We start from the raw sequence: 132,746 nt of genomic DNA, 5'->3' as shown, positions 1-132,746 counted from the left end.
ATTCTTTTTTGAAAAGATCTAAGCTTTTTGTTATGTGACTTTTGATTTTTCTCTTGAACATCTTTTCTTTCTGTAGTTTTATTGCAAAATATTTACGGTAACGTAGACGACTAAAATATAGAATATATTCATGTCAAATAAATCTGGCTTAAAATAACTGTATTACATTTTATTAATAGATCCAGAATTAAAATTAGTTTTTTTTTTTATGTTACCAGTCTTTTTCTAATCTGTATATTAGATTCCACTACATTTTTTTTTTTTTTTTACCCATTCGTCATTTTGTATTTGGTTATTTGTACTTGTAAGTTTTAACTTGTACTGGTTTATCTATGCTGTTGATAGTAAATATTTTCCTAGTATGTTAATATTTTTTCAATATATTCATTATCATTATTTTCACTCTTTTCTCAAATTACTCGGTTCATATTCTTACTGAAATTATTGAAGATGTCATCCTTTTAATTACAATCCAAAGTATCCACTTTCGGGCAAGGTTTGATTTGATGAACATAATTATATCTCGAAAACGGTAATATTTCTTGATTACTACTTTACATTTTACGTAACTTTATATCAACAGCCTAGACTTACTATCCCATCTGATAGCTATGTTTCTCTTAAGAGTAATTATCTTTTCTTACGCCATTCACCATCATTGACCTCTTCTAGTAATCCAACGTATCAGGGATGACCAGCCAATGAATTTCAAGGATGAAGTTTATTTCCATGTATACGATATAGCGTGTAAAAGATGAAAATTATTAAACGATTTTTAGAGGTTGTTAGATTGAAAGTGGTTGTTTGGTTCTTTGTCAGGATCGAACAGATATTTTAGCACGATTTTTTAACTATTTCATACGTTTCACAAGCCTGTAAACTTTCAAAGAAAATAATCACGTTTGTTCTTTCATAAAAAATATTTTTCTTGATAATTTATTTTTCGGCTATCTAAATATAAATGTCAAAATGAGTTAAAAAAAAAGTGTCAATATAACTTCCGAAACTCGCCATTTTTATAAAATATCCAGATATGATTACCAATGTTTTTACAAATAATGATTCTCTTATATAATGTCTTGAACACTTTTAATTTTCCTTCTTATACAGTTAATATACTGTTTCTAATGCGGCGGAAATTTTTTACTAATATAATAGTAAAGGAAAAGTATACTTATGTGTGTGCTAATTCTGCATTCAGTTTTTAGCAATTTCCTAGCTATTTCCAATAATCAGATGGCTAAAAATAGATTGATATATAGAAGACGCGTTCTTTATTATGTATCTTACTAATATCGGATTTCTCTAGTTGTCATAAATAGTAAGATAATGATTGTTTTACTCTGCCAGTTAGAAAATATTAAAGAAGCATATTTTATTTACTGTAAATTTACTAGTTGCCAGTTTAATTTGCTGTTATGGCATTTTTCTTCAATATAAATAATGTATTATTTTTCATCGTTTTTACTAAACTTATTTACAAAATTATAAAATTTACTAAAACTTTGTAGTAAAAAATGACAGGAAGACAGTTTTTTTTTTTTTTTTTTGAGAGGGAAGCTTACAGGGGGGAGGGGATAAAAAGTTGCAATTCTTAGTAAGGGTAAGCAGCTTTGGAGTTTGCCTATTAAAGATGTAGGACCACTTGAAATAGAATTTTATGCGCTTTTACAGGCATTGGGCACCATATCTGTTATCGCCACTTTAAGATATAATTATCTGATTTCTTTAAGGTATTCATGAAATTTGTCACAATGAAGAATTTGATGCTTATTCTCTGCCATGGAAGCGTTTGACATTGTGTTACTGATATTGATATTTCCAGTTTGTTATTTAAACATATCTAACTCCCTCGTGAACTTCTCTTTGCCTGTTTTATTTTATCTTTTCAACCGCTTTTTTATTTTCGGCACCCCGAACTTGTCATGATTTTATTTCCAAATAATATGAGAGATGTAATATGCATTCAAAATATTTAATCTAAGAATGAAAATTTGACAGACCAAAGATAAGAATATCAATGTTTACAGTTTTTTTGTAAAATGATCTTTTCATTCATTCATCTCATTAGATTTGGCACCGTATGAGTAGTAAGTCTGTATTGATGCACATGCAGTTACGGTATTACAGATTTTGCCATCGATCATATAGAATATCAACGTTGAGATTGTCGAGATATCCATGTCATTTATACTAACTTTAGTAAGTAATAATAATGAATGTTAAAAAAAAAAAAAAAACTTCTGTGGGAATGTCTTGAGGAACAATAACAGTCGCAGTTTATCTGGCGATAACATTACAGTTTATAATAACATTTACAGTTTATTTCGCAAACATAAACTTAATGGGACGATTAAGAAAATTCGAAAGGATTTTCCATACAATATTTAAAAATGTTTTTGGAAACATAGAATATTTAAAAATGTTTGGAATGTTTCACTGTATATATCTGAATAACCATTATGGATGCTCTAAATAAACTTTCATTAGAGCCAACTTTCACCAGAAAATATCTGCTCTTATCTATTTCACTCCGATTCATCACAATCTCATTTCTAAATTACGCCTATGTTGTCAAGTCTTTTATAGATTTTTAACCCTCTTCTTTCACTTAGTATAATATAAGTAATAATGTGATCCCTTAGAGATGACAATTTCATTTCTGTGAAGATTTCTGTCGTGTTGACCTCTCTCGGATAGCATGACAGTTTTGCCGCTTTAATTTTATAGGATGGATGCATGTAATTATTCATTTGTTTTTTACCTATTACATTATATTGATGCGTTGACAGATTTATGTCAACCTTCAAGCATGTGGTCTTCCGAAAGATCACATTGTTTTGAGCTTGAAAAACGCTTCTTCATTTTAATATAGTAGTGCCTTTTCTGGAAGAAAAATGACCCAATTCATTTAAAATTATTGTTGTAAATGAATTTGCCTTTCTTGCTACACTTTGCCTTCTTTTGCCTTCCTTGTTACACTGTACTTCAACAGACAGAGATAGCTCTTCCTGGCTCCATATTTCCAGGATGTGTTGAATTCGTCGTCTTTTTGTTTCGGTGCTGCAACTTTCTACGTATTTTTGTGGTCTGAAGGTTCATTTAATTGATTCAGGATGTTAAATACATTCTACACTTCTGTTGGCAATATTAGGTTATACATACATTCACTTAACCCCGAAAAATTCGTTTTTTGAAAGCGTCCCTTGTGTCTGTTGGACCCCGATCATTTTTGTGCAATTTCTTAGTTTACACTAAGAATTATAAGTTTTAAACATTATAAATTCTTTACTGAAAGAAATGGGGCACCGAATTCTTGCAATGTATAGCCCAACAAATCATATATTCTTGGTTCTTTGACCTTAGCAAAGCAAACTTTGAAAAGGCCTTGACGCAAAATATGTGTAATCATCTGTAATTAAAGAAACTTATACGAATAATGCAAATATTCATAAGAAAATTTAAATTTTTCTTGCAGGTTACACGCAAGTCTTTCAGGGAAAAAAACAATTACATATTGGTATAATGCAAGATAATATATTAAAAGTCAAGTTTAAACTGATATATATATAAATACATTTTCACACGTAGTAAAAACTACAATAAATTCTTATGGTATTTGCAATTAAATTAAAACGCATATTAACGTAAATTAACCTTTACAATTCTATATAAACAGTAGCACCAATATTAGCTCAGAGAAACACAGCGTATTCATTAAGCAAACTAAAATAAATGGCAAAACCACTTAGAACACTTGATAACCAGAATGCAAGCACTTGGCCAGATCGATCGTTTTTTCTGTTGCTGGGTTCGGTTTCTTGGAATATCAACTTTAGATTCAAGTTCTATGGATTGGTCTAAGTATAAAACAACTTGTTACCTGCGTAAACACGTAAGAAAATTCATTTTTATCCCTCTAGATCACAAAAACATCACATTCTGCAATGTATTAGTAACACTTTGCCCAGTAAAAAAACCATAAATGCTTAAATTGCTTCTTTAAAATTAGTCATTGTATAACATATTGATATTTTCAATAACTTTTGTGTTATAAAAGTAAAATTGGTATTAAGACAATACATTGTTCAAAATTTTAAGTTTTTCATGCCGCAAAAACAGTGTATTAAAATTATTACGTCAAAAAGGTGAAATGATGTGTTTTTCGTAGATGAAATAAGTGAAAAATTAATTATTCTAATGAAATTGAAAAATGTTTCATCTACGTGTATTCTGAATCTATTTCCATTGCTTTCACGATAACCCTGTTAACAGTTTTATAAAAAGCAAATAATGCTTTATCACATTCGGAGAGAATATTTTTTTTAGACTTATATAAATGAGGAAAGATATCTGTTCGGAATCAGATTATTAATTATTTCAGCTGAAATCTAACCTTAGTTTATACTAACGGTAAGAAAATAAATCGACTGTTGAAAATAACATTTATTGGGGGACAACAAGAATCAACAAATCTTTTCCTCAATTAGAATAAAAAGAGCTAGCCCGTTGATAAGTTTTTATGTGTCAAACTCAAGTACCCTATTATCGAGTTTTAAACTGATAAATTAAGTCAATCTTAATGATCAATTTTCGATGCTAAAATCTATAAACGTTAATCAAACACTATACATGTATTCAATAAACTTCTCTAATATCCTCATGATTTTCTAGCTGAATTGAAAAAGAAACGCATTTCAAAAACAGAATTTGTTATATAATGAGATAGTGGAAACTGAATCGTTAAGAAGCTAAAAAAGCGATTAAATATTTTTTATTTCAAATAAAAATGTAGTTTATTTTGTGTAGCAGCCGCAGTAGCCGGGTCGCAAGTCTTCGATTTAGGGAACGGATGATCACGAGTTCTAGATCTCCTCACCCTCTATATGGCACCAAATGTGATTTAACTGCTTTTGTTTATTGATATCAAATTTTAGTCAGAAACAGTTTGTCTTGGAGTTTTTATACAATGAGAGATTTTTAAACGGTAGACATTAAAAAAAAATTTAAAAATATCTTCATATCTATGAAAGGACAAAGTAAATTTTGAAAAATGATTAGTAAAACTGATTATAAAATTTATAATATATTCAATTTAAATAACAGGTAAATAACATTATTAAATATGTTGATTCATTCTCTTATTTTCAGCTTTTTTAATTGTTAGTTACTTTCAGTGAATATTTCATTTTCATTGATCATGATTATCAAAAGAATTTGCCACTATTTCCCACTCAACGTTTCGTCTTTTTGTTTTATTCATTTACAGGAATTTTTTTTCAAGTATTTGATGTATTATCATAATTATTCTTCTAAGGAAGATAATCCAAAGTTCACTATTTTTCACAGGTCTACCTCATTTTAAAGACTGATGGAAACAGAAATTGCAGTACCAACCAAGATATGAGATTATTTTTTTTTTTTAAAAAAAAAGAATATTTAGCAAAATAAATACGCTCAACACAAATTTAAGAAAGCTAGTTTTGAGGTTGAAAAAAATGACTGAAACATAAAAGAAATTCAATATCTGCATCATATGGCTGCAAAAATGGCGATTTCCAAAGAAGAAAACATTTTTAAAAGTAGATTTTCTGACGCATATAACCAAAATGGGATGTAAAAAATAAACTGCAAGACATCTGAAGTGTTTCTGCGATGTGCTTCTGTTGATATTTTATGGTGGAGAAAAAGGAAAAGGGTCAAATGAGCTTAAAATCTTTGGGGGGAAAAAAACGCAATTTTGAAAAACGGAGATGGCAACTTTTGCAGCTATACAGCACATTTTATACGCCAGCTTTTAATGGCTGTAATTGATGACATACATTGCAGCGTTAACCGATAAAGATCTTACTGCCCATCTAGGGAATATTATTTTATAAATTTTCAGCGTGCATTCAGAGTTCTTTATTTGTAGGATATATCTTGATGGGATGCAACCATATGATTGACGCAGTATAGCCTACTTTTGGCTCTTGCTCCATTAAACTTGAATTAACCAACCAACTTGATGGGATGCAGACCAAACAATATAGAATTACATTCTAGTATGGTCCAAAGAGAAAAATCTTGCAACAAAGCACAGGGAAGAAATACTGGAAGATATGCACTGCACGAGCAATAATATATTTCTGTTGAAAGTTAAAAATTTCTGGTTCAAGGCATAAGCCATATTTTTCTAAAATTTCCCAAATGTAAAGTCAACTAACTGTCTGTGGTCCATAGATGGTAAAATCATGAATAATTGATAAAAAGGGTCTACACATTCAGATTTAAGCAGTCATGATGTTCTGGAATACAACCTTTTAAATACCGCTGCACGAGGAATGGAATGGAATTGAACTAATGATGGGATATGAAGAAGCACTAAAACTTGTCTGATCTTATATCATTCGATTACAAATTGTGTGATTTTAGTCTAAAATATGATATCGAAGCTGTAATAATCCAAAAGTATTGAAATTGCCTGGAAAATTAGGCCTAAAAGGTGTATATATGTTTTATAAGTAAATCTTACGTACACGAAGATAAAAGTCGCAATGCTTTTTTTAAAACTTTTATATAAAAGTCAAACAGCAAAAAGCACTTACGGAATATGTATTACACAGTAATATAGAAAAGGAGAAAAAAAATGCCTTTAGAAAAATGTCTTTTTTATTGAAAGATGAAATATAATGATTAGGATTATTACAGTAAAGATTGCATCAAACACCTGTCTGAAAGGTTTATATAGTAGAGTCCTTAATGTCGGTCAAGCAGGCATATTCTTGGATTTGGTGAGCCCAAACCGAGTTACCATATGCATTAATCAGAACTGCTATCATATAATAAAATTTTCTTAAATTAATTTTTTTTGTGTGTGTGTTTACAAGCCCAGAAAAAATCTTAGACAAGAAATAATAAAATATAGTTATCTATAGTCTATATTAAAAATAAATGTTAAACTATTATAACAACAGATAACAGTATGTAAAATTGTACTTTTTTTTTGTATTTAGTCATGTGGAATATATGGATTACGAATAACGCTAAATCCATCCTTTTTTTTTCTTTCATTTTTCTCGATTTTTTTTGTTTGGTTAGTGTAAATATAAATTCTATGAAGATTATTAAATACAATTTAGAAAGATTAATTAACGCACTTGTAAAATTAATTGAAACAGCAGATAAACTTAATAAAAATGAATACGCATTATCTCTATTTATAAAAGACTAACGTACCTGGACATAAATCGCGCTTATTATTTATTGTCGATTGGCAACAGTAAAATGTAAACAAATCGTCATATGAATTTCAAACAGCTTCGTTCATCGAGGTTTTATAGTTGTATTGAATTCAATGCGTCATTTAACTAATTAATGAAGCTGTAAAATATTATTAGAAATGCTCTGGAGATGGTCCACCATGTCACAAAAAAGTACATTCAGTCAGGGAAGAAGATATAAAAGAAATCGAGAAAAAGGCCTCAAACAAAAGGTTTATTCGAGCATGAAAATAGGCTTAAAACTCTTCAGATAAGTAGTCCTAGTAAGGTTCTTAATGTGACTTAACGCACGGTTTCTCGCCAAACACATCAAAATGTGCCAATCGTCCAAAAACTCTCCAAAAGTTCGCCATCCTCATTGAGTAGCAAAAATAGTAATAAACGGTTTTTAGGGTTGCAATAAAAAATTGCTACGATTACATTTGTCACTTAATCGTCTCAAAATATTTCAACTTTGGCAACCGTACAATATTCTTAAGTCTAGCTGTAATCTTTGACTTGCCTACGACATTGATATTTATATTTTCAGAACAATTATCTACAAAATGGTCTTGTTAAACCGGCGTTATCTTAAGACTCAGGAATTTACCTTTGAAATGTTATTATTTCAATTTCCGTAGAAAATTTTCCTTCAATTTAATAATATTTTTTTATTCATTTACTACATTATCTTCAACAATGTTTTTAAATGATATGATGGAATTAAAATTCATCCATCAAAACATTCAATTGCGTTTTTTACTAATCATTAACTCCGTAGAAGGATTTTCACTTCCGCTTTTATTTCGTAATACATACACTTTTTAATTCTTAAGTAAACTGATTCGATTCAATTCATGTTTTTCCGCCACATCAAATAAAAAGATGAAATGTTTTTTAAAGAAATAAATTTAATATAAATCATTTAACAGCCTGAAAAATCAGTAGTCTGAACACACTGGTCGCCAAAGGCGGCAAATTTTGAGAAAACTAAGAAATTTCAAATTTGTGATGCTAATTATTACATGGTATGGCATATGGAACATATACAAGGTGTCCCCGAAAAGTTGAACAAACGTTTATTTCCTTAAATATTGCCTCTGTACACGTGCTTCTAATTAAAAGTTTCACTAAATAAGGCAATTTATGAAAACACTTTTACTTCTGCTGAGAATGATAATAAAAAAATTTTATATATCACCATAATTTTAAAATGTCAATTGGTAAAATATTTAATACGCAGAAGTTATTAGAAGAATGCAAATTTATGTAATTGTTAAGGATATTCATTTGAACAAATTTTGTATAGCTTCAGATAAATGTCCACCTTACGAAAATCAATCGGTCAAAATTGATCCAGTTTTTAAATTATTTTATTGGAAAGCACATACTTTCAAATCTCCAAAACTGTTTTTATTTTATTTCTACGACTTCCAGAAAGAAAACTAACATCTTTTATATAAACGTCAAAAGCTGTAAACGAAACTGTAAATGGAAAAATAGAGATGATATTATCAATATTTTCAACCATATAAATGTGTATTCGTTTTATTTTTTTAATACAATTATTTATGTCTGTCTATTACTGTTCAATGTTTTCATTTCTGTCTTTTTGATGTTTAAACACAAGTCCAGGAGGAAAGAAAAAAACTGACCTCAGAAATGTTGGTTTTTCGGAATCAAAAGTGGAGAGTGAAAAATTAGGAGAATGCGGATCGAACTTTCGAGATTCGAGGGCTTTAAAATATATAACCGTAAACTGTTTATTTCAATGAAAAACAAACCTGCTTCACAGTAGCTACATTCAAGGTTCATTTAGTAGCTGACCATAGACATATCAGGAATTTTATCCATTTTATTATTATTATTATTATTTTAATTTCAGAAAACAAGCCTGGGCCTCTGGCGCCCGATGCGCGTGCTTGAGTTTGAAAATTGATGTGCTTAGAAGGTCACAAATCAGTTTTGTTTTGAATTTAGAAATATAAAATTCTTTTGTTATCAACAAATAATAATTTCTATGTAAGACTTTCATTTTTGAATTCTTAAAGCGCATTAGTCCTTAAAATTCGTTTAAGATTTCAAGCTTAAAATAGTTTTAATTGTGGAATTTTTAAAATGATAATTATTTGAAAACTTAGCACTTATATATTTTATCCAATTAATGTTTTCTGTGGCATAAATATAATTTGCTATATATTTTGTTAAGAAAAGTATTCTCCAAGTTTGCGAAGCCCGATGCGCATCCTCGAACAAGTTAAAGGAGCCGTGTCTTCGCGTGTTAATATTTTTCCAGAATTTTAGAAAGAAAAAGGAAGTGTCATTTTGCTTACGAAAGAGAATTTGAAATCAACTTAATCGAAAATATATTTTATAAACAGTAGACCAAAATATACCTCATTAATTATTCAAACAATTAGAGAAACAATGACTTATTTGCCTTTTAATTTATTGCCAAATTTAAACACGAAGAAGAAGCCAAACAGGAAAATTTTGTGTGGATTTGCATTTAATACAATATATGATGGCAAAAATGGAGAGTTGATGAGAATTATCTTTACGTAGATACAAAAGTATTCTTTATTATTTTCTGCGAAGGTATATGTGAATGGTCTTTATTAATGTGCCTTAAAAATTTCTCTAAAGAATGTATTTCCAATTTAAATATAACTTTAAGAATTTTACTAACAATTCTAATAACCACTGCTAAGTTGCATCAGTTTTTAAAACTTAAAATAATAATAATAATTGAAAATATTTAAGATTCACAACAACACGAAAAAGGCTGATTAACTTATTGTTTCTTTCCAAAGTAAACAAATTATGGGAAGACTTGAATCTAAGTGAGAATTCGAAGAAATTGAAGCATGGAAATTGAAGTTATATTGAATTTTTTTAACATTAATATTGACATATTACAAGTTAAGTATTATTTTTTAGATAACAATAAATGTTGTATATGCTTTTTCTCTTGTATTCAAATAAACATTTTAATTATTCATTCATTTTTTTTATCCACGGGATCTCTATTCCATATTTATTCCCAGGACTTCAAAATTCAACCGATTACTTTGAGTATGTATTAAAATATATCGTTTCTTCATTTTCCCTTTCTTCCAAAATCTTTTACAAAATACGGATTTAGTACCAATTGTGAGTTTTTTTTTGTTTGTTTAAAATGGAGTGACTGCCTTTACTCCTCGATTTTTTCATGATCCCGCGTTCTGCCATGAAACCCGGTCAATACTTAACAGGTGGTCGTTGTAATTTCTATCTTTAATTGTAGATTTAGTCTTTAGAGATATGAATTTGTATTTATGATGAAAAAGTATTATTTGATGCACCACTTTTTTGTCTTATTCTATTTCACGGACATGCTAATCTTAAAAAAAGAATTTAATTTTCACATGTCAACATTTTCCTAACTTTGACAATACGGCCATTTCTTATACAAAAATACCTCTTGATTTACAACAAAAATGGTTCAGTGTATATCAGACTATTTCCATAGATTTTCTGAGATTTGTTTCAATGTTTAAAAATCTTTTTGTTGTTGTTGTTGTTGTAGAAATCACAACCTCGTCATCTAATCTTATGGAATGATAGCCACTGTGCTGTCTAGGTGGCATAATGTGTTGCTGTTAGTAACGCATCAATGGAACAAATTCTGCCGAATATTGTTATTTTGATAAGATGTATGATTATTTTTAATATTTAAGCAGAACAAAAATAGTTATTTTGCCCTTTTTGAAAGAATTTTTAAAATAACCTTGATTGAGGACAGTGTTTTAAACCACTTTACTCTGGAATACTAATGCGCAAGCGTGATTCGATCCAATTAGGTAAAGAGGAAAACGATTCGGGGACTTAGCTGCTTTCATGATCTCACAAAATTCAGGTGGAGAAAGGTGGTTTTATAACCAGCCACCTAGCGAGGAAGAAAGGTGGCTTCCGAATCTCCTGACTGGTAGTCAAAAGCGAAAATAAATTGAAAATTTGAAATTATATATTTAAATATTTCGCTTTCTTAGAATAGCTGCTTAATTTTATATGTCTCTCCACGGTACTGATCGCTTGAAATATCAAAAGAATATTAATTTATCAATGTAATTAGTTTTACTTGTCAAATGACATATTTCTTTTTTTTAAATTTTCGTTCCTAGACGGAGCGAACCGGTATTGTTTGTGACAGCTAGTGGCGATTGTGGTGTTTTGTAAATAATGTTATTTCGGTGGTATCGAAAGAGAATTCATGAATGAACGCAAGTATGATGCATATTTTTATCTGACTGTCCAATTTTTTTTAGAGTAAACAAACTTTTCAATCGACCTGAAGATTTTTCAGAAAATCTGAAGGAATGGCAGAAGTTTTATTCGATGATGTTTATGATCTGTGTGAGATAATTGGAAGGTGAGTGTTGAGATTTTATGTTTCCGAACTCAAAGAATTTGAAAAAATAATAAAATATTTACTGCTCATTATTTTCTTGTATATTTGGATAAATGTAAACATAAGCTGCTTTTCAAAATTTTCTGTACTGCACTTGTTTTATAATTATTTAGTATTAAATTCTTTTCGAGAAGTGTACTAATATAAAATAATTCTAATTTAATGAAAACGAATTTTTTTGTAAAAAAATATCAAAATTCACCCAGAAGCAGTATTTTGTAAGAAAATAATAATTATTATTGTTTGTAGAAAATCATTTTGAGAAATAGGGCATAATTTTCAGAATTTTTCTTCATATTTATTGCATAGTTGAAATAACTTTGATCTACTTTATATTTCTGTAAGAGTGAAAATTTACAGCATTTCATAGTTTAACTTTTTAATTTTTATCTGAAAACATGAATTTAATTTTCATTTTATTCTAAAATCACTTCTTAAATGTTTTTAGTGTTTGAGTATTAATTTTCACCTTGTTAATCTTATAAAAAAATATATCATTTTGAAGCTAGAACTTGTAATTTTTGCAGACATTTTAAAATATTACTGAGCAATTTTTCTCTTTAATTAAGAATTTGCAAATTTAAAGATTATTTTATCATTTACATGCATCCCAAGAAAAATGAATAATAATTTAAAAGGATACTAACTACATTTTTATACTAACAAAATTTTTTTGCAAAACCTTTTAAATGTTTAAATCATTTCAATTTGCAAATTGTTTATGCATGTTGTATTTGATGATAGAATGCTCTTGTTTTGCATTAAAATTGATTTCTTAATATTTATATTGAAATGATTTAAAATAGCTATTCTATGTTTTTCAAGTTTTATAAAATTTTAATATTTTAGTTAAGAAAATTAGCTTTTAATTTATTCTGTTTATTAGTTGAATTATTGCAAGTTAGCAGCTTTTGTAAATTTGTGCATTATTGGATATCGACTTGCCACATTTTGCATGCTTCAAAATTAATTAAGGTATGAATTTGTGAATTGTCTTAATATATATTTGACCTTTTGGAAACATATATTGAATGAATATACAATGAAATAGTAAATTAATTAATACTATAAAAGTAAAAGTTTATAATTTTGATAGAAGTTGAATGTTGTGAATTTTTAATGTTGATTTATATTCATATTGTTGTGAATTAGAACACTTAGGTACAGTGCAGAAAATGAGAATATTTTAAGTTACTATGCAGAGATTTTTAAAAAATTGTTTCATATCAATTTTAATTTAATGTTTTTCTTGCAATCGAGTTGCTGGCATGAACCTTACATATATAGGTTACTTCTTTATTTTTTAAATATTCTTTTTACCGAGTTGTATTAGCATTGTTATAGTATCAACTTATTGTTTTGTGTCAAAATTTTAATTGAAAACCTAAACTAATGAAAAATCTTAATCAATTATTGTCTATTTGAACAATTAACTGATTACATATAAAATGTAAAAATTAATATCTGCATTTAGTCTGTAGTTAAAAGAATCTCGACTTATAGGTACATGTTAATTAAAAAAAGTTTCTAGAACTACTTAAATAACAAATTTAATGACTGTTCTTTTAGCCAAAGTTTTATTCAAAGTTTTGATTATGGTACGTAAAAGACATAATCAGTGTCCTAATTAAAAAAAAGATATTAAAAAAGTTTGTTTTGAGATTCCTTTTTCAAAACTTTAGTTAATTTGGTCCTTAATTATAGCAGAAAAATATTTATTAATTCTTCTGTTTGTCGTTTCTTTATTGGAAAAAATTTATACGTTCATATTAATGAACTGCTCTACTTGTATTCTGATTTTCCGTTATATTTAATTTGCTATTTGTTTAACCACACATACTGTTTGCACTGCTTTTTAGGAGTTACAGCTTAACTATTTATGTCAGCTTTGAACGTTTAATCCAATTTTTATTATTTATTTTAATGTAGCAAAATATTAAAAACTACAAAACTAAGGAAAATATAAAAATTCTTAATCTTCTGTATAAAACAAATAATAATTCAATTCAGATCTTACTTTTGATTAAATGCATTGAAGGCTGATTTGTATTTTGAATTAATAATATTGATGAGTGAAATGAACTTGCAACTTTTGAGTAGTAGCTGCATTTTTTGCTTAAAAAACATTTTTACTAAATCAAAATTTATTCCTGCATTTCAGATTTTTAGAATGGAAATTTAGTGCATAGTACAAAAAAATTCAAAATTCAAATTATTTTTGCCTAACCAATTTCATTTCTTCTTAATACTTTCAACTGTGAAGCAAGATATGAAAATATTGTAAATAAGTGGTCAGTTTAGATTTATAATCTGAATTTAGTGTAGAAAGAATATGTTTGTAGAAAGTGAATCTGATAAGATTGAAAAATGTTTTTTTTTCTTATAATTAGGAGGAATAACTATTACATCTTGGGTAATAAATACTTAACAGTTAGTATTGTATGATGATCTTGAAGCTTTGTTTGCTCATATTTCATAATTTCTTCTTAAAGAATATTATCATGAAAAAATAAATATTGATAAGCATTTAGAATGCGACTCTTTAATAGTTGCAAATCCTTTTTTTGAGGTATTTATCACTTATTCGAGTAATGATAGTCGATTCATGTAATGAAAGTTATTGGAAAAGGGATGGCAAAATAATTCATCTGTTAGTATTTTATTGTGGTATAAATTTAAAGTTGATGTAGTTCAATATTTTGTGAATTATTTATGAGATTTGTTTAAATTTCATATAATTCTTAATCTTGACTATTCCAATGATTTAAGCTTTAAATAAACATGAAAGCTTTATTTCATTTGTAGTTAATAAAAATAGACATTATTTTAATATGTATTTTTAAACTTTTGATACCATATATAATTATGCTTTGTGCTTAATAAAAGATAGTTTATAATATTTCATAAGAAAGGAAAACTTATCTGTTTAGCTTAAGATTTATGTTATTCTAAATTAAAAACCTTTTAAAATTGTTATCATTATATCATCTGTATTCCTTGCATCTCGTGTCAAATATATACTTAAGCGTACTTTTTTGTTACAAAGGACTGAAATTAAACTAATAATAGTACTATATTCCTATCTTTTCTATTTATATAATGTAAGTTTAAGGCAAGTACTGTTTAATTTTTAGTGTTTGTCATTCTTGAAACTGATAACTTACAATTGGTTGGATTTTGTAGTAAATGTTCTGTAGCAGTAGCATATTGTATCATTTTAAAATTCTGACTGCAAGTCCCTGTATATACTATTAGTTGCTTTCTGTGGATAAGGAAGAAAATTTTTATTTAGTTTCATTGTTAAAAGATTAAAAGAATTTAGTTGAAATTTAATTTAAATGAATCAAATTTAGTAGCCAGTATAATAAATAAAATTAACATGATACTAAAAAAAAAAAAAAAAAAAAGGGGGAAATTTAAAAAAAAAAATTATGAGGAGTAATGTCAAGAGTAAATGAAAACTACTTTGTTTGATTTCAATCATATGTTGGCATTAAGTTAATGTTTTCATTACATTGTTATATCTGATAAAAAAATTTACATTTAGAATTGCTTTAAAAAATCATTTTATTTTCTCTTCATTTTAGAAAATTTTTGACTTCCAGTTATAGATCTTATAAGTATTTAAGAATGCTCCTAAACTTCTTAGTGGATAATTAATACCCTTAATGATGGATATTTTTAACACTAGCTATTGTTTCAGTCTGCTAGTTTCTCAAATTTCACAAAAGATGACAAATTCATTCATTCCTGAGGTATGAATTTTCACATTTTAAGATTGACCATAATCTCTGTTGTGCTTAGAAATATCTTTTTAAAAGTTATATTTCATTTTTTAAAACAGTTTTGTAAATCTGATATACAGTCTGTTATCATATTTAATTGCTGTAATAATGAAATTACAATGTCTTAAAAATGGCAAAAAGGTTCGCATCACAAAAATTCATGAAAATGCCCACTTTTTGTTAATGCAGTCACTTATGTGCAAGAGAGAAGTTATTCTACTCCATTCAATACGATGCAAATCTCTGGAAGTGAAATAATAGCATGCAAATTTTTAATTTAAATTGCATACGTTTGAAAGTGTAAGAATTTGTGTAGCATATTTATTGTAACCCACATTAGCTGTCTCATGTATTGCGGCAATAGTCCTTTGAAGCTCTGTGTTATTTAAAATAAAGATAAGAATGGACGGGTCATGTAACTGCTGAAATGTTTTGTCTGCTCTATGCATTCGATATGTACTGTGACCTTGATTCTCAATCTAGTTTTATATTTTAGCAAATGCTAATGTTATGTTAATCATGTAAAACAAGTGATATAAAGAAACAGTTGATGTTAAGGATTTATAGAAAGAATTATGAAATGAAAAGTCTGGATTTTCTTAATTTTGTCCTTTCATAATTTCTACTTGATATTAGGAGAAGGGGAAAAAATATCTTTCTCGATCAGAATCGGAAAAATTTCTCTTATTGTTACGTGTATGGTAGCTTGCTTCCTTTCGATTTTTTAACACAACATGATTTTTATTTTTCGGTTTAATAAGTATTTAAATAATATTTTATATTCTTTATAGCATTTGCAAAACCCTATTCACGAAATTGGGAATTTTCACTAATTTTTTAAAGTTTTAAATAAAGATGCCTAAATAATGACTGCCCTTATGAGTAGAAATACCTACATTTTTTTTTTTTTTTTCTTTTTTACTTTTCGCATCAGAAAGTTTTTCCTATTTCTCTTTCTCTCTTTTAATCATTTTGCATTGATTATTGTAGAAATCATTCCTCATGTATTCTGCACAGTTTAACTGAGAATTCTTAAAACATTTCTTATAAATAGCAATTAAAAATTAGCCATGATTTTACATAGAAATATGAAAAATCGCCCGAAGTTTGGGGCGTTGTCTTGTAGCTAGAAACAAGATCTTCACAACAGTTTTAAATTTAAAAAAATTAAAGAGATTTTTGTTTAACTTCTACGACTAACTTCTTTTGCGACTTAATGAGTTATTTTTAAAATCGTGAATAATATTTTCAATTGGAAATATTTTAAACCGTTAAAAATTTTACATATTCTGAAATCTATAAGTTTACTCTTCAAATCAATAGAAAAATTGCGTTTAATAATTAATTATTTAAAAATATTATGAATTTGAGGTATTTTGTTCGCTAGAATCATGTTCAGTAGTACAAAAGAGAACATAAACTAATTTTCCCCCTGAATTTTAACACCGTTGTATTTTTATACTGATTGTTTTACTGAAAAATGAAGTATATTCGATATGGTCTTTACAGAAACTTGACAAATAAATCGGTAATTTTTGTGACTTCCAATGATAAATTGCGTTTAATATTTAATTATTTAAAAATATTATGAATTTGAGGTATTTTGTTCGCTAGAATCATGTTCAGCAGTACAAAAGAGAACAATAACTAATTTTCCCCCTGAATTTTAACACCGTTGTATTTTTATACTGATTGTTTTACTGAAAAATGAAGTATATTCGATATGGTCTTTACAGAAACTTGACAAATAAATCGGTTACAGAAACTTGACAAATAAATCGGTAACAGAAACTTGACAAATAAATCGGTAATTTTTGTGACTTCCAATGATATATCGTTTCGTGAATTGCTAATCAATCTTCTACGTAACATCGGAAATCATGTTAACGAATTTCGTAAACCTGAAATCGTATGATCTTAAATGTTGTCGATGTTTTCAAGATAAAGCAGACGTTTTTCAATCTATCGCTATTCAAATTTTCCAGCATCTTGAAAGGAAAATTCTAGAATTTTATTTTTAGTCATTAAAAGATTCTTTCGTTACCCATCTGTTAGGCAGTGATAAATATTTTGCTGTGTTATACATACTTTTAGCCTTAAATTCCCATCTTATAAAAACCCTTATATTTAATTATTTGTGTTCATTTTATTTGTTAAGGAAGAGTAAACTACCCTTAGGCTGTTAAAAGCCTCAACTCTTTCAAGCATGGTGGTTTATTTTTTGAATCATTTATATCAACTTCTTTAGTGCATGGTGATTTAGCTATTAAACCACTTAACGAAGAAAGTATGTTTTAAAATTAAAAGAAAAACATACCTTCTTTATTAAGTAGTTCAAAAACTGAACCATCATGTATTAAATAATTTGTTTAAGTGGTTCAGGAAATAAACCACCATGCTTGAAAGAGTTAAAAAGTCAAAACCAACATTGCTGCTACTTTCCTGTTCACCCTGGGGGCACTTTATGAAGCTTTTCCTTGATGGTTGCTTGCACAAAGCGAGCACCCCCGCTTCTCTAATGTTCTTTGAATGGGAGGAGAGGGAAATAAATGAGTGCTTAATCTTCTGATCAGTATTTCAGTGTATGTGGTCTAAACTGAATGCACATTCACGAGGGGAAATGATTTCTTTCCTTGGATATTGTTTCCCGCATCATATTGTCTTTTGTCATCATTTTGCGTTCGTTATTTCACCAACTTTGTTGTTATTTTTTGTTTCAAAATATAAGATACGATAAGGAAGATTATAATGGTTCTTTTGCAGATAGTTGGGCAATTTTCCTGTTGAGTTTTCGTAAAAAGGAAATAATTTGACTGATGATGTATGGTTAACGTTGTCTACACTGGGAATATATGTAGATTTTAAGGTTTGGAACTATTCATAATCTTATTTTAAGTTTAGAGCTGTCATATAATATGTTTGTTCAGCAAAAATGTTTTCAATTGAAAAATTATCCATTAACAGATTCATAAACGTAATTTAATAAACAAGAATACCGTCTAAGTTCACAACAGTGTATTAAAACTAAAGAATACATAAATATATAAAGTCACCAACATTGAAACTTCTTTCGTAGTTTCTGTGCTTTCATCAGCATTCAAAACGAAAGCCATTTTTTCTTTCTTTTATTGATTGAACTTGACTAATTTCCGGTTCTCCTATGCTGTACTGCATGTAACGGAAAGTACAGAAAAAAAAAAAAAAGATTTCTTCCTCCACTTTTTCCATATTGATTGCGTCAGTTCTTTTGATTATCGAATGCGGAAATCTTAAATTCTTCTTATCATCCTATTTTTTTTCTTCCTCCTTTTCTTTTCTTTCTGAGTGATAATAGAACACCACAATCACATTTTCTTTAGTCTCTTACATGCTTTTCTACAATATCACACGACTGCTTTGATAAAATGTAAATTAGTTGTAAAGCAATGAATTGACTCATCGATCGATTCTCGAAGCTTATCTTGTGTAAATAATGATTTCGTTATAAACAAAACGAACGAACATGAAAATCTTTTATTGTCAGAAGATAATTCAATCTTTTTTAACTGACCAAATAAGATCCCCTCACCCCGAAATAAAGTATTTTCATTCCATCATGCGCAACTAATCTAAATAAGCACCTCCCACTTTTTTATGTTCATTTTAGTGATGATTTTTTAGTACTGTGTCCGATAAAAAATGTTCTGTGAATTCCTAACCTTTTCTTAAAGAATATTGGTGCTTTTAATGCTTGACATTGTCAAATTGACCATTGTTGATTGTTTTTAATCCTCAAAAAAGTTTCCATTGTTTTAGTTTTCCTCGAAGAAGTCTAAATAAGCAAAATGATGTTATTTACATCATCGTTGTATTAATGCATTCGGATCTGATAGCGGAGTATTTTGCCAAAATAATTGTTAATGTATTACTTTTTCCGTATTGTATTCTCATTTTTTCTTTTAGCCCTTTGATGCCAAGGAGTTGAAACCATATTGAATTAATGTTAATATCTAAAACAACCACTATCTTTAACCAAACTATGTTTCTATTTCTAATTTGTAACCATAATATATATATATATATATATATATGCACAAATATATTTGTTTGCAGCTAAGTGTAAAGCATTTTACTATTTGATGTAAAAATTAAGATATTTATTGTAGTACGTTGAGTATCATTTGTTATATGATAATTCCAGGTTTCGTCCTCTACTTTCTAAAATGTCCACTTCTTCCTATCAAAAACAAGTCTTGAACATATTCAGTGCAATATATTTCATGAAAGTATCTCCAACATTACAGAGAATGGCGGCAAGAAAGGCGATTTCCGCCACTTAAGCAGTCTTGAATCGCTTTGGTCAATTACCGCTGATTTAGATCTTAACCTTCGTAATGTAACCTTCTAGAAGACTAAGTTATTTCTTCTATTATTCGGTTATCCTTGCTGGAGTTTCTGAGAAAAAAACTGATTGTAAAACGAGTTTTTTGATAATTTCGTATAAATCCGTTGAGGAAAAATATTTCGATTTTGAAATCGTGCGAGATTGTATTCTTAAGAAATCTCGAAGAATATAATTCGACATATACAATGTTTAAAATATAATTTGAAAGCCAATGTTCTAGAATCTAATGCTTAAGTGTAAACATATTTGTAAAAAAAATGAGTTAATAGGATTGATTAAATAATATGCCTTCGATTTTTTTTTGATTTATAAGTATATTTCTAATGTCTAAACTATTTTAATATTCTTTAGCGCCGTGAATAAAAACAATTTATGTAGGCTTTGTTTAAAAATTCTGAAATTTTTTAACTGGAGATAAAAATACTGTTTGCTTCAAAGATATTGAAATAGATAGTGATTTATGAACAGAAGTTTTCTAAGGTAGCACTTATGTAGTTTCAGTTTAATTTAAATTTGACTATTCTAATTCTTAGTTCTTTTTTCAAATGTTTTTATGTATGGTAAGAAATTGCATGAAAATATATAGAAATAATAAATATTAATATTAAAAAATAATGGATTATGCATTTCAAAACAATCATTTTTTTAACTGGCATTCTGTTATCAATTTTAGCATGTGCAAGCCCTCGTCTTCTCTGTTAATCTTGATTTTTAATAAGTCCTTATATATATTATTTAATCTCGCGCTGAGCATTTGTGTTGTAGTGATTATTCTTTTGAGTTAAGAAATTATATTGTAAGGCAAAATGCAATATTCGTAGTAGAAAACATAAGTATGGATTTTCAGCATCATACGTATTTAAAACTTCTGTTGGATATTCTTTGAAGTTTCAGAGATATTTATTATTGTAAAAAATTATAAACCATTAACACTTATAAAAATTATAAACCATTAACACTTTTCAAGCCCAATATTTCTTTATTTTTGATTGTTCTGCTTTCAATCATTTTACCAAAGTTTCATTAGCAGGCTGTTCGTATATTGTATTCGTATATTCGTTCGTATTTTCATATATTGTAAAAAAATTTGAGAATTCTTCGTCATCTCGTATTTTTGCTTTAAGAAGTTATTTTACGTCAGAATGAATACAGAAGCAGACTATGCATAACAAGAAAATGTTATCGTTTTTGTTTTGTAAACAAAACGACCTTTACCATTGGCAAAAGGGAAACTGTTTTTTCCCACCATGTACATGAGCATTTTAATATATATTATACCCCACTAGGGGTATTAATTGCAATTCTAGGGCATTATGAATCGCGGTCTTTTTGTATATTGAGAATTTTCACTTATTAAAATATTGATTCTTAAAGTGTAACTGTGAAAAATAAGAAATAATTAGCATGAAAGTCATGGAAATGGCGACTTGAGAAAACTTAATTAGACGGAGTTGCATTTTTATTATGAATCTGTATTTAACTTGTCTGATGCTGATGTTGCTGGAATCCTATTTACAGACCTATTTAAGTTGTTTCTCATAGGATTTAGAATAGAATTAAGTTCTAAATTTCATTTGCATTCCTAATATTTTCATAAGTTGTTTGTTTTTCTAAATTTGCTTGTATCTTAGTGATGAAAATAACAATAATAAAGCACTTATTTGAGTTTGTGTCCGGAAGCATCGCAGCTGTTTATTTTAGCGAACACTGCGGAGTAATTTACTATTATCGATATTTTCCCCCTTCACTGTTATGTTTGATTTAATATGTCTTTAAAAATCAATGGCTAGCGATATCGACTCCAGGATGTCTTCTACAATCTTTTGAAAGAAGGTAGTAAATCACGTGAAAAAGATGGCATTTCATCGATTTTTTTTTTACTGTCGGTTTTTTCATGTTCTGTAACTTTTCATTTAAATTTCAGCTCTATTTTAACTGCAGCTCCTCCAAACATTAACAATGGAACGATTTAAATATTTATACTACTATAAATCAGTGGGAGGAATAACAAAGTCGATTGGTTTTAATTTCGAGAGGGTTTTCATACTTTCCTTCGCTACAAATATTTATCTATTGGTTTTAAAAATTTTCATAAGGTTTTTTTCATTGTATTTTCTTATTTTTGAAGTGTATTTAATGCAGTCAGTGAAAGCTTTCGTCTTTAAACGTACCACTGGTTTCTGTTCGAAGCGTTCTTTATTGACTATTTAATTTGATGTAAAATTTCATTATTTTTATTGCGATCGGATCAAATTACTTATATTAAAAATAGTTTTTGTTTAACATAGGCTTATTAGATCTGATAACAATTTCCCTAGAAGTAAATATATAATGTGTGTGTTTGTGCAAGTCATGAAACAGCGTTGAATAAGGGCGGTTTTAATATTTTTATAACCTTAATTATGATTATTTGAGTATTTATTTGACTCTACGCAATACATTTTTTACAAGTATTATACTACGTAGTGATTCCATCTAGTATTCGAGATGGTTAATAATATGGTCAATCATGTTTTTTCCCCCATGTTTTTTAAAGTAGAAAGCAATAGAAAATCAACAAGAAGGGGGAAAAAAATTAGAATTCTAAGATCCGGAATTGTTTTTTGTGAATTGGATTTGTATGTACAGATTATTTAAGAGTTACCCAATGAAAGTGTCTTACTGAGTTCGGATATAAATGCTTTGAACATTCTGTACAATGTACTTTTTTCCTTTTTTTTATTGTATTGACATCTGCAATATTTAATAAAAATAATAACGTTGAAAATATAGTATTGAGTTTAACGATATTGATTATTGTCTTCATCATCAATCATACAAATGAATTGTGCGAAAAGTGTGGAAAAATAATCAATTAGTCCTATAATTTGAATAGAGCGTGTTTAATTATGATGGTTCATCATAATTATTTCAAGAGTATTATCTCTAATTCGGAAAAATACCCTTGGAATATACGGAAATCGGGCTAATAATTTCTCTATTAATGTTCATAAGAACTGAATTTAACGCTGATTATTACTTAACTAATTGAATTATTGCTTTATAACTTTATTCATGACTCTTATACTAGCAAATTTGCTCCTTACGTGTGTTAATGTGTGTTAATTCAACTAACATTTTCGGTTTTATTGAGTTGTATAACTTGAGGCGCTTTTTGAAATCCATCAGTAAATTGTTTCTGTGTTTTGTATTGTAGTTATTTTTCAGATAAAATTTGTTAATGATTTAGAATTTTAATATTTTCAATTAAAGATCAAATAAATTCGAAATGTAGGAGCTCAGTTGAGCATTTCCAGCATGATGTTATTTGATACTGGCATTGCCAGTATACGATTCAATAGTTTATGTAATTGTCGATTGTATTTAAAAATTATCCGATGTCAGTTGCATACTTTATTGTTTATTTGATTATTTAAAAGAACTATCATTCTCAGTTCTTGATTTCAATGTACATAATATCCAATTAGATAAAAAAAAAAAATGGTAAACAAAAGAAACTAAGTGAGCGAAAGGTATTTTTATGAAATAGGAACAGATTTGATTTTCACCTATTCATACTCAGATACAACGAATTTTATTTGCAGTGGTACTTTTTACTTGGACATTTTTTTGTTGCTTTGTTATTCTGTAACATAGTTTCGCTTAATTTGATATTTCATTTTTCATTGGAAGTATGGCCTCATTCATCCACTTGTTTTTGTTCTTCTCATCTTGTAGTTTTTTTCTCCCTTCAAATATGAAGAATGTGTGTTTTTCTTGAATGTGGGAATTGATTTCAAAAGTATACACGCATTTTTTTTTTGATGCTATATATTAAAACTATATTCTTAAATGCAGGAAAATTTTAAAGCTGCAACTTTTTATTAATTGATTTTTTAGAATTTTCTTGCTTTTTCAATAAATTTACTTTCGTTTTCCGTGCTCATGCGTTTATCGATTTGCTGTTTTGTGCGAAAGAAAAATGAAAGGATGCCAATCTGTGAAACTGAATAAAAAGTACGAAGGTATGTAATATGAAGGCAAACTTTTCAAACACAGTAATTATACTAGTAAAGAATCTTTTTAAACGAAAAACTTGTGTAGATATTAAAGCTTTGAAGAGATAATTATAAATAACGGAAGCAGAGTTTCATTACATTATTTTTATGAATTATTTCGCATGTGAATTACGTTTTGTATTTTATTTCTTTTAATAATTACTATGCATTCATTTTAATTGCACCTAAATGACTAATATTTTTATGACTATATTTTTCAAAACTACTCTACCTAGTTCCCGGTGGTATACATTTTAGAGCGCGGGAGGCCTAATGACTGACATATCTTTATTGTACTTTACCTGTATACTTAAAAAAACTGATATTTAGGTGTTCATAATAATTTTGCAAGTAACGATACTATTGTTAGTTTTTCTTGTAGTCTGTACCACTTACAGTTTGCAATGATTGCATCATAAATATGACCAACTTAACCAACGCTTATGGGATTATTTTATACTAGGGTCTGTTTACCTCTTTTAACAAACATTTCATTAAAAAAAAAAAACTATTTGCGTTATTCATTTCTCCATGTTCTGAAGCACTGACTTTTTGATATTTGCCGTTTCATGATTGCTAGTTATTTTTTTTTATATATATATATAAAGAATCTTATCTATAGTGCATTGAATATATGTTTGGTAGTATAAATATTTAACTTTGTTATCAATGCGCTTAAATTTTTTGTAGTTTTATTTGAAACTTGAAAAGCATTTCAAACTATTTGCTGAGAATTTTATGCGCCTTACAAATATATAACTTATTGCACTAAAATATTTCTTTTTCCCCTTGAATTTTTGATAGTTTAGATATACAAATAACTTTTCGCCGCATTTGACATTTCTTTCGAAATCCTTATAAAAAAAAAAAAAATGTCGCTCTTGCTTCTGATAGGATTTTCTAATGCGTTTTATTGCCTTAAATAATATATGACTTCATGTTGTTATACAATCTTGCGAGCGAATAGGATATTCGATCATTCATATTTTCCATATTTTGCCAATTTTTGCGCGTCATAGAATATTCTTTTACGTGCTTTAATAAATGTTTCTGGCTTTTTTCTGCCGCGTTGCATTGGATTTGAGATATAATAAGGAAAATCTCCGCCTGCCTCTGTTTGTTTTCCTCTTTTGTATTATATGTTGGGTTGCCAGATTTGCTAAATAAAATTGAATCTTCTTCAACCGTAAACAAATTTTGGAAGGAAAAAATGTAGAATAAAAAGTCAGATCTGTGATTATTGTCTGCGGGAAGAAGACACGTGCTGTTTTTCACAAGGAAAATGAAAAATGCAGCCTCCCCCCCCTCCCCCATACAAATGAACTGTAAAAATTCAAAGATTTACATAAGTGACGTGTATTTCCCCAAAAAATGTTTTCTATGTATTTTTAATGCTTCAAGACTGGAAATATTTTATTATAATTTGTAGTTTTTAATATTTACTTTCTTCATTATATAACAAATTTAACAGAATGATGCATCTGTAAGTTTATTTAAATCGAATATTTTTAAATTCAGGAATAATAAGTATGCTTCATGCAAAATTGACATAATGTTAGCATTTCTCTTTGAGATCTCAATAATATTTTCTTATCAATAAATTCTTCTGAAATCAATATAATTCTTGCCTTATCAATAAATTCTTTATCGAGTTTAAGAATTTGCGTGCGTGTGTGTGTGTGTGTGTGTGTTTCAAAGAAAATACTCCAAAATATGAAAAATTGAGATTTAAAATGTGAGTTATTTGAAGTTATCATCGCGATTTCTACCAATTTCTGAAAATAGAAGTATGCTTCATTTCCATCTCTTCAAAATGTAACACGAGATTTTATTTTCAGGCGCATTAATATATAATGTAATTTTTTTTAAAAACTAATTGTCGATTTTGTTATCATTATTGTGTTGATTACTATAACATGCCTGGAATTCTGTAATCTTCTTTTAATTTTGTTTCAAATATATTATTTGAAATAACTGTTATAAATGGATAAAAAAAAAATTATTTGAATCAATAATGCTCATAATGAAAGCTAGTGAAATATGAGGGAAAAAATAAGCTTGCTGAGACAGCTGCATAATCATTATTCAGAAAAAGTTAATAGACTCCATTTCTGTCTAATTTAATTAATGAATGATGCTTCTGCTCGGTGTCATCAAATTTCTAAAACAAAAGCAAAAGAGCTGCGAAGACTCTATTATTCTGTAAAACGATGGATTATCATTTAATTCTTTCCGGTTATTGATTTCGAATGATTTTGCAATATTAAGTTGACAAAAACGTTTCGCGTTGCAACATTTAAGGATTTTTTTCTCTTTTTCTTGATGGTTGTGAAACTTGAAGCATCGTAAAAATCAATTATTTGAAGGGAAGGAGGAGAGGAGGGATGAAAAGGCAGATTATAGTTGCACCATCGTGAAACATCTTTTTTGAAGTATGCTGGAAAAAAAAAGTGGTGTTCACCAACAAATATTTTACGCTTTTGGCAAGTTTATTATTATTATTTCTCTACGTTTTAAAGAGATTGCGATGAAAATGTCAAAATATCTAACAAAGAAAAAAAAATTCTTAGCTAATCATTCTTAGCAAATATTTACTCATTAGATTTTCTGCAATTTTTTCTTATAGAAATATTAGAAATTGCGGAGAATTTTTCAAATATGATTCAATCGTGAGATTTTATATAAAGTTTTAAATTTAATATTAGATTGTTATTAAAATGATTCCATTTGAATTTTAAAATTGGCAAATACACAATAAAAGGGTGTGATGAGAAATTCTAGAATTATTTCATATATTTTTTATTGCCTTTTTAATATAGCGTTTACAGTATCTACACTCTATACAACAGTGTTGAACCCATCTTTTTCGAGGTATAGTTTCCGAAAATGTTCCGTTTAACGAGTTTTTTAAAAAGCTTTTTTATATAAACATTAAGAAATAAGGTATCCTTTTGATATCTTAGTTTTTTTTGTATTGTTTAGGGGGAAATGTTTTGCTTTCTAGCGACATTTTCTTTAAAATCAAAAGCTATTTCACATTTTTTATAAGTGTAATGCTAGTATAATCTGCAACACAAGGCAATCAAGGTGTTCAACAATTTTTCTATAAACATGTCAATAAAGTTTTGAAAAACTATTTTGAGAGTGATATTTTAATGTAGATATATATTATTTCGTATCATATAGATATCGTTCAATTATTTCGACTTTTTTTCTTTATTTCTTTGGAATGGATATCTATTTTTTTTTTTTTTGGATGCCCCTTATTGCGTTGTTCGAATGATAACAGAGTCCTGCACTCTATTGCTCAGTAATTCATTACTCTTAAATTCCTTTTTTTCCCCCGCATTACCTAATATTCACAATTCATCCGAAGAATTTGACTTACAACACTTTTGTCAAGACAATTTAACATTTTTCTGTTATTGCTTTTTTAATAATAATAATAATAATAATAATAATAAAAAAATGTTTATTGAGAGCATAGTTTTTTTTTTTTTTTTGCTGACTTTTCTGAGTTTTTATCTAATTCATAAGTTAGTTTTCTATTTTTTAAAATTATTATTATGATCTTTCAGATGGCATTTTAATATTACCTGGGGCAGTAATGAAACAATCAAGAACTGTATCGTGGATTGAGTGAATCGTGATTTGAAATCAGACTGCAATCGTTTTATATCGATGTTTATAATCTTCAGTTTTCTAACTTTCTTGAAAATTCTTGATAACGTCTTATTTTGAAATATTTAATGGCTTTCTGGAAACTTCCGCTTTTGCGTTAATAGTTTGTAATACCCCAGTATGGTAATTTGACTCCATTGCTTCTATTCAAATGAATCCCATTCGGTTTAAATCTCTGGATACTCTCTTGTGTATGAAGGCCGCGCGTGACAATGCCTTCATTAAAGGTACTAACAGCATCACAAGTGGAATAATCTCTACCTTTACAAATGTTAGTTGCGGCAACATCAACCATGAAACGTGGGTTGCGCTTTCATTAAGGCTCTGCATATTCTAGTGGCCAAGTTTTCATTTGATAAATCTTTGGGGACGTCTTGCTTTCACGCAGTTGACTGTAACATTTCTGTGTTCAGAAGTTGCTCTCAATGCGCCCGCTTTAGGAATTTAAATAGTTACCTTTTGGATTATTGAAGTTAGTTCAGTAAAACCTGGTGCATTATTGGACATAGATAAATTCAATTTTAAATATTGTTATCAATATTTGATAAATGTTTTGATCATTTTTTACCTTTTTATTAACTCTAACCCCTTTTTAAGTAGCAATCAATTTAAATGATAGAAACTATTTGGATATACGTATTTAAGTTTTTGAAGGTTTTTTTATGTTATCTATATGAAGTGAAATAAAAAATAATTCCAAATTAGGTGCGTCATCAAATTTGGAGGTTAAATCTATTGGTGAAAATGGTGAAAGGAGACAAATAATCACTTGAAGAGACTGTAAAATATCAAATAACTGTTTTAATGTATTTGTAATCAAAGTTTTATACGTCAGTTGTAAACTATGGTTAGCTCAGTTTTGCTCATTTAATGTTTTTATCGTATTTGCATTATGTCGGCCGCATTTTCAGATGAATAAAATGTCGTTGGTGTAAATTGATTGGGAAAAAAGCTCTAAAAATACAAAGAGAGGTAAATTATTCTTTGAAATTTCTTCTGCATCTGCTGTAAAATCTTTGACATGTAAAGTTATGCTCTTTGTTTGGTTATAGGTATTTATGTCGTAGTAATTAAATAGTACAAAGTAGCAGTCGTGTGAGATAAGCAAGATTTTATTTTTCTGGGCAGTCACTGAAACTCCAGTCTGAAATATGTACTCTCAAAGATTTTGCATTGTAAGAGAAAAATAATATCAAAACATCCGAAGCAAATTTGAAACTAATTATCTTGGACTATTCTTTAAGTTTCTAGATAAGCAATATTGCACTCTAACATATTTAAACCTCACTATAAATTTCAATTTAAAGTCTGAACCTAAAACATTCATGCAATATGGAAGAAATAATGAAATGATAATAAGAATTTTTTCCTTCAAATACTGATAATTTAAAAATTATTATTCTCAATCTTCTTTGTCAGAAATCTCTAAAAACGGGTTCGAAATAAGCGATTTAATAACGTCTACTCAAAGAATTTATTTACGGTGTGAAAAGAATAAATAAAAGGGGATTGAATAATGGAATTTTCGAATCGATCATATGAGTCAGAGAGGTTTTAGACGAGTGTAAATTCCGAGAGGCACAATTTTTGTCAAAATTTGTCGAAGAGTGTGTAATTTCTGGTGTTCAGTTTCATAGTCTTCTAAGACGTGAGAAGATTGTAAAACTTCATTTATTTATTCTTTTAAATGTATAGATATGAAAACAAAACTTTGCATTTTAAAAAAAATTCAAACTACAAAGTGTTTCAGCATGAAAGTGAAAGAATGAATTTGTAATTGGTATTTGAACTGCACGGTTTTACGAAAAGGACGTGTTCTGAAATGAAGTATATTTTCTTCGCAGCATTTCAATTCATTTCTTTGCTCAGCATAAATTTTCCTTGTTTAGTTTATAAATTTTCATCTAGAATATTAATGAAGTCTAGACACCAGGTGGAAACGATTTGACATTCGAATTTTAAAATAAGCGTTTTGTTTGAATTTCTTAAATCTGTTGAACTGTGTGTACTGATGTGTCCTTCAAACATATCTGAGTTGCAAATGTTTGAATACAACTTACATTTCAACCATTATTTTTAACGACTGAATATACCCAATTGCTATGAATTTTTGTAAAATTAGACGAATTTAATCGTTTAGATCTTTTGGAAAATAGTCGAGTAATCATGACTATTTTAGGCGTTTTTTCTGCTTCTTTTTATAAGTACAATTGTATTTGCGAAAAATAAATATCTACAATTAAAGGATTTTCGTATGGGCTATGCAAACAGTATAAGAGATGGCTGCATTTTGAGATTAAAAAAAATTACGTGTTGATTTTAAAAAAAATTTAAATCCCAAAGGGCAACCATCTCTGTTCATTGTTTGTATAGTTGATACGAGATTACTTTTGAGATTTAAATGGAAAAAGTTATTATACATGGTAATTTCTCTTGGTTAATACTGTCGCCAGTTGCTTACATTAGCATTAATAATGCAAAAATTTTATATGTATTTATTCAAATTTAAATTTCTAATAACCTGTTCACTACTGTTTCAAGTCCTTTGTACTCTTAAACTATTTAAAATACATGGCAAAATATATATCACTTGTGCCAGCTTATTAGCTTATAATGCTGACAAATTTGCGATGTTCAACGCACAGTTTATATAATTAGCTGGACAGATTTTTAAAATGCATTTAATAGTTATATCTACTGCTGTTAGATTATTTCTATAAATTTACGTTGCAATCTTATTTAATTAGCTATTTGGACCTCTAAATTCTCCCTAATCTATTTTTTTTAAAAATTTATGTATGTGCGTTAGTGTTTGTGTGTCTGTCTGTAAAACCTTCTTTAAAAAGCTAGGGGTTCTTTAACAATTTTTTAACCTTTGTGATTTTACAAAATAGTAAATTTTTTTATCTGCTATCGAGTTTTCTTTTTAAAAGCCATAAAGAGTAGAATACGAAAACTGAAAAGAAAGCACGAGAAAGCATTTTGAGCTTATATAATTTTGTGAAGGAATTTGCTGATGTCGCGTTTTGATGTTTGTGGGAGAATAATACCCCTCTCTCCCACAACTCGGAAGTTGCAGTTAAGTTAGAGTTCGAGTGATTAGGAAATTATTTAGGAATGTAGATTAATTAGAAATTCTTGCGCGCGCGCACACACACACACACTATGGCTTAATGCACGTTAAGAGCATACATAAAAACTTGAAATGCTAATAATATGCTGTTTAATTATTGATATTTTGGGCATTAAAATTAGCTTTCCGTCCGAATCTAACAGACACAGCTATGCACTCTTCTCATTTTTTATTTTAGTAGCATTTGTGTTACTTGGTTGCTGTCTCTTTCCTGTAGCGTTTGACTAAGTCGTTCATTTGGCAATGGCTTGATTAAAGAGCTTGTGTGTAATTCGAATTGTTATGTAATAATTGCATTATCATGGGAAAAAAAATGTAATTTTATAATAATTATACTAAAAATAATTTTTTGTTTATTTTATTCTTTTTATAAAATTTTTATTTCGTTTTGTTTTTTATACTATTTTTAAAACATTAATTTTATTTTCAAGGATAGTTAAATTGTAATTTAAGCATTTTTTAATTGAAAATTTATTGCATTTTGCTTTTTTTAAAAAAAATAATTTCTTTAGAATAATTTAAATGTTTAAAATATTTCTACTGTTAATATATAGATAGCTTCGGAGAGGAAATTTTTTTTTTCTATAAATTATAAGCAGTCTGTTATATGAAAAATGATTAATGGGCTCTGTGCTTCTTTTTTTCTATTGAGGTGGATAGAAAGTTAAATGATCTGTTTAAAGCCGCATAAAATTAAAGTGAAGTTCTTTCTTTTGCCCTAAGGAAGCAGATACAGCTAGTTTTTAATGATTGGTTCTATCACACGTATAATTATCATTTAGAACAATATTTTTGCATCAAACGACAAAACTTCCAGAACAAAATTTTGAGTATATTCTGAAGTTAATAAATGAGTTCATTACTCATTATTGACATTTAGTGAGAAATTAATGGACTTTAGAATTTTTAACACCATTTTATATGCTCGCCTTTTTAAGTATTTGTCATATTAAGAAATTTTTGGCATTGATTTTAGAAATATATTTAAATACTAGTCATTTTTTTTTTGTTTAGATAATAGGCAAAGTTTAATATTCCAAAGTTGAACATAACATTAAGGACGGTTTTATTCTTCCAAATTTTTTAAAATAAAAATTTAGCTTTTTTTATCCTTTGCCTATTATCTAAACAATCCTATCCTCAAAGAGCCTTCTTTAATTCAGAAAATCAATTTCAGATGTTTGTTGTTTCTTAGACGTTTGTTGTGGACTATTGAAATTGAGCGGAAGTTTACTTTATTCCTTACTAGACGCCTTTGGCGACCAGCCGGTTCGCCAATCTTAATGCTCGTTAAAATTTCAATAATTAAATATTTTATGTAATTCCTACTTTAATAGCTTCATCATCAAATATTTTAAAGCTTCAAATTTTGATAGTCATGTAATTCACTCATAATAATATAAAGTCCTTCAACCATAACATAATATGTATCTCTCTAATTTTCTGTTAGTTCCGGTAGAATTTATGCTTAAAATTAAAATGGAAATGACTAAACTGCAATTAATATAATATTTTTTACTGAAACAAAGCATTTTTTTAATAATATGATTACTGATAATAGAGTCACTGAGCGTTTAAACTTTATGGGCACTAAAGAATATCTTTCTTAAGTTATGTAATATCTCAAGAATTTGTCAACAAAATTTTCTCAGATTCATCATGAACAGATCGATTCATTAACAATGTTTAAGTTTAAATGCATCAAACTTTAAGAAAATAAAATGAATCGTTTAAAATAATCGGTCGAAAACAGGTTTAAAAAACTACTTTAAAAACGATGTACTTAAAACTATAAGCATATACAAAAAAAATATATAACTAACATAAATACAATTTAATTACAAAAGCATGCAACTAACCTAAAAATAATTTAAATAATTGAAAACAGGTTAAAAAAATCTACTTAAAAAACGATGTACTTAAAACTATAAGCATATACAAAAAATATATAACTAACATAAATACAATTTACTTACAAAAGCATGCAACTAACCTAAAAATAATTGAAATCAACCGTTGATAACGGTTGTCATGGCAACATTCAGAATGCGCATGCGTGAATTTTCTTCGCCAGCTCCGGTAACGCAAATGCGTGAATTTTTCTACGTCAGTTGGGGTAATGCTATGCAGATTATACATTTTTAATTTCCTTTATTCTGTGTTATTTTAATTCAAAAGTACTTCAGAATGAATCTGAAACATGGATTAATTAACAATGTTTAATTTTAAATGCATAAATCATTAAGAAAATAAACAGAATCGTTTGAAATAATCCGCCGAAAAATGTTAACCCTAGCCTCATTTCTGTTGGGAGAAAAAAAAAAAATTGAAGTTGGCGGTGGGGAAAATGGAAGATTTTTTTTGGCGAAAAAGTTGGCGGTGGGGAAAATGGAAGATTTTTTTGGCGGGAAAGCTAGTTTTTAATTAATAATTAAAATTCTAATTAAAATTTCAAAAAAAGGGACCCCAGGTGCACATTCCCGACCTCTAAGGTATACATGTACCAAATTTGATAGCTGTATGTCAAATGACCTGGCCTGTAGAGCGCCAACACACACACACACACACACACACACACACACACACACACACACACACACACACACACACACATTGAGCTTTATTATAAGTATAGATATAGAACTCAATTTATATAGCTTGTTTGTGCACTCCATATATAATGTCGCACGGTGTTTATTTTAAATTATACTTTTGCCGAACGTCTTTTTTTTTTCAAAATATGAAAATATTTACTTTAATTATTATGTTTCATAACTTCTGCATTCACATTTTTATTATTTAAAAATTTAGATCCTTGGAAGTTGCTTGCAATGACGATATTTTGACAAATTCTCTGAAACTGATTTTGTTTTGAAAAAAAAAAAAAAAATCATTTTTTTCCAAGTTAAGTTCATATTGTTGTCTTTCATTCGGGTAGGACCTAGAACTTATAGTAGTTCAGCAATTGATTGGTCCGAGAATTGAAATAGAATATTTTAATAAAATTATCAATTTCTTTTAGATTATACGGAAAACCTCAAACTATGTTTTCTTAAAGATTTTTAATAAAAAGAAAAATTGATAAATTTGGCTTTATTTAGTACCATTCCATTTTTACAGATGGAAAATAAATAAACGAAACAGATTTTCTCGCTGAGTTATGACAAATGCTATCAAGTTAGAAAATATTTTTGCTTGGAATTTTCGGACTAAAAAAATCAGTTGCTTTGTTGTTTCTAATGACACTTGTCATAGACAATCCAACTGACTTTAGAAGTCGGTGATTTTAAGCCAAGGGTGCGTCTCTTGTTTTTCAGTAGCGCCATCTAGGACCAAGAGTACGACTTAGCTACATACACGTCATAACCCTTTTTACGGGGCTGACTTCATTCATGCATTTCATTCACTCATCCGCAGATCGTAATTTAATCAGACAACGATCACCCCTGATCCAGTACCCCCAGTAGTATTTCTTTCGACATTGAGGACTTTGTGACCACGACAGATTTATACGTGCGCCAGCCACCACACACACATACGAGTCTTCGGCTTCCGGCGGGGTTCGAACTCGCAACCCAAGGGACGCGAATCCAACGCCCTACCAACCAGGCTAGACCGGCCCAAGTTAGTTGTGTTGAACTGAAAGTTTTCTGTCCTCGTCGTACGCAATTTCCGTTTTGTAATTTCTACATATTCGAGTGTACATTTTGCATCTCGTATTTGATCGATTGGACCTAAAACTCGTCATAAATCTACCAATTCCGATGTTTAGGTAAAGTATTTCGCATTTATTGTAAATACAAAATTAAATTATTACTTTCGGTTTCGCTCGAGTAGACAGACTGAAAGATAACCCTCCTCTTAATGGAGTTGATCTAAGTTTGTATATATATTTACAATGATGGTGTTAAAATAATATACCAAATTTCATTCTTCCACCGGTTAGATTTTTGAATTATTGTTATATGGACACGAATGGATAAATCGACATAATTTTGGTAGTGGATTTCATCCAGTATTTAATAAAAATTTGCAATCTTGACTTGGTGACCACATATTATTTTTAATTCTTATAGTTTTTGTTTTTAAAAATTTTTATTTAACATGTTCACAGACAGATAGACAGACATAGTTTCAGAAATGATGTTTTCAGTCTCAGAAATGCCTAAAACGAGACGAAACTATTTGAAAATTCTTCTCTTGGTCGAATTTTTTGACATTGTTTTGAAAACATTTTTTGACATTGTTTTGAAGAAAGCATTGAAATGAAAATTTTTCGAAGCCATTTTAATAATTTACTTCTAATGGGAGATATTAAAGACACAGAAAAATGGAATAGGAAAATAAGTTAGAAAGGGGAAATACAAAATTTTCCTTCATTTTTAAAAAAAATAAATATCGATAACATATTTTATAAAACGAACTGTTAACATGCTTATTACTAACGTTGGCTCCTAGAGACCATCGATAATAAAGCGATAATCAGCAATCGAAATGTTACTTCTTAATAACTTCTTTTACTTCTTCTTCATAAGACTTTCTTTTGAGGCTAAAATTTTCTGGAAAAGTTCTTGGTGGTAAAGTAGAATGAAAAATTAGCGAAATTTCATCATTTCTCTTATCAGATCCTACTTTTTAAAATATACGGTAATGAAAAAGTTTTTAGTCAAAAAGTGGAGGTAGGGAACATCCTGATTTTCCGAATTCTTGAACAAGCTATGCCTTCATAATAATAGAAATAATTGAAACATTCTATATAAATGGTAGTTAAGTGTATTAATTTTTGTATCACGTGACAAATACCAAATGTGTGTGAATCATCAACATTCAAACCGGAAAAAAAAAGTAATCTATTTTCTCTTAAATTTAAATGATAATTAATTTAAAAGAAAGTAATCCGTAACTGTTATAATGATTTTTGTGATAAAATTAAATATTATGTGTTCTATTTTGATTTGTTTATAAATCATTAGCATTGCATAGATTTTGCTTCTGAGTTGTTAAAAACTTAATTTTCAAATTTTTCATTCTGTGCAATCTTTTAAATATTCTGGATCTTTTGCGATTTTAGTTAAAAAGAAATTGCCAGTATCTATTTTTCACAGTAAATGCTATCGTTAATTTTCCTCATTCTGGAACTTGTAATGCAAACGTTTTATATGTATTCGTACAAAATGAAATTGCTGATAATTTATTTACTTGTATTTCAAGCCTTTTGTTCTCTTTAATATTTTATTGTGTATATTAAACAATAATTCTAATTTATAGCAAGTGCTTGCTCATTTATTAATAAACGAGTTACGAGTGCGGTTATTGTATTGTTCATCTGAAGATGCAATTAATGCTTATGAAACATTCATCTAAGCGATTCTTTTTATTGCAAATAGATTTGCTAAGTTTCAATAAATTTGTAATGCGATTTCATTTAATCTGTCATCTGGCTCTATAAATTCACTGTGTAATCCATCCAGACTTGACGTATATATATGGCATATCCAAATGTCAAGTTAGAGAGCATAAATAAAAACTCGAATTGCTCTTCAAAATTTAATTCGTTGCCAGCAGTCGTTTGACATTTGCTTTTGAATTGTTAGAAATTTTATATTCAAACTTCCCTTTCTTTGTACGATTGTTTAAGTAGTTTGGAATTTTATACAAGGCAAATTTGATTCTTCAGCATTATTCGTAACACTAAAGGAAAAGAAAAGGGGGGGGGGATTCTAGCATCAGTTCTGGTATATGGTCTACTGGTGAATATTAAAATTTCGCATTATTACTATAGTGTGTGTACTTAATGAAATTATCATTAGAAATGGCGTGCAAGAAGTGCCTTGCTATCTAAAATAATGTTCTAAAATATGATACCATGTTTATTGAACATTGTTATGTTATAGATAAAGTGACATCTACGTTACCCTTCTGCAACTTCTATGTAAAAATAACACCCTTTTTAAAAATATTTTGGATCTGCACATTATCGTCATTCATAGAATTTTGCGAATAAAATGTAAATTATGATTTTTTTTTCTTCTAAGCCCTTTAACCTTTGTTGAAAGCGTAGGAAGAAATTTTTTTTTTCTTTTCTTTTTTTTCTTCATAATTATACTTTTTCCTACTCAGCTCCACTCTTTCAGGACGAGTATCTGTTTTCTTCTCAATTCTTTCTTTTAAATGTAATATGATACCTCAGAGAGGATTATTTAATATTTTAGTCTGACATTTAACAAGAATCGTTAATATAAATGTCTATTAATAGTAAAATAGCAAATTTCCCAAATTCTCTTAAAATAGAATGATTAAAATGGTTTTTTTTTTTTTTACTGGCTTAGAGTAATAAAGGTTAATTGGAGAAATTTCAAGCTATTTTCTCAAAATTTAGAACTGTCTTATGGATATAAAAAATTATGATATGCTGTTATTCAGGATAGATTTTCATATTCAGTAAATTTCTAGTAATCTTCAGTAAATCTCAATAATCTACTTTTACAGATTTTTTGATATCTAAATTTCTGAAATATACAATTCTAAACTTTAGCTGTTTAAAAAAATTTGAGGAAATATATGTTCAGAAATCATTCTAATGCTGTCATTTCTAAAGAGCTGCATATTCAATTATCTTTATGAAATTAAGTAAATTTTATAATGTGTGTTCGATGCTATAAAGTGAAAATTCATGAAAATGTTTAAAGTTCTTTAATAGATATTTATCAAAATAATTGATTAGAAGTTTGAAGTAAGAAATATTTTTTGTGAGGAGTTTTGGATTGGACCCTATCTCCCATGTACCTCTTCAACCTACGAACTTTTTACTGACATATTTGTTACTCGAATTAAAAATGATTGCGGTGTTCATTGCACCATTTTCATTTTAAGCACTGTGTAGTTTACTTTAAAAATTGTTTGTGCTTCCATCCAATGTCATTTTTTGAACTGAAACTTTTAGAAAGCCAGAAAAAAAAAAAAGTACAAAGACATTAGGAATAAATAAATATAAAAAATGGTCATTCCGTGACTGAATTCTATGTCTGTTTTATGGCAAGATCATACAGTCTGTGGAACGGAGCCGAGGTTTGGCTGTTTAGAAGGAAACTGCGTGGAACATTAAGGCATTCGTCTGAGAGTTTTCAGGATGCTATCTCCAAACTGTGTTTTCTCCTGGTACAGTAAAGCTGAATGGCGTATAAAATATGAAGAGTTCGAAAAGTCGAATATCTAAGACTGTTTCTGGATTTTCTCAGAAGATAATCATATCGCTGGAGATAGCCGAAATTTATCGTTGTCTGACCATTTGAAAAATATCGTAATGGTCTGGTGTGGATCATTTGGCTATCTTTTGATTGGGCAAAACTTTTAGATTTATCATGATTTATGTGAAAATGGCAGAGTAATGGTTGCGTTAGAATAGTCTACAACTCTCCGCTGCAACATTTATAAAAGTTATCGACTTACGAAAACAAGTGATAGCAAAAAAGTGCGTAGCATCATCATATACCACCTGACTACAATTGACAAGAACAAAAATTGTCCAAATTTGAAACAAGCAAACAAGCCAAAACAAAAAGCCATCTAAAGCGAGTTTCCACTCATCAGAGATATAGCCCAGAAATCACTTTATCAAGATATATTTTCATTCAGTCATCATTAAAGAAACGAAATATAAGTTCGCAATATGTCCTAAGTTCCCTCAACAAACAGTCAGTAAATCATAATCGGTAGGATCAAACCCATTTTCTATCCGACTGTGTAAACAGGATGTTCCAAAAAAGTGGAACTAGCATTATTTTCTTAAGTATTGCATTTAGACGTATACTTCTAATTGCTAAGTTTCATTAAATAAGCTGGGTAATTATATTAATACATTTTGAAATGTGTGAAGGTTGATTATAAAAAGTGTGAATTAGTAAAATATTTCTCTTGCTTCCATCTATGCTCATGCAAACTTTCACCTATAAAATTTGCAAAGAAATAAAAAGGCAAATTTATTTAGAACGATTTTTTTTTATGCATTTCCAACTGATGTTTGAGCGAGTTTTTCATTGAACATTTCAAAGATAATGCAAATATCACAGTATGTTGTTCAAAGGGTAAGATAACAGGGTACAGTACTGCATTTATTTCCTCTTATTAAATTGGAAAAAATGGTTCAATAATAGATTAATTGGAGTATTTTCGTATCCTGCTAAGAAGGTTTTTAATATCTATGCAAAATTGTATTCTTTTAACAATACTTACATACAAATACAGATATATTACGATTGCATACAACATATATCTTCAGACGTTCTAATGCTTTTCATTGCTTTAAAGGCCATTTTTTTAAAGGAAAGTTTAGTATGCAACATATGATTGCAAACAAAGAGATTCTTTTCTTAATTCGGAAATTACATTTCTCTGAGATACTTTACATGATTAATTTCCTCTAGTTTCTCTTCTTTATTAAGGCGAAATTGCAACTATCGATCAGTGAAAATGAACAACAATATGCCTGAATGGTATATTTCTTTCAAGATAATGGAATGATTTACTTCTTGTCAAATATTTGTTAATGACAGTTTTATATGTATTGAATAAATTTTCTTTTCTTAATTAAATGTTTACACGCTTCTGTCTGTAAGTAAGTGTTTATATAGACAGAGGTTTGAAAATTAGTGTGTATATAGATGAATGCAAGAGAAATATTTCGCTAATTTACATTTTTACATTTCGGTTGTCCTTTAAAAATTCAATTTTTAAAACTTTTTATAATCAATTTTCATAGACTTTAAGATGTATTCATATAATTTCTTATTGAATGAAACTTTGTAATGGAAAGTATCTGTCTAGGGGCAATATTTAAGGGAAAAGCAAACGTTTATATCACTTTTTTGGAACACCCTGGATATGATGGAATATTTAATCTCCCCTCTATCCATTATTTTCATAAAATTTATTTATGAGAGGGGGAAAAAATTTAGAAAACAATATTTATGCGTCGTTTTCATAATACGAATTTGAAAATACTGCAACAATCAATAATTTCTTGTTTTCACGTATGCATTTTAAAGTTTATAAACGCTTTTTGAATATCATTCGAAATTTTTCGAAGACGGTTGTTATTTGCTGTTAGTCATAAAATATTAAATTTAAATGTTTTAGTGACAAAAAACTACAACAACAGCAGCAGGCATTTAGATAAGCACACCAAGATGGAACGTTGGGAATAATGGCGAAAATAGTTTTCTTTGAACAGCATTACTGACAGTTCAAGCTGACAATGTGTAGAAAGTTAGGCATACCTATATAACTGAGAGATTACATAATGTATGTTACTATACATCTTTGAACGATACCGGAGATCAAATTTCGTTTATAATGTAGTTTGTTGCGTTATATTTATAACCATTTAAATCCAAATTCAAATATATAATTTTTTCTTGTATATTACAATAATAATCAAAATTATTTAATTAGGCATAATAATGCATTACGTAGATTTCCATGCGCCGTCAACCTGAGCTGTCTTTGTACCACAGTCGAGCTACTTTTTCCAGTTAATTAAAACAAAATAAGAGCTGCTCCCAGATTGTATAGGTTTATTTAAAGTTGCTAGCAGTTTTTCTGCATATTCTATTCCTTAATTTTGTAAGTTCTTTCAATCATGAATAAATTACAATGCGTAAAAATTAGTTTTCTTGTGCACTAATTAGATGAAGATTTACGGAAGCTTATTTGGAGGAATCCGAAATAAAATGAATTGCATATTTTCCCGTGGAGCTGTAGTTCATGTTTAGCATTTTTTTAAATTTTATTTCAACTTTTTTTTCCAGAGTAGTAATTGAAATCTTTCAGAGCAATAATTGAAATTGTTAAGCTATCAGTTTGTTTACTGAAATACTGCAGATGTTAAATATTTGTAAAAGCAATGTTAAATACATCGGAAGAGAGATGCCATTTCCCTCCCCTCCCGTTTCTGAGTAGTTGCTGATAAATTATGAACGTAGTTTGATTTTGCTTTACTTTAAATTCGCTTCGTGCGACGTCTTGCTGCCTGGGAGGGAAAAAGCCATAAAATGTTTACATGTTTGAATGTCTCTTAGACTAAAAACTCTTGCAAGAAGAATATGCAGCTGCTGGCATTCCAAAATTTTATGGTGTGGGCGCGCTGTCCATTTTTCAGATGAGTTTGGATATTGAATAAAATATGAGGTGTGAAATGGCCTCCCCCCTTTTTTTTTATTTTTTTTTTAGCTATGTAATGCCCTTTCGTACATACTACAAAAGATTTTCGAGAAAAAGAATTCTTCAGCGTTCCGATCCTGCTTTCCATGAGTACAAATATTTTATAAATATTCTTATTAATTTTTCAAAAAATGCCTTGGAAAAAGTATTTTGCATATTCGGTTTTACTTTTATTGCTAGAATCTGCTTATAAAGATCTATTTAATTCTACGTGTTTGTGTTGAATTTTTTAGTGGGAAACAAAATCAATAAAGAATTTTTTTTCTTTAAAAAGGAAGCACAGTGAGTCTTTTTAATAGATCGGACGATGCATTTTCAATATGTTTAGAGAATTTTTACAGGTATAAAGCTTTATTCTTCGTAATTGTTTTTTATTAACACATTCCATTCGTGTATATTCCATTTATATATTTCTTCCTTTGTTCTAATTTACTTCCTCCTAATTTGCCCTTGTTTTATTATGGAATTTGGTTTTCCTGGATCCGTTTCTGTGGTGCAGCAATTTTGAGAAGGAATACCAGCTCATGTGTCGTCCTCGACATCTGACCGCAGTTCAAAATTATGTGGTTCGTCTCAAAATTACCCTAATGTTGCTTTCAAAACGGGATGTTAATAAAATTAAATGAAACTTGTTTTTCCTGCCAGATTTTTTTTCTTGTTTCTCTATACGGAATCTCGACTTCCAGGTTCGTGACCTGATTCCAGCGAGAAACCGCCGTTAGTGCACGTTACATCCGTCGATGCCAAATGTTCTCCCGCTAGTGTGGTGCGGTAGTTCGGAGAGGAGTGCTGGTGCCAGCTCAGATTGTCGCCCTTGTGATTTGACCGTGGTTCAGAATTACAGTCCCAAAAATAGTTCTAGTATTGCTTTAGAAAATGGAAAACTAACTGAAATTAAATCGTTTTGTTTAACTACATAACAGATATATTTATAAATGTATTTTTAGTTTGGTATATTAAATTTATAAATGTATTTTTAGTTTGGTATATTAAATTTATAAATGTATTTTTAGTTCGGTATATTAAATAGGATATTCTATGAAATGCTTGGCGAAAGTAAATGTCTTAACCAGTTACCTGTTTCAACCTCTTCAGAAAATGTGTATCTTAATTGCCATGAACATATCTATAATAAATAATTAATTATAAATATAATAATTAAACAATTATTATATAAATATAATAATTGTCATTGAATAAACTCGTCGTAACGCAAAATGGGGAACTTTTTTTATGACGTGTATGCTCATCAAAACATGGTCAATTTAGTGAAGATATATATTACTTAGATGGATAAATTTGAAATGGTTATAGGAGTGAAGCTGTTTCATGATATAGTGGGTATATTTAATCGATAACTAATGGAATTACTGTGCCACAGATAGTTGATTGAAGATGACAGGAATTTCATTTCAGGAATTGAGTGAAACCTTGACATGAGAAGTTATGTTCTCACAAAATCGTTGAACAGAGTTTTCGATCATATTTTGAAGGTTGGGGGTATCGAAGATCTGGCATTTGAGACAAATGCATTTTCTTTGTTGAGCAGTTCATAGGATTGCATTGTCACAAGACTTTTGAAAGAAAATAGGAAAGCCATTGTCAAAGCTTTTAATGAAGTCTTCAGAATTATATGCAAATTTATTTGTTTGTGAATTTTGTTCTTTTGTTTGAGCTGCAGGTTCCGCAAAATCTTTCGCTGCATTCATTTTTATTTTCTTTCTTTGCAATGCCATCATTATAAATACCGTATGGTCAGGAGTGGGTTATCAAATAGTCAAAGTAGACGGCTGCTTATAGGGCTCTTATAACATTTGCCCCTTGCCAAATTTCGATATATTTTTTTCATTTAATTTTACAGGACTGTGGACGCGAATTGATTCAATTTAAAATCAAACTGAATTTTAGTTTAAATGTCAGAGCATAATTTAAATATTTTTAATTAATAATTTTGTACAAGATTTATATTATATCGGTTGAAATTCTTAGAAAGATGTTGATTTAATAATTTAGTTGTCTTATAATAGTATCTGTATAAAATAGTCCGGTTCTGTAATAAAGTAGTATCTATATAAAATAGTTCGATTCTCAAATATTTAAATTAAAAGATTTGCTTTAATTTCGGTTAAAATTATTCTTAAATTTCAAACAATTTTATTTAAACAATTCTTTTGAAAGGGATCCATAATTATGTGTTCTTTCAATTTACCAGAATTTGTAGCATGAAATTGCTTATATATCGAATAAAAAATGAATTAAAAAATATCTGATGTAGGAAGTTAGATACAGGAAAAAGGGCCCATCAAAACTTTCATTGTCTGAGGATCTCTACAGGCTTAATCCGGCCTTGTGTAAGGCCAAATATTAAACCCACCAAAGGAAAGTATTATTGTAATTAAATGTAACTTAAGTGAAAAAGTGTTACTACTAATATTTGTTTGCTGAAAATTCAAATAAACGGTTAAAAGAATTACAAGAAATGTCATTGTATGAGCCACATATACCAACCCGAAGAAATTATTATAGAGAGTTTAAATAATTTTCAATGTAAATGGTAAATATTATGAAGTAAATAGATGCAAATGAGTTTGAATGGTTCATAGCTTTTTCAGGAGTTTGAATTAAAAATTAAAATTCTCCTGACAAAGATAGCAGTAATTTGCACTTTTCTGTCTTTATATTTTAAATGAATTTTAATTTTTGATCTTTATTTCTAATGTTATTTCTCCTTTCCGTTGGGGCCGCGGTGGCCTGGTGGTAAGGCCTCGGCTTCGGAACCAGAGGGTTTCAGGTTCGAGACTCGATTCCACCGAAGAACCGTCGTGTAAGCGGCACTGGTGCACGTTAAATCCGTCCGGGCCAAACGTCCTCCCGCTGGTGTGGTTAGGAGAGGGGCGTGCCAGCTCAGGTGTACTCGTCATCTGACCGCGGTTCAAAATTACGAGATGGCGCAGTATAGCTAAATATGGCTCTTGCGCCAATAAACCACACAAAACCACAAATCAAAATTACGAGGTCTCTCCCAAAATAGCCCTAGTGTTGCTTTAAAACGGGACGTTAATGTTTAGTTAATCCTATTCGATTCCTTATTTTTGAGTACAAAGAGATATTGCTATCTGACTTCATTTATTTAAACTAGGCATTATTGCATTTGGCATTTCAATATTTTGTCAATGTTGGCTGTGATTATTTCTTGCATATTAGTGTTATTTTTATCTGCTTGTAACCAAATCATTCTATACTAAATTTAAAACTATAAATTTTTTCGTAGTTTTATTGCTTTCGTTTCCTTTTCAAATTTGTAATATTGTTAGAATCACGCTTTTCTGTTTATATTCTTTTTTACTGTGAAATGAGTGCTATAGTGCTTGGTACGAAAAATTTATCAATAGCTATTAATCTTTCAGTTGTTTTTTTTATTTCTGGAAATTTTTTATAGTTTTAGTTCAATAAGTTCATTTCTCAGAAGTCCTTCGTAATGATAGTTGCGTTATTTTTAAAACTGTTGTGTTTTAGAGATTTAATAATAAGTTATTTGTCTTTTTTTTATTACTTGATTTATTAAAATTCTTTAATCCTTTTCAAATAATCTTTGTTAAACATCGAAATTTATTACTTAAATACCAAATTTATAAATATCTTACCACTTTGACATATTTACATAAGTTAGATTGAATCCAGACAGGGAGGAATAGTAAAAAATGTGTTAATTTCTTTTAACAATTAGCCAAACATGTTAATGTAGACAATAAATAATATCTTAATAATAAAAACTTTTGTAAGGAAAAGTTTCGTAGACTTTCGTAAGGAAAAGTTTCGTAGCATTCCTTCCTTTCATGTCTTTCCTTCTTATTTTGAAAATTTTCAGTGAATCAGTAAAGTGCTTTCTAAAATTGCTAGTTTCATTTTTTATCACATTGAATATTCGCTTTTAATGCAATATTATTTCTTATGATGCATTTTCGTAACATAATAAAATGCACAGAATATCTTGGCTTATACTTTGCAACCATTTATAAGAATAGTATTTCGAAATTTAATTTATTCAGAATGAGAACATTCTTTTATTTTAACATCTTAAAAGATAATTGCATTGCATTTTTAATGAATAATTTGTCGCAAAATTGCATCTTAAATTAACATTTGAAAACGCATCCAAAATTTAGAATTCCATTTTCCCTCTAATTGTTTTAAAATAATGCGGGAAAAATAACGCCGCAAAATAACAGGTGCCGGCCGATCTTAACTTCTGAGGGAGCCGCTACGCAGCCAAGTGGTAAGAAGTCGGGGGATGCGCGGTATGCGACTGTGCGTGTCTAAATATAACCTCTGCTACTGTTGGCGCCTACTTACCAGGCGTTGTCCCGGGGAAGCTTACCCGGATTGGGTAAATTTTCATTCCCGGTTGTTTTCCCGGATTGGATGAATTCTCCAGGAAATTAGGAGTGTGCTTATTTGCATTTCCGTCAGATTCTTGATAGAATTGTTTTTGAAGAGGATGGCAGAGAACTGGGCTCATGCTGATTTGAAGTTTGATGAGAGGGCAGTAGAATATTCCTTAGAAGTTGCCCAATATTACTCGGTATATAAAACATAACCAATCACGAGTGTAAAGAACTTGAATGAACTGTCCAAGACAGTATGGCAGTGCCTGATGACTGCCACCGCTGACGTCCAGAAGAATGGAACGCTTACGTAGCATAAGAAATGAAACTGGTCTCTACCAGATGGGCTAAAGAACTAAGGGTGAGATTTTGATTTTGAACTATATACCTTTCTTTGTCTTGGTACGAGTAACAATCCCCCCAAAAATAATAACAAGAAAATAATAAATGAAAGTAATTACTTAAACGATAGTCAAAATGAGTTTTGACAAAAAGGTATAATGTTTAGATCAAAATTAATGTTCATGTATTTGATATTAAGATAGGAGATAGCTTCGGAAATTTTAAAAATGTGACACTACGTGAAAAAAAATGGGACAGTCATGTTTTGTGAATTAAGTTTTATATTTTGATTGTGTTTGATCTACATTACTTTTAAAAGTTCTTTGACTATTTTTTTCTTTTATTTTAAATGAGTAAATTTTATCAACCATTAATAAAAATAAAGAAACAACAGTACTTAGCGATTTTTGTCGTGTGGGAAAAAAAAGTAGGACACATGCCAAAGTAACTGTTTCGGAAGATATTGGAAAACTTAAAAGTGGGTGTTCAATTCTTTTTAAATGTTTTAATTAAGAAAAATTTTCTATTTTATTGAAAGCCGCCGATTTAAAAAAAAACAAAAACACAATGCCTAGGGGGAAAAAAAATCCTTTTTTAGTGAGTTTCAAAAAAGTCAAATTGTCGCCTACAAAAATGGTAGTAAAAATGTAAGAGAAACTGTACACTATCTACATATCCGTACAAATATTGTATTGAACTTAAAAGAATTGCTAATAGTCAGGGGACCAAGAGGAAGACTGGCAGATCAGAAAATCTGATTCAACACTATCAAAGCAAAATCACTCGGGAATTAAAGAAGAAAACGGATTGAAGTATTGCCAAATTTAAAATAAAGGCATCGCTTATTTTTCAAGAAGAATTATCTACAACTGCATAAAAAGATTCAAAAGTTCGTGTGCAGGTAAAGGAAGTATCAACCTAAATGGAGTGAAAGGTACATTGGACACCAACTGCAGTGGGCTAAAAACCACGTATTCTGGAATTCGGAATGAACATCCATCATATATTCAGATGAGAAAAAATTTAATTTAAATGGACCAAATGGTTACAAATACTATTGCCATTGTTCTGTTAATGAAGAAAAGACTTATTCTACCCAACCGATAGGAGGAGGGAGTTTGTTGGCTTCTTTGGCTGTCGGGTTCGGAGGAAGAACAAGCCTAATGTTCCTGAGTGACAAGCAGGAACACATAGACTATATCCAAGTCTTGAATTCATATCTCCTTCCTTCAAACTTCGCGTTGCCAAACTAAATCTTTGAAGTAATCAAGCCAATGTTGGACGAATTCCGTACTAATAAGATTTTTATTTGCATTATTTAGAAGTATTCTATTTTTTTTTCTCGTAGAGTATGAAGTAGTCAAAACTGTTTTTTTTTTTCTTTGTTGTAATTGACTTGTATTTTTTATTTGTTTCAAGTTTCAAATACAGTTATCTGTTTGTAAATAGGCCTTTAAAGTCTTTCTCATTAAATTTTTCTGGGAAAAAAACAAACAAACACAAGGGTGTTCTTCATTTATCTATCTTCATTATTAAAAGAAAAAAAAATCTTGTGTCCTATTTTTTTTTCACGCAGTGTATGAGCATTGATAGTGAAGAAGCAGTCATTCTTCCCCCCTTAAAAAACACCCCCTCCAAATATGCCAAAGAAACCTGTAACTTTTCTCATAACCTAAAACTCATTAATGAAAAATTTTATGAAATTAAAAGGGCCGAACTATATATTTAGGGACATAAATTTTCCTATGATGCGTATCAAAGTCTAACAATATATCTTACTAGAAATAAATTAAAATATTCCATTATACCCTCAAATACAGAAAATCCATTAAAGCCGCGAAAAGAACCTTACATTTGGATACTCGAATCAACAAGATCAAAGAAAATTTAGTTTCAAGGTTAAAAAAGTAGTTCATGTTACAAATTTCAGGACCATAGTCCACTTCTGTTCTTCCAATTTTCCTAACAGAGAAGCGAATAAACCTTTTTTTTTTTTTTTTTTTTTTTTTTAACTTTATAACCTTTTATTCCTCAAAACTAAGATAGATTTCAGCATCTGACTAGTACAATTCAGTGCTGAATTGCATTTGGGTTTATTATGAATGGGTACATGTCACATGAAAATTCGCTACCTTAAATGTGAAGAACGCGCCTATAAGAAATGCACAAAATTCCCTGAAAATAAATAACCAACTTGCATTGATAGCTGCTAGATTGGGCACATTGCCTCTTGAAGAGAATGCGAAAAATTTTCTCGAGCAAAAAAGAACTGTTATCGTTGAGTAGATGTCTCTTATGCAAATGCTATTACGAATTAAAGGAAACTGATTGAGACTTCGAATATATTTTTGAAAATAAACTAAGACACCCCCCAAAAATGTGGGTCTTAAAAAAAGTTTTATTATCAAAATTTTAACACACACACACACACACACACACACACACACACACACACACACACACACACACACACACACACACACACACACACACACACACACACACACACACACACGGAGTAATGCGTAAAGAATACAATTTTTAATTCAAATAGAATGATAACCAATCTCATTGCAAAACGTCAAGGTGCGATGAATGAATGCGATCCCTGAAATCAGAGGTTTGATTTTTTTCTGGGTCTACTCTTAACGAGCTAAGTTGGAATTTTTAAATTTAAACACATGCTTCCTCCCTTTCATTTTTCTTTTATTTAATTTTCCTCTCTTATCTAAATTTATAATACTCTGAAATCTCTACCGTACTTTATATTTTATTTCAGTATGCAATAGGTTTTATACAGAGTCCTGTATTTTATCATGAATTGCAGTTGAAGACTCCTGGCTAAGCTGTTGGTGTGGGACTATCAAACATAGCTAGTAGAATGGATTTTTCCGCCAATGCAAAATACTTAGTGTTATGCGCATTTTCTTTTTATGCAAAAAGAAGCAGCGCAACAGAAATTCACCGAAGAGTGATCGTAGTATTCGGTTGTTGTTATTGTTATTGCAACCCAGCAGCTTCGGAGCAATTTAAATGGGACGTGTTTGATCACCGGGCGTGTAGCCCTGACATAGCGTCGAGGGATTTTTATCTCTTTTGGCAAGGAGGTCAAAAATTCTTGACTTAAAAGGAGCTTCTAAGCAAAGTTAAGAAAATTTTAAATACGGAAAGCCGTGGTGCTGATTTTCGACTTCGCTAATAGTTAAGTTTTCTTGCCGTGACAGATGACGATGCGTTGCCTGGAGACATCCGATATCTTAATACAGAAGTCATTCACTCTTCAAGAAAATGCAACGATTTGTGATATCGGAAAACAGCGCTGCGATCTTCTGTATTTAATAGATCTTGTCTTAAGTAGCGTTGGGTTGTCTGTATTTTAAGAGATATTAAGACCCATTTCACAATCCATTAACTGTTTTGTTTACATTGAAATATCAACAATCACTACTGACGCCTTCTTATAATATATAGATTTTTCAGAAACTCCTTTTAATAGCATTTTATGTCATCTAGCGTTCAAGAACATGACTTACTCTATTCCAGACAAACTAAAGCTTGCTTCTCAAACAAGGTCCATAACTCTTCCCACGGCTGCATATCCCCGCACCTCATACCTCCTGTCATCCATTCAGTACAACAGTGTCACTTGGGCAGCTCTTTCTTCTTCTCATTTCTCAAACACTTTTCAAGACATCAAAGGACTTCATTCACATCTAAACTAACGAAGATGATCTTGGCAACATAATGAATATCGTCTCACTTTCAATTCCTTCATTATCGAAGACAAATCTAATCTTTAGGCTAGTCATTCCGCAAATTCATTTTTGGGCACATTTTACATCATTGGCGGGAACGTTCTTCATAGAAGGTAATGGAAAGGCCAAATGGCTGAAGATCATGTCGAAAAATAACCATATTTGTCTATAACTTTTGATAACAAATTCATTTTGTTTCTACACAACTTTTTTATGGTCCATTCGAGAAAAATTCAATGGAAAAAATTACCATTCTATTATTTGTTAAGTAGACATTTTAATTTGTATTGTCTACAGATCTGTGCATTAAAAAAATATGACCTTGTTCGGTTGTTTTAGAAGTTTTAATATTTATGCATTTTCTTTATCAGTATCTCAAAATTGGTTTTATTTGTCAATCAGGTTTTAATTTTGCATTTTAAGCATTCTGGGTATTTAATTGTATAACTAATATCTGCTGCATTATTCATTATTTCCGTTTTATTTTTTACATGCATGATCTGGATGATTATTAGAAGAAACCAGATATTTCTTCTAAGAATTGCTTGTTTTGTTATGTATTAATATATTCAATACGGAAATTATTTCTAAACCATAGACTCAAAATGTCTTTAATCTGCACATTACATGACAGATCGACATTGGCCAGCTTGTGTCAATATCTGTTCTAGAAGAATTGGTTGTCTCATTCATTAGATTACCCAGTGCTGTATTGGTTATTTCCGACTCATGCTATGTCTGTTATTTCCACTTACGTTTATTGTCCATTTTGTTAGTAGATCGGTTATCAGATAAAAGGAATTCGTTTTCCTTTTTGGTTTCTTCGGGAAACAAACTAAGAAATATCCATTTGGAAATGATTGCAATTAGATTATTGTGAAGAATCATAAGAGAGACAGAAAATATGCCGTTGTTGAAGATTGTAATTTTTCTTGGAAACTTAAATTCAGTTCCTTTTAATTGTGCTGTTAATTATATAGTGTCATATTTTTATATGTAAAGCAGTTTTATTTTCGGTAAAACAAAATATACAGTTTGTTATATTGATTATTTTATCTTGTTAATGACAATTTTGGTTCTTAGTCTTAAAAATTACTGTTCTCTGTAAGTGCTAATCACATTTTTATAGCAGGGGAACCCCCCCCCCCTTGTTATAATTATCATTTAAGATATTTGCCATATTGTTTACTTGTGATTTGTGGAAAAAACGGCATGGAAAAATAACTAAATTACAGTTCTCCTGTTTTTGATAACTAATTATCTTATAAGAAGTTGTCATTAATCTTATTGATTTGATTAAGAATTAAATTTATTATCTTACGGACTGAAGTATTAAATTTTCCTGGAATTTGAAATATCTTATGAATACTTTAATCATTCTAACTAAGGAGTTTTTACTTTTCTTTAACACCTTCATTAAATACGAATTTTAAGAAAAATTCGGAAAGCTTGTACTTTGACTTAGATGTTCAAATCAGTTAACATGGCAGACTACCATGGCAAAGGTTCATTAGGATAGTTCTAAGAAATTTTAAATAGTTTTACGGATAATTTGTTTTTTCTTTTCATTTCAAATCATACTAAGTGCTTTAATTTATATCTTGTTTTTAAATATTACAAATGTTTTGAAAAATATGTTGGATTGGTTGTATCTGGATATATAACAAAAATCAATGATTCATCAATATTGTTACAGAGAATATTCTCAAATTTTTGGCTGTCATTATTTATTTAAATAAAACAGCAACAAGAATGAATTTTTTTGTTATGTGAGGTGATATTAAGATCAATTTTGATCGATGACTTTTACTGCAGGCAATAAAAATTCCTGAAAACTATGACTACAGTATATATGTAATATAAATTCTACAACAGAGAGAGAGCATTACATTTGAAATTTGGTTTTGTTTTCTTCTGCTGTAAGCCTTCAAATATCTTGATTTACTATTTTTGCGTAAATATCATGCCATCATGTTTTTGCCTATCCAAATTTGTTATAACTGTTTTGACACAGTTATAACAAATAATTTGGGTATAATTTAAGATAGAATCTGTTATCTATAGTAGTTATGTTATTTTTAGGAAATTCCTCCTTCTTAGAGTTATACATTTCATATTTTAGTTTTAGCATTCAACTTATAAATTAAATTTTATTTTTCAGGGGTCCTTTTAGCTTAGTTCGCCGGTGCATCCATAAAACTACGGGTCAACAATTTGCTGTTAAAATAGTAGATGTTGCTAAGTTTACATCGTATCCTGGTCTTAGTACAGAAGGTGAAATTTCAATTTTATTTTTAAATTTTCGAAAACTGCTTTGAATTTTGTCATTCATTGTTTGTTTTGAAAATTATTTATACTTAAATTCATTTTTTTCAAAAATTTTTACTTTTCAGATTTAAAAAGAGAAGCTACTATATGTCACATGTTAAAACACCCTCACATAGTTGAATTATTGGAAACATATAGTTCAGAAGGGATGCTTTATATGGTTTTTGAATTGTAAGTTCAAGTTTTACTTCCACTGAATAATCATTTCAAATTTTGGAATTTAATTGTTTTTATCAATTTTTCTCTTTTTAAGTTACTATTTAATTTTGAATTTCTTAAATCTTAAATTGCAATTTGTCATGAATAATGTTAATTAAAATAATGGAAGAATTCAACTCCTTTTCTTCATTTTTTCTACCTGATTCTGTTTTTAAATGTACATGATTTTATTTATGCAACCGTAAGTACAATTTGGGCTTAAAATGATTATATAAATTGTTTTTTGTTATAATTTATTCATCTGGGTTTGTATATAATTTGTAGAGCATTGCAATAACTATTGCAGGTTAGTTCATAACAAAAGCAGTTTATTGGTAGAAAATACATATAGACACACTGAAGATAATGAAACTTTATTAAAGACATAAGGAAAGATTTCATATTCCTCTCTATACATATATCATGGTTCACGTCAGAAGTCAGAGATAAAATTGGTAGAATAAGTTCTTGTTTTAATTTTGTTGCATGTGTGTAGTAACAACCAATAGCAGCTTACTAAGTAGAAAGGGAATTTATGTAAAAGAGGGAGTATTAGTGAGCCTTAAGTCCCAACAATTCTCTTCTCAGTGCTTATCTCAATTTAAACACAAATACAGTATAGCATTCTAATCAGCATTATGCCTTAAATTACAATATTAACATGAATATGTATGAATGCAAATGTTTACTTACAAGTTGATTCAATTAATTCATAGCATAACTCAAGCCATTAAGCATTTAAACTTTTAGTTAGTATATCGGTAGGTATTTCATGAAAAGAAAATAGTTTGAATAAAGCAAACCATTTTCATAAACTTCACACTTAGAAGAGGATAAGAATGATAAAACGTTTTTTCACGTTTCATTGGAGATTGATTCTCATTAAACATCATGATTTTTAATCTGGCAGCCTTTTTGGATGTGAAAATTCAATTTGTAGGTAAATATATCTTTTGTAGCTTCAGAGAGAGCCATACATTCAGCTTCAGTGGTTGACATTGCAACAATTCTTCTTTTTTAATTTCAAAGAATTCCAGTTTTAGAATATTTGAAGACAAATCTTGTGTATGATTTCATACTGTTGACATCTGAAGTCCTTTCTGAGTTGATATATTATTGGTTCCTCAGATTTTTAGATTATGCTTCACAACCTTCAATTTTCTGCAATGGTATGTCTAAAATTTGGTGTTTAAAGACTTAAAATGTTAAAAATTCTGATATTTCTAAACAAATAAAGTATAGCAAATCTACAGTTAATGAAATTCTATTTATTATCTGCAGTTAATGAAAATTCTATTAAAATGTGATTTCAAAAAGGACTCAGGTCGACCAGGAAAATCATCACGGAGACATGATTTTGTGAGCTATCAGGTTCGTGAAGTTGCAAGAACCTTGGCGTTTCCTATTTCGAGATTTAATGTTCTCCGCTGCATGCAGGCAAGTAATTATCGTAAAATGTGTTGGAACCTGTGCAGAAATTGCGCCATAGAAAGACACGCTTTCTTCTTAAAAACACATACATTAGACAGATCAATGATTAACTGCTTTCTTCAGAGACGAAATAAATAAATAAATAAATTTGTATGTTCCTGATGGCTACGCATGCTATTGGCACGATCTGTGATGAGAATCGCGAGTATTTTTCCGTCTTCAAAAAGCTGTGTGCGTGTGTTTGTTTCAACGGAAAAACGGACATTGTCTCCCTTAATGGTTGACAACGCGCTGAGAATTATCAAAATGCGCTCAAAAGCCCACTGTTTTCAATTGGATACATCTTGAGAGAGGAAAATCGGAAATTCAAATAAGACAGTGTGTCGATTCGTACCTACTCAACAAGATGTTTAAATCATCTATCAGACCAAATCTCAATCCGATTTTAAACCTTTGGGGAGTGCTTGCGCGAATGGAGTATGCTTAAGTGTCAGTTTTAAATTGTTCTGGAATCAAAGCAACAAGGTGAGCATATTTGGTTTTCCTTATAGAGGCACATTTTTCAAACACCAGATGAAAGCATGCCTGAAAGGATTATCAAGATAATTCAAAGGATTGGATGTAAAATTTGAATTTCAATGTCGAATACTCGGAAGTCCGTCTATTTTTGAGACAACTTATTTTTTTAAACAAGAATTTTACAAAACTCTTGTTCAACTGCGGGTTCTAATTGGTTGATTGAGATGCTTCTCACATTCTGAGTGATTCTGTCTTTCAAATCTGCCAATGTTACCAAATGTCTTTGATAAACAGGATTTTTTAAATATCCCCAAAGCCAAAAAATAGCAGGGATTAAGATGTGTAAAACGAGATGGTTAGGTTGCTGGCCACGCACGACTAATTACTCTATCATTAGTAAAATGTTGCGGAAGTAACTGCTGTACACAGAGTCCAATGTATGGAGGCGTTTCATTTTGCAGAAAGAAAATTGAATCAAGACATTGGCGCTGTTGCATTTGAGTTACAACAAAATTTTCGAGCATGGTACTTGCTGGTTCTTTGCTTAAATTCTAAAGTCGACGAAACTCTCGAAGTGCAGCTACAGCATTTCCTTTGTTTTCATAAAACATTTTCACAAGCAAAGCGCGAAGCCATCGCTGATAAGAATGACATTTTCCCACCTTTATCTCTTTCATGCCTATAACAGTAGTAGCAAACCAAGGATTTATGCAAATTTTTGTGCTTACAGTGCGAAATTGCAGTTACAATGGCAGTTTCAGTTTCTACACTTTTTTATCTTCTTTTTCTCATTTCAGTAATAGAAACTAGAAGGAAAATTTCCATAACACATATTTTTTGTGTCATTATTTGTATATTTTTAGCATGCTTTCTGTTGTACAGCGCCATCTGTCGGTGTTTCTGAAACTATTTTATTTCTCGCATTCCGTCTCCCCGTGTCTTGAATAGTATGTTCACCAATTTTGGAGTCTTCACACTGAGTAATTCGCTGTAAAGAGAGCTCAGAGTAGGGGTGTTTTAATTTTGATCACCTTGTATATTTCCTTGGTATAATGCATTTACGCTGATTCCATATACTTATTTTTTTCGCGATTATTTAGTCCCTTTTTGAACTGTTATTTCTAAATTATTATTTATTATTTATCTGTCAAAAATTATTTGGACAGATATTTATATTCATATAATTTTGGGACGCACTGTGTACAATCATGGCTCTGACTTGACTTTCAAACGTTTATGCAGCAATACGTCTTTTGTCCAAATTCTTTGAAATGTGATACTTTTGATTTGATTGAAAACCAGAACGAAAAGTTTGCATGAAGCTGAATTCTGTGTCGCACTTAATGTAGATGATTTTTGCCCAGAAATAACAAGGTGGTCCTAATACGCTCAGCATTTTGACGACTGTGCGAGTCTGTCTTTCTGCTACTCCATGTTGTTGGGAAGTTGAAATACTTTACTTCTGAAGAATTGTTTTATATTCTCCATCGCATATTTGAAGCCATTATCCTTTCGGAGAGTTTTAATTTTTCTTCCAGTCTGCTTTTCCAAACTTTGTAATTTGTGACGGCTCACTTCATTCCATCTTTGGTTTTTCAGAAAATTTCTTGCAACTTGTCTTTATTTATCATTTATGAAACTAACAAAATAGTACGATCGTGCAACTGATAATACTGGTACTAACCCACAAACGTCAAAAAAAATACTTTAAAATTTTTATTTTTTTTAGAAAGGAATAAACAATCTGTTTTGATTGGATTTTACAATCCTTTATGAAATCTTGAATATAAAAATTTAATCTTCCTTCCATTCCTTCAGTCTTAATTTTCTAGAAGTCATTTTTGTTTGAAATATCCGCTTTTTAAACCATTATTGGAATTTGGTGATGACTGGTCTTTTCTTAATTTCCAGTTCCACTTAGTATAAAATTCTTTTACGGATTACTGCCATTAAAACAGTTCCATCAAATTCAATTACTTTAGTGTCTTTTTCAGAGAAAATAACGGATCTCTTGTTCATTGGTGCTTTTGATATTGATATAAAGTTGCATCTTAATTTGGATCGACACCGCACATTCAATCGAAGTATAGTTCTTGTGTTCTCATTTTAAACTGCAACCAAATAAAACCTTTTCGGTTACTTCATCATTTTATCACTGTAAATTCAACAAAATAGTTTTTTTTCTTTATTTAGTCGGGCTTTATCACATTATTAGACATATGAGAGGTATGACAAGTTGTCTAAACACTAGGAACTGTAGCTGCTATTGAAGGAAATAACAGATGATGCGCATTTTTTTTTTTTCATAAACATGGATGAATAATAATTTGAAATTACACGTTTTCAATTAATTATTTCCTTTTCGTATTCCAATGCTTTTATGATTAGGTTTAGAGCGATAATTATACTCAGACTTCTAAATGATTTTCGTTTCGCTGCTTTGTTTTGGTTTATATTTCTGTTTTCAGAGTTAACATTCCAAGGTTGTATATCCTTTTTGGCTGAAGAATTTTATTTTTTAAGTATCGGGAGTTGTGCCACTGAATTAAAGATGAACATACATCTGAAGTTTTTGAAATAGTCCGGAATGCAATGAAAGAGTAAAAACGGATTTAAAAAATAGAGATTTATTTCGAGCTGCATTTCTGTCAGCTTGTTAACAATTTTTTTTTTTTTTTTAAAGTCCTGTATAACATTTATTTATAGAAAAAATAGTTGTTTTAAACCAGAGCAATTTTAGAAAGGCCTTTAAATTCAAAGACGATTTTCTTCTTATTACAAGCACAGAATGTCTAAAATGACAGAATTCGCGTGGGTTAATTGATAAAATAATGCATGTGTTTGCTCACTGATAAATTTGTCCATTTCTTTTCAATGCTTCTATGGCGTCGAGCATGGCCATTTTTTTAGATGTTGATTGCCGATAACATAGTACCAGTGCTCATTAAAAAAAAAACAAAAACAAACAAAAACAAATCGAGATTTCTTGAATTTGCAACTTCAAAGTGCCATATTTAGTTATAAGTTAGTTTCTTTATTGCTGTTAGTTGAGATATCTCGACTTACAACTTAACAGTTTAGGACTAGAGAAGCGTCTGTGTGATGTCTTTGTTTTTGAGTATATGCTTTTGGGGAACAGTGCTTCAGTTTCGCCATTTGAACTGCTTTTAGCATAATGGATATTATAGTTTAGAAAGAAACACAGTATATTTTCTTCAGCACACATATTGAAACATTGAAAGAAATAAAAGGCTATTAAAGATGTCAAAGAGGATTTCATATCCATTTTTGTTTATTTTAGACTCGGGAGTCAAAGTGACGTAATTGTCATAACAAGATCTTATCTTAATTTTAACGTATTCACGGTAGGTGCTTAAGAAATTGAAAAGGAAATATTTTAGGTAAAAGAAAGAGGGAGGCGGGGGATAGAAATGGACATTGAATTCCAATATAATTTTACTTATGCATGAATTTAACCAGTAAGAAATGAATGATATATTTTTAAATAATTCTGATTGCTTGGGAAGTATGAATTTCCAGCCAACATGATTCTGCTAGGTAATTTTTTCTCCAATAGCTCTGAAATTGACTTTAAGAGTTCAGTGATTGATTTTTGCAGTTTAATGCAGAATTTTGGGTCTCATATTAAGAACTTACTGAGTGCATGGAAAACTAAAAAAACAATTCAGTCAGAATGTCGCTTATCGAAACATTTTTTTTTTTTTTTTTGCATTCACCAATATTTGAAATTTGTAAATACAATGTTCTCTATTTATGTTATTGTTTTCTTTAATTCTTACTGTGTTACTTAAAACCAATGAATTTTTCAGTTTGCATCTTTAAGAGGTTTAATATATTTATCTTTGGGCAGCATAAAAAGATTTGAATCACGTGTATAAAGCATGTTATGTTTAATTTCTTTATAAATGTATGAATATTTACTCATGTCCATAAATTAAGGATAATGTCAGCTCCGGCAAGTAAAGGTTCAAAAACAAACAAACAAACGTAATTTATTCGTAAAGCCGCTTATTAAAAAAAATAAAGAACAAAAAAGATGGTGTGTGTATGATATCCTGGAACAATTACAAAAATATCTCCCTTGCTAAAACTTAATTTGCATGGTTGGTATGATAGTTAATACCTTGTATTTCTCCCAGACCATAAAATACAGTCCGTACAACATCTAGGCATGCTGAATATCAAGTTGATCTTTGTGAAGATTACTCCACTCAGTTCTCTGAAGTTCGGTTACACTTGTAGGAAGTGATTGATGGGTTGCCACTCGTCGGTTAAGCATGTCTCGCACATGCTCTGTCAGATTCAAATCAGTTAAGATGGTGGCCATTCCATACGGGTTATATCGTTAGATTGAACGATGGGGACGCGCGTTGTCATCCATAAACACAAATTCTGGGCCCATGGTACCCCTTAACAAACATACATGCTGTTGTAGAATGATGTCTCGCTAAATTTGACCCGTCATGGTTCCGATTTGAATATGTAGATCTGTTCTGGAGGTTAGTATAATTTCACTCCAAATTAGCAATCCAGCGCCACCGTAATGGTGTCGTTCAATGATATTCTCTTGGTGATAACGGATTCTTGGCGTTCTGCTTATGAAATTCCGAAGTGAATCAGACTGCAAGTTAAACCTGGAATCGTAGGGAAACATCACACAAGCCCACTGTGACGATATTCACATTGCATGCTCTCTACTCCAGGTTAACGGCTTGTGACAGTAACTTGCCGTAAGCGGAACACATTTAACAGGCCTGCGAGCATATAAACCATGTGTCCCAAACATCTGTACATGGTTTACCTTGAAACTATCGTACACTTGGCTGAAGATAGCTGACGAGAGAGGTTTGATGCTGTGCTCCGTCTGTTTCTTTTTGGCAGTTACTGCTATGTACCGGTCGTCATTCAGCATTATAACTCGGGGATGACCTGTACTTCAACGTCTGCCGACATTTCCATCATATTGGAATCTTTGCCAAATCATAGAGATGACACTTTGGGCGATTCCAAGTTCCTAGCATACTTCCATCTGAGCACACCCACATTACAACGTCCTATAATTCTACCACATAAAAAATGGTCCTCTGTTCATAACTATTCAGTTATGGCACTGAGCGGCTTACAGAACACTTGTGAACAATTTTACTTCCTTGTCACCATTCCTTATATACCCTCTCTTACTGGTGCTGTTGTGATGTACTATAGGCGTCATCTGATGGCATCCTGTAATTTGCATATTATTCTTGAAGATGTGTGTGATAATTCTACAGGTGAAATTTTTACTTTAGAGTTTGATTTCCATGTGATACTCAGTTATCCTTAATTTATGGACACGAGTGTATTTGCTATCTATAATAAATGCAAAAGGGTAACGTATAGCAAGTGTACTATTGATGACATGCATGAAATTCATTTTATGCTTTCAAAATTTAATTTCAATTTATTAAATTTTACAGCATGGAGGGTTCAGATTTGTGTTTTGAAATTGTGAAGCGAGCTGTAGCTGGTTTTGTGTACAGTGAAGCAGTTGCAAGGTACGTTTCAATTTGTTTCATGCTATTAGTATTATTTGTTTGATGCACTTCATATTATACAGGGTGTCTCAAAAACCTTGACCACGGCTTTTATCCCTTAAATATTGATCACAGACATATACTAAAAATTACAAAGTTCTGTAAAAAAAGGTGCAAAATGTTATGAAATCGATTAAAATTTTCAGGGGATTGAACTTTAAAAAATACAAAATTTAAATTTTTATACGGACCTCGTACAAATAAAAATTCCCAATAAGTAAAATGTGCCCCATACTTTAATAAGGTCATGTACAAAATTTCAGAATTTTATCATGGAAACTCTCAAAAATATGTTAAAACAAAGTTGATGAAGGGTCAATCACAAATTAAAATGCAAATGTTTACAGTTTCAGTGCAGATGACGCGACATAGGAATGCATCATAAGGAAATAAAATATGCTTTATATCTTTAGTTTTAAATACAAATTTTAAAATCTATGCTTCCTGAAAAATACTTTAAAATTTTATATCATGAATTACAGAATATAACTTAAAATTAGCACAGTCAATGAACTTGTAAAAAAAACTTTTGTAATCTTTCCTTTAAGTTATTATTTCTACAAATTTTTAATACTTTTGAACCAATAAATAGCAAAATTGTTATTTGTTTATTCAATCATTACTTTCTTTGTTAATGTGTGTACGACCTCTAAAACACGAGCATACGACATGATTTTTCCTCTTTGCTGACTCATATCCAGGATTCGAAAAGTAGTTTCAGTCAGCTTTTATGTAGTTTCATATCTTTGAGACTTTTTGTGATAAATTGCTGAAATTTTCTACATGACCTTATTAGAGGATGGGACACATTTTACTCATTGGGAATTTTTTTTGTACGGGTTTCGTATAAAAATTTAAATTTTGTACTTTTTGAAGTTTAATCCCCTGAAAACTTTAATCGATTTCATAACATTTTACACCCTTTTTTATGCAACTTTGTAATTTACAGCATATGTCTATAATCAGTATTTAAGAAATAAAAGCCGCGGTCAATGTTTTTGAGAAATCCTGTATAATGAGAAGAAATAGATGTTAAAAATTCATTAAGTGAATAGTGAGCATTCTTCACAAAATGTATCCAACTCTGATAAACTATTCGTATATAAATTACCTGAAATGTTTTTGAAGCAGTATTTCTCATATATTAAGTTATCCCACTGAGTTTTGAAATTTTTTGCATATCGTTTAATCGGATCATGATAATTTTTAATGAATTATTCTGAAGGAGAATGTTAAAAAAAATCAAAATCAAATATTTATAGTACCCACAATTATCCTCTTGCCTAATACTTTCACAATATACAACGATGACTTGAATGCTTTTTCTTTTCGCTAAATTTATCATTCAAATTTGTCGGGTACTTGCAAAGGTGTATACTTATAAGGTATAAGAAATGTTTTTTACTCGTAAGAAATTGTTTATATTATCATGTGCTTAAAAAGATATTTTTCCGCTTCATTCAAAAATCATTATTTTATGTGTAAACAATATTCATATTATTTACATCAAAAATACAGATTTATGTATCAATTAAAATCATGAATCTTTTATAAAATTAATCTTTATGAAATCTTAATTATATATTTCAAATAATTTTGCAACACTTAATTGGAAACATTGGTTCAATATTTTTATCTTGAATCCTTTGCAGTTGAAAGGTTTATCTTTAAATAAATGTAAATCTTTGCATAACACAGGATATATATAAATTATTTCTATAAAATAATTTTATCTATTTTTTTTGTAGTCATTATCTTCGTCAAATATTAGAAGCTGTTTGTTACTGCCATAGTAATGACATTATTCATCGTGATATTAAACCACAGAGTGTCCTTATTGCTACTAAAGAAAATTCGGCTCCTGTCAAATTAGGTGGTTTTGGAGTCGCCGTACAACTTTCTGGAAACCAATTAGTTAACCCTGGTATGTTATTCAGCTTGTGAATAAGTTTTTTTCTGAAGCAGTTTTGAGGTTTAATTTGTATTTAGCTTAAGTTTTATATACTTTATATTCTAATTTGTAACAAATTAAAAAAACATTTCCTATTTTTACTACCAATAATTGTGTCATGCAGCTGCAAAATTAACCATCTCTAAATCACATACAACCAAAATGAGATTTTATAAACAATTACATGACATTTGGACCAAATTTTCAACTCTGCAACACAATTGTTGAATATCCCTTGGTAAATTATTTTGAATTTATATTGAATATTTATCTTTAGAGATCTTTTATAGAATTTTATTTCAAGTTTATGAGAATTTAATAGTTAAAGCAACTCTTTCTACAGTTATGAAATTCTCATGTTTTATGATAAATATTTTTAAAAAGTTTTTTTTTTTCTTAGGTCGTGTTGGTACACCTCATTTTATGGCACCAGAAGTTGTGCAGAGGCAGTCTTATGGGAAACCTGCTGATATTTGGAGTTGTGGTGTTTTATTATATACATTGCTCAGTGGAACATTACCATTCATGGGGACCAAAGAGCGTCTTTTCCAGAATATTTGCAGTGGACGACTTAATGTATGAGCCAAGTGGGAAGGCTGCTTCCCTAAATGGCTAGTTCCTGCTCTCTTTCACTTTGCACTTTGCTCTTTCATCTCTCTTTCAAATCTATCAGCTTTACATCATTGAAGGTTGGCTTTTTTGCAGTTTAGTTACATTAAATTTTTATTTGCGCTTGCCTCTTCTATTCTATTCCTCTCTCTCTTTCTTTTTCTTTCCTTATTAATTATTTATTTGAAATTTTCTTTTATCTTGATATGCTGCGCTAGAAAAAACGCTTGAATTTTTTTTTTGTATGGTAATTTTGTTTTTCTGTATTGGATGATTTAAATTTGTTAGTAGCTGTTAAAATTTAGGTGTATTGTCTCTTGATAATCTGTTTAAATGTGGCTTCTTGTTGAAATTATATGTATGAGGATATTTTTAAGTTTTATACGTTACTAGACTTAATGTGATGTGCAAAACAATTTAGTCACAATTAATATCTCTTTAGGATTCTTTTGTGTATTTGCAAGGGAAGGGCATGGGTTAGAAAATTGATTTTGGGATGGGATTTAATACAGTGGTAGTATATATTTAGGATAGTCATTCATTAAAATTTTAAATCTCAAGGACCCACCAATTCCTAGATAATACCTCTCAAACTTATAGCATAGCTTATATGCTGATCATTTTTAAATACTGCTGTGCTTCCTGACAATTGATATTGTGTTAATTATTGACAGTCGATATTGCGTTAACTTCATATCCGCAAGACCAGGACCCTGTCCTCAACGCATTTCTTATTTTAATTTCCTTTCCAAATTATTTCAAATGAATGTTTTACAAATAGGTTTAATTGAAGGGTTTTTTTAATGTAAAAGTTAATGTTCGTTTTCCAATCTTGAATTTTAAAGTAACTTTTAGATGATTATAAATTTAGATGCTGTGTTTTTTAAAAAAATATTTAAATTAAATTAACCTTACAGATATTGTAATTTTCAATATGTTACTATTTTTAATCAAAAATAAAAGTTCATTCGCCTAATGCTTAAATTATAATTTAATTTTTATTGAGAAAAATATATGCAGATATAATGTGCAGTAAATGGTGATAAATATTAATTATAATTACTAACACCATGAAAAAATTTTATTCAATGTTTCTAGAAATTTATTCTACATTCCTTGATTTTCAATGCATAAAAGAACCAGAATGATAGTTATCGTAAAAGCATTAGAAACAAAATACATTTTAACATTTTGCTCAATTACTAAATAATGATTGTTCAGAAAAGCAACATTTAATATATCTATTGAAAAAACAAGCTTCATTTATTTTCAAAAATATCTTTCTTGAGAAGGTTTTGCATATTACCAAACATACAGTTTCATATTTTTGAAAATTTTGTACCATCTTTCGTACCGAATTTGCATCCGTTCAATAACTTAAAACTTGCTTTATATTTCGTTTCGATTATTTTTATCGGGAACATTTGCTGGCATATTTAATAAATATCAGCTTTTCTCTTTAATTTCCGATATAAAAACGGCTTTATTGAGTTAGAACAGTCTATTTGATATTATTGATATCTAAAACTTTTGATATTTTAAGATAATAGTTATTTAAATTATTTATAATCTTTTAAGTTACATTTATAAATATTTTAACGTTTAAAAATTAATTTATAATTCCAATTCAAATACCATGCGAATGAACATAATTTTACATAAAAAAAATTACAAATATTTTAATTCACGTTACTTAGTTAAATTAATAACTTAAAATATTTTTACATTTTTTTTTTAAAGTGCTGTATCTAAATTGATGATTTTCTTTTAAAAATTAAATTTGAGGAATTAGGAAAACGAACTTTAATTTTTATATACAAAATGAAAAACATAGTAATACTAGTTGTAAAATGTTAATTTGAATTAATTTGGATAGGAAATTAAAAGAAAAAAAGTCGAGGACAGAAACCGCGTTTGGTGACTGTGCTGTCAGAGAACTCATCGACGATCAGAAATTACTAATATATAAGTTATGATGAATGTTTGTGGGCCATTTTCTCGGAATTGACTGGCTATTGCGCTTTAAAATTTTAAAGAATGAATATCCTAAAGGTGTACTACCATTATTTTAAATTCCATTCCGAATTCCATTTTCCAATCCGTGCCCTTCCTTTGTTAGTATCTGTGATTCTGTTCAGAGTATTTAAAACAAGCTTTGAAGAATTATCATTCATGCATTATAACATACCTGCTAACTTTTAATTGAGATATTTTTCATTCGTTGTGGTATAACTATTACAATTAAATGCTAATATTTCGACAAATGATTGCGCCTAAAAATATTTTTGTCATAATTTCTCCCTTCTAGCTTTGATAGTCATTTTTCATTTTATAATACTGAAATTTAGACTTTTTAATGAAAGTTACGAGCTTTACGTTTTTTTATTTTGATGACTTCGGTTTAAAGAAATTTTGTACATGGATAGCTTTAGTGTAATTGAAACTATGTTCACAGTTATGGAACTCTCTGTAGACGAGATTGAACTCTACGTAGTATATCATTCTGTCCCTTTAAATAGACCTGAGTAAAATCCAAAAGTATTTAAAAGTAGTTGAAATGTTTTATCAGATTTAAAATGCAGATATTTAGTACTCTGTATTAAGAGAATTTATATTTAAAACGAATCTAAGCATCCACGTCCTATTTAATTGAAAACTTGTTGCAATCGATGCATTCCTAGAAACAAATATTTTATCTATCTGTCGTGGAAATATAGATTTTTATGTTTATCTCTTTATTAGCCATACTTATATTTTATTAAGGATTTTCAGTTGTTCTGGTCAGTGACGGCTTGACAACTCGAAGTCTAGTAGTACTTCAAAAGATATTTCTCAGCGATTGTAATACATTATCTGCCGAAACCAATGGGAGAGTTTTTCCTTCAACTCTTACGAATGCTTAGATAATTAAATATGCGTTTTGGAATCCTTCCATTACTCCATTCTGTCCGAAATTTAAGAGGCCGCGGTGGCCTGGTGGTAAGGTCTCGGCTTCGGCACCGGAGGGTTTCAGGTTCGAGACCCGATTCCACCGAAGAATCATTGTGTAAGCGGGTCTGGTGCACGTTAAACGTCCGGGCCAAACGTCCTCCCGCAGGTGTGGTGTGGAATGGAGAGGGGGTGCCAGCTCAGGTATCGTCCTCGTCATCTAACCGCGGTTCAAAATTACGAGGTCCGTCCCAAAATAGCCCTAGTGTTGCTTTAAAACTGGACGTTAATATAATTAAACTAAACCAAAATTTAAGATTAAGATTTCTCATCAAAATTCATTTTCCATGTTTGTGGTGTTTTGGAGTTAACTTTTTCATATATTGTATAGAGTGTCTCTTCATTTGATGCATGTACGTTAGAAACTTGATATGCCTTTAATTCTAGAATAATGATCATATACTAAATTTCACTCAGCAGGTTTATTGCGATTATATATGATCGCCATGATTCATAAACGAATAGTTAGATTGGTAGATTGCCAGTCCTTTGACAGATTTGGTCCAAAATTTGATAGATCTGAAATCCCAGTAATAAAACAACAAATCGAGTTTCATCTGTTTATCTCATTGCATTCTTCTTTTATCGTGCTCATATGTACACTTCACGGACATATAGATAGATTTGCTTATTACAAAATTACCTTGCTGTGGAGAGAACAAATTAGACAGATGATTATTACTTCTTAAAGTGGAATTGCCAGAAACTCCATTTGTTGAAAATTGTATTATGGAATGAATAATGCGATTATCATTAAAATCTGTGATTCGTTTTTCTGTACATCAATTCCATTTGTATTCTATTTGGAAATAGTAAAAACAAGTGTAAATTTCTCAAAATTCTAAATAAAACAAAGACCAAATTATATAGGTCAAGCATTCATGATGACAATTTGTGAGACATAGTTTAAAAAAAATTTTGACACTTGGTTTTATTAAATTTATTTCCGTAAGTCTCTAGTTTTATGTCCAAGTAATAAAATTTTTATATATCTGATTCTTCTATGAGAAAAATTATTAGTATAAATTGTATGTCAAGAGCAACAAAGAGTGTACCTTTAATGCTTGTATTTCTTACATTAACCAGGTCTGTGGAAACAACAGTTCACAAGTTATTTTGTGTTTTTCACAGTGATTAATTCTGTAGAATCTTCCTGTTTCACTGATAACTTAATTTCACATTCAGAGTCATGAGTTTCAATCTTGATCATTATAGAATGTAAGATCAAATTAATATGTTTTTATTTTAGAAATCTTTGTGTGATTTAAAAGTTTAGAAACGCCGAGAATCAATTTATGCATATTGTCTGGTTATAAATATTCTGACAATTTATAACACTGCGTTTCAGAAAGTTCAACAGTTTTGGAAGAATTAACTATACAAATATATTAATAGCCAAGTTCTTTTAGTTGTATAAAAATAATTGTACCTACTCATGTTGTATCCTTATTTGTAATTGCAGGTAATAAAATTTTTTTGGGGGGAGGGGATCGCATTGTTGGCTTTTGAAAGTAATACTGTAAGTTTTTATTTTTGATAAGTATTATCTACATCATTTGTCAGATAACAATGCCAACAATTTGTCTTCTCAAAGCAAGAGAAAATGCTATTCAAGTCGGGTAGAGTAATTGGCTTCGGCCAAGAATGTTTTCTCACAATGAAGGCTGAAGAGTGGGCAAAAGCAAGCATTATTCCGTGGAAGGGAAAGCGTACTTAATGAGGACATGTTTTCCTAATGGCGGAATATTCAGAAAACTGATTGCTTTTGTTTAGGAGTTACGGTATGACCAAGTATTTTTTGCATCCTGAACTGCACATCCCTGACAGATGTTACCTGATATATCACTAGTATTGCTCTCATTAGTTATAACTGTAAAATGTGTGTTTCACCTGTTAAATAAGACGTATCAGTAGATATTACCGTGCGAAATGCAATAGTTTTGGTATTTCCACATTCAATTTTAATTCTTGTTACTTTTTTGGTATATATATTAAAATACATGTATTCAAGTTCCATTTTCCCAGCAATTTATTGAATGGAGTTAAAAAAAATTGCACTTTTAGTAATATAAATATTTTGTATACCTTGAGTTAATCAGTACGCATGTATTATTCTTTTCCTTTGAGGAAATATAATTACAGAAACAGAATTTTTAGTCTAATCGAGATGAGCAAACTGAAATTTGAATATGGAACTGAAAAAGGAATTAGTGAAGGGATAGATGACAAAATTGTCAGATGAGGATGGAATCAGAAACATTTAACCAACAATAGTATCAACTGTAGAAAGCTTTTAAATTTTTACATAAACTTGGGTTAAGCCAAACAGAAAGATATTTTTCATTTTGTTGGTTCCTTAGATTATAATTTCTCGAATTATATTTATTGCGCAGAATTTTTAAAAAAATTGTTCATTAAAATTCATTTTGCTACTATTATATTTAAAATATTAAAAAGAACTTTATTATTCCTTGGGATATTCAAAGAATTGCGCTTCAAGAATTTATATACAAGATGATGATTATTTAGAATAAAGTTATAAAAATTGATACAATGTGAAAATTTTTGAGCATTTTTATTATTAAAATTAGTGTTTGGAAAATGGAATGTAGTGAGAAATTGTAATGCTTTTATCTGAATGTTAATCGATTATTATGTCGTGGTTTCAATTGTTATTTGACATGCGAGGTCAGATTAGATTATTGTACTTTCGAAAAAGTTTAATTGATTTTTTTACTATTAAATTAGCTTTAGAATATTTGACCAATTGCAAAATTATTTATTTTAAAATTTTGTTTTCTGGTTATATGAGGGTGAGTGAGAGGACAATGTAAAGCAAACTAAACTTTTGCATTCCCTTTTATGCGTCTGAGTTCAGAATAATTTTAATTTAACGATATGCTATGTAAATAATTACAACGTTTGAAAATAACTTTCAACTTTTAAATTAATTACTCGTATTTTATTGTACTATTTCTGCAATATATTAATTGCGTTATATAACGGAAAAAATATTTTAAATATGTTACTAACTTTTTATTTGTGTCAACGGTCCTCCTTTATACGCCATCCATTAAATTCGATTATTGGATTTTCTAATTTTCGAGTCTTTCTAGATTCTATTTATAACAAAATTATTGTATTTTAAACGAATTTCAAATAAAATTTGTATTTGCAGCTCTCTGGGCGGCACTGGGATTCCGTAAGTGATTTTGCGAAAGATATGATTCGCAGAATGCTCACAGTTGATCCTATGTGCAGAATAACTGTAGAAGAAGCTTTACAACATTGGTGGATCAAGGTGAGATATATTTCTTTCGTATAGTAGACAGGCTATTATAGCATTAAATTGATTTTCTTAGGTTTCGCTGTAGATTGCAATTTAGTGCAATCTAGCTTTGCATACATTTTTATTTTTCATTTTTTATATATATATATTTGAAATTTTTAAGGGTAGAGAACGATGTGCTCCTAAAAGGCATCTTTCTCAGACTGTGGAAGAACTCAAAAGGTTCAACGCTAGAAGGAAATTAAAGGTTTGTTGATGAAATATATTTTATTATTTTTTTTAATTAAATTAAAACGGCTTTCTATGACAATTGCATTAGATTGTCTGAAGTCGATAAAATAAATTTTTTAAATTCGGGATCATGTCTACTGAAAAAAAAGGGGAGGAAAGGAAACTAGAATACGCATTTGGCTTTCAATACATTTGTGTTTTGAAACTGTATTTTAATTTCATTATTTTTTTTATTATTTTTTTTTAAACTTATGAATACTTTTTTTGTTTTATTTATTTCAAGTAATACTTTAAAAAGTTTGAAAAAATTAAGTATTTTTTTTTATCGGCTGTCCGCGCAAATACATTTGAGTGTAAAGGGATTTTTTAAAAATTTCGATAGAGAGTAAAAAACGGTGAATTATAGGAGTAGACATGCCTTATCACAATTCAAAATATGCTTATTGAATTGCTTTATTTTCGGCAGCTAAGACTTCTGTATTTAAAATACATTATTGCATCGTTTACTTTTTCAATTTTCTGATATCTAAATCTTTTTCTATTGTCTTATATAATATTATTTTCTGTATAATGATGCAATGCATATTTATTTTTATGATACATATTATTTTGATATAATTTGCATACTGTTTGGTCTCACTATTCTCATTTTTAAAATACTTGAGTTTGCTGTATTCTTAAAAAAAAAAAAAAAAAAATGTGTGTGTGTGTGTGTGTGTGTGTAAAGTTTGAGTTGTAGAATTCCGAAATTGAATATATATATATATATATATATATATATATATATATATATATATATATATATATATATATATATTATATAATATCGACAAATGCTCCGATTTTCTTCTCTAATATTTCAATTTGTGTTAAGAATGAAAATTAATAACCCTTTTTTACTGTCTTAAATGTTCATAGTGCTTATTTTTTCTTAAATTTGTATAATTTCTATGCTAGTTTGTGGTATTGTATGAAAGAAATCTGTCGTAATTTGTTTCGGTCATTTCTAGAAGAATTGCTTTGTAAGAAATATAATAAAAGAAATGATTTTTTATAATTTCTCATTTTATTGCCTGTACATCGTGGGGAACTTCAAGAAATGGCCTCGAAAAAATTACATTTGAAGATATATCTTATCGCCACTTATAAAAATGTAGGAAGATGACATTCTCCCATTTTTTAAAAAGAATTAAAGCAAAGCTGACTTTTTTCCTGTGTATATGATAGAAACTTTTGTGCTATCGATTTACCCACATTTTGACTGTTTTATATACAAAGATTGAATAAGCTCCCTTTTTATTTCTGCAATGGTAACCAAAGTTTGGGGTAGAATCCAATTCATTATGCATATCAAGTTTTTTAAAACCTTACTTTTTTCTTTGCAATTTTTATTCTCAGCGGAAATTTACAATTTTCAATAAGTATAATAACGTTTGATATATGTATGACCTATTTTTTTAATAACATTTGACGCGAGAATCTTTTCAGTATAAAAAAAGTATTGTTAAAAGTTATTCTTCTTTTCTTGGAAGGACGAAATAGCACTCTGATAGCTTTTATTTTTTGACGACATTTTTATTTGTAAGATTTGAATAGTTTTAGTATTCGAGTTTTGACACATCTTGAAAATTTTTTTGCATTTTAATAATTATTTTTCTTGTGTAATTTTTAAAAAGTTGCCCCTTTTGTATTGGGGGAAGGGGTACACTACTCTAATGTGAAAATTTTTGCAATCCAAGTGCATTTACAGGCTGAGACAAACTGTTTGAAATAAACTTAAACTTTAAAATTATTAATGTTACAAACTGTAATAGTTTTCATTGTAACTGTTCACACAACAATCAAATTTTTTAGGAATTTTCTATTCTATAATTTTTTTAAATTATAAAAGCCATCAAAATTAATTCACTCATCACGAGTTAAAATTTATGCAAGCGAAAAATGCGTCTTTTCTTCTATTTTGTGTGTGTGATGTTGTGTTCATTTCATATGAAATTTTAATAATGGATTTTCATTTTATATCTGAATGCCCTCGAAGTATCTTGTTTTTTTTCCTTTTATATAACTTTTTTTTACAGTTTTGTGTGTCTAAAGAAAATGGATGTTTATAACACCTGTATTTACATGTAGCCACTCTTAAAGAGACCTTTTTTTGTATTTAAAAAAAAAAAAAAATTCGAAGCTTTTATATAAAAAAAAGCAAATTTTTAAATACAGTTAACAAATTATTTGTAAACGTTCAGTTCTGCTGAGATAAAGTGAAGCAAGAATGTGGATATAAGCTATTCTTCATAGCCAGCGTCAGATTGCTCTTTATGTTTGGTGGAATAATCAGGAATGTATCCATTCTTAAAGTGGAGATTACCTGTGATAAAGAAATTTAGGGCATTTCCATTTTAAGGAAGGAATTAACTCTTTATGTGTCACAATTAATGTAAACTAATGATGTCTTCTCTTTTATTTTAAATATGCAAGTCGTACGAATAAAAAAAATGAATTAAAACTTTGAGTGTTATACTACTCAGCATGTTTAAATCAAACAAATCCTGTGTGGCCATGTGTTCCTTTCATACGAAATTTTGATGAGATAAATATTGATTTTATATCTGAATGCCCTCGAAATTTCTGGTGAAATGAGCTTTGTGTTTCTTTTTCAAATTGTTCCCCCTTTTTTATTGCATTTGTATGTTTATAACGCCTCTATTTTCATACAACCACTTTTATAATTGCATCTTATATATTTTTAAGTTTTAATGTTTTTCTGAAGCTTTTCTGCAGTAAATAAATCTTCTACTATCAGTCAAAAACATTTTGTAACCATTCTAATTTGTGGAGACTAAGTGAAGCAAGGATGTGGATAAACAGTTCTTCATAAGAAATGCCTGAGTATTCTTCAATACGGTGGATAGGCAGGAATGGATCCGTTCTTAAAGTGGAGATTACCTGTGATGATGGAATTCAGGGCGTCTTCATTTTAAGGAAGGAATTCACTCTTTATATGTCACATTTGATGCAAGCGAAAGAGGCGTCTTTTCATCTATACATCAGATTTTCAAATTAGAAAAGAAATTGATGAAAATTTTATGATTTATACACTTCGTTTTAATTTCGTTCTAATTCACTTCGTTCTAATTTTTTTAATATGAAGAGTTGATTTTATCTTGATTGATTAAAACTTGATTTTATATGTGAATGTCCTTGATGTTTCTGAAGAAGTAAACTCTTATTTGTGATGTGTTTATTCCATATGGAATTTTGATGTTGCAATTTTAGTTATGAATGCCCTTGACGTTTTTAATAAAGTAAGATCTTGTTTTTTATATTTTTTAATGGAAATGATATTTACGACACCTCTATATACATTCAGCCACTCTTGATGATGCATTTTATGTATTTTTAAAACTTAAATTTGTTTTTAAACTTTTCTAATAAAAGTGGATCTTCAAATATCTGTCGTTAAGTTATTTGTAAGCATTGCGTGCTACTTAGAAGCAAGAATGTGGACAAGCTATTCTTCATAGCCAGCGCCAAAATGAAGATTCTTCAATGCACGGTGGATAAGCAGGAATGCATCCGTTCTTAAAGTGGAGATTACCTGTTGTAAATGAATCTAGGGAGTCTTCATTTTAAGGAAGGAATTCATTCTTTATGAGTCAATTGATGGAAGCGAAAGATTCATCTTTTCATCTGTATTTACTAGTAAGTTGTGTAAGTTACAGAAAGAATCGACAATAACTGTGAGATGATATATATATATATATATATATATATATATATATATATATATATATATATATATATATATATATATATATTACTTCGTTAGTTAAGATTAAAAAAACACACCTCCAGTCTTGTGTCTATGTTTTTTTTTTTTCATATGAAATTATGATATAAAACTTGATTTTATCTTAAAGCCTTTGGAAGTTTCTTATGAAGTAATCTCTTATTTGTGGTGTGTTTATTTCATATGAAATTTTCATAAACGAATCTTGATTTTTTTTTTTTTATCTGAGTGCCTTTGAAGTTTCCGATGAAGTAAGTCTTTGTTTTTTCTTTGAAATGACATTTTTTACACTGCTATGCTTTTAAACGAAATTGATATTTATAACACCTCGTAACGTAATACGCACTCTTTATAATATATCTTATGCATTTTTAAAGCTGTAAAATTTTTCTGGAGCTTTTATAAAAAAATTAAATTTTTAATTATCGATGAACAAGTTATTTGCAAGCTTTGTGTTCTGCTTAGATAAAGTGAAGCAAGAATGTGGAGATGCTGTTCTTCATAACCAGCCGGCTTGTTCTTCATGCTTGGTGGATAAGCAGGAATGCATCCGTTCTTAAAGTGGAGATTACCTGTGCTGAATGAATTCAGGGCGTCATCACTTTAAGGAAGGGATTCACTCTTTATTAGTCGCAGGTGATGTAAACTAAAGATGCGCCTTGCCTTCTGTGTTAAATGCCTAAGCCGTGCAAGTTAAAAGAGATGATTAAAACTTTGTGACAGTTATACAACTTCGTAAGTTTAGATTAAAAAAAACACATCTGTCTTCCTGTGTTTAATATGAAATTTTGATAAGATGAATCTCGATTTTGTATTGAATACTTATGAATTATTTTGATGAAGTAAGATCTTATTTATTGTGTTTATTTCATATGAAATTTTAATGAGAAGAAATTTGATTTTATATTTACATGCACTTGATGTGTCTGATGAAGTAAGCTCTTTTTTTTTCTTTTTCTTTCAAAGGCTTCTTTTACACTATATTTCTAAACGGATTGTTTATTGATAATGCCTCTGTAAAAATATAGATAACTTTAATGCTATTTCTTACTGAGTTTTAAATTCTTTAGCATCTTTATAAAAAAGCAAATCTTTAAATATTACTTAACAAATTATTCATGAGAACTGTATTCTGCTGAATGAATGTGTAGCAAGAATGCTCATAAACTTTAGTACAGAACCATCGTCAAATGTTCTTCATACTTGCTGGATAAGCAGGAAGGCGCCCGTTCTTAAAGTGGAGCTTACCTGTAATGAATAAATTCAGGGAGTCTCCATTTTAAGAAAGGGGGTGTTCATGCCTGAGTATCAACAATTCCTATTTCTCATCGGAGTAGAACTTCTTGTGAAATTGCAGTTTTTCTACAATAAAGAACAAGAAAGAAGCAGCAATGTGAAGGATTTGGTGATAAATAATATTCAGAAGTTATTATTTTTCAGTAACATCTTGTAAGAAATTACCTCTGTTACATTTCTAAACTCAGTTTTAAATCATATGTTAAGATATTTGTACCTCTTTGAATGGTCGTTCTTTTTCATTCAGATATTGAGTATTAAACAAGTTACTTCTATGGTTTTGCACTAAAATCTACAAGTATCGGTTTTTATGGAGTAATGCATTGTTTTTGTATTGTATATTGTCATAAATATAAGGATTTCAGGGTGAAGAGAAATACAATTTCTAATTGTTTGAATTTCCTCTTTCTCCTGGTGCTACTGTATTTATACAAATATGCCAAAATGTCATTTCTTTTTAAATGACATATTTTCGAAGGTATTCATACATTGCTGATCAAAGGAAATAATACCTTTTGCCTTCTAAGTTTTGCAATTTATGAGAATAAGTATTGAAACTTTATTCCTTCTTTTGTTTTTGAAAACTGTCTATAAAATAGTGTTTGACCAGATTAAGTACAATTTGTTCTTTTTAACCCTCTCTTGATGCCTTGCATATAATTTTTGTTCTTTTAAATATCCTCTTGCCATTGCCATTGGTGTTTTATATATTCATTACCGGACATTTTCCTTGATATGTTTCTCTATGTACGTCTTATCCTAATCTTTCATATTCTTTGGTGACATATTTGCAATAATAACAAGTATGAGCAAACTTTTATTTATAGAGACCTTTTTTTCCATCGCAATGAAACTTTTTCCTTTATAAACTGTGATACGAAAGATCTTTGTTTTGAAAAATAATTAATTTCGGAAAAATTCAAATCTTTTGCATTACCATTTTCCAAAACCTGAAATGTCAGTCGGCATAATTTACTTTATCTCCCTTTCAAAATAAAATGTGGCAATAGATAATTTAAAAATGATACCAAAATTTTTAATTTATTTGATACATAGAGATTAAGGTTTCGACGACACCGGGGACATTGAGAAAATACAGAGAATTTAAAAACAATCTTTAAAGCAGCGGAAATTGAAATTTTGAAATTACCCTTAAAAACAGAGGAATTGCAGGTAATTTTAAATTTCTTAGTTTTTTTCATCTAAAATATTTCGATATCTTCAAACAGTGCAAGAGTAAAAAGTCGTCGCTATAACTCTAAAAACAAACAAACAATAACAACAACAATAAAAAAAAACAATTTGCGACTTCTAAACCGCGGAAACTTATCCCTTTTCTACTTACTGCCATTTTCTGCATAGATCAGTCCATTATCCAAGACTACGAAAAAATACCGACATTAGAGCAGTGACTATAAGCTACTTGAATATAAGTTGAGCTATTGAAAATTTAAAAAAAAAAAAAAAAAAAAAAAGCTCAGTAGTTTATATTTGTGATGAATGCAGCTAAATTTTTTTTTCAGTTTTTAAACGCTGCATCTTATTTAAATCGATGTTTATTGAAAAACAATGCAATATTATGTAAAAAACTAATGTTTGATTTACACCAACTTCTTTATTCCAAAGTACAAATTCCCATTGCATGTTCAAAATTTGCAGATTCCTTGATTTTCCTGAAAAAACTAAAGTAAAAAAAAAACAAAACAAAAAAATTTTTTTTTGATTAATTTCATGAAGATATTCATTTAGATGATTTCTATTCTAGTTCTAGGAAATTCTTTAGAATTTCCCGATTTTGGAGAAATCGTTGAAATAATTCATGTATTGTCACATGGCAGTGAGGCTGTGGAAAGTGGATTTAGTTGCAGCAAGAATATGTTTGTAGGAAACCTGAAACTAGATTCATTAATTGATCCGTGTATGATCCATATTTATGAAAGTATTAAGTATTTTAAGTATTTCGCTTTAGTATGCAAAATTAGCGCATATGATGTATTATGACACTTAACAAAAGCAGAAAAAATTTCAGGTGGGGGGGGGGAGAAACCAACAAACGCAAATTAAGTTGTTTCAAAAAGAAAAAAGGAAATTGATGACAGAAAAATCTGCAGAATCTGGATAAATCAATGCACAAATATATACTTTAGAAAAAAAAAAAAAAAAGCTTATTTAGTGTTTTTGTTGAGTAATCATTAAATAGTTTGTATTATGATAGCAAGAATGTTTTTTGGGTTTTATTTCATTCGAGTCCTTAATTTTGAGTGACTTAAAATGTGAGAGCTTGAGGTAAGTGATCAGTATCTTTTTTCCTTTAACATGTGAATTTTGTCTTGCTAAATTCCTGACAATGAATAAAAAGGAATTGATTTTTTTTCTGCATATAAATAAAACATGCATTTAATGTATTATTTCAGGTAATGTTGAATTGTTGCTTGTTTCCACTTTCTTTTTCTACCCATAATAACCAAGTGGTATTATTATTCTATTATAGCTAGTGCATAAGTGCTCTTCGTGCTGTTCCCTATACTATGTATTCATACAGGGAAAACATAGGGAATTTTTTTCAGATTTCAGTGGCAACCCTAAAGATAAATTAAAAATAAAGAAAGCGAAAAAAAACAAAAAAAAAAACATGCTGAGATAATATTTTAGCTTGGACAAAAAATACGACTTTTTTAGTTACTTAGCATATTATATTACACTCATGTCTATAAATTAAGGATAATGCAAGTTCAGGAAAAGCAAGAGTCAGAAGCAAAACAAATGTGACTTATTTGTAAAGCCTATTTATTAAACAAAAGGTAAAGAGCAAAAAGGATGCTATATGTTTGATATCATTTATAAAAATTGCGATTTTTTTTTTTTTTTTTTGCTCCCTGGAGCAAATGAGAAAAAAAAAATTATTTACAAAAACCAATACTACATGGTTAGTATGATGGTTAATTCATAGTATATCTCCCAGACGATGCAATATAATCCGTACAACGCCTAGGCATGCTCAGTTTCAAATTAGCGATCTGATCTTGAGGAATATTACAACACTCATCAAGCAATACTCTCCGAAGTTCCGGTAGACATGTAGGAAGTGGTTGACGGCCTGCAACTCTTCGGCCAAGCATGTCCCACACATGCTCTACTGGATTAAAATCCGGTGAGAATGCTGGCCAGTCCATACGAGTGATATCCTCCGATCGAAGGCATTCATTTGCGATGTTTGCACGGAGAGAACGAGCGTTGTCATCCATAAACACGAATTCTGAGCCTATGGCGCCCCGAAACAAACGTACATGTTGTTCCAGAATGACGTTCCGATAGATTTGGCCTGTCATGGTTCCAATTTGAGCATGCAGGTCAGTTCTGGAATTCAGAATAATTCCTCCCCAAGCAAGCAATCCTGCACCACCGTAACGGTGTCATTCAATGATATTCTCTTGGTGATAACGGGTATCTAGCGTTCTCCATATGAAAGTCCGGCGAGAATCAGACTGCAAGCTAAACCTGGACTCGTCGGAAAACATCATATAAGCCCACTGTTGCGGTGTCCACAATGCATGCTCTCTACTCCAGGCTAACTGCAGGCGACAGTGAGTTGCAGTAAGTGAAACACATCTGACAGGCCTACGAGCATATAAACCAATCTGTCCTAAGCGTCTGTGCACGGTCTGCCTTGAAGCTGTCATACCATTGGCTGAAGAGAGAAGACGAGATAGGTCTGGCGCTGTGCTCCGTCGGTTTCTTTTGGCAGTAACTGCCAAATACCGGTCCTCATTCGGCGTTGTAACTCGGTAACGACCTGTGCTGTAACGTCTATTCACATTATCATCATCTTGGAATCGTTGCTAAAGCCTGGAGATGACACTCTGGTCGATTTCAAGTTCCTCGGATACTTCCAGCTGGGTACGCCCACATTCCAGACGACCTATAATTCTACCACGTAAAAAATCATCCAAATGCGTCCTTCGTGTCATAACTATGCGGTTATTGCAATGAACTATGCGGTTATTGCTCATCATTGTGACTTACTATCGGTGTCATCTGGTGTCTTCCTGCAATTTGAATATGATTTTTGAAGATGTGTGTAGTCATTTTACGGGTGATGCATGCATTTTAGAATCCAATTTCCGCGTGACTCTGAATTATCCTTAATTTTTGGACATGATTGTAAGATGTGCTGAACTTGAATGTAAAAACGTTTAAGCAAATTATATCCTTGTTTTTTAAATTCATAGAAAGTGGTATTTTTCCGAAGACAGGAGCATAATAATTTTTTTTTTATTTCATACTCAGTATGTATATTTGTTAATATTATAACTATTAATTTATATAACAGTGGAAACTCAGCTCTTATGTCTTCTATAAATGTTATATATTGAACGCTAGCCTGTTTAACTGTAGACTTGCAATTAAAAAAGAAAAACAAATACTCATAAATTTTGAAGGTTTTTTTTTACTATATTGCTGGATGAGAATATTAGCTTTTAATGATTATGTGGATGACTGTATTATTTGTATTATGTTATTTCTTAATATATGTGTGTAATCGTGGGCATTCAGTTTTTTTGTCTCTAAATGTCAAGTATTAAATCATGAATATGTTTAATCTGTTAGACTCTTGTATTTTTTAAAAAGAATCATGTTCCTAAGTTCGCAAGTTTTTATATTGCTTAGTGAGGATGTTAATTTTGAATTATTCTTTTTATTATACAAATATGTGTGTAATCTTGGGCATTCAGTTTCTGTGTCTTCTATAAATGTTGTGTATTAAATTACTTGTTTGTTTAAATTATTAGACTTCCCATTAAGAAAAAATTATATTCATAAGTTTGGAAGCTTTTTCTTTGCCAGATTGCTGAGTGAGAATGTTAGTTTTTAAGGATTATTTGTATTTGTTAGCATCATATCTGTGTAATCGGGGGCATTCAGTTTTTGTCTTTTATAAGTTGTATATTAAATTAATAATCTATTTAAACTGTTAGATTTGTCACTAAAAAAATGATATTCATAATTTTGGAAGCTTTGCCATATTGCTGGTTGAGAATGCTAGTTTTGAATGATTATTTACATTATCCATTTTTGTTAACATTTTATATTTGTAATCGTGGGCATTCTGTCTTATTATTTTCTACAAATGCTGTGTATTAAACCACAACCCTGTTTAAACTGTTGACTTCTAGTTTTTGGAAAATTGTATTCATAAGTTAATTTTTTCTGCCATATTGCTGGATGAAAATGCTTATTTTTAACGAAATTTTTTTATATGTTTAAGCTATTTTTTACTTAAAATTTATATATAGCTATCAACGACACATATTAGTGCTAAACAGCAGATACGATAATGTTGTATTTCAGCATTTATTTAATATGCATCAGTCTTCAAAATAGAGTTGGAACAATTGCATTTTCATCCCGTGATATAATATTTTCCCTTTACTTAAAATTTTCATGAAAAATTCAGTTGTATTTTATTTCAAAAGTAACTGAATTTTTTTTTCTTCTGTTTTATAAGTGAAAACTTCTGTATCATGATTGTAAAGATAATTGTTTATTTTAAATGATTTATTCATTCACTGTGATTCCTTTGAAGTTTTTATTGACGGTTTTTCTCCTTTTATGCTTGTGTTTAGTTGTTGGTCATATCTATATTTTTTTAAAGGGTGCTGTAATAGCAGCTGTATCAAGTCCGAAATGGAACAGTTATTATGATCCTTTAAATGACAGAACTTCTGATTATGGTATTGAAGATGAAATTACTGCTGCAGGTGAGAAGTTATTACATGAGTATATCTGGTTAGTTTTTATTTAAAGTATTCCAGATGCTATTCAAAATATCGCAATTTCTTATTATATACTAAATCCCTATCACTGTATCTATACTTTTTTCTACTTAGGAAAAATGTAAATGTTAAAAGTCTTTAAGTGTTTAATTTTGGTACAAGTAATTAACCAACGATCTGAATTGTTTCGTTTACCCTACATATAGAAACTTAATCGCAATATGATGCAAAACATTCTTTTCAGGTTAACTTTCATGTACCTCTCAAAATAACTGTAAAGTGTTGAAGAATGGTGTTAAAATCAATGATCATTTTCTCCAGCTTTAGTTTTGTAGTGTTCTTTTTCTTCTAGTCTGCCTATTTTTTTTTTTTTTTTTATGATTAGATTATTAGAATAATTTGTGATAAGACATATCGAGTGTAACATTCCAAAGTGCTGAATAAAAATAGGCATAATTAAGAAAACAGATATTATTTCAACCTTGCTGTAATAAAATGTGCATTTAAAAAAATCAAACCAAGGAAATGATATAAAATCAGAATTTCCATGGTGAAAACCATTTACGAAGAACCCATGCGTTGCAATGATATTAGGGAAGAATGAAAATCTAATATGTGAGGCTGATTAGCGATTTTTATTTTTTTTAAAAAGGTATCTAATTAAGTAATATATATAATATTTGTAATAAAATAATATTTAATTTCATTCTTGTAGCCGAAGGAAGGTAGCCATGATATTTGTAGCCAAATATAATTATTAAAATTATTTGGGTTCCATTTTGCAATTATCTAAAATTGAAATCTGTTCTGTTAATTTAATCTGTTAATTCGGATTATTAACTTATATTCATGTCGTTTCACATTGAAATTTTTCGTCATACCCGGTTAACAGGAGGGGGGGGAAAAGTTTTATTTATCGATCATTATTAAGTTCTATAATTTCTTTATTAAAAAAGATTTTGGTGTTTTATTTATATACGAGGGTATTTTTGTTCAGTAGAAGAAAACAATTTCGTACTAAATGTAAATTGAATCGTGTAAAATTATTTTCCATTAAAAAGCTCTTAGATATTGCTGATGATTATTGACTAATGTATATTTTTCTTTGCAGGTGCAATATCAGTAGTTCTAGATAGTTTAGATACAATACAATGTTTATCTGACAGTCCCATCAAAGACAAGGAATTTCTTTCATCCATTTTGGAAGATAAAAAGCTTCATACCCTGCTGGATGTGAGTATTTATTTTAACTATTATATTAAAATCTTTAAAAAATATAAAGAAAGTGAGGTATTTGTCTTTCCTTAAACCAAATTATGAAAATTTAGAATTATTTCGGTACTTTTATGAAGCTACGTACTTAATATGCTTTTATCTATAATGGAAATCTTTTATTTTTATTCTGATTAAATTATTCATTTGTTAAGAATTTATTCGAATTATATTTACAAGTTCTGTAAATTGAGTTATAAATTATTGGTTTAAAATTCTAATTAATGTTTGATTATTTTGAAATGTTTCTTACAATGTTGCTTCTAATTACTTTGTTAAATACTTCTAATTTTTAACTATTAATTCTTTGAATTAAAGTATTACTAATTTTTAAACTCTTCGCCATATACTGCCAATTCTAAGCATATAGAATATTATGATATCGCTTCTAAGAACTTTAAAAAAAAAATTGAAGATCGCAATTGTAAACGAATAGTTTTAAATTACGCAGAAAGAATAAGTCTAAACTTGAAATAAAACTAAATTTGTTTTACTTCAAGAAAAGATCTCATTTACTTCATTTTTTTTTATGATTAGAAGTATATTCATACTGAATTATATTTGCCAGTACATTTAGTTATCATGTTCTGATGAAATTATAATCCATAATCTTTATATTTGAAAAGGGAATTTGCTTAAAATTGCATTATTTATAGATTATCTGCCACCTTTTAATCTTACTTGTAAGTTCTTTAAATCTGGGGAATTATTTTTGATTTATATATAGCAAATTCATATAAATGTTGCTTAACAATACCCAATTTTCTGTCAGTGGTGAAACTGAGTGAAGACTAAAGTTCTGTCTGTAAATTTAATGCAGAAATTTTGTTCTGGCCTGTCAGGTCAAATTTAATTTATCAAACTCATTTCTAAAAATTTATTTTACATCGATGATGATTATATAAGGCATCATATCAATGCTAATATTGCGCACCAGACACAAAAAGATCAAAGTATAATCCCCTCCTCCACCAAAATACTCCTCAAAAAGCAAAAACAAACAAACAAACAAACAAAATCTTTAAAGCACTTTTGGACTAGCTACCTTTGATCTCCAACTTGTTCGATAGGAATATTAATTATATTTATATTAAGTTAAATCTCGCATTCATAATTTGATGTGATGTTCGTGATTTTTCTCTACGAAGTATTGTTTACCATGAAACTGATTGTCATGCAATTTTAATAGCCTTAAAACTTGTTCCGTTTATTGTATTCATGAAGCTTTCTAATAGTCAAGTACCATTCCATTAAAAACGTAACTCATTGGATAATCTGCTTGCTAGTTGCACATTTTTTTTGTACAGTAACTAATTTTTTATTAGAATCTTTCTTCTTTAACTTTCAACGGTGAAAGAAAATGACAGTCTTAAATATTTGACTAAACATGAAAATAGCCTGGGTTTAATTGCAACAGTGGAATTATTATTAAAAGTTATGTAAAAAAATTAAATATATCCTATCAAAATTGAGGAAAATATTGTTTGGCAACTAAACTTTATAATTAAAAAGATTTTCTAAATTTAAAAATGGTTTAAAAATAATGTTTCTAATTATATTTTTGAAAGTTTTTACTGATAAACTCTAAAATCTCGCTTAATTTTGGATTAAATTTTCAGGAAAACCAATGCAACAAGATGGAAATTCTCACCCTTCAAAGAGTATTTATTCCAAATCTAGGTTTAGGTAGCTCTAGGTCAAACGGTCTGGCATATGATGTGTCAACACACACATAGATCCTTTCCTTTATTTGTTAGTAGAAATGTTGAGCTATTTTTTGTAATTAATTTCTTATAGTATGTATTTTTCCTTACGAGAGAATGTTTAGTTTTTTAAAAATTTTGAATTAAATCACATGTTCATTGTATCAGAAGTTTTAATTGTGAATTCTAAAAATCGAATATTCTTTATATTTCAGCTTTATGATAGGATAAGCACAGAATCATATGGTACAATCAGGGGTCCTATTCCAGAGGCCTTCCCTACAGCTAGGGAGGTAATCTTTTTGTTATTTAGTACCTGCTTCAAAGTTGTATTTAAATGTATAAGGATTTTATATTTTATTTATTTTTTGTCCTATTTAATTATGATTTTCAATCTGTGTAGGTTAATAATTTTTACCGTAAAATATTATTTTCATTCTACTTTTTTTAAGAATAACGTTAATAAACAGTTTTAACAACAGCACATGTTTGGGACCATATGGAGATATTTAAGGCGTTGAATCATTAAAACATGAAAAGTTAAATCAATTTGCAGTACTTATTGATTTATAATAAACCAATAATTATAAACATTTTTGAAGTTGTGGACATTCATGAGTATAAGTTTGCAATGTGTGACTCCTCCTAGAGAAAAATAAAATGTCATTAATTCATACAGAAAGTATTTAAAGCAATCGTGTTATTACAAAAATATGTTGTCTAAAACTAAAAGGCTTTTTTATGAAGTTTTCAGAACATTAAAAATTTTTTATACTGATAATCTTTATTGAAAGGCATTGATTATATTGGTATTCTCAATTAAAGGCATTGAACTGAATTTACATGACATCATTAGAATTTTATGTGTATAAGAAATAATAATAGGAAGCAAAACTGGCTCATAAATTGGTTTGTGAATTTTTGTGTGATTTTTCATAATCATTTCATGTGTCTTATACCATTAATTTTTCCATTTAAACTACAGTTGTTTTAATATAATAGGCATCCATTTTCCCTTATATTTTTATGTTTATAGTGTTGTTTTTTCACTTGGGGGTTATATGTAAGGGATTTTCAATTCAACAGATGTATCATTGAGGAGCTAAAAATTATTTATTAAATGGAAAAAAAAAAAAAAACTTCAGCATTTATAGATGCCTGTTTACAATTTAGGCAGGGCAGTTTAACAAAAGCAGTGCTAAGAGAATAGTACTATAAACAAACCATTTGCACTCGAGTTTACAGAACTATTCAAATAACTACATCCTGTTTGTCTCTCATTCAAGAGCAAGATTTCTTAGTATCTTAAAGGAACAACAGTTATATATCAAGTATCATGTTTCGACTCTTTCTTGCACATCGAAGCACACGAGCATGCTTAGTCAAGTTTAGTATAAATCTGCTTCATGCTGCTCTCTAGGTGCGGTGAAATTAATTAAAATTGCTGATCAACTATTTAATTGTTAGACTAATCCTGCAAGTATGCTAGTACTGCTCATATTTTTTGGTAGTTGCTGATAAAATGCTATTAATGTCTTTGAATAAAAAATTCATCTGAATGTAGGAAAATAATTTTAGTTCAAAACAGTTTTTTAAATCTTAATTTTTAGATTCGAGACTGTTTTGTGAAATGTGACCCAAATATTTTTTTAATTGTCCAAGTTATATGTTAAATACTTCTTAAAAAATGACATGTAATATTGCATTTTTATTGAACTATTTTAATTTCATGATTTTTTTCTTAAGTTTTTGCCACCGTTTGTCATTACAAATTTTTTTGCCTAAAAAATAATTTGAAAGATATTTTATTCAAGAGAATAAATCTATTGAAATAAATTCTTTCAGGTTTTAGAGTTCCTACATTCAAGTTCAGGTATGATGTCACCAGAAGCTTCCGAGTTACGAGCAATACTACATGATCCATATATGCGGGTAATTAAACTTTTTCAATGTGTCTATATGTAAACTAAAATTATTGAATAGTATGGTATAATGGAACATCCTTAGAGGAGCATTAATTTATCTATTGGTAAGTCCTTTATTGCTAAAATGTTTTTTCTTTTCCCCAAAGGTTTGTATTGGTTGCTCTCTCTCTTTTTTAATTAGTTTGCTTATTAAAGGAAGCAAAAAGTTATAAACGAACTTGAAAATTTTGTTAATTAATGGTATTTGATTGAGTGCTGTAAATGTTGTTAGATTCTCAGGCCAGGTTCCAACCAGGCTATAAGTTTAACCTTATGTTGTTATCTTGGTTCGAAGCATGATCAGTGTGCAGTATCCTTGAACATTACAACAGTGGTGGACTGGAAACGAAAATATGACTTGCTAACAAACAATAAGAGCCCACTCACTCTTACAATGCTGTAGTTTTTTATAGCTGAAAACGGAATTTACCAAAATGCAGAAATTAAACCAAAAGGAGAAAATATAATTTTTGCAACATTAAATTATTATTTTGTATGCCAATATTTATACATAAAATTTTTTATATATTTGTGCGTGCCTTGGTGTTCACTCAGGTGCTGTCATTTCATATAATTTTACTTTTTTTCAAAAGATGTTTAAACCAAATACCAAAGAATAGCTAATTTAATATGGTAACTATAGTTTTTGCAAGCTAAAAATTCCTAACATTTTGCTTACTAACATGAAAGAATGAGTATAACTTAAGTGAATATTTCGTTACAATTACATACTTAATATTTTGTTAATACAAAGCGTAAAAATTTTCATCCACATGAAAATTGAATGTGTCAACTAGTAAGTAAATATAATCAATAAGTGTGGTCTTCCCGAACATTTTGCATATTCTAATAAAGTAATAAAATAATAAATCTCGGCCAAGGCCGTGAACTTTATCCGCAAATGTACAGATTTTTATTTTTTAAGTTCCGCTTGTGAGAAATTTGTACTTCGTAGGAAAGTAAAAAAAATGGAATAAGCATTTTGGATGTTTTTTTTTTTTTTTCCTTTTCCGACTGATTGAAACCAAAATTTGACACAGAATTGCAATTTCAGTATTATATCACATAACAAATTTCCATTATTAAAATCGTTTCTGTGTTATCATACTTACATGTATGTGAAAGAATAGATCGACAGAGATAAACTCTGACAAATTTGGTACGAAATTCCGTCAAAGTTCTATACTTTTGATGCAGAAACCATATATAAAATTTCACTTTTCTGAGTCGTTATGGTTTTGCGTTTACGTGCATGAAAAAATACCGACAGATTCCGGTCAATTCCTGGTCCGATTTAGTTGAAAACTTGGTACAAAGCTATATTGCAGATCATAAATATGTGCATCTAATTTTATTGTTCTAGCTCTTTATGTTTTGAAGTTATCGTCTGCATTTGTACTCGGACAGCCAAACAGACTTTCTACGAATGGATTTGTTTGAAATCTACAAATTTGATATCAAGACAAAATATTAAAATCATTTTTGAACTGCTGTGTTCAGACAGACGTAATTACAAGGAAATGTATTTTTCGGACTCTGGGAGCTCTGAAAAGTGCTGATTCGTCAAAATCTTGAATTCAAATTTTGTGACTATTATAATGACAGACTCTTAGGTTATATATGTAATGTTACTAATTACAGAATACAATACTATATATATTGTTTGAAATGGAACAAACAAACGACCCCCCCCCCTAAAAAAAGGAAGCAAGTACAATCATAATTTTTGTGACTGAAGCTGTAATAACTTTGATAGTCGTATAGCATACTTTTACCATGAATTTTTAATCATATTCTCAAAAATTTCTCTGATATTTTTAAAGAATATTTCTTAGCAAAATATTAATAATGCAAAAATACAGAAATGTATTGTATGCAGTACACTAAATATAGGAATTCAGACAAAACTCAGTTGTACAGTTCGTGTCATAATATATAAGCCATAAACAAATACTGAATTGCAAAATAAACACAATATAACAAAGTTTGAAGAGAAAGATTCAGAAGCTCAACTACTAAAAGTACACTGTATAGTCTTTTTAAATAATTTATTCATACGATTGCTGTATCTCGAAATCGATATTAATTTTATTATTATTATTATTATTTTGGTATTCTCAAGCAATTCATGTTTTATTACGATCGACGGAAATAGAAAATTGAGAATTCCAAGTGGAAGAACAAAAACTAACATAGTTACAGGTATTACAAATAAGCTATCTGAAGCATATTGACTAAATCAAATCTAAATAAGTATGAGGATCAGGTTGGCCAGCCGACAGAGAAACAAGGAAAAGTAGTAATGGGAAGGGAGTTCTAAGAGATGAGAAAAAAAAGTAAGGAGAAGTTTTGGAAATTTATTCTAAAACTGGAATTCTTCAGTAATTATTATCACAGTCAATAATTCGCTTGTCATTTTTCGTAAACAGAATAAAACGACATCATAACTAGTGAAACTCAGCCAATTGCTGAAATCAGGAACGGCTATCAGTGTTTCTATGCAAACGTCAGGCGGCGGGATGTTTACATTTAAATTTAAGAGGGGCCGACATTTCGACTATGTAGGATCGTCAGTGACGTGAAGTTTAGTTCATGATGGATTCTATTTCAGTTGACTGTTTAAAACAACTAATTAGTACTAGATGGTTGCAATGTTTTATTAAAACTAATGGTTTAAGAAAACTCAAGGAATTTGATGTAGCGTATTCATAAAAAACAAACAAACAAATAATCAAAAACAGTGTTGGTACCTTTTTTTTTGACATGGAAACCTACTCTGACCATTTGGGTCCACTTGTTGAAAAAACCCCGTCTTTTTAAAAATTTGATTCCGTTCATTGCGAAATTTCCAACACGGTGCTTGTGGCTCACTGAATTTTTTAAAAAAGAATTTTTGATAAAAGCATTGAGGGTACCACAAACGGCTTGCGACTTTTAGCATGGAGATAATATGCAGCAAACTATATACGGAATTGAGAAGTTAAATAAATGAATCGTATTGGTGAACCCATTCACTGCCATTTACGAGATATCTTGTAGGAAATGCTGTAAAATTAACCATTAACTCAAAGTCACACAGATAATGACTCTGACTCATCATTCAAGACGTTACATCATTTTGACGTTTTATTTGCTTATTTTTTAATTTTAATTGTTAAAAGTGCCTACAAAAGGGTAAGAAGATGTGGGAAATAATTCGGAAAAATATAAATTAAAGCAATTATATAATATTGGATCAATGAGCAAGACCTTGTCTTAAGTGAATAAATATGCATCGAATTACTTTTCAGAGTGCAGTTCAGAGTACAGTGGTTATAAATTTCATAGACAATGAAAGAGTTAGAAGAGAAAATTCTCAAATCTCTTTTGTTAATAATAGATTTTACGTCTTTTTGGCAATAATAGTCAGGGTTTTGACAGTTATACAATATTTAGCTTCTTAGGAATTAGCCTAGGGATCTTCCAAATCGAACCTAAATAACCTGGAACACGCAAGGGGAAACTGGCTACCGCTTTCCTTCAAACTGCGTATAAAATTAGAAAATGAATGTAATTTCAATGCACAGTTTCTTTTAAGATGATAATAGAATCGGATCCAAATAATATGTAAGTTACAATATCCTTAATAATAATTCTGTAGTGATGTTTGGAATAACTGTGTTCCAATAAAAGTATTTCATTAAAATATTGTGATAAATAAATAAAATGCTATTATATTATTTATTTTATTGTCGCATACATATGGCACAATTAATGTGCCAATATTAAATTAATGGTGATTTTGAAATTAGAAATTTGTTTATGAGCTGATTGATAGCCCCACAAGCAAATACTTGAAACATGCTTCTTCTTTGCTTTGAATTAAGGCAAACAGGTTGCAAAAAATTTGGCTTTTAAATTAAATATTTTGGAGATCAGACCGAAATCAGCATGTGAAGTCAGCATAACGTAATACTCACTTTAACTACAAATCCTGGTAATTTTTCAGAAAATATATTTCATTTCAGAAAAAAAGTGTTAAGATAACTTAAATTCCATCCAGTCTAAATATATAGCTGATTTTTGCATTTAAAGTAAAATGAAAATTTTTGTTTATGAAGAAATTTAAGTGACTTCAAGAATTTTCTTCTTTCAAAGAAGTATATTTTTTGAGATGTGGGCAGGACCTGTTGCTAAAATTATTATTATTACACTTGGCCTATTGATTTTACTCATATTTGTTATCTGTTTATTTAAAATATTTAATTTAATATGACATGTTAACTTATTCAAGTATAGAGAAACATTTAGTAATATGTTAAAAAAATAGCTTATGGATTATTCTGTTGACTGAAGAACAATTTTTTAAAATTCAAAATACGCCTCTATTTGATATTTGTTAGATTAATGAATGTTCCATATGTATGTAACATGCCATTATTATTTTTTAATCTTTTGGTGAAACTCTTTTACTAAAATATTGTTTTTGAATATGAAGGATTCTTTAAGAGCGTTGCAAAGCGCGTATCATTAAAAACGAATTTAATCCAGATATTCAACGACTGTATATTGAAATTTTATTCGTATGTTTCCTAATTTTATGCTCAGTTTTTAAGGATGTTGTTGTAGTCACCTCCGCATTGAATTTTTGGCTTATATAGTTCCTATTTGGAAGGCTAATGTAAGCGATTTTAGTTAATTTCCAAAAAATACCTGAGAAGCTATATGTTGTGTGTGAAGGCTGCTACCAACTATTTTTATTCAATTTGGCATCTAAAATCTATTAATAACAACAAAATAATTTTGAAATTTTTCTTTTTTAACTCACGCTATGCCTATTAAACCGCCAAAAGTTATATATACATATTTTTACATATTATTATATATGTAAGCATTATTTTATGTGTAAGCAGAATGCAGTTTGAAGATAGTGAAAATACTTTTAATTTCGTGACTTAGTTTTATTTCATTTTGAAGAAGCAGGCATATGTACAAGCGATGAGCACACAGAACGACACAGAAAAGGGACGAGGAAAAAGCTCTGGGACATTTTATCCCTGGTCTTATATAACTAGAGAAATTAATAGGGAAAATATTTCTTCATAGTGCTAATATATAATGAGATTTCGAGAGGGATTTTCGTTACACGCGTTGAAGAGGTAGGGGAAACACAGGGAGATTTTAAAAAATTTTTATCGTCAGCGGTATTTTGTCTCTTCACGCGGAATGTGGGAAAGTTAGACTTTTAGCGGATTCAGCAATTTAACAAAGCTTCTCTTGAATCAATTAAGTAGAGACAGTGAAATTGGATCACGAAATAAGAGAATATTTTTAGAATGAAGTTACTATGGGCTAAATTAAGATAAAATCTTGGAAATTAATTAAATTGAAATTAAAGTTAAAATATCATTACATATATACATTTGATTTTTTTTGTTATAGTACTATCACGGTCCTTGAAAATGAAACTTTATTTAAATTTTTATTTGCTGTTTTCAGAGCCCCGGAAAAGTATTTGATTTTTCTTTAGGTCCTTGAAAAATCCAAGAAAAATTAGTCCAATATACACCTATTTTTGGAAAACTAGAGATAACCAGTTCGTGAACAAATAATTTTCACTTTCTGATTTTGTCTTGAAAAGTCTTGTTATCTTCAAATATAATTTTCACTTTTTGGTTTTCTTTGAAAATTCCGCCAGCTGAAAAAAGGATTTGATATGGGAATGTTGTCACCAATTTTTTTCTCTATGTGTACTTTGAAGTGAAGAGGAAGAGGAGAGCAAGCAGAATTACTGTCAGAATTGCCAAGGAATCTTCAACAAATCCAGCAGTTGGACATAATACTATAATGCATTTCTTGTGCCTTTATAGTGTTTAAATGCAGAATTGAAATGGTCTTTGGGGAGAGTTATTATTTAAATAACTTGCATGGAGATTTCAAATTTGTTTCGAGATATGTTCTCAGATAGCAAGAATCAAAATATTCTCCTATGGGCCTACAAAATGCTGTAATTGATTTTCAGTTAACATTGTGCCTTATATTTAAAGGTGTTTTATTTAAATGTCCGGTTTATGTAATGTTTGATGAAGCTTTCGACATACTTTTGAAAACCAAATAAATGAATTTGCACATTCAGTTTGGAAGAAAACAATAAAGATAGCTAATATCAAATTTGGCAGGGTGGTTAACATCATTAAAAGTCCTTAAAAACTACCTATCATTAATAACCCTGATATTATGCCTTAAAAATGCTTATTTTCCTTTCTAAAGATTTGAGAAAAAAAATCTGTCAGTACGGCGTAGAATTCTGAGGTCAGATTTTCTTACAATTTAGGAAAATACTGCCAGTTTAGGAAAAATATCTTTCATTGATTTTACTCAGCATTCATCTTCTTTTTCTTGTCTAGGTGGGGAAAAATTGTTCCTTTTCAGGGATAATAATGTATATTTTTGGAAATCGTGTAATAAACGTTTTGAATATTTTTATTCTTTCTCGCGCACAAGCGAGAAGAATAAAAAGTTTTATTGAAGAGGACTCAGCATTAAAAAAAATTTTGAGCTGAGCAATTTTAAATGAACTGCTTATGACCATATAAAGTAATTTGGCGGAAATCACTAAATAAACATTACTATAGAATTGAGAATATCAGCAACATTAACTTATTATTAAAATATTGCCATTTTTGGAGGAACCGAGGACTAAAGTAAGTTCTGCTAATGATATAAAGAAAAGAAAGTAAGAATATGATTCTTTTGGTATCTTTATGGGTAATAAACTCATATAGTCCAATTAAATTGTCATGTAAATAACGAAAATGTTAAAAAAAAAAAGGACATAAATGCAATTTTACTAAATTTTGGGATTAATCATCCAAAACAGGCCACTAATTTGGTTCCTAGTTATCGGGTCGGATAGGGGAAGGTGAGGGAGGAAGTTGTAACACCGAATTTTTGCGTTTAAACAAAAGACTGTTAATCTGAGGGGGAAAATTTAAATATAAAAGTTATAGGTAATAATAAGACCAATGCATTAGTAAGACCTAATATATATATATATATATATATATATATATATATATATATATAAATAATATAAAACTATACATAATCACATTCTTTAAAAAATAAAGCAGATATTGATTCTGAAATTTTTACCAGGCATTACCTTCTGCATAACGCATACTTAAGTAGAATTTTTAAAAATCTTCGTTTAAATTGAAAAAAAAAAAAAAAAATTAAAAATATTTATCCAAATTTGTTTTTTTGATTATTCCATACCTAATTATTTTAACATGTGTATCTTAATGTGCTGTATTTATTGTATAAATCTTTTTAATTTTATAACTTTATTTGTTAAACTTTTCACGGAAATTTAAAATTAAATTATTATTTAAACGCATAGAAACGATGTCACAACTTTATAAACGCCTCCCTCCATCATTCGATCTAGAGCAAAGAGCAAATATAGTGACCAGTTTTGGATAGCCAACCCAACAATTTAAACAAATAAAATTTGCTGTTATGTATTTTTTCCATGCTAAAATACAATTCGACTGAACTATTAGAATAGTGAAGTGCTAAAATTAAATTTAAAGGTTATGCACTTTCTCAATAAGCTGAACAAGCTAAAGACTTTTTATTGTTAAGAAAATCTAATGAGTTGCAAAAAATGTGTGAAGAAATTTAACTATTAAAAGCGTTAGATGCAAAATTTCTTAAAAAGAAACAGATAACTTTTCTATGATTTTTATCCTAAATTTGTTTATTTATGTCAAACTTTTTTTCTTTCAAGTTAACAACTTTAAGTGTTAATGAAATGGCGCTGTAATGTTTTTTTTAAATACTTTTAATTGTAGTATAATAAAATAATTTTAGATATGAAATTTTTAGAAAGGTTTTATATATATATATATATATATATATATATATATATATATAAGAAACTTGCAAGAAAACTGAAAAAAGTTTCAACGTTTGGAATTCAGTGGTTTTTGGTGGCATTCTAGTTTGTATTTGAATAAAATTGAATACTTTCTTGCTCAAATTGGAGAGTTTCATTGTTACATATAGTTCTATTATTAAGCCTGCTACATTAATGATTCTTATTTTCTAAAGAATGCTTAAAAATATTTGTAAAGCTTATTTTTTAAGTATAAACTCACTCTATATATGACAACTTTCATAGACCATTCGACAGCCGAAGATATTTCATAAGAATTTCGTAATTCTATACAAAAACTGAATTTGAGAAATGTTTTTCTCTTTCTCTATGGATGGTACATCAGTAAATTGAAAATTCTTTGACTTATTGAATGATAAATTGCAAAAAGAATTTTACATTTTGTTAATAAGTAGTTGATAGTTGTAGTCTGCATATTGTCAACAATTAATTTAGGTATGGCGAGGAGTTTCCTCGTGGGATATTGGTTCCCTTTTCATATCTGTTCGTATTATTTAATTAGTGATTCATCAGCAAGAAAGGAATCAACCTAAAATTTTCAAAGAGTAGGATACTTTCCAAAATCTTTTGCAGAGCCAGATGTTTAGAAAATACTGCTACGCTGGGAATGTAGAATGACTTGATTATGTCCACGTTCTTATGAGTGTTGTAAAGAATGTATTGAGAACAGTGAAAAAGGCAAGTTTTCTACACAAAATCTAAATCATATGAATCATCAAAGTGTGGCAAATATTCGATCTTGCTTGTTTGAGTTTTTCTTGTCATTAACTAAAATTATTCAACCATTTTTAATATTTACAAGAGAGTGTACTCACTTTTGCTATTTTTGGCGCAAGATGTAGAAAAGGCGATTAGTTGTATGAAGATTCTTAGCGTCATAAAAAATCGTTTTCTTGAATGTCTAATGATTGTAAATATCATTTCCAAGTTTGGTTTTTCAAACAATGATTCGTATGCCTAGTTGTTTTAATGTAAATAAGATTTATTGATCGGTATATATATCTCTCTCTTGCAATTTTCCTCTCATTCTACTTAACACACGTCAAAAGGATTAAAAAAAGGATAGGATTAAACACGTAGGTTTAAAATATATATATATATATATATATATATATATATATATATATATATATATATATATATATATATATATATATATATATTTGCAGCTGAAGTGTTAGTGTGTTTGTGAACAGAGAACTCAGGATTTGTTAATGCAAAAATTGCATCTACAATAATAGTAGATATGATGAGGGCGTTTTTTGAAGCGGTATTTGGGTTATTCAGGGACGGGCATCATAATTTTGGACCATTATTAAATGACATCTTCAGCTGCCACCCTCTTCAAGCCTCAGCACCGCACCAGTGGGGAAGGAATTTCACGTTGATGGCATGGATGTTCTGTGCCACCTCGACTCCTTGTTACTCTTCTCCGAGTATCTGAAAAATAAGAAAGTAATTGTGCATTTGGATGGTACCGCTGAACATATTTATTTAAAATTTATCATTTGTATTTTTATGTCTAAATGTAATTTTATGGTCCTTGAATTTTCTTTAAAAAAAGGACTGTTCCCTCTCCCCACCTTTTTTTTCCTTCTTTTTGTAAGAGTGGGAACTCTGAATAAGGGATTTCTTAATTCTCAAAAATAAAAGTTTCAAAAGGCTTGAAGCATCTTAAAGCTTGGATAAAAGAATTTAAAAGAAAATAAAGTCCCAATAGCAACCTTTGCGCCTTGAGCCGAAGTGGATTTCGAAAAAAGTGTTTTTTCGATTGTCATAGTGACCATTTGTATTCTATATTTCCTTCTTCAGAAAATATAAATGGAGATAAAAAAAAGTCGAAGGTAATCATTAATGTAATATTGGCATTATTCTTTGATTGATTTTTAAAAAAAAGCTTTGTATGATAATACTCGTCGAGAAACAACAACTTTATCCAATATTTAGATTTGTTTCGTCTACACATTTTTTGTTTGATTTGTTGCAGACGGTTTCTTAATATAAGTTTCCCTTTTTGCAACTTGATCATTTAAATTGAATTTTTTAAGAATTACAATTTCAATAGAGTTTTTAGATGAAACAAAAAAATATATATTATGGTAAGAGTAGACTGCATTAAAAAATAATGTATTAAATTTTCATTGTTTATCAGCTGTGGAACAATTATTTCCGATTCGATGTTTATAATGAAGCTCATTGCAATCTACATAAGCATAATGTTTTTGCATTTTTGGAATATCAGTATAAGAGATCAATTAGATTTTGCAATCTTATATACTTACAAAGGAAGCTAATTATACCATAAATTTAGAGCAGTTCCTACAAAAATTGTCTTATTTATAAAAGGAGAACAAAAGAAATCCATGTGCTTAAAATGTTGTTTTAAGATGATTTTCAGCTTGCAGAAAGTTAGGCCATTGATGCATCTTTTCTTGGTTTATGCAGGTACTTTCTATATTTCTGTTATAATATATCGGCAATGAATAAATTTATTAAAAGTTCGTAAATCAGCTTATGAAATAAATTTCTCTCCATATATGAAAACTTGAGCCACGAAATTGATAATATTAGTGGCAATCTGGAACACACTAGTAGCACTTGAAACCATTTGTATTGCTAAACCTGAATTTAAAATAGTAAATACTATAGGGAACATTTTCAACAACATTAAAAAAAAATAGTTGCACCTAACAACTTGAAAAGCACTAAAATTTCATTATGATGTCAAATGGCCATTAATTTGCAAATAATAATGTCTATTATTTTTTTTTATTACATAAGTGTAACTTAATCTATAAATTCATGTGTATAGAAGTACTTATTCCAAAATTGTTGAAAAAAAAATGTTTGTGGCAATGCAAAGTGATCATTTCTCTATTCAGGTGGGAGAAAAATTGGTTTGCGTTCTTTGGCTTTTGATATGGAAATATAGTGTAATAAGGTATTTTACACCTTTTTCAATATTTATAAAACTTGCTATATTCACTTCCATATAAACATTACTGACAATCTGGCTCAATAATATACACTGGTGTGCAAAACTTAAGCAATAATGTAAATTTTAAGCAGGTCTTCGTTTTTATGAATGACAATGCATGGCCTGAATGCTGATGTTTAGCAGCTACTGGAAAGTGAAGACATCACTCAAATGGATTGTCCAACATTCTCTCCTGATTTAAATCCCATAGAACATGTGTGGGATGCTTTGGGGAGACGCCTTGCGGCACGATTATATCCTCCGGGGAACACCCAACAACTGAAACAAATGCTGACTGAGGAATGGGCACTCTTACCTCAAGAACTGTTGGACAATCTGGTGCTGAATATGGAGAGATGGTGCGAAACAACCATTGCAGTAAGGAGAGGGTATATTCCATACTAAGGATCATCTGCTTGTTGTTCTTGCTCTTGGACGGACAATCAAGTGTAGCGGTACTATGCGTTCAATAAAGCCTTTTTTGTTTGTTTGTTTAATTCCATACTGTATCCATTGCTTTCATTTTTGCGCAACAATGCTTTCGCCATCGTTTAAGTGCAAAATGCTGTCTCTCATTTCTGAATTTTATGTCTCTCAAATGATTTCTCGTGGAGTTATGGCAAAAAAAGCACCTGCTGCTTAAGTTTTGCACACCAATGTATATATATGTTGGAACATATAGATTTGATAAGTTCCCGGTTATCACTTAACATTCTCTAAGCACTGAAATATTTTTTATAAGAAAGTAAACCCTCAGTGATGGCTGTTTCTATAAAACATCTAGTTTTAAGAATCATTTCGTACCTTGATTTATAGATAATGAGTTTTATTTTGGAAATGGACTACTGGTTCAGATATTATCTTCTTCATCTGCAAATACAAGCTAAGTGTACCAGTTACCTATCTGCATCTTCAAAATAAGATGTATGACATGTATTTGTTCGAGAAGCATTTATCCTTTAAAAAATTGAAAGCTATTGCTGCTTTCGATAAAACTTGGATAATCTAAGCGATTGAAATATAATAATAATAATAATAAATATCTATTTATTACTCTAAAGAAACAGAAAAATTGAAAACTTAATTTAAAGCGTCTCAAGAAACTTTTTGTAAGAATTTGTTGCTACTACTGATTTTGCACATTCTGGAAAATTAAATTGAAATGCAAAAATTGTTAGTCAATTCATAATGTTAGCAAAATGTGATTTTATTGCCAATATTTAAGGAAAAAAATACCACCGTACACTCCATCAGACTGCAAAATTTCTCCGAGACAAAGTAAGTAATCATGTAAATAATCATCCATTATTAAAATTGTGGAAAACATGAAACAAGAAACTGGTATTGCAGTACCTTGTGTTCAGATTCCTGTTAAATCTCCGGATGTTATCACTGACGGACTTTTTTAGCGTGTTTATATTATAATGAAGAACCGTGAATAATTGTAAACCTAAAACTATGAAAAGAATTTAGTTCTTGGAAAAAGGTAAAGGAAGGCATGGATTTTCGATTTTTTTTTTTTTTTTTTGATTTTATGATCATAGAAATTAAAAAGATAATTTGTTAAAAGCAAGACATTTAAACTAGGGTTTATACAAAAACCGACTTTTTGAAAAACCTGTTTTCGAATTCAGTATTTCCAAAAAACTGGTTTTAGCCGGTTTTCGAAATTTTTGTCAAAAAAAAAAAAAATAGAATAGGGAAAAATATTTAATTTAATTTATATAAAATAAAAAAAAATCAATAACAAAGTCAAAATATTTTTAAAAAATTAAGGATTACATATACATATACTTACACAAAATAACGAAAACTCAAACAAAAAATTCAAATAGTATTTATATTATTTTCACTAATTTTAATTTCTCCAAGGAAATAGGATTTCAAAAAACATAAAATATCCACTGAACGATGGCTAAGTCTTGTTCTTATGTTGGACACAATATTACCTGAAATTGAAAATAGTCGTTCTCTAGCTACTGAGCTTGGTTTTGCAGTTTTAATGGCATCGAATAACAAATCTAAGTTTTCTTTTTTCTTTTATTCGTTGCCTCAAATAATGAAAATTCAGCATTCAGTGTCTTTGGATTTGTAAGTTTTTCTTCAGGATCTTCAAGAAACTTATGAATTGATTTTTTCCATGGCTTCTTTTAAAAAAGCATTAGTCTGGTGAGTAGTTTCTTCTATTTGCTCTTCATCAGAATCAGTTTCCACATAAGAATTTGGAGATATTCTAGATAATATGTTTTCAGATAACTTTATAAATTCGGTTTTTGAAGTGAAAGAAAGTACACTAGATTTCTTCGCTGAACTAGAAATGTTTTGGGGATTTTGCAAACATAGCAAAAGAGTTGCTAATTCTACTTGTCATCTTTCTTGAATGCGTTATTCTAAAGCGTATAATAATTTCAAACTTATTTCAGTGTTTTAATTTTTTTAGTTCATTTAACAGAAATTCAAATATATCTTCCCTTGTTAATAAATTGGTATCTCGTCGCCCTAAGCCATTAGCTGCTAGACGAGTCGGTTCCAAGAATTTATGAAGTTCTAAAGTTTAGGATATGTTTCCAGTTTTCGCTTTATAATATCAAGCGAATCTGTCGTCACTCGCGACGGATTGCACATATGTATAAGTACTAACATAAAATAAATCGCTTAGGCGCGTCTTTTCCATGTGCTCAGGAGCACATGGAAAGTGCACAATGCACAAACACGGGCCAACACAACTTGCAAAGTTGAAAAAATGTATTTGCTGCACGTTGTATAGAATGAATAGCAAATCAAATAAGTTTAAAAAAAATTTTTTACATAATAATATGAATTCTTTAAACCGGTTTTCTTAATTTAAAAACCGGTTTTCAAATGTAACAAATTTACTTTAAAAAACCGAGTTTGAAAAAACGTCAAACCCTAATCTTAACCCAAGAATTTTATGCAAAAATATAATTTGTTTTGTTAAAATAGTGCAAAAGATGTTCTAATGTTGTTCTTGAAAATAGTATCTCATTTCACAGGCGAAGTAAATATGAAGGCGCAATGATGATGTGCAGAAAAAGTAAACAAATCACCTGCGTTTGAAAGCTCAATGGCTCCAATTATATCCAATGAAGAATGAAAAAAAAAAAAAAAATGTCAATATAATGAAATTTACAGAATTAACTACTTAATAATGAGAGCACATACACTTTCCATTTTAATAAATCGGTCTTTGGATTATCTAACTTTGCGATTTTTTTAAAACGAAGTTGTAAGCAATTAAATATTACATTTTTTTTTTACTATTCTATTTAATTGTTTTTTTTTTCAAAATAACTGGAAAAAAAATTTGGTATAGTCTGTCTTTAGGGACGTCTTAGAAAGGTTAATCATTCAATTTTACCATAAAGAATTCATTTTAAGAGGTAATTGAGTCATCTAGGCCATTTAATGAGATATTAGATGACAAAGAGCGCATTTCCTTTTCTTTGTTGAACTCGGCGGTTCTGATGTGGGTCATGTTTTGATGCTTCGTTTAATTTATATTACTGGTAATTGCTCTTATCTACAAGGATCGGAATGTGGCAGTAAAAGAAAGCCACGTCTTATTTTGACAAGAAGAATGTGAATATCATTTAAAATTTTTTTCTTGATTTAAAAAAATTATTGTGACTTAAAATTAAGGAATTTGTGTTATCTAGCCTGCGTACATCTGGAACAAAAATTTACATAGATTTCTTATTACTAGACGTTCGGATAGGATAGGATAGGATAGGATAGGTAGGTAGGGCGGGTTAGGCTAAGCTAAGGTAAGATAAGATAGGACAGGACAGGAAAGGAAAGGATAGGTTAGGTTAGGTTAGTCTGGTATAATAACTGAGTTTATTTCAAAGCCGTCTTGAGTTCATTCAACTATAATTTTCACAATAAATAAATAAAACTAACAAAAATAATTGAATGGGAAGTGGATAAGTTGAATACAAAAATTGGAACTTTCGAAAGAGCGACTATAAATTTTGAGCTGCAAGACCTACAAAAAAAATTATAGAATTATTTAAAAGTTAATAAGAAAAAAAAATAGCAACAGAGAAACAAAGGAAAAAAAAAAGAATATTGTAATATATTGTCTTTATTATATTTACCTTTGTGAAAGAATAAGGGGAAAATACATGAAAATTGTTTGGGCACTATATGCATTAATATTAATGAATTCATTTTGTGTCAGCATTTTCTGAATAATCATGATTTTATATTTGTTGATATTTTTTAAGCTAGCATTCTTTGAAACTCAGCTCTTAATGAATTTGAGGTTTGTACCTCGAATTGTTTGTTGTCCAGAAAGTAATTATTAAAAAGTAAGTAAATAAAGGAGATTTGTATCTCTAGCCTGGAACATCGTAACAATTTATATTTTTGGTCTGAACCGTCTGTCTTTATACTATTTTTTAAAAATTTACTTTTAATTAGCTATTACTCTTAAAAATTTACTCTCGACGTGCACTTAAAAAGTGAGTTTAATATCACTGCAACGCGTGTGTGCGTAAACAAACGGTATTTACTAAAATAATGAAACGTTTTTTGTAAAATATACTTGAAAATATTTTTAAAAATTGTTAAAATTATAGAAAAATTTATACGGAATTAAAATTGCTATCATAGAAAATCCAATTTCTTAAAGTGATGTGAAAATAATTTTTGTTCGGCGATATACTTCGAAGTTATCGAGGATTTATTTAAAATTTAATTAATTTTTTAATAAAAATTATAAAAGTGCCTTTCTTAGTGCGTATTTATAATTCAAGAAGAACTACTTTTGCCAAATTTATTAATTCTAGGTCCAGTAATCTGCCCTGTAGAAAGGTCTGCTCTATTTTTAGTCATTTACAGATAGTAAACCAGTCTGCAAATATTGTGTTAAATATCCTTATGTCAATTAAAAATAGTGGTTTGGTAGCTAGCTTTTAAGTTTGTGTGTACAATGTTCATCTTTTTGTTTGAATGTCAACAGTATATACTTTTATTTTTCTGTTGTTGGAAATCTTTTCCGGTTTTCGAATCCGTTATAAAATTTCAGTGCATATTTTGCATTAGGTGAATTCTGAAAATAAGTCCACTTATTTTAAAAAGCATTAGTAGTTTCATGTTTGAAAAATTAATGTAATTATAGAATGAAAAATGTGTACTTTGTTTTTTATCCATTTCCTTCAGGAACTGAAGTCTAAAAAGCTGATAACAGGCATAGTTGTATAATATCTATCCATATTCTAATTTAAAACTTGGGTGGTAGCTTCCGAGAAAATTGAACCCTCTTTTTACCCTCTGGTTCGTTTCGGTGCCGGTTGTTAGAAGAGTATTTTTAATATTCTATTTTTAGAAGTGCATGTTGTAGCCCCGAATTTGGGTGTTCTGCACCCTCTTAAATTCCGTCTAAAAATCATGCCGTGAACGTTGAAAGTCAAATTGCCTCTTTTTGTATTTGAAATTTTGTATTACAGCACATTAGAAAAATTTATGGTTTAATGCATTGCTTATACTTTTTCTGTTTCAAATGTTTTTTTAAAAAAATCAATTTTAATTTTGGTTAGCTTTGACTATCTTTTTACTTGGTCGACATTCATTAATGTTTTATTTCTATATCTGGCCTATTAATTAAGATGGAAACTTTCTTGTTGAGAGAAAATTATGCAAATTCATTTTAAGATTATAAGATATAAATTAAAATAATTCATATTTTATAAATTTGTTAATACAAAATGAAAGCTTGTAGGAATTTTTTATGTATTACTTATTTTTCCTTCATTTTTTCGCATCTTTATTAAGAAATTATTATTAAATTAGCCGCATTTGGCGATCATCTAGTTCGCCAGGGTTAATGCTCACTAAACTTTTCAATTAAATATTTTTTGTAATTTGATTTCTTAGTAGTTTTTTTTGCAAAATATTTTTGAGCTTCGATCCGATTTGATAGTAATAAAACTCATATTATTAGAGCCTTATGCCGATCTGCTCATTATATTAAGTATCTCTCTAATTTTCTATCAGCTCTCATAGAATTGGAATTTTAAATTGAAACGGAAGTGGTTAAACTGCAATTAATACACATTTTTTTTTTTCTGGAATCAAATATGTTTTTTAAAAATAGGACTGCAGAAAATCAAATCCTTCAACATTGAAGTGTTATGTGTACCACAGAATATTTTTTGTAAATTATACAGTATTTCAAATAACTATTCAATAAAAAAAACCCCTGTTTCATCACAAAATTCAGCTTTCCGTTTTACTTTCAAGGGGATTTAAATGACATAAATAATAATTTTATTTTATTTCTGTCGATAAATGTACTTCTGAAAACAATTATGAAGACTAAATTTTGAACAGTCCTTTGATTCATGAATAATAAGTCAGTAAAATAATCTTGAAGAAGATTGAATCTAACGTTTCATTCTTCTGCGATCAAATCTGTCTGACATTATTTTAGGACAATCGGCAATTTCATTATTTAAGGTCAATCGACCTTGAGGAAATTCCGAGTATTGATTGGTATATTTTCTTCAACACGGTCGATGGAAAAATCTAAAATCGCGTGTTTTGAGATTCAAATAGAAATAGAGATATTCAAATGATTTGAAATAGAGATATTCAAATTTTCATAACTCATTCAGTTTTTATCGTAAAGGAATGGAACTTTTTGTATTTAAAATATTAGTGTTTCAAGAAAATTTTATTAAATAGACTCAAGACAGAAGGTCTGTATAAAAAATTAATTTTGCAGTTCATCGAAACCTTTATTGATTCTAACCACATAGAATATAATTATTTACTTCGTTTAGACTAATTTTTATTAGATGTGTATACCTATTACTAAAATTTTAGAAATTAGCCGTTGGGCTGCAATTAGTGGATATCCAATATCTATTAAGCTATGTTTGTCATAAATGAAACTGAATTATTGAATTAATAATGTAGATATTTAAAAATGTCACATAAACATTTTTCTCAGAATTTTATTTTTAAAGAAAATATCACATTTTATACAGCCTCGTGCTGATAAATACATTTTTCTAGGTTTAGTTTGCAGTAAGAGTAAACTTAATCTTTAATTTGAGTTTTTGTCAACGGAATGGTAACCCGTTGATAAACGCTAGTTTTTTCCCATATACGCGTAACTTTTTCTGGCAGGTTAAGGTTTTTTTTATTTTGTGCGAATAAAATAGTTGGAAAATATGGTTAAATATTTTTTAAAGATTCATTAGAAGAAGAAACTTATAGGTTGAAATTCTGGTATCATTAAAAAAAATCTTCTCCATTCTTGTATCAATAAATTCTAAGAAATCTCTGTTATATGATAGTTTTCTTTAGACGGGAATTTTTATTCTTGTTTTGGTTCCATACTTTTGTAGCAGTTTTTTTCTAAAAAATTGTGAAATCAGCGGGAGTGGTCTCACGAAACTTTCTCGTATAATCTTCCAATTAGGGTCTTATCCTCCCGTTCCTGCATAAAATTAATTACGTTGAGTAAGGCCACAAATGCCTTGTATGGCATTAGCGAACAATAGATATGACAGATAGATCATTGGTGAATCTAATATTTTTATTGAATCTTATCTTGCGCATATATATTTTGAACGCTTTTTTCCGACTGAATGAAATCAAATTTTTTGACAAAGAGCTACAGTTGTGATTACAAGATAATACCGATTTCATTTATTTAAATTATTGCATTTATGAGTTATTGCGTGTCCATGTATGCGAAAGTATAGACCAAGCGACAGTCAACCGTTTGACGAATTTTATTCAAAATTTGAATTTGTGATTTAGATGCTTAACCTGTACACCGAACTGTATCTACTAGCTCTTTGCGTTTTGGCGTTATCACTTCACTTGTAATCGAACAGCCAAACAGCCAGATTTCCTGTAAATAAATTTCGTTCAAAGTTTGATAGAAATCTACCTGTTTGATCATACCAAATTTCATCCATCTCGATCAAAACTTTTTTTTTTATCTGTTCACACACATATAGACTAAAATAACGACAAAAATGTGTTTTTCTATTTCAGGAAGGTCTGAAGCGTGGAAATTTGACAAAATCTCAAATTCGAATTTTTCGACGATTTGAATACTTTGTATAAGAGAGAATAAAATTCTTATATACTAAGTTCACTTCAATACTTTTAGACAAGAAACATTTCAAACATCGAGTTACTCCTTTAAAGTGTTAGGCCCCAGTAAGTTTCAAGCTTCAATCGAAGGAAAGGTCATGTTTCGCCTTTTCTTGATTCTTGTAGAATTAGGCTGCCCCTAGAAAAGTGATTGAAAAAGAGATTGAAGAAAATACCTTACCCCGAAAAAAATGACATGAATGTAATGAATTTAATTGATGAAAGATTTTTAAATAGTATAAATAAATTATTAAATATAATATTAACGCAGTATTGACGTATTACATTTTTTTTTTGTTTCAAAACTTTACAATTTAATAGATTTATAATTTTTCAATCGGCTATCATCAAATCTTTTCGTTTGATTTTTAACATTATAAACTTTCAATTAAAATTTTCATTTGTTATTATATTCTGACTTTTAATTTTAATGAAAAGTTTCTAAAGCTGAGAAAATGTTATATTTTTATTAGTAAAATGATGTATCTGTTGCTGGTGGAATCCCAACTTAAATGAAACCTTATACTTACCGAATCTTTATAATTTAATAAAAATTTTCCTGTAAGCTTAAAAAAAAAAAAAAAAGTGGACAAATTTTGTTCTGAACATTTTCCACATGCTGGCATTTTAAAACTAGAATTTAAGCATGTTAAAAAGGTGAAACTGTTTTTGTTATTTGAATGCATTTTATTTTTATTTTAAAATTTTTTGACTCCCTTAGATATTTCTTTTGCATTCATTATGAATAAAAGCAAGGGATTTATTAATAAAATTCCTCTTTTTTTCCCCCCATGAGGTTTTAATTAAAGATAATATTTTTATTAAATGTAAGAACTTTTGAAAACATTGGAGGAATATTAAAGACAGCAATGTATCACTCAAAATTATACATATATTTATCCATCAGTAGTACTTACAGTGGAATCTAGCGCCATTTACCAAAAAAGGATTCATCCGAGGAGTTGCGCAGCTTTTATTTTTATATTCCGTCTGTGCCATTTTCGTATTTAGGGCATCGATCAGTTTGGAAGAACTCAGTTGCTTATGATTGCTTCGTCACAATTGTGATTGTTATTTTGCATTCTTAATCTCAGGAATATAACCTGGTTCAGAAGAAAGCTTATATTTTTCTCATTTTTATAAAATATTAGCTTAATATTTGGTTAATATTTTCGTAATAATAACTGTGTAGTTGTTAATTTTTCACTTGAGTATTTCTTTAACCATCTAATCTTCATCAGTTTATTATCAGTGTATATTAAGACGAAATGTGAATTTTTAATTTAGATTCATCTTCTGTTTCGCATTTATGTAACAATATTAATGGGTTGAATTTCGATTTTTTTCTGGGATTTTGTGTATTTATTAATCTTAACCAGAATACTTACAGTTTTGAAATAATAATTAGTAAATCAAGCTTTTCTCAAAAAGGTATTTATCATACATATTTAAATCGTATTTTATCTTTGTAATTATTTGTATTTGCGAGAAAGTGAAGAAAAAAGGGGGGATTCTGCGTTATTTTCGTACATTTTTTGAAAAAAAAATGTTTTCTGTTTCATTTTATTTATATAAAAATTCGGTAATTAGTTTGGATTCTTGTTCTTTATTTTTGCTTTTAGTGCTGATGCTTTTTTTAAATCTCAAATTTTCAAGTTAATGAAAAAGTACTTATTCTTGCGTTGTCGTGTGTAGTTGAAGCAAGTTTATATATTTCTTTTAATTTCGTGTAGATGGCGCCATGAGTGTCGTTATGGTAACTGGCAAAGTTGATTTGCGTCAAAAGTATGCTAGCGAACCATCTAAAATCTTTTCAATGGGGTAGATGCTAAGTTTCTTACTGGATGTCCCGACTACGGTATTTCTTATCAGATAGAAATCGTGATTGAAGATGTGTCAATCAATACTTCACATGCGGTTGTTTATCAATGAAGTTAACCCGGAAGAGCAGCTGTATGTGATCAAGGAAAGAATCTTTCTCCCACACTGCTCTTGAAAACGCCGAATTAAAGTTTATAACGACCAGAATCAAATTTCACAAATAATCGGCGATTCTTAAAGTGCTTTTATCAGTTGATAAAGATCGTTGTGGCAATTCATCCTAAGTGAAGTTATTAGGTAGTTATTTGTTTTCTCTATCTAACAGTAAAATTTAATGAAAAATCACAAATTCCTTTCTGTTTTCTGGATTAGCCGGTCGTACATAAGTTAATGATTCATCGAATTTAACATGCCATTTATGTTTCTGTTGAGTTTCTTCTATTATTTTTGATTATCGTGAAAATTTCAAATATTTTTTTTGTTTGTTTTTTTAATAGGTCTATGTTGTAATCGTTTATCAAATTTCCCAACAGAAATTCATTAAAAAATTTTTAGCATTCGTTAATTAGTATATATTGTATAAATTCATTAATTAAATATTTTCATGCAGTATATAAAATTTTGCTTATTAATTAAAAGATATCTAACATGAAAGATACCTTTATTAATGAAATGTTGTGAATGAAATTGTTATAATTTATGATATAAATTATTTAAGATATTATTACTTTCTTGGTGAATTTTCTTATGTTATTATTTTTTATACTAAATTGTTCTTTCTTTGGTAGTTAATTTTTAAAATGTCCCATTTGGATTTCAATGTGCTTTAACTGTAAACTTAAGCTGACAAATCTAATGTCAGCATGTAAATTAAGAAAATGCATATATTGAATCATAGTATTTAATTTCGATTGCATATGAATCTTGGCGTTATGGGATGTGAAATAATTTATTTTGTCATGTTTCAAGGTATTTGATTTTTACTTAAATAGTTTGATAACTCTTTTGATAAAAATCCTTGATTTGTTGTGATTATATAATTGCCAATAAAAAGACATTATTCTTAGATTAAGTAATGTAAAAAAAAAAGAAGAAAAAAAAAATCATATGAAAATCTGAGAATTTTTTACTTTTTATATGCTGAAAGTAATTATATTTGGAGAAAGGAGCGAAAACTGTATTTAAGTTTTGTGTTAATTTAGTCTATTTTAATCTTTTGAATTCAGTTTATTTAATCTGTAATTTATAATTTTGTTGCTTTAATCTTTTATTTTGGAATGGGCATTGAATACATTTAATCATATCTAAAAGACCCATCTCCTTCATTCTCTTAGTATTTATCTCAATCATTTTTAAAATTTTAATTAAACAATGATTCAAGTTTCAGACTTTCAAAATTTATTATCTTCTGATGTTGGGTTTGATTATGGTTGCCTGATGCATAATCATTTGCAATCCATGTGTAAATTTTTACTCTGCAATCATTTGATGGATCCTATCCTATGATACTTAATATAAACAGAAGTATATATAGAATGTTATATAATATTTATAATGAATAGTTAGAATATAGAATGTTTATAATATTTTATATAGAATGTTTTATAACATTTTAAAACATTTTGTAAGCAAAATTTGTAATTAAAAATGATTCCAATGAAATGTGATTCTTTATATATTAAAAAATGTACAAAGTGAAATTTTCCACTAAAGAAATTGAATAAATAATCCATTTCTGGAAAAAAAACAAAAACTTTTAGTAATATGATAAAAATATGCAATAAAAGAGAAATTAGGCTTATTTTTATTATTATTTGTCTTATTAGGAACTGAAGAGAAATTAGTTTCATTTTTTTATAAACCTTTTATCATTAATCCTCTGTGTTCTACTGAATATCACTAGATTGACTACTATATATCTGTTACTTCACAATTTTGATTTGCAATTATATTGCTCATGAAACTCTGAAATATTATTTCATTCTTGAGAAAAACATATTTTCTTTACTGATAAGCTGTATTTTATATCACAGATTTCGCTCATCTGAATTTTTAATTGTACGGAAAGAAAAATCTAATCACATAGAAAAAAGTATAAAATTAGTCAAAGATTGATAGCTATTTTGAACAAAACTATAGTTTAAAGAAACAAAAATTACATTAAAAGAGGTAGCATGATTAAAAAAATTCTAATTTGAATATTTTTACAATATTTTTGATAAATTTATAAAAACGAATTACAAAAAAAAAAAAAAAAACTAAAATTATTTATTCATTCAGAATTTTTCCACAAAGCTATTTATTAACATTTATTATTAGCCAGTGCTATTATCTGGTATGAGCTGAAAATCAAATTTAAGATGCAAAATTACTATAACTATATTTACTCCAGGATATGAATCTGGCTTTTTAATTTATTATAATTGAATAATCTAATCACATAGAAAAATGGGTATTTTATCACGAAGATAAAATTAGATCCCTTCTTGGGGGGGGGGGGGAGTGAATAATTTGTGTTTCAGCATTTTATAGAAATGAATAATATCTGCATTACTTAGTTTCTACATTTTATGGAAAATAATTTCTAGTCAATTTCAAAATGTTAATTGAATTACAGAGCAAAATAATTTAACATTATTTGTATCTTATTTATAAAATACAAAACAACAGTTATTATTATTGCTATTAAAGCAAAAATATGTGTATTTTTTTCTTTAAAAGAAATATTTGCATTATTTTGAACTTGAAAATATTTTTGATTGACAATATTTCTGTTCCTTAAAGGGGTCTTTTTTTTTCCCAATTTAAAAAAATAAACAATTGAGAATTAATTCTTGTATGGAATAATTTTATATAACATAATTTAATCCATTATTATATAAAGACATTTGAATTTTGTTAAAAATTAACATAAATGTTTCCTTTGTTGTTCTGAAATTTTATTTAAATTAGAACTACTGAATAGTGAATAAGTAAAAATGGTGTTATTTGCATCTGACCAATTTGAAGTGTTTCATGTAATACCTCCCGTTCCAAAAGTTTTCTTTGGCATTCATTTCTTATATTGTCAAAGAAAATGTCTTTATATTGTATTTATTGTTTTTACCATGAATGATTACAGTAGTCGCATATATGTTAAATAATATGAAGCAATACTTTCTTCCCAATTAAAAAAGTATTATTAAACCTTTATTTGTTTCGCTTTTATTCAATTGCTTTCAAAAATTTTATAATTTAATATTTAGATTTTGTGCCAGCAAATTTACATTGAAAAATTATTTTCAAATTGTTAAAGCATTTGTGATTTTATTATAAATTTGGATGTCGTCAACTTGATAACCTTTTAATATTTTATATGAATATTTACTTACTGAAGTACAATATATAATATACACTATTTTTGTTTTATTATTTTATTTCTGAAATATTTTTTAAATTACTGTAGGCTTTATTGCAAGCTCATGATGTACTTTGTCATGAAGTTTATGGTGAAGATGCCATTAGAGTAACCCCCCCTCCTGTTGCACCATATGCAAATGGTGGTCAAGGAATGGAGACTGAAATAGGACCTGAAGCTAAGGCAGTTACCAGAGTTCGGCTAGTTCAATTCCAAAAAAATACCGATGAACCTATGGTATTTAATTTATATAAATATTTCATATGCTGTTTTTAAACATTTATTTAATTATTTATTCTATGAATAAAATAAAAAAGTAACTTGTTGTGAATTTTATTCCTAATTTATTATTATAGTTTTTAATATTTCTTTGAAATGAAACTTGAGAATAAATTGATTATAACAATTTACATCCTAAGAAATTCTTTGAATTTTTTTTCTCATAAGGTTTTGATAACAAATTTTTAGTTTTTCAGCATAGGTATAAAATGGAAAAAAAAAAAAAAATATATATTTTCTTCTGATCCTTGTCTAGTGCTAACATTTAACTGAGAGGAAATAGTTCAGATGAATGTGATATAGATACTGTTATCAAGACAACAGGTTGATTATTTTTTGAAGATATTTGGAAATTAAAATTGTATTGGATTTTTTTAAAAAAAATTTCATTTTCATGTATTGTGATATATATCACGGAGAGTAATAATCGATATCTTTTTATAATCACCTGAAAATAATTTATGCACTCCCGCTTCTGAATAAATAACTTTATTTATTTATTATTATTTTTTTAAGTTTCATTAAAACCTATAGGTAAATATAATACAAAATTGAAGATGAAAAATAATCCAGCATTTAGAAATAATAGCATCTTTTCAATGTTTGTGCATAGATTTCCAGTAATATTTATGAATAACATGTGAGAAAATTTGGGTCATATTTGAGAATAATTATACTAATGTAATATAAATGAAGTGTTATAGATTTCCAAAATTCATGCCTTTTAAGTTACCAAAATTCTGAATTGTTTTTCTGCTACAAATATGTGACTATAGAAGATGAGGATAACTCATAAGTGTTTTTTTAACTTATATAATGCTGCCTTTTTTTAAAAATAATAATTAAACTGTTGTAAAAAAAGTTTCTAATTTAAGACACTTGTGAAAAAAAAATTAAACATTGATATATAATATAAATTAAAGATCATAATTATTATTGATGAATGAATTTCTTTTACAAAATAGTGTCAAAGTAAGCCTCACAATTTTTAGCATGCTTTAAAGATGTATTATACAATAACTGAAATTGAATTTTTTTAATTAATAAATATTTTATTCTTTTGAAATGCATTGATTGTTCACTGTAAAATTTTTGTTTTGCATTAAATAATTAAATGTAGTATATTCAGCAGCAATAGTGTAATTTTAATTCAGAGATATACTCTTGAAAACAGTAATATTTTCCCTGTTTGTTCTTTTGTTTTCTTGATACTTCCTGTGAAATATGTATTTTATTTGAAGTATTTGATGTTTTTAAGATCTTGACAACGTTTATTTACATTACAATAAAAAGGCATTAAAAAAAGCAGCATTATCACTTGTTTTAAAATTATTCCTTTATAAAATTTCTTGTGTGTGTTGTGACTTATTGCACTTTACAAGCCCGCTAACTGTTATCTGTCAGCTATTTAAGCCGAGTGAGCATCTCTTGTTTTTTCAGTCGCGCCAACTAGAACCAAGAGTGTGACATACCTACTTCATGCATCACATTAGCTTGCACAACCCCATTTTACGGGGGGGGGGGGCACATTCATATACCTCGCAGATAGAACACAGAAAAAGAACAACCATTACCGAACCAGGATTCGAACCCGGAACGTCCAGATCACGGGGAAGACGCTCTACTCCTATGCCAGGATGCCAGCCATTCGTCCTATTTCCTTGATAGATTGCGGAGAGTTAATTTCAAACCATAAAATTTCTTAAAATGCCTATGTACTATTTATATGAATTTGTAATTGTAATTGTGTAAGTATTTGTGACAAATTATATAATATATTAAAGATTGTTTTATTTATTTGCAGGGTATAACTTTAAAATTGGATGATAAAGGAAGATGCATAGTTGCCCGTATTATGCATGGTGGCATGATTCACAGACAAGGTAAAGGAAATTATTTATTTGTTTATAAATAAAAGGGATTAGGTGTTCACAAAGCATTTTTATTGAAACATAGTGGATATTCTTATGGAACTGAATAACTGGTGACTTTAAGCCTTAAGTTTTAAGGTTATCTAAGAAATATATTTATTCACCTGTTCTCTGCATAAAAGTCTTGGGTTTAAATGATGTCAAGTTGAGAATTTTATTCATTTACTTTAAGTGTAAAATGTAGTTATATAAGTATTTATAAGATTTTTCCATAAGGCCTGTGTTTCATATTTTAAACCGTTTCATCTTCTAAGTAATTTTAGGTAGTTTTTGTAAAATTTGGAAGAATGTAGTATTTCAAATGATAGCAAATATGCATTATTAGAAATTGATATTTAATATTTTTTATATAAAAGAAGACTTGCATATGTAGGTTGAACATTTAAAGACTGAAACTTCTAATAATAGCATCAGATTCTTTTAATATAAAATTCAAGTTATAAAGTTAACCCAACTATATCTATTTAATTTATTTTAATGCCAGATATATAAATTATATTTCACCTGCTAGTAAGCATCATTGTGAGGACACTTATTGAGTAAAACGATATTGTAAATGATTCATCCAACTACATTTAAGGATGAATGATATGATAAAACTTCGAACAATTCGTATATATTCAGTTCAAATAAAATATAAAATATTCACTCTTATTGTCAGAAGAGGACGAGGGCAACATCCAATCATTTTATATAAATATTTAAAAACGAAAGCAGTATTAATGTGCAGCATATTCACTAAGCATCAAATACAGAATTCATCACTTTGTTAGATTTAAACAAAAGTATGTATAAACCATAAACAGTAAAAAAGTTGTTTTCAGCACCACATGTCAACTGTCTTGGTTAATATAATATCAGTATGATGTAGATTTTAACTCGCATATGCTGAGACCATAGCATTGGGTGAATCGTATAACTTGGCTAATATAAGTTTAGCTTAGATTAACTTTAATGAGTATATTTTTCATTATTTTGGAAGAATGAAGTTATAAGCAGAACCAAAAGATCATCTTCAACCATTAAAATATAAGAGCCAAGCCTAATATCACCATTTAATATAATTATTCAGTTATTTATTAAATTTCTTATTGATAGTATTTACTCCAAAATATGAAAAATCCAGCCCTTCTTAAATTATAATCTGTCATGCAGCATTCAAGTCATTTAAATCTGGGACTTTTTTCTGTTTTTATTGTCTAGCGACCCTGCATGTTGGGGATGAGATCCGGGAGATTAATAATGTTAGTGTTGCAAATCAGACAGTAGATGCGCTTCAGAAGATGTTGGTATGTTAATTAAAATCTCATTTTTCTGTTGTTGTTGCTTCTTATAATGGTTTCCCAAAAATTCTTAGAAATTATTTGTTTTGTCATTATAAAATATTTAAGGCAATTTAAAATATGTGCATTGTTATTTTTCATGATTATATTATATAGAATTAGAATATTAGAAATTACTGTCATATAAATTGTGCATGTTTCTTGTTTTTTTTTCCAGAGAGATGCAAGAGGAAATGTTACATTCAAGATTATTCCGAGTTATAGAACTGGCCCTCCAACATGTGAAGTATGACTATTTTACTTATTAGGGCTTTAAAAAAGTGTTTATTTTCTCTGTAATATACAACAAATTATGAAAAAGATTACCAGATTCAAAATATTGTGGTGCAGATTCAACGATGTACAGCTTGCCATAAAAGTATCTAGACGCTTATTGCTCTCAATTTACAAGTGTTAAAATCGTATCAAACATTTCATTTAATTTGATTTGTGATGTGTCTTGAATTTGTCTGAATTTGAAGACAAATTTTTTCTTTAAAATTATTTCTCACATTCAGAAACTTCGGCATATGAGATTTTATACGATTTCACGAAAGCAACTGGAAATATATAGGGAAAAAAAAAAATGATAGATGACCTCCATTTATGCAAATGTAGAAAAAAATGGCATTATTATTATATTACTATTTACCTTTCATTAGTTGATTCAGGCATGATATCGGAGCTTTTAGTTGCCTGTTAAATGATGTGCATCAAAATAAATTGCCTAACACATTTATCGAAATATGAATCCAGAATTGCATGTTTTTATCTTATTCATTTACTGACAGAAAATTGAGTACCTCCTCCCTCCTTGATTTTGACATAAGTTTATTTCTTCATCAACAAATAAACCTTTAATATATCTCTTCAGAATTCACTTCTTTATTCTCAGTATGCGAAACCACTTTTTCAAAGACTGCATTTTCCATTTCCTTATATCATTTTTTAAGTTGTATTTAAATTAAAAAAAAAAAAAAAAAAACGAATATCCTGAAAAACTTTAAATAGTTGATATTAAAAAAAATCATTAGAATTGTTTTAGAGTAGTCAAAAAATTATAATTAGATAGTTTTTGTGTAAAAATTCTTTTATGAGAGTAATATAATTTACATGAGTTTTCACCAAACAAAGATTGATTTCTGTTGTAAAAATTTTTGATGTAGCATTTATATTCAGTTGCTTTTTAATCGAAAAAAAAAACGCAAATGAGGAAATTGACTAATGCAGTTTTAAATTTGTATTCCAGATTAAAAATAACTATATTAAAATCTAATGGTAACATTTAATCCATTCGTAGATACATTTTTATTTAATTATGTCCTATTTTTACTTATTCCTGTTTACAACTGTATCCATTAATACTCTGTTGAACTGAATTTTCAAAAATTGATTGAATGAAACCTGTTTTAAAAATTAATTTAATTTTTAGATCATTTTTAATTTATGAATGAGGGATTTTTGACATTCTTCATTTACATTCTTTGTTATACATTAGACATAGAAATAATTTCAATGGAATGCTAGTGAATTGAGTCTTCTTGTATGAATTGATTGTTTGCTTCCTCTCTTTTTGTGTTATAATTATTTTGGAAAGAAAACATGTTGTAATAATTCTTAACTATTAGCCTTAAGTAGTGTCCAAAGTTATACTTTATTTTTTGTTTCATTTTAACAATATTTTTCTCCCAGCTAATGTATATATTAAACTACGATGTCTTTTCGAAACGAATTAAAATGGCGAATAATAATTAAAATGGCGAATAACGAATTAAAATCCTTATATTTGTCGACCTATGAAATTTTAGTGTATATCTTCGGAACTATTGAATGTAACTCTGTGCAGCTGTGTTTCTGTTACTTTTGGTATTGACATCAGCATTTTTATGTTTCTATTCAATAATATTGAAGAATTCAATTAAATAATAAATTACAAAATATTTTAAATGTGAAAATATATATGTGTTTATGTAAGTAGTAGTTTAATGGAAAGAAAGAATTTTTGTATTCTATTTATTACATATAGAGATATATTGAAGAAGCAATAAGCTTTATATAGCATTGGGAGGGTTGAATTTTAATTGCTTATAATTCCTCTTCTGTGTCTTTGAAATGGGAGTTTTCAATATAATTTAATTTGGAAAATATAAATTTTCATTTCAAACTGTATGCTGTCATTTGAGGAAAAGCGAATTAATTCATATTATAACGTGGAGACGGTTTCCTGTTTGAATAAAAATTGTTCGGAATTTAATTGTTTATTTCAGATACCTTAGCCTATTACTTTTGGATTATTTTACTCTGCATAGGAGGGATTTCCACTGTGTATTAAGAGTGATATTCATTGTCTGTTTGAATGATATTATTTTGTTGTAATTTGTAACTTATGAAATACTTCTGTCAATTGCTTACTAAAAATTAAATCTCTTCCAGCTCCTTTTTATCTCAGTTCTATTTTGGTGAAATTAAAGTCAACTGATGCATGCGTGTAAAGGTAGAGGGTTTCCATATCTGAAATCAAATAATAGAAACCATTTTTTTTTAACGATGGAAATTTTTTATTTTAATTTGCGATAATTAGCTCTGCATAATAATGTTCGCAATTTTTTTTATGTTTCTATTCAGATAGTGATTTCTTTTCCTATATTATAGAAAACTTTTTAAACCTGTTAAATTCTAAATCATTTACTAAACTATAGAAGGATTTAAATTGCAAGAAAGTGTTAAGAACTAGTTAGTAGTGGTTTTTAAATTTTTATTTATTGAAAGAAATGTATTGGAATTTGATTGCATTATATAAATAACAGCCTTAAGCAAGTGCCATGTTCACCAAGTATTCTAGCCATGATAATTTGAACTCTTATCGGATGGTAGATTTTTATACAGAGCATAGCTGATAAAGTACTGTTTTACCTAAGGGGTGACTTATGACCGGTAACAGTTAAGTATCAAATTATGACTGACATTTGACCTATAATATATTGGATAACTTGCACCTTTTTTGTTGGTTATACGCATATATTTCCTTAGAGTCGATTCATACAATGCCACAGCTGAAGGCGAAATGTAAGTGCATCTCATCTAACTTTGTTTCGGCATATATTGCACAATATTTATAGTAGTTTCTTTCTGCAAATTATGTAACAGATTTCGAAATTTGATATGTAATTCTTGAGCATTTAATAAATCCATTACAGTTCTATAGTCTTGTCTAAAATTTAGACTTGAATGCTGTTAAAAGAGAAAATGAAGAAAATTTAATGTATCCATGTTGTTGAAATGAAACATGTACATGCTAATAAAAACTATTAAGAAAAAATTTGCAGAATCACGTTGAAATTGCTCTTTTGAATCGGTTTTATAAACTACTCGACATCTTGGGGGGGGGGGGGGTTATTTACAAAATCCATAAAAAAAAAAAAAAATACAGTGTATCACATCTATCTGCAAACAAGTCATAGTTATTTACGGATGACGACGCTTATCGCATTGTGGTAGCTGCAACCATCTTCCCTGTATTACCCAAAGAAAACAAATTCAAATGAATAGAGGGATAGTATGTTTTTTTTTTTTAAATTATAAGATAAGAAAAAAGTGGCGATAATTATTATTGGCGAATGCTGAAATAAAACCTGTTATTAGTTTTTTAAAAATGCCATATTGATGTCTAAAAACCTATACAATTTCAATAAAAACTTATTTTACAATGGAATCAACTGCATATGAAAAAATTAACCATATTTTAATATCTTAGTTTTTTTTTTTTGGTTTTTGAAGGAAATCATATCAATACATATTTTTAGAAACAATGAAGAATGTTTTAATTTCATTGCAAAAATAGTATTTATTATTATGCATAAAAATATTTTAAAAAATTAAAATTTATATAAAAAATTCTTGTTTTTGTTTTCTTTTTAAATTTTTAATGACAAAAAAAACATTTTTGCATGATTTAAAAATTATTGGCGAAAAACTGGAAATTTTATTTAGTTTTAAATAATAAAAATTCTGAGGAAAATATTAATAAAAACCGTTCTCAGATGTCATTCGCTCTATCCAGATTATTTTGGTGCTAAATCTATTAGTTCTAGGTTTAAAAGCATGCTCTGCAATGTGTCAATAAATATACACATTCTTGTTCTTTATTATTGCTATTAAAGATACTGACAGTATGAAATACACAAATTAGTGATCACACTAAACTCGCATAAAATTTGTTTATTAATTCAATAACTTTTATGTGGTTTAAAATATACCAATACCAATTTATATGAGATATTTATTATTTAACAGTGCATTATAAATTTAGAAGTTATAGTATTTTTTGATAAATTTTCTGTATGCCTTTACTTATTATTTAATTTTGTTTTTGTTGCTTGTGGTAGAATTAATTTTTTATTTTCCTGTGGTATCTAAAAATTTGATTCTTTGAATATAGGGGCTTAGAAATTTTTTTAAGTGATATTTGATATGTATTTAAATTTTTTTTTTTTCATTTAGATATTTGTTCGGGCGCAATTTGATTATGATCCAAAAGATGATGATCTTATACCATGTCCCCAAGCTGGTATAAAATTTCAAACAGGTGACATCTTGCAAGTTATAAGTAAAGATGATCATAACTGGTGGCAGGCAAGGAAAGAAGGATCAGATACTACTGCTGGACTCATTCCTTCCCCTGAACTCCAGGAATGGAGAGTTGCTAGTTTAGCTGTTGAACGTTCTCGTAATGATCAAGGTATATTTCTTTAATTTTTGTTATTTGAAGTTACTTATTCAAAGTTTTTTTTTTAATTATTATTCGTAATTCTTAGTATTATCTTTATCTTTGATTTTATTTAATAGAGATTTTATTGGCATACTTTAGATTTAATGTGTATTGAGACATAAAGAAGAATGTACTTACCTCTAAATCAAACAAGCAAAAAGAGATTATATAAACTTACAAATTGAAATTGATGCGTTATTTTGAATAAAATAATTTGGTAACTTGTACCTGAATATATTTAAAAAAAGGAGTGCTTTTCGAGTACTTTCATTCTAGTGAAGTTACCAAGGACTGAGCTATCGGATTTGCAACTTTTACAAGAGCTGTATACAAAAAAAAAAAAAAAAAAAAAAAAAAATACATGGAAATATTTATTAAAATAGACACTGAATTTTTGAAGCTATTTTTCAACATAGTCATCATCAGAGTAAAAATAATAATCATGGCATGGAATGAGATAGGAATAAGTGTATGTTGGTCTTCACCAGTCTATCACTGCCAAAATGCTTACCTAACAGAAATTTCTTTAGGTATATGAAAATGCAACTGTCAAGCAAGATTTGGGTTATAAGATGAATTGTAAAATACCTCCCAATGGAATTCTTGCAAAATACTTTTCATGGCTTGAACTATTCTTATGCAGACAGGCATTGTCATAGATAAAAACTGCTCTTATACTGAGCATACCCACATGTGTTATGTATAACTTCTTACGATTTCAGTATTAGGAAGTTACAGTTACCATTAATTGCTTTTTATCTGTCTGTGGAATCATTGAGCGTATTTCCATTTCTATCCTTGAACACCATGCATGAACTTTAATACTTTTTTTGCATGGAGATGCAGGATGCTACAATACCTGGATTTCTTATTTTTTCTACGATTAAATGAGCCATTCATATTTTCTTGCTTGAGATGATTCTGCTGAGGAATTAAATATTGACATCATAGTGTTTTATGGAAAGGTTATTGATTGTTATGTGTTTGCATTTGTATTTGGGATTTAGGTTTTTTAGCACCTATTGGCTGTATCTGAAACTACTAGCACTTTCCAACAATTTCATATAGTAAAAATCGGAAAACTATGTGTGATATTGCTGCTGTTCTAACTTTATGAAGATTATTCTGTCACTAATCAACTTTACAAAGGAGGCAGTAACTCAATGCGCTCTACCCTGTAAATAGTTTAATGACTTCTGGATTTTTTTTTTTCTCTTGACATTTCGCCCTTTCATTTGAAATAGCACCTGAGAATTTTGATTAGAGAAGCTATGTTCTGTGCATTCAAATTTATATCAAGTCTTTCAATATTGTTCAACATTTTAAATTGATTAACCAAGTAATCCATTGTGGCATACATCGTAAATATCTTTGGTATACTCATTTGCCTTTTACTATGTTGTAACTTCTGTTGATAGTGTAGAAAACTTGATTTCTCAATAAGCCTCATATTATATCTAAAAATGTATTTAGTAGAGAGTGTTGATTTTGTGAGGACGAATTTCCTTCACTCTGTATGAAGCATTCGTATCTTTCATTGTGTGAAATTTTGCTTTGTTTTACATAAAAATGTCATATTAACATTGTACATTTAATACTTATCTATTCACATCTGTTTAAATTAATAAGTAAAGAAATATTTCTTTTTAGTGAAAGATGTATTTCAACTATCTGCAAATTTTGTAGTTTTTTGGTTTTATATTACATTGTAACAAACTTTTTATAATAGTAACAAACATTTTATAATTGCAGTTAATTGTTCGTTTTTTGGTCGCAAGAAGAAACATTATAGGGATAAATATTTGGCCAAACATAATGCTGTTTTTGATCAGCTGGACCTTGTAACATATGAAGAAGTTGTCAGACTGCCAGGATACAAAAGAAAAACTTTAGTTTTACTTGGTAATTTATCTTATATTTTAGTTTGCTTTTGCTAGCTATATTTCATTGAAAATTTTGTGAAAGATAAATAATTGTCGCATTGCAAAAAAAAAAAAAAAAAAAAAAAAAAAAAAAAAAATCTAAAATATGTAAAATTTGGTTCATTTTGCAATATTTTGTAAATAATCTTTTAAATTTCATTATCAGTTTATTTTGCATCCGTTTAAATACATTTTATCATCGTAATTCGAATGATTATTAATTTTAATTATATAATTATTTTTTATATTTTCTTTATTGTATTTTTATCTTTTCATTGCATGCTTTTCTTTTAGAAATAATATATTCTGTTTTTCAGATTAACTTGTTATTTTCGAACTGCCATTAGTGAAGGATTTTTTATAATTTGTGATAATTTTTTGCCGACCAAGGAAATTTTTGAGATTTTATTATCTTTGAAAACCATACGATTTAAAAGAAGAACTTAGCAGTATACATAGTTATTCAACATGATTTATATGTTATGGAATTGTATAAAGAGGCTGATTTCATTCATAAATTTTCATTGTTATTGAAAATAATTGAAGCTACAGGCATATTTGATTATGTAAATGCTGTTCAGTGTAGTGTAGTATTTCATCAGGAATACACAGAAATACTAAATTTTGCTAGAAAATAATCTATTATATTGTATATGGTTTAAATATTATATGTTAATCGTGATTTTTTTCTGAAATAAGTATAATCCAATAATTTTTTGTATTTAAAAGGTGCTCATGGAGTTGGACGCCGTCATATAAAAAACACTCTGATTAGTAATCACCCTGAAAAATATGCTTATCCTATTCCCCGTAAGTAATCTCAAAATCTAGTTATGTTAATTAAGCATTTCATTCATTATTTTTTAAAAAAATGCAATATCTCATATTTGAAAAAAGAATCTTCATAGAAAATTAATTTCTTGTATATGAGGTGTTTCAAATTATTGTAATGAAATTTCAAACTTGACCGTCTACTATTATTGTAACACTTTAGCAGTTTTCAAAATACAGATACTGTCTTGTGCTTTCCAACTTTTTAGCAAAGTATTTTGGATAATGCTCAATCATGTTTCTGTATTTCCTAATACCATTATGCTGCATTATTTTTTTTTATATTTGAAATAACAGCAAATTGTAAAGTGAAAGTGTAAGTAAGTAATAATAATAAATGCTGTATTTTAATTTTCTTTGGATCAGTGATCAAAAGTACCCATTTTGTGCATTTATACCATTCATATTATTTGTAGTGTTTTCTTTGATTATAATCATACTTGTATTACATGGAAGTATGTCAACAAAACTATGAAATTATTTTTTTCTTCAGGAAAAATACCTGACTTAGTAGTACGTGATGCACAGGAGTTCATTACATATAAGCTTTGTATGCATTCTTTATGATATTTAATTGTTATATAATCACATATTAATTTGGAAATTCTTCATGAAGAAAGTACAGTTGTTTTTGGAATCAATAAAATTAACTAAAAATATGATTTATAAATGCATTTGCTATTCCTATGTAATAACGGTTTCAAGTACATTTTTAGAATTTTATACTTGTTTCTTTAATCTGAAATATTATGGCCACTTTATATTATAAAGATAATTTGTTTACATTTTAAACTATATTCCTTTCTTTTCTTTTTAATATTCTTTATATGTATTTTTTGATATAGATACTACTCGCCTTCCAAGGCCGACAGAAGAAAATGGGCGTAATTATTATTTTGTCAGTCAAGAGGAAATGATGGCTGACATCACTGCTAATGAATATTTAGAATATGGTACTCATGAAGATGCCATGTATGGCACAAAGTTAGAGACAATAAGAAAAATACATAAAGAAGGAAAGATAGCTATACTGGATGTTGAACCCCAGGTCAGTGAAAAAATTGCGTTAAACAAGTATAATGTTTTTTTGTATTCAAGCGAACAAATTTGTTATCAGTTCAGCATCATGATAAATAAAAGTAATATAAGTGTTGAATGGTGTAATTTGAAATAAGCGATACTGATAATGTGACTTGAAAATAAAATCGCGAGCATTTTAATTAATAAATTCAAACTATGTTAGGTTTAATTTGTGTTTGCTTTAAAATTAGTAGAAATTAGTCTTTTGTATCTTCCACTCATGCTGTAGATAGATATTACATTAAGCATATTTGAAGAATTTTTTAACAGATTAATATTAATAATCTTGGTTTTCTTAACTTTTTTTTTTTTTGTAAATTTCAAAATTTTTTATTCTTTTAAAAATACATTTTATGCTCTGTTTAATTTTTCTTTTGTCTGTTGCAATTTGTAAACAATATTAAGTGTGATGAAAAATTACATGAGTGAAGATGGGATTGCCACGAAAAATACGCCATCGCATGCATTGAAGCAAATATTAAAAATGTTTTTATAAAATTAGGATAATTTTTTTTCACTTTCCACTCCATTCTTTCTGAGATACAGTAAGTGATTAGTATTGTTTTTTTTTCTATGGTATTTATTAAGTTGTACTTGCACTAAGTGTTGCTGATACTTGTCTACTAATATTTTGGGCCCAAGACATATGTCATTAACTGTTTGCTGCTTACAAAATCCTAGTGGTTTGTCTGGCCAAAGTGATGAGCTCTTCAAATTTCATCCATTAAGTTATCACGTTTGGATGATGCCTGTTTGTAATAGCAACCTGAATTTTTTTCCCCCAAAACAGTGTTCGCCTCAGAGATGTGTAGAGAGATTATTAATGTTAGTGTAAGTTCATTGCTGAAAAAACTGAATTGCAAAAGTGAGCAGTTAGATTTCAATAAAAATGACTTAAGATTGAATAAATGCTTTAAGAGTTTTTTTTTTTTTTTTTTTTTTTTTATAATGACAGACTGCAATAGAAATATTTGATTATAAGAATAAAAATGGCAAAGGAGAAAAAAAAAAAAGTGTCTACTGAAAATTTGCATTAAGTTCATCATTCTGTAATCTTTAAAATAAGGATCGAATTTTGAAGAATGGTTCAGTTTACTTAAGGCCAGTAAAGCTTTCGTTAAACAAGATTTTATGAAACATATATTATCAGAATCATCTTTTATACTAATTTCCTTATGAAACATGCTGATAAATTATCGAAAAAATATAAAAATAATCTGATCCAAGTATTATATTTTTTATTTGAATTTATTGATATTAAAAAAATTAAGAACTTTCTGTTAGAATCGTAAAAAGCAAAGAAATCTTTTCGTAGGAAAAACTCTCATGATTCAAAACTTTTTTTTCAAAAATCAAAATTATGCATTTATTCCGTTAATTCTCGCTATCATTAAAATTTTTTAAAAAAAATGTATGGTACAAAAATATTTAAAAAGTAAACTAAATTTTTTTAAATTTAAAAATTCAAGGCTTTGTAAAATCGATAAGTATTTGTAGCCACGAAAAATTTCGGTATTGAAATAGCTTTGAAATGCTTTAAATCAATATAATTGTATATATGAAAATTAACCAAACAGTTTAAAAGGAAAGAAAATTAGTAATTACTTGACTAATAAAAAGCTCATGAAATTGATAAGAAATAAAATCAAATTTCTTGCATCTTCTGTCTTAAGCACTACTTCTTCATAAAAAAAATTCTTCCAAGTCTACAAAAACATGTAAAATATTCCTGTGGTCAAAAGAAAGAATGAGACGCTGAACTCATACCCCATCGTGGACTGCGATTAGCGGAGGAAGGGAGAAAGGGGATTGGATCTATTATGTACACTATGAGAAAGAGCTTATATTATTGGACACGGTAGTAGCAAGGGAATGTGTGTGCCACTAAATTCTTCGATCTTTACCGACCCTTTAAGGAAAACAAAATTTGTGTTGCATACATGCTGGATTTGTTCATACAAAATGTCAATGACAAAAATAGTGCCGCTTTTCGAAATGTCGTAAACGCCTATCTGTAAATCTGGTGGTTTCCACAGCTTTATAATTGTCATTCAATCAGACTGTCCTTAAAAAGAAAAAAAAAAAAAAATGCATAATTTGTCATCTTGTAATTAATGTGGAATTTTTTGCAACTTCACTCTCTGAGCCTACTTTATATACTTGGTACTAAGTGCCTGAATGAAGATAAAATCCTGCACAAACTTTTTTGTATTGTTTCTTTGAATTAATTTAGGACTGGTGGACTGCTAGTACGGTTTCGTCTTCGGGACCGAAGGGCTCCAATTTCGAGACCCGATTCCACCGAAGAACCGTCGTTTAAGTGGGTCTGGTACGCGTTAAATTCGTTGGGACCAAATGCCCTCCCCTGGTGTGGTGCGAAAGTTTGGAGAGGGGCACCAGCTCAAGTGTCGTCCTCGTCTTCTCACCATGGCTCAGAATTACGAGGTTCATCCCAAAAATAAACCTAGTTTTGGTTTCAATGGGACTTTAATATAACTAAACTAAACTTAACTAAACTTGAATTAATTTAACCTTGTTGGGTTAAGTTCCTGTTTGATTCCATTGAAAGACTATTTTGGTGCGAAAATTGAAGTTTTGAATCTTAGTGAGATGGTGAAGCTATCTTTGAGATTTTAAACAATACTTTTTTTTTTTAAAAAAATTTTGAGCCTCTGCTGATTAACTCATTGTTTTAGTAAATTCTTTTTTATATTCTAAATCAATATGTAAACTCTTGACCTTTATCCACTTTACAATAAAGTTTTATTGGCATTGCTCATTTTGTAAATAAATATTTTAATTTCATTTCGAAGAGTTGCACAAGTTTATAGAATTACTCTCATCTTAATTTTGAAATTTTAATTTCTTATATTACACTTGATTTTTTAAAATCAAATTTATAAGCCAATGTATTTGTAGCATTAATGGACAGATTTAATTTAAAATAATGGCGTTAAAAATTAATTCATTTAAAATATTTTTATTATTAGGATACAATTTAATAACAATATCTTGTGTATTATTTTTTTAGGCCCTGAAAATTCTTAGAACTGCTGAATATGCTCCATTTGTTGTGTTCATTGCTGCTCCAACTTTAACTAATATTAGAGATGTAAGTATATACAAGGTATTTAGATAAAAATTAAAGAATTTTCAAATGCTTCAATTTTTTATGGATACTTTTTGTATGTTTTGATATTTATTTTTAAACTGTTGGATCTTTTTTAATGCTTTTCTTTTCTTCTAAATTAGTAAATTTTTCGAACTGTCCACTCCTTTTAAAATTTGTTATAAAATTTTTGTTTATGAAACAGGTTTGTGTTTTATGTTGTAGGGATTACAATATATATAATATTGTTGATTCTGATTTCGGATTTGAGTAACAATTAAAATTATGTAATAATAGTTTTTATAAATTTTGATTTTAGTAAAATCAAATTCTTTTAATATTTTCTGTTGAAATATAAATTGGAGATATCCTAAGTAAGAGGTATTGCAATAGTTTTCTTTCAGTATTTTTAATCAGCAATCACTTTTTTATTATTTAGATAAAGAAAGCGATATGCGCAAAATTTTCTGTGCATTGAAGTTGATGTTTCAAATTTCAGTGCTTTCCAAAGAAGATATATTTATATGATGTAATTGGAATGTCTGCAGTATTGCATTGCATTTACAAAGTTGTTTTAGAATAATTTTTTCATAACGTTTTATCTGAAATTAAAAGTAGTGAATGTTCCTAAGAATTTTTTTTCAATCTTCATGTTACATTACTATGATTTTATTTTTTATAAACTTCTTTCTTGAGATAATATCTATAAATATTTAATACTTGTAGTTATATTATTATTTAATTATAATATTAATCCATATTATATATTAATATAATATATTTATTAATCCAAGTTATATATTTATCCATAAATTTTTAATTGGAAATGCATTTTGAAATAGTGAATGATAAAATACTTATTAGCTCCTTTAGGCCATTATTCTTACATATTCTATGATTGGTATCATCAAAATCAAGTTTGCATTTATTTACAATTTCTGCTTGTTAAAGGCTTACTAGTTTAGACTGTAAATATTAGTTTGTTTTAGCTGAATGAAACTCGCACCTATTAATCGTGTATTTAATGTGGAAATTTTAATTAGAGCTTAAATTTATACGTATGGTTTCTTACTTTAGGCTGATGGCAGTTTAGAGCGTTTGGCAAAGGAAAGTGACCTTCTTCAGCAAGCCTATGGACATTACTTTGATCTGACTATAATAAATAATGACATTGAAGAAACAATTCATACTTTAGAAAAAGCAATAGAAAATATTAGCACAGTTTTACAATGGGTACCTGTCAGCTGGGTGTATTAATGTAAATTTTATCTATGCAATTTTTTTGTGACCTGACAGGAGTCAGTTTGATCTCTGTATTGACATTCACACTGTGCTAGTGAGGTTCGCGGAGGGAGATGTGAATATTGAATTTGAAGACTGTTGTGCTTTGAAGTGTAAAAGGTTCTTTTTGTTGCATCTTTGTTAAACATATGTTGTTTTAAATTGTGATATCTGCTTTATACTGCCTAAATAAATGCCTCCAATTTTACAAACGCTGTTGCTGCTCTAGGCTGATGCTTGAAATAGCTTTGGTGTTTTAGAGCTTAGTATCATTTTTTTATTAATTGGTCTAGTTACTAGAAATATTACAGTTCGATATATTAAAATTCGAATTGCAACTTGCTACAAGTTTCTATTGCTGTTACAGATTTTTAAGTTGTTTTTTCTCAGTAGCTGTGAATGCAAACTGTTTCATAACATGAAAAATAATACTGTATAATGACGTATGTAGAAATTAGTAAAGATTGTTATAAAAAGAAGCCTTTTACATTTCTAAATGATACCACCAATCAATGGGGAGCTGCAGTGAAATGTTCCCTTGCCTTTTCATTCCTTGTGACATCTGGATAGAATAGGTATGTTACCTATTCAAAAGCCTGATGAACATGGTCTATGCTAAAGCAAATATATGGTGCTCAAATCAAATGTCAAATCTTATAAATTGCATTTACGGTAGTTGAGATATATTTTAAGTTAAATAAGGCTGTTTAAAGTGGTGAGAACAAGTTGTTATTTGTGTGCTTGTGATTCAGCCGAGTTCTTTTGCCTTCAAAAAGAATACAGAAAGCAGAGTTTTATGTTTCTTTTTTTTATTTGAAGATATTGAGATAAAAGTTGTGTCAGTAAAAATATGTTCTTATGTGCACCATGATCTGGTTATGCAACTTACCTTTGTTTATATTTGTATAGCAATATATTCTTTTATTTGAAAAAATGAAGTGCATATTTTTTGTATGCCATATTAAATACTATTGAAATTATGGAATGATCATGCAATTACTTTTTACACTTTTATTTTATAAAATAATTTTTAAGCTTATTTATATTCAAGTCTGTTAATATTGTTATGTGTTATAAAATTTTATGGAATTGCAAATATTGGTATTTACACTAATGTAATTGTTCCTTATTTTTTGTTTATTATCTGTGATTTACTGACAACTATGAACTATGCATTTTTTCCAATGTTAGAGATGAGGTTTAAATTATTGGTGCGTCCAACTTTTTCTTTTCACTAAATTGTTTGTATGTTGTTGTTTTTTTAAGTTAGTGCTAATTGCTGAAAGACTTGAACAAAATTCCTTTTTTATATAGCATGCTTATTGTTTTTGTAGATGACGATGGAATTTATATCCTAGTAGTTCATACTTTACTCTTTTTGATTTAGGCTTTGCATTTGTAGGATCGGCTTTTTCTTAGCTTAACTTCGGCTATTTTTGAAATGGTCTGACCTTGTAACGTATTTAATTATGTCAATAACAAATGTATTAATTAGAACTGAGGAACACTTCATGCAAATTTTACCATAAGATATTATTTTAATTGAAAATTGTTTTTTTGAGTTGCATTTTAGGTTATGTTTTGGATTTTCTTTTCATGTCTTAATGTAGGAAACTATTTATACATATATAATATGGAGCCTTTGTTCCAGCAATTGCCAGTTTCTATCAGAATATTGCTAACAGACGTTTCTATATTCAGCAGTATTTGGAATGGCTTTTTGGTTAATTTTGAATTGAATTCTCATGATTGATTTATAGTTTTAAAGAACATTATTGTTATTTATAATTAACTCGCCGGAGATTTAATTAAATCTTAATGTATATATTCATTTGGAACAGAATGTTTATTCAAATGAAGCTAATCATAGTAGAGTGACTTAAGACTTATTTGGTTAAAGCTTGAAAATAGACGAATCATAACATCACTGAATATGGCAAAAACATTATTGAGATTTTCTTTTGTTTTGTCCATTTACACTTGAAATTACATGGAAAAATGATGCTTCATGTTTAAAAAAGAATTCAAAAATATTTCTTCAGTGATTTTGGCTTATATATTTTTATAATATTTATTTAGATAACTCTTTTTTCATAAAATATATATTTTTGCAAAATGCCACTAGCTGTATGCATTTTACTCAATGCTCACGAAAGTGTAATAAGATTTATGAGTTACATTAAAATTTATTAGAACTAAATGTTGAGATTTTTAATAGCTTCGCATTTTACTAAATATTAAATGAATGTGAAACTACATAATGCGTTATTGTCAGCAATCTATTATGCATATTTGAGTAAAGGCTCCCATGGCATCGCAACACATTCGTGTCATTTTATAACAGTGTTAGCAATTTTGTAGCCAACCTATAAGTTCGTAAATGATGCATCATCGCAATTTCCATTAAAATCATATTTTTGGTAAATAGTTTACTTTTTTTATTTATGGTATATCTTTTGGAGTTTTCCACTTTTTTTTTTTTCCATTATCTAAGTGGTAGATTTAAGTTCGTTTTCCTTCTCAACTTTAATTGTGTTCTGTTACAGACTTTCCCTTAGAAGAGCATGATTTATTTTTCAGTTCGTTATGTAGATATTAATGAATAGTCTTCTGCCTGGTGAAGGCACTTTTTCTCACATTGAGTCTGTTTTTCCATTGATAGGAATCGGAAAACGAAACAACGAAAATAAAAACGGACTTCATTTCTATGCAATATCTTCATACTATGCAATATCTTCATACTATGCAATCTCTTCATACTATGCAATCACTTCATACTTTGCAGTTTCTTCATTTTCTATGCAGTTGTCTGAATATGCATATCTTGAGAACATATCTTTTAATGTTTAACATTTATTAAATATCTGAATCATCCAAATATCTCATTGTTTTCTATATTGTGTTACTGCTTTGTTAAATCTTGTTGAAGAATCATCATTAATATTGTCATAATGTCATTTAATAATGTCATAAATAAAACTTTGAAATAGAAGAATTGTATTAAATAGGATTTGAATTATATTTTTTCATTGATTAGTTCTCTTATAAGCTTTATATTTTATACATTTTCTTTTGATAGTTTTTTAAAAATTCCCTATTTGGTGGTTTTTTTTTCAAATTTTATAATTTATTTTTATGAAATTTGAATTAATATTGAGTATTTGCATGAAAGCTGAAGTATTGGTTTTGAAAAAAATAAATTTGATTTCTATCAAAATTGAAGAAATATGTTTTGCTTCATTTAATTGAATAATTGTTGTAGTCTGAATATAGTGAGATAATTTGAAAATTGTTTAAAGAAATTTTATTTTATGCTAATTTTCCAAAAAAACAACAACAAAGAATCGCTTGTCTAAACATGAATACTTTCAGATTAAAGTGTTGTAGTATAAATAGTTATAAAAGTAATTATTTTGTTCATTTTTTTTTATTGCTTATTAACAAATACACTTGACATTCATGTTGATAGAAATGACTGAACACATTTTTTTATTTATAATTTTGAAAATACCATTTCATAAACCATGAAATGGTACCATTTCATTAATGATGCCTAATGTGATTTGTATGCTGTTATGAAAGATGACATTTTTTTATGATAGTGATAAAAATTACTGTTTATCATCTGTGAAGTTAAGGTTTAATTGTAAGATATGGGTTATTAATACCCAGATCTCATTTGTTAGTTTTTCATCGATCAGCATTTTTTTAAATCTGTGTATTTACCTCAAATAAAGCTTTGTAGCTGTTTACTTTTTATAAAAACTTTTTAGAGAAATGAACCAAATGTTGCACTTCAGGAGCTATTGTAAAAGTTGTTTAAATTTCGAAAAATTGAAAACATAATTTTTTATGCAATTTTTAACGTTTTATTTTATAGAATTTTTTTTTATTATTTTTGCATTTTTATTTTCATTGCCTATTTTATATATTAGATATTTTGTTTCAACTGTTAATTTTTTTCAGTGTTTTTGTGAAATTCTCGCCGTATTCATATTTAAATTGGAATCCTAGTCATCAGTATTTTTAACTATATATTTATTAAGCCATTTTGTTTTAAATAAAAGAAATAAAGAATAATCTCTTAAATGTCTAAAAAACGTAATGTGTGGTTAGGATAAAATGGTGTTATAGCGGAGGTAAATGATAATCGAGATGTCTCTTAATTTATGTGATTAGTGTACTAATAGCACAAAATGTTGTGGATATGGACTTTCTTTTGCCTTTGTAATTTTTACGTTTAAATTTTGCAGAATAATGTTAACAATGAGTGTATCAGTTAATTCAAAATGTATTATGTCATATTTTAAAGTTATCGTTGTTAATTTATACCATTTTTTTTCAAATTAGAACTTGTGGATAATATCAGCAGATCTCTTGTAATTTATTTTTGTTTAAAATTTTGTTTGTATTTTGTGATGTGTATTCATCACATTTGAAAAATGACTTGAAAGATATAGAACAGACATTTTTAGGGATCAAATTAAATAAATATACGTGTGGAAATACAGAGTTAAAATTTTGATTCTTGGTTATTTTTGAGTATTATATTATTTTAATATTTTTCTGATTTAAATCAATGTATCAAAATTTTATCTAGCTGTCTTAGATAAAATTTCTCCCTTAAATATTTTATTTTTATTCTTAGTCTGAAACAATTTTTTCCTCTTTATTGATATTGATATCTTGGGCTGTTTTACTGTTTTATATATGATAAAACAAACAGTAGAAATATTTGAAATTGTTAGAAAGTACATGATTAATTCTAATATGTTATGTGCAGTAAATTCGTAAATTCAGATTTGTTTGTTTTAAAATATGCATTTTATATTCGCATTTTAAAACAGAAATTCCGCTAATTTTCACTTTTAATAGTTTTTTGTACATTTCATAACTGGATGCAAATTTTCCATACATTTTATTTAAGACCGATGCATTGTGAAAAATACCAATGTGTAAGAGTGCACATTGAAAAAACAATCACAGTTTTACGATTATGGGTTCAGTAATCAAAATTAGAAATAAAACAAAAAAAAGTGCAATTAAAATCATTCTTTGGTAGTTATGCCTTTTATTGTTGTCTTTTGATTTTAATGAAATGCAAGAATTGTTTATTGAGGCATAATTTGCACATTCCAGTGGCCTGAAATCGTTTAAATAAATTACTATACAGTGTTTTAGTTCATATATGTTTTATCTTTGGCTATATTTTTATCTTTTCCATCAAAATCATTATGTGCCTGTTCTTTAAAATGGGTTTATATTGGTTAGGCAATTTTATTTAAAGGCGATATTGTTGAGCATAAAATTTGCATGGAAAATCTGCCCCACTCTGCTTGTGTATGTTTTTTTCACCTAGTTTTCATATTAAATTTCGAATGATATAGATTTTGAATTTTTCTATTTAGACTTTAAGAACATCTTGATACCATATAACGTGTGCTAAGAGTTTCGTCTCCAAAACTCTTTTTGGGAGTTTTTTTTTTATGTTTGAAATATGCATGCATACTTAATTGGGAGTTCAGCATGTCTTTAGATATTAATTCTAAGGATTTATCGTCGGATATGATAATATGCTAAAGATTCAGCTTGCTGTAAATATTACATATATTGATAAAATATCTAGGTGGCTATATTTTATAAAAACACATCATTCCCTTATGTTGAATATTTTATGATGTTCTTATTAATATGTCATTTTATGTTTTATCTTAAAGTATCAAGAGTTTCTAAATCAAATATATGTTAAGATAGTTTTCACAAGTATTTAGTTAAAATATTTTATACCAAGGTTTTCTGAAAGTTTCCATCTTAGTTTAATTATTTATTGTTTTAATTTCATGACGTCCTCATTAGCATTTCATTAAGACTATGCAAATATTTGTCTGTTGGTGTTATTTTTTAAATATTTGTCCGTATAACTAACTGTTTAAACTATTTGAATATCTTTTCATACCAAGTTTCCAGTAGCAGACTAGTAGTTGCATATTGCATACTGCCAACGACTATTTTGTTAAAGCTCACTGCTTTAGTGCAGACATGTGTATATCTTTATTGCAATTTGCTTGATTGTTGTATATAAGAAGTTATTATTAAATTAATTTAAATTATTATTAGGACAATTTGAGCATCATGTAAATTTTTGAAGCTATGCAAATTATTTTCCTAAATTACTTAGCATATTTATTTTTAAATGTCATCTTGTTGAAAGCATAGACATTAAGACAGATTTTTATATTAAAGTGCCAGAAGTTTCACTAAAAATACTGTGAAATTAGCTATCTTGTAAATATTTTATGCATCATTTTTTCATCTTGTGATTCTAATGTTACAAGTATTATTGTAACTAGCTGCAAATATTTGATTTTGTGATATGAAAGAATTGTAAATTTTCTGAATGGGATTCCCATTTCTGAAATAACAGCTTGTTCTACCAGTTTTTTTAAAAGAGTAGCTACGTTGTTACATTTGAGAAGCTGCTTAAATAGTCCCACTTTTTAGAAAAGAAGTTTGTGAACTGGACTTTTTATGGAAGGTAGATGTGTAGTTCTAAAGCCATTTTATGTAAAATGCTCAATTTTGTGTTGTTGATACTCACAAAAAGTGTTTGTTTACCATAACATATCTCAGGTTTACAATTTCAAATTGGAAGTGAAAAACTGCATGTGTAATTTTAGATATTCTTTGAATATCTATTTGTTGAAACCTAATAAAACAACGGTAAATTATTTGTGTTCTGAAATGGTCCTATAAATCTGCATGTGTTATTTTCAGAATTATACTGTATATCAAAACTAAAAAGCATGGAGTACATTATTTTGCAGTGATGTGCTGTCTCTTTTAAGTGATGCTTGTGTTGATGGAAATGTATACAAATAAAATTTTAATACTGAAATGATGCTTCAATTTAAATATTTTGCTTTTTATTTCGAATGAGGTAACTGTTATATATTCAGAAACATGTTTTATGTTATTTACTGAAATGTAAGTATTGTTGTATACGATTTTTACAAACACTGGTAAGCAGAAAGACATTAAATTTGATTCATAAAATAAAAAAAGTTCTTTCTTTTACTTAACAACTTGTTTTTAAGATTTTGTGACACATTTTGATGTATTTAATATGAGATGAAATCAATACTTTTTGAGAATAATATTTTGGAATTACATAATCATCTTAATTCATTTCTAATATTAGAAGCCATCTTAAACACCACACTCAAGCAGAGTATAAAAATTCGTAACTAGTGAAACATAACTTTGCAGGTCAAGATAGTCTTGGAACAACTTATTGCAGTTCATCGCCTGTTGACTTTTATATTCTTTTATTTTGGAGAATTATACAATTGGACTATGTAGAAGATGGTGAACTTATCTATTTAGCCAATTAATGTTTAATTTTCTCAAAGACTGGGCCTTATCTGATCATATTCTATGTTTAAATTAAAGCATTGATTTTTAGATAGTACGGTTCCTCCAGATGTCACGTCATTATAAATCCCCCGCGCACTCAAACAGCATGGACAGAAATATGATTCATTCATGAACGCTAATGAGAGATTTTGTGCATTACAGAAGTAATTCCAGATATTTTTTAGCTTTGTACAT

General features: G+C 28.7%; 1 protein-coding gene across 1 annotated transcript; it reads left to right on the top strand.

Moving 5' to 3' along the window:
• Nucleotides 1-11,113: 11,113 nt before the first annotated feature.
• LOC129958409 (peripheral plasma membrane protein CASK-like) lies at nt 11,114-128,175 on the top strand. Its single transcript, XM_056070890.1, has 22 exons — nt 11,114-11,652; nt 51,573-51,685; nt 51,805-51,910; nt 59,365-59,442; nt 61,230-61,405; nt 61,833-62,008; nt 68,208-68,330; nt 68,482-68,565; nt 79,286-79,391; nt 80,518-80,639; nt 82,597-82,674; nt 84,227-84,313; nt 108,664-108,852; nt 110,699-110,777; nt 112,029-112,114; nt 112,326-112,394; nt 116,648-116,885; nt 118,668-118,817; nt 119,567-119,647; nt 120,514-120,716; nt 123,780-123,860; nt 124,935-128,175. Exons 1-22 carry the CDS (start codon nt 11,600-11,602, stop codon nt 125,112-125,114), a joined length of 2,658 nt encoding a protein of 885 aa, XP_055926865.1. The 5' UTR covers nt 11,114-11,599; the 3' UTR covers nt 125,115-128,175.
• Nucleotides 128,176-132,746: the final 4,571 nt, after the last annotated feature.

The sequence above is a fragment of the Argiope bruennichi genome, chromosome X1 (genome assembly GCF_947563725.1).
Source record: "Argiope bruennichi chromosome X1, qqArgBrue1.1, whole genome shotgun sequence".
Lineage (NCBI taxonomy): Eukaryota > Metazoa > Arthropoda > Arachnida > Araneae > Araneidae > Argiope > Argiope bruennichi.
This window is presented reverse-complemented; position numbering and strand designations above follow the sequence as displayed.

Bases quoted from the DNA above. Each gene is read 5' to 3' on its own strand.
- LOC129958409 (XM_056070890.1), top strand. From the start codon at position 11,600: ATGGCAGAAGTTTTATTCGATGATGTTTATGATCTGTGTGAGATAATT. The intron at 59,443-61,229 runs GTACGTTTCAAT...TTTTTTTTGTAG, and splicing joins TACAGTGAAGCAGTTGCAAG to TCATTATCTTCGTCAAATAT. The intron at 119,648-120,513 runs GTAAGTAATCTC...TTTTTGATATAG, and splicing joins ATATGCTTATCCTATTCCCC to ATACTACTCGCCTTCCAAGG.